Below are 143,359 nucleotides of genomic sequence, written 5' to 3'. Positions count from 1 at the left end.
GACCTGGAGTGGGGAGAGTTGATTTGCTCCTATACCGGAGGCTAGTGTAGCATAATGAGACAAAGCCTCTGCTGTGCTGGAACTGGAGAAAGAACAAAACAGGGGTAGCAGTGGGGGAGAGAGAGTTATTTGGAAAGGAAGACACATTTTGTCGAAATATTGCAGTTTCCTTGTGTCATTCCTTCTTGCATCTCCAACGGGAGGTGACCATTTCCCACATTAACACAATAAATCCTTTTTAGGCCACCATTCTTCCACTTTTCCAGGTCCAGCCGCTTGTTAACTCATTCTGCAATATAACTCTCCCGCATAATTTTTAGCACTTATATATTCTGCTCTATATATGCTGGTGGGGTCTAATTCCTATCTAGGGCTGGGCGATACGTGGTTTTCAACAACGCAATATATCACCAGCTAAACATTGCGATATACAGTGGTATCTCGGGTTACATACGCTTCAGGTTACAGACTCTGCTAACCCAGAAATAGTACCTCGGGTTAAGAACCTTGCTTCAGGATGAGAACAGAAATCGTGCTCCGGTGGCGCAGCGGCAGCAGGAGGCCCCATTAGCTAAAGTGGTGCTTCAGGTTAAGAACAGTTTCAGGTTAAGAACGGACCTCTGGAACGAATTAAGTACTTAACCCAAGGTACCACTGTACTGATATATCACAAAGTCTGAAATAAGGTTTCCCCGCATTGTGATTTTTGCATAGCACATGCACACACACACACACACACACCATGATTCTCTCTATATCACCAGGTCAGATATTATGAAACAGATATCACAATATGGACTTCAAACTGCTTTGGTATGATCTATCACCCAGCCCTACTGCCATCATCCCTGGCCATTGCTCACGTTGGCTGGGGCTGATAGGAGCTGGAGTCACAACATCTGGAGAGCCTCTTCCATACTTTTTTAACCATGTGCAGTGGAATCTTGGTTCTCGAACTTAATCTGTTCCGGAAGTTCGTTTGACTCCTGAAACCGAAAACCAAGGTGTGGCTTCTGATTGGCTGCAGGAGATTACATATATGTATTTACGCTTACTTCTATCAATGTTCAACTGTTTTTTAATGAGTGGGTTTTTTCCACTTATGTTTTAGTGGTTCTTATTTTTATATGTAAGCTGCCTTGAGTCCCATTTGGGGTAAAGGCAGGGTATGTATGTATGTATGTATGTATGTATGTATGTCTAAATAAATAAATATCTTGGTCTGATCCAGCAGGGCTCTTGTGCTGGTCTCCAGTCTATTTAGATCTGCTGTCCTCTCTCTCTCTCTCTCTCTCTCTCTCTCTCTCTCTTATCCTTTATTTGCCGCCTTCTACACCCACCCACAGAAATACGCCACAATTCCCATTTTATATGCACAACCAACCGTTGGTCCTCCTGGTGAGCCCATATTGTTTCACCATATTGATTCAGATCTGGAGCTCTTACATCCAGATCTGTCAGACTAGGGTTGCTAAACCGGCCAGGCTAGAAAAAGAAAAAGAACTTTGTGGCAAGTGAACATCCCCATCTGCTAATGTCTGCAGACAACACGCTGCTCATAAGAGACAAAACCCAGGAAGGAATTGGCAATCCAAGGAGCCAAACAGAATGTATTAAGGGCTCAATTGCTCTCAAGCAGAGAAACAGGAAAGGAAATGTTAAAGAGGGAAACCAACAAACCACATTTCTTCCCAGCCTGTCTAGCTGACAACCAAATCAATCACAAGCCAGGGAAAAGAAAAGTCCTGTTTACAAGTTGCCCTCTGGCACCGCAGCAAGGCTGGATGCATCCGCTTCAAAAAAATCCCAGACTAGTTAAGCAATTAGGATGTTGCCTTATGAATCATGGGAGGGAAATGGCACAGCAGCAGTTTCAGAGTTACCTCTCATACTTTCTTCCTGTGCAGCCATAAGAACAAAAGAGAAACCCAACTGGATCGGAACGTGTAGTCCATCTAGGTCAGGCATCCCCAACCTTCGGCCTTCCAGATGTTTTGGACTACAGTTCCCATCATCCCTGACCATTGGTCCTGTTAGCAAGGGATCATGGGAGTTGTAGGCCAAAACATCTGGAGGGCCGCAGGTTGGGGGTGCCTGATCTAGGTTAATGTTCTATTTTTAACAGCAAGCAACCAGATTCCTCTGGATATTTGCAGAGGTGAGACCTCTGCTGTGCTGCTGTGCTGCTCTCCCCGCTGGAACTTTGCACAGTGAGCAAGGGAAGTCTCCTGTTCACATCTCCCCTCATGAACTCACTTCACAACAATCCGCTATAGCCCTCTTCAGACATTTCGGGTGAACGCAAAAGATGGAGAATGGGCAGGAACATGCACACAAACCTTACAACCAACCATGCACCTAAGTTTTGTTTTGGCTCCGCTTCTGTTGGCACTTATTACCTCAGTTTGCCATTAGAGGCAGAAATATTTTAATTTAACCAATTAATTACACGTAGAGGATTAGCAGAACAAGCTTAACACTGTCTACTCAGATGCAAGCTCCATTAAATTCTACCGGGCTTAAAGGTAAAGGGACTCCTGACCATTAGGTCCAGTCGTGACCGACTCTGAGGTTGCACGCTCATTTTGCTCTATAGGCCGAGGGAGCCGACATTTGTCCACAGACAGCTTTCAGGTCATGTGGCCAGCATGACTGAACCGCTTCTGGCAAACCATAGCAGTGCACGGAAACGCCGTTTACCTTCCCGCTGGAGCGGTACCTATTTATCTACTTGCACTTTGACATGCTTTCGAACTGCTAGGTTGGCAGGAGCAGGGACCGAGCAACGGGAGCTCACCCCGTCGTGGGGATTCGAACCGCCGACCTGATCGGCAAGTCCTAGGCTCTGTGGTTTAACCCACAGCGCCACCCGTTCCATCTACTGGGCTTACTCTCAGCTAAATGGGATTAGGCTGCAATGCTAACCGTGCTTTCCTGGGAGCACGCCCCACTAAATTCAGCAGGGTTTACACTGGAGTAGACATAGCCAGGATTGAGCAGTAAACCCTTTTAATTAGTGTACAACCCTGGGTAAGGTCAGAAATCCAGCAGGTAATTGGTTTCCTGGCAAGGAGACAACAGAGAAGGCAAAAACTCCTTCTACACATTTTCTGTCTGTCATGCAGTTGCTAACAGCACAAGAGCCCTGCCAGGCAGAAAAAGCAACCCAACATTATAAAATTACATATTACAAATGCTGTACAGAATAGAATAGTCAAAACACAGAAGCAGCATCTTTTGTTGATGTATAGCACCACCAGCTGGTCGCACAGCAAACACTGTTTTTGGAATCCACATTACAGTGGTACCTCGGGTTAAGAACTTAATTCGTTCCAGAGGTCCGTTCTTAACCTGAAACTGTTCTTAACCTGAGGTACCACTTTAGCTAAGGTGCCTCCCGCTGCCACCACGCGATTTCTGTTCTCATCCTGAAGCAAAGTTCTTAACCCGAGGTACTATATCTGGGTTAGCAGAGTCTGTAACCTGAAGCGTCTGTAACCTGAAGCATCTGTAACCCAAGGTACCACTGTAAAGAAAACAAGTGCAAACCCAAGGAGCTGTAGGTGTTTCAGTTTAGCCAAAACAAAATAAAGACTAGACACTTATGAACTTGGCTACTCAGAAACCAATACACATTTCTCTATTATATGAGATGCTGGGATGGGAGAATGTGCTGCTGACATCTTCCTATCAAGGCTCCTGTGCTTTTAGCAGTAGCAGGTGTCAGGCAAAAATGCTACAGGTGAAACTATCCCCAGCAGAGAGATACAGTAATGGGGCAAGTTTCCAGCTACTAAATTATCTCTTTTGTCACAGCTGTTAAAGAACAGCAGCTCTGGTATAATAAGTAGCTACGAGCACTCATCATCTTCCCCCAGGAGATGCAAGGGGTGTTGCCGGTTCCCACTTTTTTAAGTCTTGCTGCTGATAAACTCCTCCAAATGGAACCTTTGCTTGCGGAGAAATTCAACAGTAGGAATAAGCGCCCCTTGCTTAATTTCTGTCTGCCAAGTTGCTGCTAACGGCGCGGGCGAAGAGCCCGTAGAAAAGGACAGAGCAGAGATTAGCCGGGGGGGGGGGGACATCCATTTCCCCAGCAGCCACATGGAAAGTAGCAACAACAGCACATTCTCTTCTCCATGTGAAAGTAAACACTTCCTCGCTTCCGACTCCCCACCCCCGGTCCTTCCAGCTCCGTTGCTAACATGGCCAAGACAAGATTGCCAAGGGGGAAAAAAACCATGCACCTCCACCAGGTCACTTACCAACATGGGCGCAGCCATCTTGGACAAGTCATGTGACACTCGGTACGGGCACTTGAAGGAGGGCGGAATGCCGTCTAGGCTCCCGTTCCAATGCTACTGAGCATGCGCCCTATATTCTGGGCATGCTCAAAGGCGGCAAATGAAGTCTCCAGTCGATTTCTTGCCCTTACCTGGAATTGGAGATGTATTTACTCTATGTGTTCTCAAGGCGGAGGAGACGAGCTCCTTTTAAGGAAAGAGGGCAAGACCTGTCCAAATCGATATGGTGCGATAAAAATCATTTGACCATGTGTTGAACATGTAAAGGCTTCTTCCCTGGTTGACAGCAAGACAAGATTTTACTGGCTTAGCCAGGATTTCATTCTTTTGACCAGGTGTCACGAGAGGAAGATTGAAACCAGGCTGAAAATTCATATGTCGTTTTCGACATTGATTTATCTAATTTCTGCAAGATCGTGGTGATTTAAATAAAGAATGAGGTTTTGGAAATGTCTGCGAATGTCCAAAGGGATTGTTGTTAACAAAGATTGTTTTAAAAGTGCCTCTTTGAAGCACTCTGCATGTGATCAGAGGCACACTGTATGGGTGGGTGCAAGTTGGTGTAATAAAACGAAGGCATTCAGCACATGCTCACAAGCAAAACCTGCATTGAGTTTCTGGTTCCTCCAGGTCAGAGTGAGAAATACTATTACCATCCCCACCATTTCCTCTATCTATCATTAATTTTTCTGTTTTACAATTTAGAATGCTCATTTAAACATCCTTGAAATATCAATGACTTCCCTTCTCTTTCCATAGTTCATTTTGCACATCATAAATTCCTGCATATTTTACAAAAGATAAACCATTCAGTATTCCGTTATTCCATCCATTAAAACTTATTTACACTGTTGAATTTATCTTAATGCTGCCAACGTTTTCAAGTGTACACAATTTTCCACCGTATATTCAATAAACATTTTCCAATCTTCTCTAAACATATGTTCTTCTTCTTCTCTACTTAATCTATATGTACCATCCCCACCATTTCCTTGCCCAGCTACTGTCTTAAGAATAACTTTTCCTTAATACTTCCTTGGGCTCCAAAGGAGAGCACCCATCATTTGCTTTCAAAAGCAGTAGGCTGATATCTCTGGGAAGCTTGCAAGTAGGTTGTACAAAGAGGAGACCACCTGCCTTTACGTGTCATTTTCCAGCATCTGTTCTGAGAGACAGCAGCACATTCAGAGCACTGTGATGGCTTCTCTGAAAGAATCATGGGAACTGTTATGGCTGCTGAGTTGTCAGGAGACTCTACTTAGCCCCTCACAGAGCTACAATTATCAGTCGTTTATGAATTAATCCGTCTCTACAGGGAGCTCTGGAAATTGTAGCTCTCCTAACAAATCTCAGCACCCATAACAAACGACAGTTCCCAGGTTTTCCTGGAGGGGAGCCATGGTTGTTTAAAGTACAGTGGTACCTCGGGTTACATACACTTCAGGTTACATACGCTTCAGGTTACAGACTCCGCTAACCCAGAAATAGTGCTTCAGGTTAAGAACTTTGCTTCAGGATGAGAACAGAAATCGTGCTCCAGCAGCGCGGCAGCAGCAAGGGGCCCCATTAGCTAAAGTGGTGCTCCAGGTTAAGAACATTTTCAGGTTAAGAACGGACCTCCGGAATGAATTAAGTACTTAACCTGAGGTACCACTGTAATATGTTAACTGCTCTAAATGTATGGCGTATTTACCTGTATACTAATACTAATCTTAACAAATCTTTCAGGTGCTCATACTTAAATACCCGCCAACAGAGAGGTGCAAGTGGTTTCTGCAGACTTAAGAGAACCCGTGGAGGTTTGCATAATTTATATATATATATATAAAAATCAAGGGGAGGGGAAGAGATCATTATTTCAGCCACTCTTACTGTGGGCACAGTCATGCCATTAAAAAGCACTATGACGTAATTTCAAAGAGTCATGGCTTCCCTCAAAAAATCCTGGGAGTTTGTTGTAGTTTGTTAAGGGTGCTGAGAGTTGTTAGGAGAGCTACAATTATTCCCCTGTTCCTAGAGTGGTTTAACAACCAACCCCTCTTCACAGGGAACTCAGAGGAGAATAGGGTGGCGGCTCTCTCCTAACAACTCTCAGCAAATGACGGATCCCAGGATCCTTTGGGGAAGCCATGGCAGTTTAAAGCGGCATCATAGTGCTTTAATTGTGTGCTGTGAATGTGGGTGTTTTGGTGGGGTCAAAAAAGATCAGGTAAGGAGAGAATGGGAGCACTCCTGGCAGAATTCGAGATCAGGGAGAAGAGCTCGTGGAGGAAGATTGGAAGAAATTTAAAATTTATTTACAGAAGTATTGTAAAATTTTTGAATGCTGATGACGTTCAAATGATCTGATGGGGTTCTAGCACCAAGGTAAAATGTAAGATGGGATTGATAATAGATAAGTTAAATTGGATATGAATTTGCTGAACTAAATATAAAAAAGGGATACAAAATAGGGAGGCGTGAGGAAGTCAGGAAAATAAGTTAACTAAAGAGAAATTTAAAAAGAGGGAGTTTTCTTTTCTTTTTTATGTGCTTCTTTCCCCCCCTTTTTTTCTTGTCTTTTTTGCGTTTAATGTTTGTATTTTTGTATTTTGTAACTTTGTATTTTTCTGTTTCTGTATTCTTTTGAATCTCCTTATTGATAAAACCTAATAAAATATTATTAAAAAAGAGAGAGAGAATGGGAGCACTCCATCATGCAATGACTAACAGTTGACTCACGCCCTCTGAGTCTACCTTGACCTTAAAAGCAAACATCTCTATCTAGCCCTCTGGCATCATCACATCCTGTGGCAGGGAATTGCTTTCAGTTAATTATGTGTGATGGTGTGTTACTTCCTTCTCCTGTCTGCGTGTGTACAGTATCTGTGTGTTCTGGATTGTGAGGGCGTGTCCTGCGCTCTCACCGCCTAGTGCCCTGACAGGACTTTCTGTTCCTTGTGGGGCAGAAAGAGAAAACAAGGGCGTATGAATAGGCTCCGTCACCAGCTGCACCCCGGACTTTGCACTGTCAGCCCGGCTGGCCACTTGGAGAGCTGGGCGTGTTTCTTCCAAGCCTCTCTCTCTTTTCGGGTGGCATTTCTGGTGTCAAATACTGCTGTGGAATGCAAGGAGATAAAGAGCTTCAAAGATCCCCCGAACAACTTAAGAAAGGAGTTAATGGGTTGGGGGCTTCCAAGTTCCTATGTTTACCTGCGCAGGTGTCACAATCACCTGATCACGCTTTGCATATTCTCCCAGAGCTGAGGAGACGGAGGGGTCTTGAGGAATAATCCGAAGCAGAACTAGCTAGTCACATTCCTTTTGCTTCAACGCACCAGCCTGCATTCACCCAGCACCCTCAAGCTTCCACCGCCACTCCTAGGCAGCTTCCTGTCTACCTTGAAGGCATCTTCTGCCATTCTACCATCAAGATTATTATTTCTTACATCTCCCTTTGAAGACCTCCCTCTAAGGGGCACCAGGATGAAGGCCGACTTGAGGCTGGTAAGGTGAGTGAACGATGGGACAAGTTAGAACGGCCAACCCCAGTTGGCAAACAAGTAGACCTGTAGAACAGGCAGCTGACTTACCTGACAGTTTTAACTGTTTAATTTCCCAAAGATTGAAGAACCCTTAGGCTGTAGCAGGTTGATGTCCATTTGGACTGATAGGGTGAAAGGCAGGGAGGTCAACAGCAGGTGGCGCCAGAGACAACAACAGGCAGAACCAACTCATTCTACTTTGGGTCCCTGGCTTGCAGCTGAATTCTACAAGTGGCAACACTGAGACTAAAGATTGTAATAAAGAAGGTAGGAAGGTTGGGGTCTGGCTGAGGGCCAAGTGAGGTTGGTGAGGCAATACCCCATTCACCTGATTGGATGAGCCTCCAGTGCCTTAGAATTATAGCTTGAAAATGGTCTTGGGAATCCAGGGTGCCTGAGGAAAGGCACAACTTTAGTGTGGAATTGTTATGCTTCGCTCTCCCAGTTTGTATGGGGCATCCACATGCCAGGTCTATGAGCACCAATGGCCTATGTTGCTGACCAACAAAAGTTTGGAAGACACACAGCTGTTGTTTGTTGTTGTTTGTTTGCATTTTGCGGCTCAGAAATCCAGGCAGACGTTTGGAGCAGTATCTGGTGCCACCCTGTTGGGACTACTTCTTTAAGTCCTGGAGGGAACTGGAACTCTGCATTTAGTTTTTCTGCTTCCTGTTTGGGTTGGAGCTTTTTATCTTACAAAGAAAGGACCTGTGGATTTAAACTTGTTGGTTGCTGGCATCTGTCTGTCTCAGGAGACCACAGATGAATGCGCCATGGAGGGTGAGGTCAAGCTGTTGGACAGTTGCAGCGCCTGCTGTGGCTGTAGAGACCGATGCGGGAGAGACATGTTTTGTTGCAGCTGGGGCAGAAGAAGGTGTCTGCTTGCACTGCTGCAGATGAAACATGGTGTTTCTTCAGAGACTGCGCCAGCATGATGCTAACTTTTCCTCCGCCCTTTTCATGTCTCTCCTGGTTCTGCGAGACCAGCAGGGAGAGGAGCTGGTCAGGGGAAACTAACCAGGGTCTTTTCCACTTTCCAGGGAGAGTCATGAACCGGGAGCAGAGAACCTCCCAATGGACAGCTGGCCCTGGAGCAACGAAGAGGAGTCTCCCTTCAAAGGCTTGCCCCCCTTGCCTAAATTCTTTCGTGAGCCCAGCTTGCCTTCATTTTCTCTGCCTGAGGAAGGAGAGCAGGAAGCAGCCCAAGAGCTTGAGGGGGGCTGCCCTGGCCTCCAAAACAAGATCGCCTGGGTGCACAGTGAAATGGTGAGGCCCTCTTTAAGCCGGGAGATGTCCTTCAGGTGCTTGTTGGACCACAACTCTTGGGCCATTGTTCCATGATGGTCCTGCGTAAGAGCTTCCCATTGGCACCTGGGGCGCCACTGTTGAGAACAAAGTGGTGGACTAGCTAGGGCACTGATTCAACAGGCTGTTCTTATGAGTTGGAGTCCAACAAGATCTGGAGGACACTGTGTTGTTGTTGTTTATTAAATGTACATACTGCCCTTCATGGAGACGCGGGTGGCGTTGTGGGTTAAACCACAGAGCCTAGGACTTCTAGGTTTGAATCCTCTCAACGGGGTGAGCTCCCGTTGTTCAGTCCCTGCTCCTGCCAACCTAGCAGTTCGAAGGCACGTCAAAGTGCAGGTAGATAAATAGGTACCGCTCCGGCAGGAAGGTAAACGGCGTTTCTGGTTCGCCAGAAGCGGCTTAGTCATGCTGGCCACATGACCCGGAAGCTGTACGCCGGCTCCCTCGGCCAGTAAAGTGAGATGAGCGCCGCAACCTCAGAGTGGGTCACAACGGTACCTAATGGTCAGGGGTCCCTTTATCTTTACTTCTCTTCATCTGAAGATCACAGGGTGGTTCACAACATAAAAATACAAAAAACAAATAAATGGAGAGCACAAAACACAAACCAATAATCCACGCGCGCCCCCAGCATATCTGAAAGGCCACAAATAGTTACAAGGCCCAAGGCCTGGTTACAGAGGATTGTTTTCACCTTGCAACTAAGGATATGTAACGAAGGTGAGCCTCCCTGGGGAGAGGATTCCACAAATGGGGAGCCACCACAGGAAAGGCCCCGTTCTCGTGTTGCCACCCTCCAGACCTCTCGTGCAGGAGGCACACGAAGAAGGGCCTCAGAGGATAATCTCAAGGTCCAGGTAGGTACGCATGGAGATAGGCAGCCTTTGAGGTATCGCGGTCCTGAGCCATTTAAGGATTTATAGGTCAAAACCAGCACTTTGAATTCGGCCCGGAAACTTAGGGGCAGCCAGCGCAGTCGGACCAGGATCGGTGTAAACTGTCTTGCCTTGGTGAGGAACCTTGGCCAGTGGTGGACCTATATTTTGGGGGCCCTGAAGCTTGTATTGTAATGGGGGGCCCTTCGCAACCAGCAACAAGGTCTGGGTCACCACTGACGCTCAAACTTTGGGACTGTTGAAATATAGACAACAAAAACTTAACCAATTTTGAGTCACACGACTCAAATTGGGTCTGTCAGACCCAAAAATTTTAAGCAATGTGGGCTAAAGTTGCTTCTGGGTACATGATAAAACTTATCCAGACAATGTACACAACACACATTTGCAAGCACATTTAAAGAACGCCCTCCCCAAGAATCCTGGGATCTGTAGTTTGTTCAGGGTGCTGGGGCCTGCAGCTCTGCAAGAGGCTTAAACTACACTTCCCGTGATTCTTTGTGGGGGTGGATTGCTTTAAATGCATGGTGTGTCGTGCTTATATTGCCAGGACATCGATAGAGAACGAAAATGATTGCTTTCTTTGCCGTGCAGCTGAGATTGCGGAGGGCTGACCAGGCCCTTTTCCGCCATCTCTACACCCTCGCGTTGGAGATCCAGGACCTGAAGGAGTTGCAGCTGGAGATGGAAATTTTCTCGAGGGAGGAGCTGCTTGTGGATGAGCAAGGCCACGTACGAGACACCGCCAGCGCAGCCACGAATGTCCACTCGGCAGCCGCTTTTGAAATGACCATCTGAAAATTGGGGGAGCCGCGGCCAACTCCGATCCATCCTTACTCACATGCAAACCGTGATCTGGTGCCCCAGTCACCAAGCAATGAACCTGTATCTGTGAATGCAACTTCAGTCCCAAGATTTAGAAGTGGTGACTTTATAACCCTGCCTCTAGAGACAATGGGGCAGCCATTGGGCAGTATTCATCAAGTTGCACCTTTGGTTTTGGTTTTCTCACTTCTGGTCTATGTAAGTTGCACCTTAGGCCTAAGGCAAGGTGCACCTTTGGTTTTGGTTTTCTTATTTCTGGTCTATGTAAGTTGCACCGTAGGCCTATGGCGAGGTGCACGTTTGGTTTTGTTTTTCTCACTTCTGGTCTATGTAAGTTGCACCGTAGGCCTATGGCAAGGTGCACCTTTGGTTTTCTTACTTCTGGTCTATGTAAGTTGCACCGTAGGCCTATGGCAAGGTGCACCTTTGGCTTTGTTTTTCTCACTTCTGGTCTATGTAAGTTGCACCTTAGGCCTATTGCAAGGTGCACCTTTGGTTTTGGTTTTCTTACTTCTGGTCTATGTAAGTTGCACCTTAAGCCTAAGGCAAGGTGCACCTTTGGTTTTGGTTTTCTCACTTCTGGTCTATGTAAGTTGCACCATAGGCCTATGGCAAGGTGCACCTTTGGTTTTGGTTTTCTCACTTCTGGTCTATGTAAGTTGCACCTTAGGCCTATGGCAAGGTGCACCTTTGGTTTTGGTTTTCTCACTTCTGGTCTATGTAAGTTGCACCATAGGCCTAAGGCAAGGTGCACCTTTGGTTTTGGTTTTCTCACTTCTGGTCTATGTAAGTTGCACCATAGGCCTAAGGCAAGGTGCACCTTTGGTTTTGGTTTTCTCACTTCTGGTCTATGTAAGTTGCACCATAGGCCTAAGACAAGGTGCACCTTTGATTTTGGTTTTCTTACTTATGGTCTATGTAAGTTGCACCTTAGGCCTAAGACAAGGTGCACCTTTGATTTTGGTTTTCTTACTTATGGTCTATGTAAGTTGCACCTTAGGCCTAAGGCAAGGTGCACCTTTGATTTTGGTTTTCTTACTTCTGGTCTATGTAAGTTGCACCTTAGGCCTCATGGCAAGTTGCACCTTTTTGTTTTGTTTTGTTTTGATGGCTGTGGATCCTTTTCTCTCCTTGGCATGGGAGAATGGCTTTTGGTCTTTTTGCCTCTTTTGCATGGGAGCATGCCTTCTGATCCCTTTGCGGCTGTTGATTCCAGTTCGCCCAGCCCCTTGAGGGAGGAGACTGTACAGGCTGTGGGCAAGGGGTTTTTTCAGTTTGGGCCTTAGATTTTATATGGGCCCGGCCCATAGCTGTCAACCGTCCCTTATTTGGCGGGAAGCTCCCTTATCCCAGCGCCATGTCCCGCTGCTGTCCCTTATTGATGATGCCCCTTAAATTTATCGGGTTTCAAAGGAAGCAGCTCCTCTCCCTCCCTGCCTGCCTGCCAGCCAGGGAGGAGGGAAGCTCCAACTGTGTTGCTTGGCTGCCCGGCCTGCCGCCCTCCGGTCTCCTCTCACCAGCCTTGGCCCCCGGGAACCCCTCCCCGGGAGCCTCGGGCCCTTCCGCCACCATCCTCCTCGCGGCTGCCGAACTGAGCGTCTCTGCCTGGGGCCTCCCCTCTGCCCGTCACCGCCCTGCCCACTCCCGCTAGGCCGTACTGCGGCTGTGCCGCCGAAGGAACCAGATGAGATGGGCAGCCTATGAATTGCTGAGGAGCCTTGAGAGGAGAGCGAGGGCAACCATGGAGAAAGCAGTTCAGAGAGAGGAGGCGTAGGCGTGGGCAGGTGTTCCAAGGGCTAAGCATAGAGAGTGAAAGCGGAGGAAGGACCGCAAGCGCTTCTCCCATAGATTGGTAGTGGTAGACTAGCATAGATGGTCTGATCTGCGGGTTTACTTCGGGCGCTATTTCCGCCCCCCCCCTTCCTCCCGCCCCGCCTGATGGAACTGAGAGCTGCAGATGGAGCACGAGAGAAAAGATACAGAACTGCAGCAGCATCTTCGCAGCTTGGACTTCGCTTTGCGCAGAAAGTGGTTGCTGCTTGTAGTTATTTAATTGCAGTGTTTCATCGTCTGGTGTCTTGAGCAGCAACCTCTGGAAACGAAGGGCTAAAGACCGGCGCTGCTCTCCAAAATTATCTGGTCCCTTTTAACTTCATATTTCAGCTGGTTGACTAAAATCCCTTATTTTGGCTGCTGATCCCTTATTTTCGAGGCTGCTGGTCCCATATTTTCAAATCAGTAAGTTGACAGCTATTGCCTGGCCTGGCCGAGGGAGTGCAGGGGGGCAGCCCCAGGTGTTTGCATTGAAGGTGGGACTGTGACCCTGTGTGAGGGTGTAAGGTACATTTTGTTGGGGAAAGAACTGTGTTCCCTTGCTAGCAGTTAGAATTTTATTTTATTTTTCTTTCCCTGCTTGTTCCTTGCATATTATTATTATTATTATTATTATTATTATTATTATTATTATTTCCAGGCCTTATCTCCCAGAAAAAAGTGGGGAGGCCTGGGCTGTTGCTCAGGCCCTCTGCCCCAGAAGCGGGGGAGAGCTGAGGGCTGAGAGGTCTTCTCTAACAAACTTTTTATATATATATTGAGTGCTTTATTGGCAGGTTTTTCACTGAATTATGCTGCCTAGATGCGAGCCTTCTGTAATGGCTATAGGCCTTCTGAAAAGGCATGACCTACATGTTTCTCACTGCTTTGTGTATTTTGCCTTGGGCACCTGCCACACAGCAAAATGCCAGAAGGCCAAGGAGCCCCTCCCTCATAGCTGTCAATTTTCAGATTTGAAAATAAGGGATCAGCAGCCTCACCTGTCCCGGGGACAGTCTACGGGATATATAACTATCTGGGATAGCAGCGGGAAACGGCGCTGGAATAAGGGAATTTCCTGCCAAAAAAAGGGAAGGTTGACAGCTATGCCCTCCCTGCGTATCATAGAACGACTTAAACAAGAGGCAGGAAAAGGCACAGCACAATTGTTGGATGTGGCAATGGAGATGTACGTGACGTGGAATGAGGGAGGCAAGTGAAGAATAGGATGCATGAAAAGGCGGGGCTCACGGCAGCAGCAATTGCAGTAGGAGCCGCAGATCGTGAGGATGTGGGGGAACCCCAGGAGAAAAGGGGGGAGACTGGGACGCAACCAGTGCGCCCTATGCAAGGAGGAAGGTTGTTGGAAGAACGAGTGCCCTGAGATTCTCAACTTTTTGGATGGGCCCTGAAGGAGGTGGCATTACTGCATTGCAGAGCACATCAGTAGGGTAACTGGATTTACCATTTTCGCATAAAAAGGTCTGTAGGCACCTAGACATGTGCTTAGGACCCAGACTCTGACTTAATACTGACTTTGCACCAGCAGAACCCCTGTCCCGGTGTGGGTTAGGACACGGGCAACGAGACAATGGCCCTCTGCTACAACCACACACCGGAGGCTGGTTGTTCTGTGCCAGAGGTCATCAAACTAAGGTCCGCAGGCAGGATACGGCCCACTGGGCTCGTTAATCCGGCCCGCAAACCTTGCAGACCCCACGCAATTCGTGGCATTACTGCAGATATTCGGAAAGTAGCCCATGTGCCAGTACAAGTCTGGAATACTAACCCGTTAAGCAATTGCTGGTCTAATCTTTTTGGGACCGGATGGATGGCAGGCCTAGCAAAAGGAGCCTCCCTGTTTTTCCTAGCAGTCCTTGCCTTGATTATATTTGTGCCTTGTCTACTTGCCTTAGTCCGTCACTTGGTTTCTAACATGCTTTCCAATATAGCCCCAAAACAGTTATTTTTGCAATACCACCAACTGCCTCAGGAGGGTCAAGATGGGTTACCTGAGGGTCAAGCTGAATGGTACAAGTAATCTCGTACCTTTAAGCTTGAAAGGGGGGAATGTGGTGGCGGCCCAAAGGGCCACAATAAATGTGATAATGTGTACCCCTGTAAATCCTTGAGTGCGCTTTTAATAGAGAAGTTATGGTAACCTTTTGCTTTATGAAACTGATGATTTTGCAAGTTGCCCCCCGCCCCCCAAAAAAAAATTGGGGCAGAAAGACAGCGAATATGTGAATCACAAAGATACAGCACAAAGCTAAAACACAAGTTGGTACATGGTGCAAATGGCTACCTGTAACACAGGTTCCCAACATGCGCACTAACACAGTGTAACAGAACACTGGGAATCGGAACTTAATCAGCAGAAATTGCCAGTGCTTATTGCACATGTGTATTAAACGTGAAATGAGGTAATGATGTATATGATTGGTGAAAATTGAAATGCTTTGTTTGAAATTTTATAAATACTACTGCCTGGACCACTGGGCAGGGTTGCAGTTTTGTGGAACGATCCGACTGTAACCTATTGCTTTGCAATAAACAACGTTGGACTCCTAACTCCTTACATTTCTAAGTTTTATTGGTGTAAACTCAGGAGATAAGCTATTTTCTGGCTTACAACACAAGGACTCTTCCTCACTTCTCCCCCTGCACTCAATCTCAGGATGAAAGGGAGAAATGTGCTAAGAGGAAGGCACACTTCGCAAACTCTCTCCATGATCAACTCCTGCCCGGAAACCTATGTCCCCACTGCGGGAGGACGTGTGGATCCAGAATTGGCCTCCACAATCACTTATGAACTCACCATGTTTGTGGAAGACCATCTTACTCGGCTACGAGGAATCGCCAAAAAAGAAGATAGGAGGGAAAACATTCTCTTGTGGAAGCAGAAACCCTCGCACGGATACGTTCACACAGTGCTACGTTGCGATACAACCCAGTGATTTTCAAAATAACCTCCCCTTCTGCTGCATAGGTTCCTCCCCATCTATGCACGCTCCATTTGCATGCAACACACGCAGTGCTAGGAACCCGGAAGTGGAAACCAGTAATGGGAGCGTCCTGGAGAGGCCTCCTGGCTCGTGAGGAGACCCTCCTCAGAGCCCGAAGAGGACATCCTCTTTGGGCTCTGGGGAGGGTTTCCTCACCAGCCAGTGTCAGGCTTCAGAGGAGCCAATCCCCTACGGTAGGTTGCCAGGAATGGATAAGAGAAAGGAGAGTTCTTACCAATGTTGTTTATTCAATATTCACAGAGAGAGGCTTAGAAATGCAGCCTCTTGGAGTAATGATGTTGCTCTGGTAAATATCTACCCCCTTTTCTCCTACTTCCTCATTCATCAACAGCACCCCCCCACCACCACCATGGTTGCCACTTAGGGCCATCTGTCTCCAAGCCCTTTGCTCTCCTACTTCCAATGATCGCCGGGTTCAGGGGGGCTGGAATGCTTTCTAGTGATAACTGTTGGGATATTCCGTTCCACCTTAAGAACAGACGTGTGGAATTTGTATGTCACCTGTCTGTTTACACTCCAGCACAGCTTGCTGGGAACTTCCATTTATGTATAGCTTTTGCTTTAGCTGCTTGCTTTGGACACGAAGGAGATTGGACATGTTTCCTTTTGTCCTCATGTATGCTGAATAAGGGACACGGGTAGCGCTGTGGGTTAAACCACAGAGCCTAGGAGTTGCCGATCAGAAGGTTGGCTGCTCGAATCCCTGCAACGGGGTGAGCTCCCGTTGCTCGGTCCCTGCTCCTGCCAACCTAGCAGTTCGAAAGCACGTCAAAGTGCAAGTAGATAAATAGGTACCACTCTGGCGGGAAGGTAAACGACGTTTCCGTGCACTACTCTGGTTCGCCAGAAGCGGCTTAGTCATGCTGGCCACAAGACCCGGAAGCTGTACGCCGGCTCCCTCGGCCAATAAAGCGAGATGAGTGCTGCAACCCCAGAGTCGGCCACGGCTGGACCTAATGGTCAGGTGTCCCTTTACCTTTGCTGAATAAACTGCTTGTAAATATGCTCACACAGCCTCTCCCGCCACTTCTATTGCGCAGTGTTTACTCTGCTGAGTAGCATGCCCCAGCTTCGAAGCTCGAGTCGCAGATGCTGCACCAAGGACTGGAGATCGCCCGGCACACCAGCGGGTGAGCTGGAGCCAGCTGGGGGCCTGCCAATTGCCCCCGTTTCCATGGTTGCATCCCAACGTGTCAGCCAGCTGCTCCGGCTCTGCCGCTTCCTCTCCCATTATTTCCCAACTTTCCCCCTCTGAGCGGTGACCTCCTGCAAACCACTGTTCTAAATCTATACTGTCTTCCTCTTCGCTGGAAGGGTCAGAGAGGGGAGACTGTCTCCACCATTCCTCCTCTGTCCAGTTCCCCCCACATCATCTCTGCAAGCCCCGCTGCCTCTCCAGGGTGCTCCCAATATACGATATTTTGGTTTCACGTGGGGAGGCCCAGACCACAACCCCACTGCTAAATTGGAAGTTGCCTGTACCAAGTCATGATTAAAGGTAAAGGGACCCCTGACCATTAGGTCCAGTCGTGGCCGACTCTGAGGTTGCAGTGCTCATCTCACTTTATTGGCCGAGGGAGCCAACGTACAGCTTCCGTGTCATGTGGCCAGCATGACTAAGCCGCTTCTGGCGAACCAGAGCAGCGCACGGAAACGCCATTTACCTTCCCGCCAGAGCGGTACCTATTTATCTACTTGCGCTTTGAGGTGCTTTCGAACTGCTAGGTTGGCAGGAGCAGGGACCGAGCAACGGAAGCTCACCCCGTTGCGGGGATTTGAACCGCCAACCTTCTTATCGGCAAGTCCTAGGCTCTGTGGTTTAGACCACAGCACCACCCGCATCCCCATACCAAGTTATGATTAGGTTCTATTAAACTCTGCTTAGAAAAGACGTTTTCTATTGCTTTGGGAAGCAGATTCCAGCAGACCTCCAGGGAGGGTTTTACAGCTCCCGGTTTTCTACCTTTCGTCGCAAACTTTCTCCCATGCCCCTGGGACAAACAGCCTTTAACCCACAGTCTGCCGCACAGAAACGAAACAGACATTTTTCTCTTTCCACGGAGATACAGCGATGGGAAAAGCTTCGCCATCCCACAAGCCAGACAGCAAAGGAGCAAAAACCAGTAAAAGAAAAAATATATTGGCATCCTTATTGACACTCCATCTTCCACCCGCTACAAAATCCAGCTCCATCGACAGATCATCGTCGTCATATCAACAACAGTGAAGAATCAAGGGTATTAAAAATAAATAAATCTGTATTTGGAAATTGAAGCTTTTTTTAAAAAAAACAACGACAGTCATTTGTGCCGCATAGTTATTTCCCAGGTGATGCAAAGATGTTTTGTGAGTCTCGTAAGACTAGGCAGGAGCAAGCAGTCTTTCTGCAAGGAGAGGCGTAGGCGGTTTGGGCTGGCGAAGCATCTTCTCATCTGGCCCCTCAGCTGCCTTGATTTATCTTTCTCGCTAACTTCAGCCACTCATCAACCTGCAAGGAGATTTGCTGTAGGGAGGGAGTGGGGAGGGAGAGAAAATAAAGCCAAGGTTGGCCAGGCGCCTAACTAGAATCCTGATTTATAGGCTATGCTCCTAATTCAGGAACAATTGTTTTCATTTTTATTACTGCCGTTGATTTATTAACCACCTCCTAAACCACCATCTCAGGGTACTTTGCACAATAATTAAAAACAAAAACATTTAAAACAAGACCCTAACAAGCAGACATTTTTGGGGAGCAAAATATAAATCAGGAGGGTCAGAATCGAGTGTACATTTCCAGAGTTAACAATAAATATATTGTTTCCGGTACATGAGCCACCACAGCTGCTAGAGGGCCATGAAAATTTGTGCCTGGGGCTTTTTAGACTTGTATTATCTGAAACTTAAGGGGCGCATTGGTTGCCTGATGTAAAATATATTGGCATTATATTTAACTCTCCTACCCCACTACAAGGTTCATAGACCAAGAGGCTAATCTGTGTCCAGGGCAGATGTCTGCCAGCTCCATCTGGTACGCAGGCTGAGACCCTACCTGACCGCAGACTGTCTTGCCAGAGTGGTGCATGCTCTGGTTATCTCCCGCTTGGACTACTGCCATGCGCTCTACGTGGGGCTACCTTTGAAGGTGACTCGGAAACTACAACTAATGCAGAATGCGGCAGCTAGACTGGTGACTGGGAGTGGCTGCCGAGACCATATAACACCGGTCTTGAAAGATCTTCATTGGCTCCCAGTACGTTTCCGAGCACAATTCAAAGTGTTGGTGCTGACCTTTAAAGCCCTAAACGGCCTCGGCCCAGTATACCTGAAGGAGTGTCTCCACCCCCATTGTTCTACCCGGACACGGAGGTCCAGCACCGAGGGCCTTCTGGTGGTTCCCTCACTGCGAGAAGTAAGGTTACAGGGAACCAGGCAGAGGGCCTTCTCGGCAGTGGTGCCCACCCTGTGGAATGCCCTCCCACCAGATGTCAAGGCAATAAACAACTATTTTACTTTTAAAAGACAACTGAAGGCAGCCCTGTTTAGGGACGTTTTTAACATCTGACGATGTATTGTTTTTAATATTTGGTTGGAAGCCGCCCAGAGTGGCTGCGGAAACCCAGCCAGATGGGCTGGGTATAAATAACAAATTATTATTATTATTATTATTATTATTATTATTATTATTATTATATCTTCATAGGAGGAAACAGAACTTTCCTAAAAGGGTTCTGCACTCTAATTCTTCCCTACATTGTCTCCAGCCTGAGACCAAACAGGTTAGAGGAAGTGGAACTTCCTGAAAAAGGTTGTAGATTCCAAGCTATTATTTTCCCCCATGCCACCCCCTATCCCCAGAACATTCAAGTGAGAATCTCCCGGCCGCTCTCACCTCTTTGGCATGGACAAGGGGCAGTGGGTCCCGAGGGCTGGGTGTCCTCATGTCAGCGCAGTGGGATGTGCCATTGATTAAAATGGCCCGTTCGGAGCGGGACTGGTTCTTGAGGACACTCAGTGCGTGCCAAGGATCAATGTCACCTGGGGAGAGAAAGCAGTGATCAATCACCGAGGAGGAGAGAAAGTAATCTGATTCGCAAGTGTGATCCAATGGGAGAGGCAGATCTCAGAAGCTAACTTCTGATGCCAGGATGGGGGAATCTATGCTGCTCCTATGAGCTCGCTGGAAAATGTGTTGTGGCTCTACTCAGAGTAGACCTATTGAAATTTATGAACATGACTCAATTAGGTCCTTTTATTTCAATGGGGCTACTGTGAGTAAAACTTAGTTGGGCGCAACCCAATGGGTTTATTCGTATATCCGCCTCAGATGACACCCCCCCCCCTTGGCTTAGATTTTGAAATGGAATTGCGTTGTTATTATCTCTTGTTCTGTCCGTGCAAAAATGGAACTCACAGAAGTGGAGGAGGAGAAATGGAATCATAGGATTGTAGAGGGTCCAACCTCCTGTGATGCAAGAATCTCAACATACATGATCATAAATCATATATGAACATCATGCATGACAAATGACCACCCAACCTCTCCTTAAAAACCTCCAAGAAAGAAGAGTTCATCACCTCCTGAGGGAGTCTGTTGTTGTTGTTTTCAGCAATAAAATCGCAATATAAAAAAATAGAAAATTCATAATAAAAACAAAAACATCCCAATACCCCCCTTTCCACTACACATTTTAAAAAGGTACTGGATGCCAATCAGCCTGGTTAAAGAGTCCGTTCCACAGACAAACGGTGAGAAACCCTACACACCCCTCACAGTGAAGGGGGAAATCTGCCTCTGAGCATGTGTAGAGCGCTTTTCTCCTCGCTAACAAGCAATCACAACCAGCCACATAAATACAGTGGTACCTCTGTATACGAACAGGATCCGCTCCAGAGCCCCGTTCGCATCCCGAAGCAAACACAACCTGCGTCTGCATGTGCCGTGATTTGCCGCTTCTGCGCATGACGTCATTTTGACCACCTGCGCATGTGCAAGCAGCGAAACCCGGAAGTAACCGATTCCGTTACTTCCAGGTCGCTGCAGAGCGCAACCCGAAAGCGCTCAACCTGAAGCAACTTCAACCCGAGGTATGACTGTATTTGGTTTGACAAAACGGAGCTCTCCATAGGCTTCAAGTTGGGGGTCTCTCCCTCTCTCGCAACTATGCGCTGCACACTGGTGTCTGGGAGGGCCCCACATCTCCCCACCCTCCATACCGTTCACGAAGAGGACACGGCTGGCTTTGGGGCGATCGGCCCCATAGTAGTCGTTGGTGAAGGACACAGCCTCCTGGACAGCCTGAGAGGGGATGCCAAAGACCTCTCGGCAGGTATCAAGCTCAGTCGTCAGGTTCATGAAGCGGGAGAAAAGGCAGGCAGGATCGTCACAGGTTTGGTCTAGAGTGAGAGAAATAAAGCACAAAGGTAAGGCTGAGGCCACCTTAATTCACGGGGAACAATGCAAACAAGAAATCCCACACTTGGTTGGACTCAGAAGCTCAGGGGTGGAGGTCCAGGACAGGGCCTTCTCTGGGGCAGCCCCCAAGTCAGTGGTTCTCAAACCTTTTCCCTCTGGGTCACAATTTCAGATTAATTTGCTTGCACCACACCAAATCTTTTCTCGATACGTTGGGAAACAAAAAGAAACAGCTCCCAAACGTGCTTGCTTTGTAGCACAGAGAACAACTACTTTATAATATGATCGTGGGGCAGCCAGAACAAAGCAGTGCAGATACACAAGAATGTGAGGGATTCCCAAAATATAATTATAAACGAGCCTCTTACCTATGTACCTTAAGTATGTATGCAAGTTCAATGAGAGGCGTGAGCTCGCTTTTTTGCCAGGCAATCTCATTTAGATTAGGTCTGATTTGAGACAAACAAACTCTCAACTCCTCACCAACACAAATAATCCACCCCAGGACCTTAGGGTGAATAATAATAACAACAACAATAATAATAATATGTGGAGGAGGAAGAGGAGGCGGAGAGCAGAGGGCAAAATGTTAACTCTCACTTACAGTATCCGAACTCTGTACATGTCTGGAAGTACCATTGCCTGATGCCCACGCCTGTCGTGGAGATGGATGTGCTGCGCAGCTCCTTCAGGGCCTCTGTGTGATTGTTCTGTGTGCACGTCATGTTCATGCCGTCCAAATACACCTTTCAAAAAGAAGAGAGGTGGGCGCAATGCCCAATTTATATATAAGCTAAACAAGCTATAGCTTAGGGCCCCACTCTCTTGGGGCCCCCCAAAAAAGTTAAAGGAAAAAAAACCATGGACATACATTTCCAAAATATAAGATAAAAAACAAATAAAATAAAACCTACCCACAGCAACAGCGTTTTGTGTTGTGTAGGCTCCTATTTGTTATGTGCAAATGGCTTTAGATACCTATTAGGTCCATAAATTACCATATACAGTCAAACCTCGGGTTACAGACACTTCTGGTTGTGTTTTTTTTGGGTTACAGGCCCGCCATAACCCGGAAGTACCGGAACGGGTTACTTCCGGGTTTTGGCAGTTGCACATGCGCAGAAGCACCAAATTGCAACCTGCATGTGCGCAGACGCGCCGCTGTGGGTTGCGAACGTGCATCCCGCACAGATCACATTTGCAACTGAATCGTCCATTGTAGCATATATTCAACACAAAAACAGCAACAATTTGTTGTTGACAAAGGACAGCTGGACATATAAATGGCCTCATTGCCTTCAGTAGCTGAGGGCCTCATCAAACCTAAATCCGGCCCTGGGTGGGCGATACAATGGAATACTTTTTGAAGAGAGACTCAGCCTGTGTGGGCAACCATACGTAGAGGACGTTTGCCGTCACTTGCTACAACGTCCACTATATACGGACCCAAGAAACCGATTCACAAAACCCCTTTTCACGAAGGTAACAAATCTAACCAGAGGGTGAACTGGCTGCTGAATGATGACTCCGTGACTTACCGTATTTTTCGCCCTATAGGACGCACTTTTTCCCCTCCAAAAATGGAGGGGAAATGTGTGTGTGTCCTATGGGGCGAATGCAGGCTTTCCCTGAAGCCTGGAGAGCGAGGGGGTCTGTGCGCACCGACCCATCTCACTCTCCAGGCTTCAGAAGAGCCCCAGCGCCAGCCCCACAAGGTCGGGGGACAGAGGGAGGCGGAACGCTGCCATCCCGCTGTCTCCCTAAGTGGTTTGGAGGCTGACGGCGGGGAGACCCCGCCGCCAGCCCCGTAAGCTCCGGGGACAGCTGGGAGGCACAGCGCATCTCCCCGCTGTCCCCGGACCTGATCTGAAGGCAGGCAGCGGGGAGAAGAGCGCTTCTCCCCGCTGCCTGCCCCGCAAGCTCTGGGGACAGCTGGGAGGCGCAGCGCGTCTCCCCGCAAGCTCCGGGGACAGCTGGGAGGCGCAGCGCATCTCCCCGCTGTCCCTGGACCTGATCTGAAGGCGGGCGGCGGGGAGAAGAGCGCTTCTCCCCGCTGCCTGCCCCGCAAGCTCCGGGGACAGCTGGGAGGCGCAGCGCATCTCCCCGCTGTCCCCGGACCTGATCTGAAGGCGGGCGGCGGGGAGAAGAGCGCTTCTCCCCGCTGCCGGCCCCACAAGCGCCGGGGGGGGGAAATAAACATTTTTTCCTTTATTTCCCCCCAAAAAAACTTGATGCGTCCTATGGGCCGGTGCGTTCTATGGGGCGAAAAAGACGGTATAAGGTGGAAGCTAGGAAGTCAATTGCAAAGGGGACTCTTGAGATCTAAATCTGCACATTTTATTTTAGGATTGCATTTTATTCTGTTTAATAAGGAATTCAGGTGGATTGGATCATGGTTTTACTGTCTATGGAGCAACTACTGTTTTTGTATCACCCATCTTCTTTGGGTGATGAACCAATGTAAAGGTGAACCACACCTATACAATAAATATATAAGAAAATAAGAGGAGTTTCAGTCCCAGAACGGCTGTTGCACAGACCCAGAGGTGGCCAAGGAAGTGCCTTTCAGACGCCGCTGCAAGTCCAGGACTCCCAGCTCAGCTAATGGTCAGCGATGGCACAACAGGAAACAACTGAAGACATTTTTGGCCTGGAAAGCTTTTCCAGCTATGCTAGGGGTCTCCATCTGGGTTATTTTTAATCTATCTATTCCTTTTTAAATTGTTTAATGTTTTTTATAATATTTTTGCACGGTACCTTGTGATATAGCGATTCAGTTGTTATTATTATTATTATCATCATCATTATTAATTCCAGAGTGGTTTCACGGTCAATCTCTCTTCACAGGAAAGAGCTAGGGAATTGTAGCTCTGTGAGGGGAATAGGGGTTCTCCTGGCAACTCCCAGCAACTTTTACACACTTTGGAACTCCCTGCATCGTGAAATCAGTCAGGTATCTTTCATTGTACTCTTTTTGGCGCCTACTAAAAACATTTTGTTGGTTTGTTTGGTTAGGCAAGCCTATCCAGACACATGTGTTTTGCTCTGAGCCTATCATTTACTGTATTTTTCGCTCTATAAGACACACCAGACCACAAGACGCACCTAGTTTTTGGAGGAGGAAAACAAGAAAAAAAATATTCTGAATCCCAGAAGCCAGAACAGCAAGAGGGATCGCTGCGCAGTGAAAGCAACAATCCCTCTTGCTGTTCTGGCTTCTGGGATAGTTGCGCAGCCTGCATTCACTCCATAAGACGCGCACACATTTCCCCTACTTTTTAGGAGGGGAAAAGTGAATCTCATAGAGCAAAAAATACGGTACTTTCTGGCACGTTTTGGGGAGACATTTCTTTTACAGTTGGCGCTCGGGTTGCGAACGTGATCCGTGCAGGATGTACGTTCGGAACCCGCAGCGTTCACAACCCGCGTCTGCGCGTTTGCACGGGTTGTGATTAGGCACTTCTGCGCATGCGTGACCGCCGAAACCCAGCAGTAACCCGTTCTGGTACTTCCAGGTTTCAGCGGTCCACAACCTGAAAAAAACGCAACCTGAAGTGGCTGTAACCTGAGCTATGGCTGTATTCTATTCTTTTTTGTAAACTGCTTTTAGATTCCCCCCCCCCCACTATAATCAAGTTTATATAAACTTTATGAAATAAAATAAAGTCCTTTTGTTGTTGTTGTTGTTTAAAATACGCTCATATCGCGATAAACATGCCGTGGGTGCCTGCACAAAACAGCTGCCGAGGTGCGAGTCCAGATAGTAATACTAATAATAAATAATACTGAGAGAGGAAGAGTTTGGATTTGATATCCCGCCTTTCACTCCCTTTAAGGAGTCTCAAAGTGGCTCACATTCTCCTTTCCCTTCCTCCCCCACAACAAACACTCTGTGAGATGAGTGGGGCTGAGAGACTTCAAAGAAGTGTGACTGGCCCAAGGTCACCCAGCAGCTGCATGTGGAGGAGCGGAGACGCGAACCCGGTTCACCAGATTACGAGTCCATCGCTCTTAACCACTACACCACACTGGCTCTGAAAAGGGTGGAGGAGAGATTGGTGACTTGTAGACGCAGTCTCTGCTTGCTTGGGAGGGGGGAATCCTGGAGAGGAGGGGACTTAGTCAGCTGTGGGGAAGTGCCACTCAAAAGTCCACTCAAAAGTTAAGCCCCACTGGCTCTCAGGTAAATGGGTATTAGACTGCACCCGCAATGTTGCTTTCAGCTTTCTCTGCCCATGCAATGAAATCTGGATTCATTTGCGGAGGAAGAAGAAGGTGTTTGGATTTGATATCCCGCTTTATCACTCCCTGAAGGAGTCTCAAAGTGGCTAACATTCTCCTTTCCCTTCCTCCCCCACAACAAACACTCTGTGAGATGAGTGGGGCTGAGAGACTTCAAAGAAGTGTGACTGGCCCAAGGTCACCCAGCAGCTGCATGCGGAGGAGTGGGGAAGCGAACCCGGTTCACCAGATTACGAGACTACCGCTCTTAACCACGACACCACACTGGAGTTGCAGCCCAGTCATTCTCTCGTTCTAAACAAAGGAAAAGGATTGACACAGCTCCTCAGTCCGGTCCCTAGAAAGGTCTCCTGCCCACCGAGACGCAGGCTTACGTTGTTGGCAGCCATAAGTCTCCGGTAGGCAGAGCCAGTCTTGTTGTTGGTCATGACACGACAAAAGTTGGCGATGGTGCTCCACTCCATGTATTCGTTGTTGTACTGCACAGCCAACATGAAGATGTCAGCCAGGTTGGATACCAGCTCCACGCAGTCGCCGGAGCCCTCCAACTCCTGGCAGGAGCGGAAGTCCTTTGCCAGCTTGGCCCAGGCTCCATCTTGCACCAGGGCGTCCACAGCAGAGAAGCCGTCAGCCACAGCCTCCATGCACTGCGAGGCAAGCAAAAAGGAAGGTGAGGACAGGAACTTCGAAAAAAAGAATGGGGTAATTTTGTAATTTACTTAGGAGACCATTGTAAGCAGATGAAAACATTGGCATGATTTTAATCGCACTTGTAAAAAAAACTATGGACAATTTAGATGGATAAAAAATGTGGATAATGGACTGATATGCAGTTGTAAATATTGACAACTGGAGGGGATGGGGGAAAGCCTTAAGATTCAGAGCAATCTCATTATGTGGATTTTTAATCGACTTTGTTATTATTTGATCCTGACTTGTTTTTAGGAGGTAATTTAATTATTGTTTGATTTTATACCAATGTTATATATCTGATGTTAGCCACCCTGAGCCCAGTCTCTGCCAGGGCGGGCGGGATACAAATAAACTTTTATTAATTATTAATATTAATATTATTCTTCGTTTATTTTTTCTGAAATCAAATAAATAATTCTTTTTTAAAAAAGGAAACATAAGGGGAGCACACGACAGGCGGCAAAAAGCAGGGATGCGTCCGCACTATGCATTTAAAGCGTTACAGAACCACTTTTAACGGTTGCACTTTGCCACACGGCCAAAAAACGAGTCATTTGGGAAAATATTAAAAACCCCACCTCTTTGGAACCACCGACCACTGGATTGGACAGACTTGCGGCAACAACCTGGAGAGGAAGAAGTCAAAGAGAGATAGGTGAGGGGGGGATAAGGACGAAGTTGTTAAGTCACATGGGGTTTCAGGCATGATGGGAACATTACATTCGAATGTGATGATTCACACTGTGCTATTAATTCCAGCTTTTTCTTCTTCACTATTTGGGGGGAGGAGGAATAATTTCCTTTCGAGTCAAACTGGCGATATTTGGACTACAACTCCCATCAGCCCCCGCCAGCACTGATGGGAGTTGTAGTCCAAATATCTGGAGGCCCTTCCGGTTGACCGAGGCTGAGTTCAACCACGGGCAAACTTTTGGCCATCGTGTGGTCATCAGTATTATTTTTTTAATGTATTTGTATTAAAGATTTTCTTAATTTACAAAACTGTGTGCAATGACTTTCTCTCATATCCCCCCCCCCCCATGTAACATTTTAACAAATCAGTTTCATTTGTTGACACAGTAGGAAGAATAGGGGGAAAGAGGTGGCGGGGGGGGAGATGAGTGGGGGTGGGGTCAGGTGGCGATGTTTCTATTTTATTTAATAAATGTGGTGGTTTGGTGTCAGCGTTGCTTGTGCAGGTTCTCTGCTGTTCATTTGTGTTCCTTTGGTGGTGAGAGAGGTTGGGGTTGGCCTGGGGTGTGGTTGTTCATTTGTGGTTGGCGGCGGCGGTCTTTGTTTTCATGTGTGAGTGGGGTGGGTGGGTGGGTGTTTTGGGTCAGGTTAGCCATATTGATTTGTATGCTGTTGGTGGATTATTGTCAATGTCCTGTTGGGCTGTGTGTGTGATAAATGGGAGCCATACTGGGGTGAAGGCGTCTTCTTCTATTTGTCCCCGCGTCAGTTTCAGTTTATTGGTTAATTTTTCTAGTAGGGCTGTTTCCCATACTATTTGGTACCATTGGTCCATGCTTACTCCTGACATGTCTCTCCAGTGTCTGGTTATGATGTTTCTGGCTGCTGAAAGTAGGTGGGTTATGAGTTCTTTGTGGTGTAAGTGGGCATTATTGTCTTGGAAGATGTTTAGTAAGGCCAATTCTGGGGTGATTTCTAATACTTGGTTGGTTATTTTACATATTTCTCGTATGGTTGTTGGATAGTTGAATAGTTGGATTTTGGGGCACTCCCACCACATGTGGAGGTATGTGCCTGTGGAGGTGCACCCCTCTCCAGCATTTTGGTGAGGTTCCTGGGCGTATTAACACTAGTTTTCTTGGTATTCGGTACCAGTGTGGTCATCATTTGAGAGGGCCTCAAGGAGCTCTGAGGGCCATCCCCAAACTCAAAAAGACCACCTGGTTTCTTCGCCAAGAACTCACCATAAGGTAGCCTGTGAAATCCAGCTGGGCTCTGACGGGGGCAGAAGAAGCAACAGCAGCAAAGACCAGGTGGGGAAACTGGAACAGAGAGAGAGAGAGAAAAAAACTGGAAGTGTGGATCCAGAATTGGCCTCTGTAGTCACTTACGGACTCACTTTTGAGACTGTGTTCACGGAAGATGGAGAGCAAGCTGTGAAGCTTTGTATAATCAGCAAATGTCCAATTCTGATGTCCAACTCTGAACTCTGCTGAACAGTGTTTCCAGATAACAACTACTGTTTTGTTGAATTCTTCATCAGCCAATTAGTTCAACACTCGTAAGTAGAAAGATATGTAATTTCTTCATTAACCAATCTTTCGTCGAATAGATCGCATGAGCACTGTTCCAGAGTATTTAATTCACAGCTTATAAGGTCCTTATAAGGTCTGTATAGTTAAAGCTATGGTTTTCCCAGTAGTGATGTCCATACAAGTGAGAGCTTGACCATAAAGAAGGCTGATCGCCGAAGAATGGATGCTTTTGAATTATGGTGCTGGAGGAGACACTTGAGAGTCCCATGGACTGCAAGAAGATCAAACCTATCCATTCTTAAGGAAATCAGCCCTGAGCGCTCACTGGAAGGACAGATCCTGAAGCTGAGGCTCCAATATTTTGGCCAACTCATGAGAAGAGAAGACTCCCTGGAAAAGACCCTGATGCTGGGAAAGATGGAGGGCACAAGGAGAAGGGGACGACAGAGGACGAGATGGTTGGACAGTGTTCTCGAAGCTACCGGCATGAGTTTGACCAAACTGCGGGAGGCGGTAGAAGACAGGAGTGCCTGGCGTGCTCTGGTCCATGGGGTCACGAAGAGTCGGACATGACTAAACAACAACAACAAAATTCACAGCTTGCTCTCCGTCGGGTAAAGTCTGGCACTGTAATTCATTTAAGGACTTTCAGAGACTTCCGTTTGTTAGTTTTGATGTTCTGAATTATTCCATAAAGTTTTTCACATTGTTATTGTTTCTGGCCATCGTGTTGCTTTTAATATTGCTGACTCATATTTTGCAACACAGGGGTTTGTTTGTTTACTCATGCAACCAGCCCATACAGAATGTAGGCACCCTATATATAGAAATGAGCAAACCAGTGATATTTTAGGGATCAGGCTAGCAGGCAGGGCCCATGACTTACATCCTAGGAGCCTATACAACACAAAACACTGTTGCTGTATGTAGGTTTTATTTTATTTGTTTTTTATCTTCTATTCTGGAAATGTACATCCAGGTGTTTTTTTCCCTTTAATTTTTGGGGGGCCCCAAGAAAGTGGAGCCCTAAGCTATAGTTTGTTTAGCTTATAAGTAATTCTGACACTGTCCTGTTCCTATTGGCCCCTACTGGAGATCTTGTGGTCCCACCTTGAGTCTGAACCAGGCAGACAGCGAGCCAGGATAGGAGCCTCCGAAGCAAATCCAGGTGTTGTTGGACGTCAGGTTGAATTTCTGGGTGACGAAGTGGTGGAAGGAGGCCAGGTCAGACAAGCTGCAAAAGGAGACGGCAGAACTTTGCAACCAGATGCGATCGACTTAAGACAACTTATTTATGCATGCCACAACAGCGGCAAGAACGATATACGCTCAAAAATGGGAAGGAGGCAAGATGCCAACAAAAAGATGCCAAAGGCTTATAAAAATGACAGAGCAAGCCAAAATTAGAGATTAAAAATGAAGGAAACGTTTTTGGAGGAATGGAAGCGTTTTGTAAAATATTTAAAGAAAATGTTACGGTGTTATGGAAATGCATGCAGGGTTTGCAATACGAGTCACAGGTGCCAACTCACGCTTGCTGGCTGGACAAGAACTGAAGGTTGTGATCCTGCAGCCCATCGGGATTGATGCTGGCCCCATAGAAACGGTGTTCGAGGGCCACCACCAGAGCTCCGTACTTCTGGGCCAGCTCTACGTGGTGTCCTAAAACCGGAAAGAGAAACAGGGGATAGGTCTCACTCTGGCCACCTTCACACCATACGTTTAAAGCGCGGCGATACCACTTTAAGCAGTTGTGGCTTCCTGCAAAGAATTCTGGGAGCTGTAGTTCGTTAAGAGGACTAGGAGATCCTGCCTGCTGCCCTCACAGAGCTATAATTCACAGAGTTCCCTAGGAAGAAGGACTGACTGGGAAACCACTCTGGGAATTGTAACCCTGGAAGGGGAATAGCAGGCCTCCTAAGAAGTCTAAGCACCCTTAACAAACTACAGTTCCCAGGATTCTCTGGGAGAAGGCCTGCATGTTTAAAGCAGGGTTTCCCCAAACTTTGGTTTCCAGCCGTTTTTGGACTACAATTCCCATCATCCCTGACCGCTGGTGCTGCTGACTATGGGCTGATGGGAGTTGTAGTCAAGAAACAGCTGGAGACCCGAGTTTGGGAAACTCTGGTTGAAAGTGATTTGATAGTGCTTTAAATGTATTGTGTAGATGGGGACCTTCAGGTTCGGAGACTACAGAGGATAGGAGACCCCTATTCCCTTCCCGGAGCTACAATTCTCAGAGTGGTTTAACATTTCAACTTTCTTCATAGGGAAGAGCTGGGAATTGTAGTTCTCCTGGCAACTCTCAGCACCTTTAACAGACGACAGCCCCCAGAGTGGTTTTTTTTTTGGGGGGGGAACCATAATTGTTAAAAGTGGTTTTAAGGTAAAGGTACCCCTGCCCGAACGGGCCAGTCTTGACAGACTCTGGGGTTTGTGCGCCCATCTCACTCAAGAGGCCGGGGGCCAGCGCTGTCCGGAGACACTTCCGGGTCACGTGGCCAGCGTGACAAGCTGCATCTGGCGAGCCAGCGCAGCACACGGAACGCCGTTTACCTTCCCGCTGGTAAGCGGTACCTATTTATCTACTTGCACCCGGGGGTGCTTTCGAACTGCTAGGTTGGCAGGCGCTGGGACCGAGCAGCGGGAGCGCACCCCGCCGCGGGGATTCGAACCGCCGACCTTTCGATCGGCAAGCCCTAGGCTCTGTGGTTTAACCCACAGCACCACCCGTGTCCCAAAAGTGGTTTTATAGTGTTTTAAATATATGGTCGCCCAGAGTGGCTGGGAAAACCCAGTCAAATGAGCGGAGCACAAATAGTAAAATTATTATTTATTCTTATTATGTTGTGGATGCAGCCTGAAAGCTGGACAGGAGAACAGCAGCGCTTTGCATACCAGCGATTGCCAGCAACTGGGAATTAAAGCTTAAACGTTGACAAAAGACGCATGGACACTGTTATGTATTGAAGTTCTCACCCTGGCCACCAGGAGTATTGTGTAAGTAGTTTTCACTCAGGTCCGTGTCAGTTACTTTAGGCGGGAAACCCTGGGTTGTTGTTGCTACAATGTTGACAGCCGGCTGCCTATAAAAGCAGGCCGGCTGAGCTGTTTGCTGTTCAGTTCTGTTCCAGCTTACAAATAAAGAGCTGCTTTGGAGAAATCGCTGTGTCGTCTGATATGTTCGCCCACAACTTAACACTGGCGGCGAAGGTGGGATCGATAGACAACAGAGCACAGCCAGATGTGGCCACCCTCTGAGATAAGCTGAATCACAGAGCTGAAACACTGAGCGAAATCATGGAGCAGAACCAATTCAGAGCTGACTGTTCTGGCTAGAGCACTGTGTTCCATCCATCGCCTCCACGTCGGCATCGGGACCACGGCTTCACTTGTGCCTCTACCGCCGTTTGCCCCAGCCTCTGAATCATGGGACTCCTACTTCGCTCAGTTTGACTGCTACCTCCAAGCAAATGAGCTGACAAGAGGGTCTGTAGAGCAGAAGCGGGGCCTCTTCCTCAACATTTTTGTGGCCCCGAAGTGTTTGCGACGGCCCGAGCATCGGTTGTGCCTCTAGCAGTCCAGGCAGCACCTTGGGACACGATTCAAGAGAAGCTCCGCAACCACTACGCCCCAAAGCCGTCCAAGATTGCTGCCCGCCATGCGTTCTACCATCGGAACCAGGCAGAGGGGGAGTCAATCAACAACTACATCACCGCCCTGCAACAGGCTGCAATGCACTGCGAGTTCCAAGACTTAGACGATGCCCTGATGGATCAAATTGTCTGCGGGGTCCGGGACATCCGTCTGCAACGGCATCTCCTCGCCAAGCCAGACCTCACGCTGCAGAAAGCCAATGAGGAGGCCGTGGCCTCAGAAGCTGTTGAACTCTCCGCCCAGGAAATCCACAAGGCCAGTAGACCGTATTTAAAGTACTATGTTGTTGGACATGTAACACTGTTGGTCCAATGGAAGTATGTGAAATGTAACCGATATGCTTTGTGCCTAATTGAACCATTACGTGTAGTGCTGTATATAAGGAAACCATTACGATTGTAACTAACACCTTATCTCGGTGGGGAGGGGTGTTATGTATTGAAGTTCTCACCCTGGCCACCAGGAGTATTGCGTATGTAGTTTTCACTCAGGTCCGTGTCAGTTACTTTAGGCGGGAAACCCTGGGTTGTTGTTGCTACAATGTTGACAGCTGGCTGCATATAAGAGCAGGCCGGCTGAGCTACTGGCTGTTCAGTTCTGTTCCAGCTTACAAATAAAGAGCTGCTTTGGAGAAATTGCTGTGTCATCTGCTATGTCTACCCACAATTTAACAGACACCATTCACAGGAATTTGTGACAACAAAACCATCCTAGCACTGGTGCAGGAACTTTGTACGTCCTCAGGGTTGCTCCGTACACCTTCAGTCAATCCAGGGCAGAGCCTTGGGCCCTGCAAATGCGGTTGAAGGCGAAGCTCTAGCAAGTCCCATCTCAAAAAAACAGTGTGGCATAGTGGTTAGAGTGTCAGGCTGGACCTGGGAGTGCAGGGTTCAAATCCCTGCTCAGCTAAGAAGCTCACTTGGGCCAGTCACTGCCTCTCAGTCTACCTCACAAGGTTGTAGAGGGGATTAAATGAGGAGGAAGAGAACCACTGTTATGTACTGAAGTTCTCACCCTGCTCCGTGATTTCACTCAGTGTTTCAGCTCAGCTCAGAGAGTGGCCGCTCTGATGTCCATCGATCCCATCCTCGTCGCCAGTGTTAAGTTGTGGGTGAACACATCAGACAACACAGCGATTCTTGAAACAGCTCTTGTTTATTCAGAGGCCAGGCCAGAACTGAACTGAAGGGTTCAGCCAGCCTGCTTATATAGAGCTCCAGTACAACGTAACTGTAACAACTTTCTGTAACTATCCAATCACTGAACGTCACTTTCGATCCCTTATTTGCATATGTGGACCTGAACTATCTACAGTATCCCCCTGCTGGCCCAGGGTGAGAACTTCAGTACATAACAACCACGGATGCCACCTTGGGAGAAGAACGCGGGGTTGAAATGCCATGAATGAATGACTATGTAAGAGACCTTGTTCCCCAATCTCCGCAACTGAGGTGTTGCCTGACACCCACCTGCCAGCACATCAAACACCGACAAGGCAGACTCGCCCCCGATGAAGAGGAAGACCGGTCCGTCAGGGCGTAGCCAGAAGTCCTGGTTAATCCAGAATCGCTGTGAGTTTTAGGGAGGTAAAGAAGAGAAGGAATATCACTACGAGTGAAAGGGACTCCCCCTCCCCAAAGCATGACTCTACAGAGGTGGTGGGCTTCTCTAAGGTAAGGTTACCAGATTTTTTTCAATGAATCCGGGGACACTTTTCAACTTCGATGGATTTCGTATGGGGACTGATTTGTAAATCTGGGGACTGTCCCCGGGAAACAGGGACGTCTGGTAACCTTAAGGCAACATTCAGACAGCACATGTAAAGCATAATAATGATGATGATGATGATAATACTTTTATAATGTACAGTGGTACCTCAGGTTAAGTACTTAATTCGTTCTGAAGGTCCGTTCTTAACCTGAAACTGTTCTTAACCTGAAGCACCACTTTAGCTAATGGGGTCTCCTGCTGCTGCCGCGCCGCCGGAGCCCGATTTCTGTTCTCATCCTGAAGCAAAGTTCTTAACCTGAAGCACTATTTCTGGGTTGGTGGAGTGTGTAACCTGAAGCGTATGTAACCCGAGGTATCACTGTATATAAAACAGAGGGAACAATCATCACAGCAGGTGAAAATTAAATGATGTGGTGGATGTGTAAGGTAGTAAAAGCATTCTGGGAAATGATATATAATGAATTGGAAAAAATGTTTAAAATAACTTTTTTAAAAAAAAAAAACCCTGAAGCTCTTCTTTTAGGAATTCTAGGTGCCGAAATTCCAAGGGAGCAGAAAAGACTATTTATGTATATGTGCGGACGCTATTAGCCGAGAGATGGAAAGAAGATAAAGTCCTTACCAGAGAAGAATGGCAGATCAAGTTGATGGACTATGCCAAAATGGCAAAAATGACCGGAAGAATCAGAAATCAGGAGGACCAAAACTTTAATAAGAAGACGAGTTTGGATTTGATATCCCGCCTTTCACTCACTTTTAAGGAGTCTCAAAGCGGCTCACAATCTCCTTTCCCTTCCTCCCCCACAACAAACACTCTGTGAGGTGAGTGGGGCTGAGAGACTTCAGAGAAGTGTGACTGGCCCAAGGTCACCCAGCAGCTGCATGTGGAGGAGCGGAGACGCGAACCCGGTTCCCCAGATTACGAGACTACCGCTCTTAACCACTACACCACATTGACTCTAAGAAATGGGGGAAATTTATAATTTATCTTAAGGACCGTTGTAAACAGTTAAAATCGTTAGTGGGATTGGAACAACACTTGTAGTGTAATGATATAACTTTGGATATAATGGAGATACAAAAATTTGGATTCTTATAAAAGATGCAGAAGGAAAGGACGAATAATAAGACCCACAAAGGGGGAAAGGGAAGTCCAGGAGATTCTCTTGAATGTCATTTTTATATTTTATGTTGTTATGTGAATGTAAAATTTTAATCTGGAAAATCAAATTATTATTTTTTAAAGAAAACTAAAAGATGAAAAGCAAAACTATAAAAAAGGCACGTAGAACGAGTGGCTGCACATGAGTTGAAATAATAAACCCAAGTAAGAGCCATTGATGTTGCCAGATCATAGAGCATCTCGTACCTGGTTGTAGGTGCGCTGTTCCCGCCGGTTGAAGTGGTCCAGGGGCTGGCGGATGAAGCTCTCGAGGGGAGCGTCCCACATCCCTGGGACCAGGAACCGAGGCAGCTGTCTCAGGCGAAGATACGCCTCCTGCATCGCGCGCTGCTCTCGCTGCTTCAGGACCTGCTGGCGGAACAGCCAGAAATTTCTGCCTGGAGGGGAAGACACCGAAAAGACGCCTGAAGTTGTGCACTTCTGCATAATGCCAGGCTGTCACCGATCACATGCATCTTGGCATTTAGACAGCCCAATGCAGGCAATTGCGGCTATTCAATGAATGCTCAGGAGTCCGGCAGCACACAGGGTTATTATTACGGCACAAGCATTTGTGGACCAGCCAGCTGATGGGAGCCATAGTTGAAATACAGTGGTACAGTGGTGCCTCGCAAGACGAAATTAATCTGTTCCGCGAGTCTCTTCATCTAGCGGTTTTTTCGTCTTGTGAAGCAACCCTATTAGCGGCTTAGCGGCTTAGCACTATTAGCGGTTTAGCGGCTATTAAAGGCTTAGCGGCTATTAAAGGCTTAGCGGATTAGCGGCTAAAAGGCTATTAGCGGCTTAGCGGCTTAGCGGCTTAGAAAAAGGGGGGGACGGAAAAAAATCGGAACACTCGCAAGACGTTTTCGTCTTGCGAAGCAAGCCCATAGGGAAATTCATTTTGCGAAGCAGCTCAAAAACGGAAAACCCTTTCGTCTAGAGGGTTTTCCGTCTTGCGAGGCATTCGTCTTGCCGGGCACCACTGTACCTCGGGTTACAGACGCTTCAGGTTACAGGCTCCGCTAACCCAGAAATAGTATCTCGGGTTAAGAACTTTGCTTCAGGATGAGAACACAGGTACCACTGTACCAGACTTTTAGAAAACATCTGAAGGCAGCCCTGTTTAGGGAAGCTTTTAATGTTTAATAGACTATTGTATTTTAATATTTTGTTGGAAGCCGAACAGAGTGGCTGGGGAAACCCAGCCAAATGGGCGGGGTATATATAATAAATTATTATTATTATTGTACCTCAGGTTAAGAACTTAATTCGTTCTGGAGATGTGTTCTTAACCTGAAACTGTTCTTAACCTGAAGCACCACTTTAGCTAATGGGGCCTCCTGCTGCTGCTGTGCTGCTGGAGCACGATTTCTGTTCTCATCCTGAAGCAGGAGGTACTATTTCTGGGTTAGAGGAGTCTGTAACCTGAAGCGTATGTAACCCAAGGTACCACTGTAGTTGTTGTTCTCTTTGACATCTGGTGGGAGGGCATTCCACAGGGTGGGTGCCACTACCAATAAGGACCTCTGCCTGGTTCCCTGTAACCTCACTTCTCGCAGGGAGGGAACCGCCAGAAGGCCATTGAAGCTGGACCTCAGTGTCCGGGCTGAACGATGGGGGTGGAGACGCTCCTTCAGGAGGACACCGTAACAAAAGATGCACCAGACTCTTTGCTTGTTTTTGGACAACAGACCAACGCAGCTGTCCTGCCAGAGCAGTGGTTCTCAAACTTTTTTTTCTCTGGGCCACACTTTCAGAACAAAAAATTGCTTGTGCCACTCTAATTTTTTTTAATTTATAAGAAATACACTGGGAAAAAGGAAATGACTCCCAGCAGTGCTTGATTCATAGTATAGAGCCCTACTTTTTAATAATATGATCATGGGGCACCCCAAAAGTATAAAACAATGCAGTGACTTAAGAAGATGAATCCAACTAAACATCAGGAAAAACTCAGGGTCCCTTCCAACTCTACGATTCTCTGATTCTATGAACCATTCCCAAAATATAAACAAGCCCTTATATATGTACCTTAAGTATGTGTGCAAACTTAACCAAAGGTGTGAGCTTGTTTTCGCTGGGTAATCTCATTTATATTAGGTCACGTTTGAGACAAACTAGGCACAAGGAAGGCATGCTCTTGCTCTCGTTTTGAAAAAATATCTATCCATATTCTAAAAATACAATTACTTTGATACTATGCTATACTACACGGAAATGTTTAAAAGTTTCATGGATTGTCTCTGAATCTTCTCCCAAAGAATTCTGGGAAATGGGCATTTCCCTGATCTCACCAATCTACGATTCCCAGCACTCTTCACAAACAACAGTTCCTAGGATTCTTTGGGGGGAGCCATGTACTTTAAATGCATAGCGTTTCCACGGCCTTAGTTGGAGATGGCTTGAAAGAGGAATTGCTGTTTGTGATGCATATGCTCGTTTTATTCCTGCGGTAGTTAAAAATGTTTGCCGGCGTGTGGTGTTTGGTTTTTTGTTCTTGTATTCTACCCAAACCTCTCTGACCTCCCCTGCAACAATTTTTGGGGGGGGAATTTGACAAGAAGCAAACACTCGGTCAAACCACATTTGGGGAACCGAAAGCGGCTGATGAATATCCAAAAGGGGGGTTGTGCTTCGCTGCTTCTCTATCAAGCAGCACGCTAGCAAACGTTCCGGCGTCTTGCTCCTGTGAAACAGAAGACACAAAAGCTGCAGAGTGCACAGCGTCAGTTTCCTGTTTGCGAAACGCACACGCAGGACCGCATTTGCCTCGCAAGCAGAAACGCAGAGTCTCAAGGTCTCTGGAAGGCCAAGAGGCTGCTCCTTCCAGAGTCCATCTGAAGCGTCCCAAGGTGAAAAGTATCCCATTAAGACTGACCCCTGACCCTTGAAAATTCCTACACTTCAAAAGATTGTGGGTCCCTTTTGCCCAAATGGGTCAATGGAAGAAAAACTCTTCTTCTTTTTTTGAGTTCTGGTTACAGTGGTACCTCAGGTTACAGACGCTTCAGGTTACAGACTCCGCTAACCCATAAATATTACCTCAGGTTAAGAACTTTGCTTCAGGATGAGAACAGAAATCGTGCTCTGGCAGCCTGGTGGCAGCAGGAGACCCCATTACCTAAAGTGGTGCTTCAGGTGAAGAACAGTTTCAGGTTATGAACGGACCTCCGGAACGAATTAAGTACTTAACCCGAGGTACCACTGTATCCCGCTTGGACTACTGCAATGCGCTCTACGTGGGGCTACCTTTGAAGGTGACCCGGAAACTACAACTAATCCAGAATGCGGCAGCTAGACTGATGACTGGGAGCGGCCGCCGAGACCACATAACAACGGTCTTGAAAGACCTACATTGGCTCCCAGTATGTTTCCAAGCACAATTCAAAGTGTTGGTGCTGACCTTTAAAGCCCTAAACAGCCTCGGTCCGGTATACCTGAAGGAGCGTCTCCACCTCCATCGTTCTGCCTGGACACTGAGGTCCAGCTCTGAGGGCCTTCTGGCGGTTCCCTCATTGCGAGAAGTGAGGCTACAGGGAACCAGGCAGAGGGCCTTCTTGGTAGTGGCACCCGCCCTGTGGAACGCCCTCCCACCAGATGTCAAAGAGATAAACAACTACCTGACATTCAGAAGACATCAGAAGGCAGCCCTGTTCAGGGAAGTTATTAATATGTGACATTTTAGTGTATCTTTCATCTTTGTTGGAAGCCGCCCAGAGTGGCTGGGGAAACCCAGCCAGATGGGCGGGGTACAAATAAATTATTATTTATTTATTTATTTATTTATTTATTTATTACATTTATAGACAACCTTTATCTTCCAAAGATCTCAAGATGGTCTGCCCAAGGTCACCTGGTGAGCTGAGTGGGGAATTCACTCGATCCCAAAACATCTAGGAAAATAGGAATGCTTCCTTAAACCAGATCAGATCACTGCTTGGTGTTGTCTACACTGACTGGATTTCAGACAGTGGTCTCTTCTCTCCCAATCCTACCTGGGGATGCCAGCTACCAAACTGAGAACCTTCTCCATGATGTTCTGCTGCTGAGCTGTGGCCAAAGGGCAAAGGGCAACAGGCTGGAGAAGGCTGACAGAATATGGCAACTAAAAGCAGCTCACTAGTAGTTCCCAGAATCATAGAGTTGGAAGATTGTACAGACAGATCTGCACATTCGGCCACAATGAGGAACTGAAATTTATATGCCCCTGCATCCAAAAATATGTTGTTGAGCAGTACTATTTCTCTAGAAAAAGAGCTAGCGGAACTCACCATGAATGCCTCCCTTGTTTTCTAATAATAATAATAATAATAATATTAATATTAATAATAATTTATTGTTTATACCCCACCCATCTGGCTGGGTCCACCCAGCCACTCTGGGCGGCTTCCAACAAAACACTAAAATACAATAACCTATTAAACATTAGGCTGCCTTTAGATGTCTTCAAAAAGTCTGGTAGTTGTTTTTCTCTTTGACATCTGGTGGGAGGGTGTTCCACAGGGTGGGTGCCACTACTGAGAAGGCCCTCTGCCTGGTTCCCTGTAACTTTGCTTCTCGTAGCGAGGGAACCGCCAGAAGGCCCTCGGAGCTGGACCTCAGTGTCCGGGAAGAACAATGGAGGTGGAGACACTCCTTCAGGTCTACTGGGCCAAGGCCGTTTAAGGCTTTAAAGGTCAGCACCAGCACTTTCAATTGTGCTCAGAAACGTACAGTTGTACCTTGGATCCTGAACGCCTTGGTACTCGTCCATTTTGGCTCCTGAAAGCCACAACCCAGAAGCAAGTGTTCCAGTTTGCGAACGTTCTTTGGAACCCAAACAACTGACATAACTTCTGCAGCTTCCGATTGATTGCAGGAGCCTCCTGCAGCCAATCGGAAGCCGCGCCTCGGTTTCCAAAAGTTTTGGAAGTCGAACGGACTTCTGGAACAGATTCCGTTCGACTTCTGAGGTACCACTGTAATGGCAATCACCCACCTGAGAGGTGCCAGAACCCAGTTTTGCCAAGTTCCAGCTGGGGGGGAAAGCCCTGCTTTTGAACACCCCCCATCTTCTGCATCAATGGCCAAGAGACCATTCCCTTTGAGATAATGGCTGCACACACCCCATTTTCTCATTCACGGCTGTGTATATTGGCAATTACTGGCCAGGGGAGCATATCTGACCGTGGCTCATGCCAAAATTAACCCCCCAAGTAAGAGAAAAGAAAGAAAGAGTTTGGATTTGATATCCCGCTTTATCACTACCTGAAGGAGTCTCAAAGCGGCTAACATTCTCCTTTCCCTTCCTCCCTCACAATAAACACTCTGTGAGGTAAGTGAGGCTGAGAGACTTCAGAGAAGTGTGACTGGCCCAAGGTCACCCAGCAGCTGAATGTGGAGGAGCTGGGAAGCGAACCCGGTTCACCAGATTACGAGTCCACCACTCTTAACCACTACACCACACTGGCTCTACACCACACTGGCCCTAGTAGGGTCGGATGTGATGCCATGGTGTTTTTTGAAAGCTCAAGTGTGCATGCAATGTGGATGCTTCCTTGAGGGTGACTCAAAACTTATTATAGGGTGAAAAATCCAAAGCGCCTTATTGAGAAGTGTAGTCTGGAGTCTTTATGAGTTACAGCACATTGTGCAAAAAAAAAGAGCTTTTGATGAGGGATAATTGTTGTGCATTTTGAAGGGGACACTCTCCCGGTCTTTATTTCAAGGTGCAGGAACAAATACAGCTCTTTCTGTTTGGTGTTGAATAAGCAACAGGGACCTAGAAACCAACCTCAAAGTTGCTTTGAGAGTATATATAGAGAGAAAGGTAAAGGGACCCCTGACCATTAGGTCCAGTCGCGGACGACTCTGGAGTTGTGGCACTCATCTTGCTCTATAGGCCGAGGGAGCCGGCGTTTGTCCGCAGACAGCTTCTGGGTCATGTGGCCAGCATGACTAAGCTGCTTCTGGTGATCCAGAGCAGCGCACGGAAACGCCGTTTACCTTCCCGCCGGAGCAGTACCTATTTATCTACTTGCACTGGTGCACTTTCAAACTGCTAGGTTAGCAGGAGCAGGGACCGAACAACGGGAGCTCACCCCGTCACGGTGATTCGAACCGCTGACCTTCTGATCGGCAAGCCCAAGCGGCTCAGTGGTTTAGACCACAGTGCCACCCACGTCCACAATATACATAAGCAACTAACAAATGTAGCAATGACAACAATAATAATGTTTTCTTATGTTTTTATGTGTGTTGGAAGCTGCCCAGAGTGGCTGGGGGAACCCAACCAGATGGGTGGGGTATTATTATTATTATTATTATTATTATTATTATTATTATTATTATTAAACTTCCATATGATCAAGAGCCTGGGGCATGCAAGGAAAGGCAAAAGTATTTGGGGTTAGTTAGTGCAAAGGGAAAATGATAACAAAGGAGGGGTATGACAAAGGTTTGGAAAATTATATGTGGCATGGAGAGGGAGGGCAACGCATAGGACTAGAGGAAGCTGCCTTGTACTAAATCAGACCACTGGTCTATCTAGGTCAGTACTGTCTCCTACACTGACTGGCAGCATCTCGCCAGAGTTTCAGGCCCTTCTGGGATTAAGTAACCAAACAAACCCCTGTGTTGCAAAGAGAATGTCAGCAATGTCTAGGCAACACGATGACCGTGTACATACACAACAGAGCAGTGACTACATTATTACATGAGCACTGTTCCACAGCACTGGATATTTTCCTTTACATACATTCATTCGAAATAAGATGGATTTATGAAGCAATTCTATATCCTCCCACCACGCTGACGAAGAATTCTACGAAACAGTAGTCAATATCCGGAATCACTGTTCAGTGTTGGACATCATATTTGCTGAATACACAAAGCTTCACAGCTTGTCTTTCATCGTACAAAGTCTGGTACCTCGCTTCATTTAAAGATTTTCAGAGACTTTGAAACTCAAGATTTCATTTTGGACCTGTTATGGTTTGAAGGAATTCTATAAAGATTGTCTATTGCGTATGTACATGGCCATCGTGTTGCCTAGACATTGCTGACCTTCTGGGATTAAACCTGAGATCTTCTTCGTGCAAAATCAGGTGCCCTGCAGCTGACCGCTTCCACGCCACTCTCTCCCAAAGCTTGTTCTCCAGGTAACTCAGTGAAATGGATTGGCGTTGGATTTAGGAGAGAGGAAAAGGGAGGGTTTCTTCACATGGTGAATAATTAACTGATAGAATCAACTGTCACAAGACCTGTCCTCCTCCGGCTGTCTTTCGCAATCAAAATAGCCTCCTTGAAGGCGATTTGATCTGGGGAGGGGGTGAAGATAAGAACATGCCCCCTGACTAGGATCCAGGGTGGTGTCATCCCAAAATTTAGGACCCCCTCCAGACTGATGATATACGATATCTTTATTGTCATTGTCCCATACAGAACAATAAAATTGAAAATCTATTTTATTTATACCCCGCCCTCCCCGGGCTCAGGGTAGCTAACACTAGTAAAAATTGCAGTAAAAACATAATGGGGGGGGGGGAGAAGAAGAAGGGGGGAAAGCCATTTAAAATACAGGTTAAAATGCAATTTAAAATGCAGCCTCATTTTAAAAGTAGACTATAGATCACATAAAGGGAGGGAAACATAAGGGTCAAACTGAGTCCAAGCCAAAGGCCAGGCAGAACAGCTCTGTCTTGCAGGCCCTGCGGAAAGAATCTCATGGGACAGAGCGTTCCACCAGGCTGGAGCCAGTGTTGAAAAGGCCCTGGCCCTGGTTGAGGCTAATCTGACTTCCTTAGGGCCCGGGAAGTCTAAAAGGTACAGGGACCCTGACCATTAGGTCCAGTCGTGGCCGACTCTGCGGTTGCGACGCTCATCTCACTTTATTGGCCGAGGGAGCCGGCGTACAGCTTCCGGGTCATGTGGCCAGCATGTGGTGAACCAGAGCAGCGCACGGAAACGCCGTTTACCTTCCCACCGGAGTGGTACCTATTTATCTACTTGCACTTGACGTGCTTTCGAACTGCTAGGTTGGCAGGAGCAGGGACCGAGCAACAGGAGCTCACCCCGTCGCGGGGATTCGAACCGCCGACCTTCTGATCGGCAAGCCCTAGGCTCTGTGGTTTAACCCACCCGCGTCCCACCTTAAGGTCCTCCGCGGGGCATACCAGGAGAGGCGGTTCCAGAGGTACGTGGGTCCTAGGCTGCATAGGGCTTTAAAGGTCCAAACCAGCACTTTAAACCTGACCCTGTACTCCACTGGGTATAGCACAGGATGAACGTGATCCCCCAGCATGGACCCCGTAAGGAGACTCGCTGCAGCATTCTGCACCCGCTGGACTTTCTGGGTCAGCTTCAAGGGCAGCCCCACGTAGAGCGAGTTACAGTAAGATGGAAGGACGGTCACTCACCTGCCTGAGCCAGAGAGAGCAGTGCAAGGAGCAAGACCCCCCAAAGGAGCCTGGAAGGGGAGGGGGGTGAGGCCATTTCTCCCCCAGCTTCTCCTGATTCACTTAAACCGGGTCTAGCAAAGCTGCCGGGTGCGGGAAGTGTCTCTCAGCCAAATTGAAAGAAAAAGCAAAGCAAAATTCCCCTTTATTGGACTCGCCTCACATGACCAGCTGCCCTCCCACCCCGTGATTTCCTTCCTTCGCAAAGTTCATCAAGGGCGTCCAAGGAGGAGCTTCGCAATGGTGTGTTGATTTTTTAAAGTCCCCTTTGCGCCCCCGCCCCCTGCTCCTTTTCCTGCCTCCCATCCTCGTACTGGAAGACTGCGAGCTTTTATTTTTTAAAGAGAATGCGCTCTGGGGACGTTTCTCCCCATCACTTTTTTCTTTCTTTCTTTTCTGGGCCCCAGTGCTCAGTTTCCACGTGGCGGACAGCAGCTTCAGACGCCCCGGGATCAAAGGAGAAGGGTGTGGACTTGGGGAGGTGTGGATTGGAGAGAGAGATCTGGATCCAGCGAGCAAGGCGATCCTTAATGCTTTGTGAGCTGCCGTGCAGCGCTGCCGGGGGGGAAGCAAAAGACCAAGAGAAAGGGGGGGGGCAAACAAATCACGACAGATCACAGGGATCTTCTTGGAGCCGGGAGTGCAAAAAACGAAGCGTAAAAAAAGGAGGGTGTTTCGTCAACCCAGATCTCTCGCCCCTAGGTGGCACCACAGACGCGCCCAAATCTTGCGCCTCCGAGCGCTGACCTTCATCCTAAAACTGCATTTGTTCGCGTTCATTCCCCTCTTATGTTCAGCTGCCAGCATTTAAATTGTAAGCTTCGCGGGGCAGAGACTGGGTTCTGCAAACTCAAAAGGTCACCAACGCAGACGGCGCGTTAAAGCGTAATGGCGCAGTGGCTCCATGTTTTCTCCTCTTGCTTGTCCGAAGCTGCAGTGCTTCTGAAATGCCAGTTACTGTACTGGGAATCGCGACTGGGAAGAGTTGCTGCTGTCGCCATCTGGTCCTGCTCATTGGTTTCTCCATGGGGGGCACCTGGCTGGCACATTTGGAGCAGAGGCGGACTGAGGGGAGCGCAACTGGGTCGCCCACACCAGGCAGGCGCAGAGCCCTAGAGGGAGCCACCACCATAATAATAATAAATTTTATTTATACCCCGCCCTCCCCAGCCAGAGCCGGGCTCAGGGCGGCTAACACCAGTACAATTACAGTAAAAACATAAGGGGGGGAACCAATTTAAAATACAGGTTAAAATGCAATTTAAAATGCAGCCTCATTTTAAAAGTAGTCCATAGATCAAAACCATAAGGGGAGGGAAACCTAAGGGTCAGACTGAGTCCAAACCAAAGGCCAGGCAGAACAGCTTTGTCTTGCAGGCCCTGCGGAAAGATGTCAAGTCCCACAGGACCCTGGTCTCTTGTGACAGAGCGTTCCGCCAAGTCGGGGCCAGTACTGAAAAGGCCCTGGCCCTAGTTGAGACCAATCTAACCACCTTGCGACTTGGGACCTCCAAGGTGTTGTCATTTGTGGACCTTAAGGTCCTCCGCGGGGCATACCAGAAGAGGCGGTCCCGTAGGTACGAGGGTCCAAGGCCGCATAGGGCTTTAAAGGTCAAAACCACCACCTTAAACCTGACCCTGTACTCCACCGGGAGCCAGTGCAGCTGGTATAGCACTGGATGAATGTGATCCCGCGGCAAGGACCCCGTAAGGAGCCTCGCTGCAGCATTCTGCACCCGCTGGAGTTTCTGGGTCAGCCTCAAGGGCAGCCCCGCGTAGAGCGAGTTACAATAATCAAGCCTGGAGGTGACCGTTGCATGGATCACTGTGGCCAGGTTGGGGCGGGAAAGGTAAGGGACCAACGGCTTAATACGGCGGAGATGGGGAAATGCCACCTTTGCTGTGGCTGCAACCTGTGCCTCCATGGAAAGGGAGGTGTCGAAGGTTACAATGATGTAGAATGGGAGGCGAAGGCAGGGAGGGGCGCTGAAGGCTGGCGTCATGTGGCCCAGGGTGCCACTGAAATTGGAAAGCCCAAAGTCCGCCCCTGCTGTGAGAACAGGACCCTGAAATAGAGGAGTACCCTTTGTTCTGATAACAACAGGCCTCTTCTTACGAGGGCGCCCAGACTCTACAAGTGTCCCTATTTTCCATGGACAGTCCCTGATTTACAGAAGCTGTTCCGGTTTCTGATTTGATCCCAGAATGCCCTTCTTTTCCTGAGGACGTCCCTATTTTCATCTGATAAAACTTGGAGGGTATGGAGTTATCCTACCCCGGAGCCAAGGAGATAAGTCACTATACTGCAAAGAAATACGTAGATACGCTAAGGATTTAAATATGTGAAGTTATAGAACAACATGTTTAAAGTTAAGATGAAAAGAAACAAAGATATCAAGAGGACTAAGTAAATTTGCCGTATTTTTCGCCCCATAAGACGCACTTTTTCCCCTCCAAAAATGAAGGGGAAATTGGGGTGCGTCTTATGGGGCGAGTGTCTGCAAGCCTCGCGCACCCGGCAGGAGGTCCCACCGGGTGCGCGAGGCTTGGGGCGGCAGCCTGTCGCCCGAAGCACGGGGAGACCTCGGGAGGGCTCCCCCTGCTTCGGGCGAGTGTCTGCAAGCCTCGCGCACCCGGCAGGAGGTCCCACCGGGTGCACGAGGCTTGGGGCGGCAGCGGACTGCTTGCGCGCACCTAGAAGCTTGGGGCGCGTTGAGCTCAGCATGCCCCAAGCTCCTGGTGTAGCGCAGCGATCCGCTAGCCCTGGGAGAGCCCCGCGGCTCTCCCAGGGCTAGCGGACTGCTTGCCGGCACGCAGAAGCTTGGGGCGCGCTGACCTCAGCTCGCCCCAAGCTTCTGGATTAGCGCAGGGGTCCGCTAGCCCTGGGAGAGGCGCCCGGCTCTCCCACGCTAGCGGATACCTTACCGGCACGCAGAAGCTTGGGGCGCGCTGAGCTCCGCACGCCCCAAGCTGCTGGTGTAGCGCAGCGCATCTGGGGGGGAAATAATTTTTTTCCCCTTTATTTCCCCCCAAAAAAACTAGGTGCGTCTTATGGGCCGGTGCGTCTTATGGGGCGAAAAATACGGTAATGAGATTTTATTTGGGAAAACCGTTACAATGATATATAATGAAATTCAGTCAAGGGAATATGAGGAAGTCATTTAACAATGTTACTAAGATTGGACCAAGTTGAGTTATGATGTTTGTTTGCTTGTTTGTTTAAAATTTTGGAGAAAAAAAAAAGATAAGTCACTATACAGTACAACTTTTAGAAGGCAGCCCTGCACAGGGAAGTTTTTCCCCATGTTTTATTATGTTTTTTATATATGTTGGAAGCCGCCTAGAGTGGCTGGGGCAACCAATTCAGAATGTTGTTGTTGTTGTTGTTGTTGTTACTATTATTATTACTATTATTATAAGATGTCCCTATTTTCACCAGAGAAATGTTGAAAGGTGTGGGCACCAGGTTGTGAAATGCTGGATCACAGCATGGCAGGAAACCACGTCTGGGCACCTCTGCCAGCCAGAAGGCTCAAGAGAGCCACTGTGTGTCTCTGTGCTCACCTGAGAACAATATCCAGGTCTTTCCTCCCCCCTCCGGCCCCTTTGACTCCCCCCCCCCACTGCACAAACCAACAACAAACCCCCACATTTTGAGTCAGTTATAATGCTCCAGTTGTTCTGTGGCTTTCTCAGCAACTTAGAAATTTAACTCAGTTGTGCATGAAAACAGGTGTACCTGTCAATGGGAAGACAACCACACCTCTGTATATTGTCGTTGTTTTAGTCCCAGTTGGACTACTGCAATGCGCTCTACGTGGGGCTACCTTTGAAGGTGACCCAGAAACTACAACTAATCCAGAATGCAGCAGCTACACTAGTGACTGGGAGTGGCCACCAGAACCATATAACACCAGTCCTGAAAGGCGTACATTGGTTCCCAGTACGTTTCCGAGCACAATTCAAAGTGTTGGTGCTGACCTTTAAAGCCCTAAACGGCCTTAAAGGCCCAGTAGACCTGAAGGAGCGTCTCCACCCCCATCGTTCAGCCCGGACACGGAGGTCCAGCTCCAAAGGCCATCTGGCAGTTCCCTCACTGAAGTGAGGTTACAGGGAACCAGGCAGAGGGCCTTCTCGGTAGTGGCACCCGCTCTGTGAAACACCCTCCCATCAGATGTCAAGGAAATAAACAACTATCTGACTTTTAGAAGACATCTGAAGGCAGCCCTGTTTAGGGAAGTTCTTAATGTTTGACATTTTATCGTGTTTTTAATATTTTGTTGGGAGCCGCCCAGAGTGGCTGGGGAAACCCAGCCAGATGGGCGGGGTATAAATTTATTACTACTGTCATACCTCATGTTACGTTTGCTTCATGTTACATTTTTTCAGGTTGCGTCCTGCGGTGACCCGGAAGTACCGGAAAGGGTTACTTCCGGGTTTCGCCGCTTGCGCATGCGCAGCAGTGCTAAATTGTGCCACGCACCTGCAAAGATATTGCGCTTCAGGTTACGGGCTTTTCACGTTGCGAACGGGCCTCAGGAACGGATCCCATTCGCAACCAGAGGTACCACTGTATTATTATTATTATTATTATTATTATTATTATTATTATTATTATTAATTTCAGCCCAGCCATGGTGCCGCCAGACAATGTTGGAGGCCTCCTGCTTATTTTGCTAAGGGGCTCCCTTAGGACGCATGGCCTAAAGTCCTGCCCTAATGCTGCCAAAGCAGCGCAGTACAGACAACGGAGAGCTTCTACTTCCAAGTGCATCTTACTGGGAATTTTAAAAAGAGCTCCGTGCCACGGCTTAAACAAGGGCTTAGCTCATAGAATCATAGAATCATAGAATCATAGAGTTGGAAGAGACCACAAGGGCCATCGAGTCCAACCCCCTGCCAAGCAGGAAACACCATCAGAGCACTCCTGACATATGGTTGTCAAGCCTCTGCTTAAAGACCTTCAAAGAAGGAGACTCCACCACACTCCTTGGCAGCAAATTCCACTGTCGAACAGCTCTTACCGTCAGGAAGTTCTTCCTCATGTTTAGGTGGAATCTTCTTTCTTGTAGTTTGGATCCATTGCTCCGTGTCCGCTTCTCTGGAGCAGCAGAAAACAAACTTTCTCCCTCCTCTATGTGACATCCTTTTATATATTTGAACATGGCTAGCATATCACCCCTTCACCTCCTCTTCTCCAGGCTAAACATGCCCAGCTCCCTTAGCCGTCCCTCATAAGGCATCGTTTTCAGGCCTTTGACCATTTTGGTTGCCCTCCTCTGGACACGTTCCAGTTTGTCAGTGTCCTTCTTGAACTGTGGTGCCCAGAACTGGACACAGTACTCCAGGTGTGGTCTGACCAGAGCAGAATACAGTGGCACTATTACTTCCCTTGATCTAGATGCTATACTCCTATTGATGCAGCCCAGAATTGCATTGGCTTTTTTAGCTGCCGCGTCACACTGTTGGCTCATGTCAAGTTTGTGGTCAACCAAGACTCTTAGCTCAGCAGCTAAGAGCACCTGCTTTCCACACAGAAGGTCCCAGGTTCAAATCCCCAGCATCAGCAGGTAGGGCTGAGACGGTCTGTCTGAAACACTGGACAGAGCCATTGCCAGTCAGCGTGGGCAGTACAGACCTGGATGGACCCAGAGGTCTGATAAGGCAGTGTGGTGTAGTGGTTAGTGTCGCAGCAGGACCTGGAAGACGGGGGTTCCCAGTGGGCCACAAATCTCACTGGGTGACCTTGGGCCAGTCTTCCTCTCAGCCTAACCTACTTCACAGCGTTGTAGCAGCGAGGAGATGGAGAACCATCTATGCCAGCTTGAGTTCACTGGAGAAAAGGATGAGATGTGAAAGTAATAAATAAATGAAATAAATAGCATTCTGTTCCACTGATGGCCCGGGAGAGCAATTGCGGAGAGCTGTTACCAAGCTTGTTATCAGCCCCAGAACTCTCTTAACTGCAAGATGCACAATATTACTCTAATTCTGTGTTTAATCTTTTTGGGGAAATTGCCTTACTTACGGAACAGACTTACTATGCCCCAGCTCAGCAAAATCCACAGGATTTATTGAAAAATGATCTTTATTAATTATTGGAATGAAAATTTGCAGGACAACATCCACCCTGTATCTGTTTTTCACAGCTAACCTATCTCAATACAGTCTTACACTGAATGATGGGCCTTGGGCCTCATCCAGGTAAAAGACTCTTCTTATGTTATTTGTTTACCTTAAGGCGCCAAGTGCAAACTGGCAGTATTTTTTCAGTGTGTGTGAAACCCTAGGTAATTATGAAACTGCAACTACAGAGTACTTATCCTAGCTATTACAGTGGTACCTCAGGTTACATACGCTTCAGGTTACAGACGCTTCAGGTTACAGACTCTGCTAACCCAGAAATAGTACCGTACCTCGGGTTAAGAACTTTGCTTCAGGATGAGAACAGAGCTTGTGCCCTGGCAGCAGGAGGCCCCATTAACTAAAGTGGTACCTCAGGTTAAGAACAGTTTCAGGTTAAGAACACACCTCCGGAATGAATTAAGTACGTAACCAGAGGTACCACTGTAATTAGTATTTCGATGTTACGTTGATTCAGGGATTAATCGATCAAAAACTGTTTGCTCAACTAAAAAGTTAACACAATCTTTGCCAAACATTGTACTTTTTATTATTATTAATTTACTTACATAGACTCAAGATGGCAAACCCCACCTTACATATTTGCTGAATACAGTATCAGTGGGAAACCAATATAAAAATTGCAAGGAAGGCCAACCCCCCCCCCCCAACCCTTGAAAATAAATGATGCATCAATGCTGAAAACTCTTTATAAACATTCAGGGGAAAAGTTGTAATCCTGTATACAATTAAGTTAATAGTCATGACTAATTTGGTTCATTACAAGAATTCCACCCTGAGTAGAATTTAGATGGCTACAAACTAATTACCTCCAGAATTGACCCACTGAAAGCCACCGCGGTACAAGACTATTTTAGGCTCATTAATTTCAATGGGTGTACACCAGGGGTTAGCAAACTTTTTCAGCAGGGGGCCGGTCCACTGTCCCTCAGACCTTGTGGGAGGCCGGACTATATTTTTTTTTTTGGGGGGTGAACGAATTCCTATGCCCCACAAAAAACCCAGAGATTCATTTTAAATAAAAAGACACATTCTACTCATGTAAAAACATGCTGATTCCCGGACCATCTGCAGGCCAGATTTAGAAAGCGATTGGGCCGGATCCGGCCCCCAGGCCTTAGTTTGCCTACCCATGGTCTACACCAAGAGGGCTTACCCAAATAAAAGTTATAGACCCATTGAAATTAGTAGACCTAAGTTAGCCGTGTCCATTACTTAAAATGGGCCTGATCCGAGTAGGGCGAACAATGGATACAACCTTATGAGCTCCCCACAGTTCCAATTATTTACTTCCAGCTGTGAATCGCTTCCTGTGAAAGCACCTCAACAGCAAAACATCAACGATAAAAGATAAATACACGTGCACAACAATTTTTTAAATGAAACTGTTTAGTATATCGAAAGTCTTGGATTGTTTTGGGGAAAATTGAAGGTCTTTAATGGGTTCCGCAAACAGAACGGAGGCCATGGCGCTTGTCTGATAATATAAGGGGAGGGATTTCCTCATAACTTCAGCACAGGCCCTCAAATCCTAGATTGTGAGAAGATGATTTCCTCCGTATGTTTTTGATTCTCATGCATATTAAATCTGTTCATTAACCGATCGAAGTTGAGACTCCCGCCATTGATGGGGGTGAGGTTTGTTTCTTCCAGGGAGGGTGGCAGGCTTGCTACAAACGCAGCCCCACTTGTGTGGGTCTCGCCCGGCTGCAGCCTGCACTTCCCTTACCCGACTTATCCAGTTCATTAGGGGGAGAGAAAAAAAGTAAACCAAGCTTAACCTTGTTTCCCCACATCCGCTCCCCTGGCTGCCCCCCCCCCAGCATCTCCCTCTTTTCTCCTTCGCCTTCCTCTCCCCGGCTCTGCCAGACGGTTTTCTGTTCGCCTCCTGGCTTCACCTTTGCAAGGTCTTCCTCCTCTGCGGGCGTCTCCTCCGCCCATCTGTCTCTGGGGGATCAAGGCAGATTAACATCCAATCTGCCTGTCTACTTTTCTGCTTTAAAACCTGCTGACAGGTTTGCAGATTAAATTTCCTGACCCGCTCCCCCACCCCTTACCAACCCCCTCTCCCCCATCTTCCTTCGAAACCTTTCTGCCAGCGACAAGCTGTGGAACCCACCTTTTACGATACGATAATCTTTATTGTCATTGTCCCATACAGAACACCGAAATTGAAAAAAGCAACATCAGACATGCAAAAACCAACAAGCCTGCTATCCTTGCTATCCCAGCTTGGTTGACCCCCTAAAAACTCTGATACCCCATAATTGAATACAATATACTCCCATAGAGACTACCTTACACTGCGTTTAAAACCAAAATCACATTTGGATAGACACTGTTTCTCAGGCGGCTAGTCCTAGTCTTTATAACCCTGTACCTTCTTCCAGAAGGCAGAAGCTGAAAGAGATCATTTCCGGGGTGCGCACTATCCTGCGCTATCTCTGCCGCTTTCTTATGGCACCTGGAAACATAGATTTGATCCAAGGTGGGAAGAGTGCACCCAGTTATTCTCTCCGCAGTCTTTACAATCCTTGACAGGATTGTTTTTCCCCTGGCCGTGCAGCTCCCAAACCACACACACAGACCATAAGTTAATACACTCTCCACAGTAAAATGCCATCAACAGGTCCTTTGAGAGATTGTTTTTCCGGAGGATTCTTGCTTGGAAACTGGAGGCAAAGCCCATCTCTTCCTGGCCCCAGGCCGCCTTAGTCTGGGCAAGCGGAGATTCCTCGCTTCCCAGAAATAAATCAGAATCCGGTGGACAAAGAGCCTTCCTCAAGTGGGAGGGAGGGGTGGCTAACACCCCAGAGGACAGGATCACACTTCAAAACGACCTTGACAGATTAGAGAACTGGGCCAAAACAAACAAGATGAATTTTAACAGGGAGAAATGTAAAGTATTGCACTTGGGCAAAAAAAAATGAGAGGCACAAATACAAGATGGGGGACACCTGGCTTGAGAGCAGTACATGTGAAAAGGATCTAGGAGTCTTGGTTGACCACAAACTTGACATGAGCCAACAGTGTGACGCGGCAGCTAAAAAAGCCAATGCAATTCTGGGCTGCATCAATAGGAGTATAGCATCTAGATCAAGGGAAGTAATAGTGCCACTGTATTCTGCTCTGGTCAGACCTCACCTGGAGTACTGTGTCCAGTTCTGGGCACCACAGTTCAAGAAGGACACTGACTAACTGGAACGTGTCCAGAGGAGGGCAACCAAAATGGTCAAAGGCCTGGAAACGATGCCTTATGAGGAACGGCTAAGGGAGCTGGGCATGTTTAGCCTGGAGAAGAGGAGGGAGAAAGGTTGTTTTCTGCTGCTCCGGAGAAGCGGACACGGAGCAATGGATCCAAACTACAAGAAAGAAGATTCCACCTAAACATTAGGAAGAACTTCCTGACAGTAAGAGCTGTTCGACAGTGGAATTTGCTGCCAAGGAGTGTGGTGGAGTCTCCTACTTTGGAGGTCTTTAAGCAGAGGCTTGACAACCATATGTCAGGAGTGCTCTGATGGTGTTTCCTGCTTGGCAGGGGGTTGGACTCGATGGCCCTTGTGGTCTCTTCCAACTCTAAGATTCTATGATTCTATGTTTGTAATAATAATAATAATAATAATAATAATAATAATAATAATACACAAGCAGTCTGTAGTCCGCTGTCAGTAGGAGTACAATATAGGCATGTCTTTAAGTTAACACCTTACATTAAAAACCTGACAGTACCAAATTATCGAAGGTTATTCTCCAAAGCCAGACTAAACGTCTTTCCTTCTGCAGTGTTGGATGGCAGGCTGAGAGGAGTTTCCTACCAGGACAGACTTCGCTCGTGTGCTCAAGACATCGATTCTATAAAACATATTTTGCAGCACTGTGCGAAATATGAGCAAGCCAGGGCTGAACTGATACTACCCTAGCTGGTACCTTTCCCGGAAAAATCAGAGGCTCACTATGTCAGGTTCCTATTGGAAGACCGGACAAACGCTAGAACATTAGCAGTGGTGACGCTTTTATCGGTGGTTGCAAGAACCAATGATCCCTATCTTTAAGTCTGAACAAAATGCTTGTTTAACCTGGAGGTAGGCTGTTTGAAATGTGCATTGCTTTGTAACGATTTGTTGGGTCTCTGGACCGTAATAAAGATTGATTGATAATACTGTAATTAATAATTTGAAAAGACTGTGCATGTAGCTTGAAAGTTTCAGCTGGGCACAAGCTGGCTGCAAAATATAGCATAGACATGGGGTCATGGAAGCCATCTCCTAGGTCCGTCTCCATAAAATATTTGAGGGGGCAGCCCCCCCCCAGTTTATGGGCCTTGCCATTCAAATGATGTGTGTGAGCCATGTTTTGTGATCAGTTCTGCAGGCCAGGGCTTACCTGGGCCCACCCAATAGTTTATTCAAGTTGGCACCCCTGATCAGGATGAAGTGGGGATCCTGCCTTCCTCGGCTGTTCTCTCCCAATTAACCTCCGTCTCCAGGGGCTGCCTCCATTGCATCCCCTAGGTCTCAGGTCTGGGCCCTGAAATCTCTGGATCTGGGATACTCCTGAGCCGTCAACCCTAACAAAGATGGTGAGGGTTCTGGAAATCAGGTCCTCTCCAGAATGGTTGAAGAGGCTTCAAGAGTATCGCATCAAAAGAACCTCCTGGACCAGCTCAACGGCCCCATCTATTCCAGCATCTTGTTCTCCTAGTGGCCAATCAGATGTCTGTGGGAAACCTGTACAGTGGTACCTCGGGTTAGGTATTTAATTCGTTCCGTAGGTCCGTTCTTAACAGTGGCGTAGCGGGGATTGTCAGCACCCGGGGCAAGGCAAGTAATTTGCGCCCCCTAACCTGTGGATTTGCTCCCCCTAACCCTAACCCCCAGATGTTGCGCCCGGTGCGGCCGGCCCCCCCTGCACCCCCCACACTACGCCACTGGTTCTTAACCTGAAACTGTTCTTAACCTGAAGCACCACTTTAGCTAATGGGGCCTCCCGCTGCTGCTGTACCGCCGCCGCACGATTTCTGTTCTCATCCTGAAGCATAGTTCTTAACCCAAGGTAATATTTCTGGGTTAGCAGAGTCTGTAACCTGAAGCGTATGTAACCTGTAAGCGTATGTAACCCGAGGTACCACTGTATTCAGAAGAATGTACTGCCTCTGACTTTCTGGCCCTTCCCTCTGCCGCGTGGAAAGCAGCAACCATCCATTACTTCAGAAATCCTTAAAATACATCTCTTATTTACCCAGGCTCTCCCTGACCAATAAGACTGAGCCCCATTTTATTTGTATTCCCTGAAACCTTTGCTTTCGCGCTGCTGTTTTCTTGATTTTAAGCTGTGCTTTTGTTCTCACGGATCTCGTGTCCCATGCCAGTCTTGCTCAGAGTAGACCCATGGAAATTAACGACCATGCACAAAGTATTACTACAAAGCGGAGTTAATACATTGCAGCTGAGATTTTAGCCTATCGGGAAAATGCTGCAGAAAATACTCATAATAAAAGTACCACTAGGAAGGGGCTTTAATGCATTAAAAGCTTCATTTCGAACGCTCACCTCTTCCTAAGACTCTCACTGGATGCAAACTCCTGGTCCTGCCACCAGCCGGGTGGAACTACATTTCCCAGGAACAAACTACAATTCCCAGGATTATTTGGGGGAAGTCACGTGCTTTGATTGTGTGTTGGGTGGGCTTCAATTGCATGGTGGGGCCCTGCAGATCTGAACCCCCCTCAGCCGGGCGACATGGGGGGCCAGCCACTTCCTCTGAGCATAGCTGTCAACTTTTCCCTTTTTGTAAGGGAAATTCCCTTATTCTGAATAGGATTCCTCGCAAGAAAAGGGAAAAGTTGACAGCTATGCCTCTGAGGCTACTTCACAGGGTTCTTCTGGGGATTAAATGAGGAGCGAGGAAACTATGTAGGCCCCCTTGAGTTCCTTGGATGAAAAGGTGGGCTATAAAAACAATAAAGAAATAACAAATAAATCAGGTTTTGGAATATTTTACAGGGAACGGCATTCATTTGATCCAGGGAGCCCCCAGACCTCTCAATTTGGAAATCAACCTACCGGTACTTCTTACAGAATAGTTCAGTATGTGTGTGTGTGTGGTGTCGTTTTGTTTTCCTCCCGTTTGGCAACAGGCACATTTATTTCAGCTAGTTTAATGTATATTAATTGGTATAGGGGGGCTGGGGAATCTATTTCCTTTAACCGTTAAATCTGCCCTAGAACATTTCAAATCCATTAGGGCCGTAATCCCCGCCGTGATGTAAGTGCCCATGTGACCTGGCCCCTTTTGTTTCCTGGAAACAGAAGTGTGTTGGCAGCGCGCTCAGTATTTTGCGGTAGGATTTATTGGGCTGGCGATCTGGCAAGGGATGCGATTGCATAGACCTTTTCACTACCACAATAAGTCTTCTCTCCTGTTCAGCTCAGCTCACAAGGGTTTTCCAGGTGTGAGAGACAAAGGGGCTTTTGTACCTGTCCTAGCCGTGTTTGGAGGTCTTTAAGCAGAGGGTTGACAACCATATGTCAGGAGTGCTCTGATGGTGTTTCCTGCTTGGCAGGGGGTTGGACTCGATGGCCCTTGTGGTCTCTTCCAACTCTATGATTCTATGATTCTATGATTCTAGGTAGAAGGACTTCGTCTTTTCTCCCACCTGTGCTACTGTTTCTGTGGGAATACATCCAGTGATTTCGTTTGTTTTTAGGTTGCCAACATTTCTTCTGCCCCTGCTCCTCTGCATTTAACAGCAGCCTGGCAGCGCAGACATTTCGCCAGCGAATCTTTTCCTCTGGGTGAGGAAACCGTGACCCGACAAGGCACCCGAGTTTTCACAGTAGATTGGAAGAGGGAATTTTGATAAGTTCAGCTTTGTATGGTCAAAGGCCTGGAAACGATGCCTTATGAGGAACGGCTAAGGGAGCTGGGCATGTTTAGCCTGGAGAAGAGGAGGTTAAGGGGTGATATGATAGCCATGTTCAAATATATAAAAGGATGTCACATAGAGGAGGGAGAAAGGTTGTTTTCTGCTGCTCCGGAGAAGCGGACACGGAGCAATGGATCCAAACTACAAGAAAGAAGATTCCACCTAAACATTAGGAAGAACTTCCTGACAGTAAGAGCTGTTCGACAGTGGAATTTGCTGCCAAGGAGTGTGGTGGAGTCTCCTACTTTGGAGGTCTTTAAGCAGAGACTTGACAACCATATGTCAGGAGTGCTCTGGTGGTGTTTCCTGCTTGGCAGGGGGTTGGACTCGATGGCCCTTGTGGTCTCTTCCAACTCTAGGATTCTATGATTCTATGTATGTAGGAATGTGAATAAACTCCTCAATAGCACTTTCAATCCGTTAATGGTAAAGAGCAATGTTTTTAAAGGCTGCGCCTTTTGAATTTCAAGCGGAGATTGATGCTGTAAATGTACAGCTTGAAATGTCAATATCACAGAGAGAGAGAGCCACAAATAGAGAGATTATCTTTTATATCTTTCCTGCCACACACACCCCTGCTTAAAAAACAAGTGCAGGGGGAGGTCAGGGTTGTGTTTGAATTGTATTGCAATTTTGCATGCCAATTTATCATCTCAATCTTTGAGAGGGAGGTTTTTCACAAACAGAAAACGCCGAACAGTTGTGTTCCACAAAACAATTTACTTTGCTCAGCCATAATGACTGAAGCTGTGGACGCCTCCCAGCACCCCTTTGGATTTGGCCATCTGAGGTCAGGGGACAAGCAGAAACAAGAATGGAAAAATGATTAAGAGGAGCCAAATTTCTTTCTGTCTGGCTGCTCTTAAAGGGCCAGGTTATTGGGTGCAATTGGAAAGTAAACAGTTTGAGATTAAAAAGGGTATGTGCTGTTCTCTGCTTTGGCATACTGGACCACTCAGACAGATCTAAAGAAATACTAGATTTCAAATTTTAAAAAATGGGGAATCTGGCATTGTGTAATCCCACCCCGATCCCTAGGTATAACCTGAAACCTGGAGAGAACCTGGGTGACCTTAATTGATTAAGAGTCCAAACATCATCTGGAAACTGCAGTGTCCAGTCAGGCCTTCACAAGATCTTCTTTTTAACCAACCACGATCGGCTGACATTTTAAATTATCTTACACACACACACACACACACACACACACACACATATATATATGGACTGAACTCTTTGTGTTTTACATGCTGCAAGCCGCCTTGATGAATTTTCAAATAATAATGTAATAGCTGCTTGAATTCCACAGAGCTTGCTCCCATCTAAGTGGGCTTAGGTTTGTGGTCTCCTCTTCCAACGCTCCATTTTAAGATTGAGACAATTGCTGCATTTCTCTCCCCCTGTTCCCCCACCCCAATTTCTTGCTTTGTAAAAAAGAAGCTGCCCTCGTCTGGAGTCTTATTGTTCCTTGATTCCAGCATCATCCTGGTTTGCATGTGCGAATAAGGGACAGAGAAACTCTGTTCTTCTGTGACATGCAAACCCAACAGGGCTAACTGCGGACTCATTAAGACAGTTAGGAAAAATAATCTAGGTGCACACTTTAAAACAGCAACATGCAGTGACTGAGATCACAGCATAATTGCTACAGATCTTTTCAACTATTTTGTTTTTAAAGAAAGCAATTCTCTTCGCATGTCAAGTGAGGGAATCATGAAAGGTCACATGGTAATTATTAGCGTTGTTATTGTTACCGTTATTATTAGGATCTTCCCAGAGTCTGCAGATATCATACTACCACTCAAGATTTTATATACGTGTAGAGTTTAAAATTCTATTACTGTTTGTTTTTAATGGTTGTATGTTCCCCGTGGTTCTTATTTTTATCTGTAAGCCGCCTTGAGTCCTGCTAGGCGAGGCATAAAATTATTATTATTATTATTATTATTATGAATAGATGTTTATGGGAGCAAGAAGCCACCAGTACAATACCAACATCTGCACCAGCTTTTTCACTGTATTTTCCTCGGGGCAGAGACCTGTAATTTTGGCCAATGCTCCTCAGTAAAGCACCTCGTGTGCTGATGCTATAGAAGCCCATCATAAAAATAACTCCAAAGATATCAACTCAAAACATGATTTTCACCGGAAATGGTTTGCACGAGGGTTATGAGAAACCGCGACGTCTGTGCAGCTGCTTCCGCCCTACTTTGCAATAGGAGCATTTAGGCCAAGGGGCCGCTTCAGTTGTCCCCGTGGTCCTCCAACAACCTTTCCTGTTTTAAGCCCCGCCTTCCCCACAGCGCACGGTCCCAAGTCCTGTTTAATTAAAGGAGGTTACCCAGGGCGACTCGGCTGGCAGCGCCACCCTGGGCAGCTGTCACCCAGCATCGAAGAACCAATTTGTCATCCTTAGTGGGTCCCATAATCCCTTCTAATTCAGTTACCAATCTGTGCAGTGGGAGGGTGGGGGGGGGTGGAGGGAGGGAGGGCGAGAGCAGCGGCCTTAAGAGGATTGGGGCATTTGCTAAATTAGATAAGCAAAAATAACAAATGGCAAGTGTGCACTGGGGTCGGTTACCAAGTCCGGACGACAGGAAGACTTTCTGGAAAGCTGGGGCATCGCACACCCAGCATTTGAAATTGGAAGCTCGTGTAAAGGGAACCCGGATGGAGAAAGCTGCACCCTCATTTTTCTGGAATGGCCTTTTTTTAAAGAAAAAGAGAGCTGCGTTGACAAAATATAGCTCTGCTGGTGGTGACATTAGTCTCCGTTATTCATTTCAGCCGGCCTTCTTCATAATTGCTGCTGGCACTGCTGCCGGCATCACAGAACACAGAAAATGGGAATTGCTGATGGCACAGAAAAGTATGGATTTCCTACAAAAAAGAGACACAAAACTTTTCGATTCCCAAGTATGCTAAAGCTATCCAGCAGGCATGATCCTATCCAAGAGGCTCTGGCTAATATACAGTGGTACCTCGGGTTACATACGCTTCAGGTTGCATACTCCACTAACCCAGAAATAGCGGCAGCAGCGGGAGGCCCCATTAGCTAAAGTGGTGCTTCAGGTTAAGAACAGTTTCAGGTTAAGAACGGACCTCCAGAATGAATTAAGTACTTAACCCGAGGTACCACTGTACACATAAAATCATAGTTGCAAGGCATCTAGCACAATACAGGAATCTTTTTGCTCAACGTGGGACTCGAATCCATAACCTTGAGATTAATAGTCTTTTAAAAAACCCATTACGTTTTTATGATAGAATGGGAGTTGCCCTTGGTGGCCTATAATTTTTTTTAAAAAAAAAGAATAGGAAGTGGCTTGGATTAAGAAGGCTATTGGGCCGGATCCAGCCCCTGGGCCTTAGTTTGCCTACCCATGATCTGGAGGAACCAAGGCTGGGGACTGACCCCTTTTGTTAGAGATTGTAAGGTGATTTGAAAGAGAGTTGGTTGCTCCGGCAAACAGGTTTGGCAGGTTTCAGATGCTTTAAAAACCCTTTGGATCAGACATAAATTACTGATTGTGTGTGTGCACCATGCGAGGCAAAGCCCCTCTCTCAAGCGACTTTTAAAACTATTGCTTATCTACTCCAGCTACCATCTTTTGCTCCACTGTCAACTTTGGTCAAAACACATTTTGCAGCTTGTAAAAATACAAAACCTGCCAAACCAGACACACAAATCGGAGGTGTGTTTAGACTACCATCAGCCATCCCACTTCCAGAGTGCTTTCAGCTCTCTGGGAAAAACAAAAACCTGCCTCCAGCCTCCAATTCTGCACCAAAATTCTGTGTTCAAAACTGTGTACGCACATAGAGACCTGGGAGGATGCTTCTTTGTCAACGAACATCTCCTTTGGTTCTGTTAAGTCTCATTTTATTGGCTGCCATGAAGGAACGAACAGGTGCTTTTTCTCAGCACAATGCAATGTGGAGTTTGGTTGCGAAGAAATCCCTAGAGATGGAAGCACGCCACTCAAAATCATCAGAATTATCTCCAAAACTGCGCTTTTTTAAAAAAAGGAAAGGTTCTATTTTTGTTCTGCAAACTATTCTGAAATGCATTTAACAAGAAATTCTCCTTTAAGTCCCCCCCCCCCGCTCAATAAATATTAGATGGACAGAAAAATGTATGTGAATATAGACAGGGTAGAATCTATTGACCTAATTTTCTGACATGCCACTTCCAAGCATTTGCAGAAACTGTTTGGTTTTAAATTCTTGTAGGGCTCCTGTCTCCATCCTGGATTCTACCACACTAAATCTTCAATTCTAGCCTGCAGACCCCAGCAATCGCCCTAATTTCGCAGAATTTATTGTTTTAAGTAGCAGCTGAAATCATCAACAACAAAAATCACACAGAGCCACTGTTCCTTTTCACCTATTTTGTTTTTTTTTTTTACATTTTAATATTTTATATTTTTTTAAAACCACCAACAATCTTTTTTTGTTTTGTTTTGGTAACTGTACAGGAAATTGCTCATCACAAACTAAGTAATAAATAGAGAAAACCACTGACAGAACAACTTCCATGGGAATGCTTCTCATCTACAGCAAGAGGATGTTGTCGTTTCTTTTTTTAAAAAAAGAGAAAGAAGAAGGTATTACAGCTAAGAAACCTAGACTAAAAAAATGTTGAATATCATTTACAAAATAGAACTTTCTAAAATTTAAAAACCCATTGCAATTTTTGTTTTTAAGGGAAGCGGAGTAATCATATTATTTACAAATGCTTATTGAACTGTTTAAACACTTTATTTTCCCACCCCACCCCAGATGAAATCAGATGCTGGAAAAGTTAAGCCTCAGCCCACATTTCTCGTCTAGTTAAAATTTATCCTGCGTTAACTATTTCATGTTGTACAGGATATAAAAGATTGAGCACTGAAAGGAATTTTGGTGCTATCCAAAGTACCAAAGGATCCAACAAAATTCACAAAATATACACCCACAGGTCAGTAGTAGATTATTTTTGTTCACATCCAAAAGGTCCCAGATTCAAATCCTGGGTGTCCAGGGATAGGAAAGATTTCAGACTCTCCCAGAAGGCCTAGTTATTAGCCATTTGCCCTGATTAGCAAATCACACACAAAGCTTATGCGGAGCTTTAACTAGGCCTGGTCTTTATCGAACAATTGTTCTGATCTGTTTGTGGGGATGGTTACGAGTCATGGAGCAGAAATCCCGATTTGCTTGCGGGGCTTTTGCATTAAATCATTTTCACCCCTCCAGTGCACTTTCCTAACTACAAAAATAACAATCTGTTTTTGTAAAATGCAGAGATGAGCTAGGATGAGGAAGCAGAGCAGCAGCAACAGCCATTATTATTATTATTATTATTATTAATAATTTACATACCGCTTAATCACAAATGTCTCTAAGCGGTGTACCAAAAAACCCTCGATGAACGTAAAAATCAGAAGTCAGTTAAAACTCTCCTGGAATTTTTATTTTTTAAAAAGTATTTGGGAAGTTCCAACATGGAAGGGGACCTGTCTGACATCAACTGGAAAAAAGTTCCATAAAACTGGGCCATTACATTACAGAACGCATGGCTTTTCCTAGGTTGTCGGGAACAAACTAGGTGAGGTCCTATGAGATTTACGGCAGAGGCACTGCCGTACTTTTAAGCTGTTTGTTTTCTGTTGGTGAATCTGCTACCCACCTCCTTGACTTTATGTTTGGGGAAGTCCCATGAGGCTAGATCTCAGTCTAGCCAGAAAGGGAGATGTCCTTCTCTCTGTGATGGACACGGCATCCCCTTAAGTGAAGCAGGCTCAAGTGTGGATGGAAAGGGAGTCGTTCCCAAGCTTTCTCCACAACCAGAGGGACTAGAAACTTGCCTTTGTGTAAGAGGAGATCCTGGAAACATGGCAGGCAAAACATTACCAAGCACCATCTACATATCTTCCTCTGCTACTCGTATGCAAGCTTTTAAAATATTAATCAGCTGTCACCTGATTAAAGAAATTCTAGACAATGTGTTTTCGTCAACAAATTGATTCGTTGACCAAATTTCAGTAGTTCTGAAGCAAAAAAGCACACTTTGCTTTTTAGGTGATGTTCATGTGTCAGTTGGGTACAACAGTTGGGTAAACTGTTATTATTGTATTATAATTGTTGTTGTTATTGGTTTCTATTCCAATTATTGGTTTGTTGATTGTATAGGATTTTTTAAAAAATGTTTGATTGTTGTGTTTTTATACATGTTTTTATACATGTTGTAAGCCGCCCAGAGTGGCTGGGGAAACCCAGCCAGAGGGGTGGGATATAAATTAAAAAATCATGATTTATTATTATCATCTGAGAAGAGACATTCCCTCTTCCAGTGTGTAAGGGGGGGGGGGAGATGCCTCTTCTAAGATACCCATTGTTCTCTGCAGCTTTTATAATTCATTGAATTAAAAGTATTTTTAAAAAATACTAGAGCACTTTTTTTAGTTTATCAAAAGTTGTTTTTTAAAAAAATATCTATTGAGCTACCTGATTAATTACTTCTGACTAGACATGCATAGGAATGTGAAGTGAGCAATACTGTCTGCAATGGGAGGGTCAGAGGTTAATGAGGAGTCCCAAAAGCAGAAACAGGGGGGGGGGGAAAGGTTTCAGATGCCTGATGTTGGTATACTCTCACCATAAAGCACAGAGCAGGGGGAAAAAGAAGAAACAGAGCCGGCCCTACCATGAGACAGAATGCAGCAGCTGACTCAGGCAGCCAATGCTAAGGGGTGGGGAGTAGATAAAAGCCGCAGGTGTTTTGCGGCTGTCCTGCAGGCAGAGCCTGCCGCTCTCAAGCGCAGGGGAGCCAGTCGCCAGTGTCGAAGCAAGATTTGACTGCCGGTCTGCTTGGCTTTCTGTACGTGGAAATTGGACGAGAGGCACCATCTTCCCCTTTGTCCTCAGGTGGCAAAATGTCTTGAACTGGCTCTGAAAACAACGAAACAATCAAACCCCGCCAAACCAGAGTGCCGGCTTGCTGGTGTCGACTTGAGCAATGCACTACACTTCAGGCAGGAGGGAATGGGCCGAAATAAAACCTCTTGATGCTCAGGGATATGGAGCATGTGCTTAAGTCCATGGTGCTGGAATTGCTCGTTTCCATTAGGAAAAAGGATGGACCAAACTGTGAGCTGATGCTTGCCCCTGTCTCTGCTAACCCAGTTTGTTGTTGTCGTTAAAATTATCATTTGAGAAAGCAACCTGGCTTCTAAAAACGTGGCTCTCTTGAAAACTTTTGCCTCTGCCGTGGCACCTCTAACACGCCCTGTGAAAACTCCGACAACCTCTGATCTTCTGGTGTTGCTTCCAGTCTCGGTCTACTTCCAGGAGAGAGGTTCCAAATGCCACCCCAGTTGTTGCGAGGGTTTCATGAGCTGTCAAGTCACTGAGTCCAGGCCAAGAATCCGAAGGAATGACACGTCCAAGGCCCGGGGCGTGTGAAACGAAGGCTGTACACGAGTTCCTAACATCCGGACGGATCTGCCTCGTTGCCGGATGAGGGCGATTCCGAAAACAGCGCAGAAAAACAAAGCAATGCTACAGTACGTGCAATGCTGGCGAGGAGAAGAACGCCTCCTCTTAAAGAAAGAAGAAGGGGGGAGAGGGGGAAAAGAGAAGCAGCCAGGGGTCTCAATGTCGAGCTTGGACAGAAGAGGTTGTCCCAGGATGCTCTGCAAAGGAAGGATGGAGACTCTTTCACAAGACCTGGAACTTCCAGGAGCTCTGATCTTTGTAATCCAAGCAGTCGGTGGCGTTGAAGTTGAGCTTCCAGGAGGCGGCTTGGTCCTTGTAGTCTAGGCAATCCACAGAGCTGAACCCCAGGCCGGCCGTGCCGTAGCCCTGGCTGGAGAGGGAGGCCGGCGACTGGCTCAGGTGGCTGCCCATGGTTGGGGTGGTGATGGGGCTCAGCGCGGCCCCCGGCGCGGAGAGCTGCGGGTGCATGGGAGACAGGTAGGAGCTGCAGTCGAGGCCGCTGAAGTAGGAGGTAGAACCGGCGTAGGTCTGTGTGTAGCCGGGAGCCTGCGTGTAAGTCATGGGGTAGGCAGTGGAGCGCTGCATGCAAGGGGTTGTGGAGGAGGAAAGGGGGTCCGGGATCGGGGAGATGGAGGCCGGGCTCCAGATGGAGACAGTGGCGCTTGCGCTGGAGCTGGGCGTCACCGTGGTGCCAGCCGGCGGAGGGCTGTACTGCCCGTTGGTGCTGGTCTCAGAGCTGGTCTCCCGGGCCGGAGAGGTCTTCTTCTTGGCAGGCCGGGCTTTAGCTTGTCCGCTGCTCTGCTGCTGCTGCTGGCGGCACTTGGCTCGGCGGTTCTTGAACCACACCTGCGGGGAGGGAAGGCAAGAAAGGATGAGCTGGGGGGGGGGACCAAAAGTAAGGGTCGGCGTTTCCCCGGGAACCATTTCAACGGAACACGAGGCGGAGGATTCAGAAGTTCATAGGAGGAGCCCGAGCTGGTAACATTGGAGAAGTTTATAAACGCGAGAAAGGGTTCCAGGAAATTGGGTGTGGGGAGTTTGTTTTTGGCCTTGTTTTTGCTGGCACTGTTGGGGCTGATGGGAGTTGTCGTTTGGCAACATCCGGAGGGCCAAATGTCAACACCTTTGGCACATCCTGTCTGTGTTTCAATTTAATAATAATAATAATAATAATAATAATAATAATAATAATAATAATAATAAATTTATACCCCCCGGGCTCAGGGTGGCTAACACCAGTAAAATTACAACAGAAACATAATGGGGGGGAACAAAACAAACAAAAATCCCAATTTAAAATACAGGTTAAAATGCAATTTAAAAAGCAGCCTCATTTTAAAAGTAGCCCATAAATCAAAACCATAAGGGGAGGGAAACATAAGGGTCAAACCAAAGGCCAGGCAGAACAGCTGTCTTGCAGGCCCTGTGGAAAGGCGTCAAGTCCCACAGGGCCCTAGTCTATTGCGACAGAGCGTTCCACCAAGTCGGGGCCAGTACTGAAAAGGCCCTGGCCCTAGCTGAGACCAATCTAACCACTTCCAAAATGTTGTCATTTGTGAACCTTAAGGTCCTCCGCGGGGCATACCAGGAGAGGCCGTCCCGTAGGTACATGGGTCCTAGGCTCCTCTGCTATAACAGGAAGTTTCCTGCAACCCAATAATGGGTTTTTATAATATAGGGCTGCCGGGTGTCTGGAATTTCCCAATTTTGGGGAGATTTTGCAGGAGAAAAAGCTCATCAACTTTTGTGTCCGGATTTTTCCCACTTCTTGAAACATGGCAACCCTATGCTATAAGACGGCTGCTTCAACCTTCCATCCCCACTCCCTGACTTGGGATAATGCGCAGGCACCTATGTGAATGGAGCATGTTAAAGCAAACTAGGATGGGAGTTTGCTCTTGGCCTCCATTTTCTTTGCAAAGTACCTGTGAACTGCTACAAGGAAAGATGGCAGCCAGGATACAAATATGGCCAGACTGTGGCAGAGATTTGAGTGCAGTGTGCCTCGGCAGAAAGGGAGGTCTCAGAGGCTTAGTGGCCTATTGTGGGATGGCCTCCTGAGGGAGAGATGCCTAATAGGATGTGACAGGAACAATGTGTGCTCCCACCAGAGGGCACTCTACATGCACACAAAACCACACACCGACGCCTAAAAATCATGGGATCAAAAAAAAAATTTAAAAAATAAAAAGAAAAGAAAAGAAAGAAAGAAGAAGAAGAAGAAAAATCATGGGACCTTTTTGAACACATCCACACCACACACTGAAAGCACTCTCACTTTAAGAGTCATGTCTTCTCCCAAAGAACCATGGGAACTGTAGTTTAAGGCGCCTTGGACCAACACCCCCAACAAACTACAGTTCCCAGGATTCTTTGCACAGACAGCCCATGATGCTTTTGATAGAGTGAGTGTTTTAAATGAATAGCTCAGTCGGTACAGCAGGAGACTCTTAATCTCAGGGCTGTGGGTTCAAGATTTCTGCATTGAAGGGGGTTGGACTATATGACTTCCAATTCTACGATTCTATGAAATGCATGGGGTTGAATCCTTGTAGCTGCACTCGGGGTAGACCTATTGAAATGGAACATGGCCATTCATGCCAATAGGTCTACTCTGAGTGTATATGAGGACCTCTGCCTCCAATGAGCACTCAGGTTTCTTTTTAGAAACCACTCCAGCTTTCCAATTCGTAGCGATTAATATTCTTGCAGCTACCATGGAATACAATAATATTTCTCTCGCATTTTTGGTATGCCTGGGCCTAATATCCCCAGGAGGAAAGCCTCCAGGTTTTTTTAATGAAGGATACCTTGATCATTAAAGGGACACGGGTGGTGCTGTGGGTTAAACCACAGAGCCTAGGACTTGCCGATCGGAAGGTCGGTGGTTCGAATCCCCGCGACGGGGTGAGCTCCTGTTGCTCAGTCCCTGCTCCTGCCCACCTAGCAGTTCGAAAGCACGTCAAAGTGCAAGTAGATAAATAGGTACCGCTCCAGCAGGAAGGTAAACGGTGTTTCCGTGTGCTGCTCTGGTTCGCCAGAAGCGGGTCAGTCATGCTGGCCGCATGACCCAGAAGCTGTACGCCGGCTCCCTCGGCCAATAAAGCGAGATGAGCGCCACAACCCCAGAGTCGTTCGCGACTGGACCTAATGGTCAGGGGTCCCTTTATCCTTTATCATTATTTTGAGCTCATTATAAATTACATCCCAAAATTCCTTTATTTTCTTACAGGTCCCCTTTGGCCACCCGTAATGCTGGCACATAAGTGCAGCTGAGAGCATGTGCGCACTGCCAGGGTGTTCAGAAAGCAAGACACCTCGCTCCCGGTTCGAGTCTCCCGGCCCCTGTGCCTGTCTCGGCCTGCTGCCCTTCGCCCCCTCCCCAGCGGAGCCCCACCTGAACTCTGGATTCAGGAAGATTGATCTTCAGAGCCACTTCCTCGCGCATGAAGATGTCTGGGTAGCGGGTCTTGGCGAAGAGAGCCTCCAAGATATCCAGCTGGGCTCGCGTGAAGGTCGTGCGCTCGCGCCTCTGTTTCCGCGGGGTGGCTAAAAAAATAAGAGGAGAGATCTGGATTCAGGGAAAGTTACATATCTCATCATGTGACCCTCTTCATACATGTGGGTCGGTTCAGTTCATTCTCTGCATTTAAAGAACAACAGCCAGAATGTTACAGTGGTACCTCGGGTTAAGTACTTAATTAGTTCCGAAGGTCTGTACTTAACCTGAAACTGTTCTTAACCTGAAGCACCAGTTTAGCTAATGGGGCCTCCTGCTGCCGCCGCACCCCCGAAGCACAATTTCTGTTCTCATCCTGAAGCAAAGTTCTTAACCTGAAGCACTATTTCTGGGTTAGCGGAGTCTGTAATCTGAAGCGTATGTAACCTGAAGTGTATGTAACCTGAGGTACCACTGTATTTTAAAAAATAACAGCAATAACCACAACGACGATAAGATGCACAACTCTATGTGCCTTTAAACTGATTTGTAAAAATGTTACATGGAAAAAATACGAGAGACATTACACATATTTCTGTAAAACAAAAAAATCTTATAATAATAATAATAATAATAATAATAATAATAATAATAATAATAAACCTCTATGTGCCTTTGACAGTGCTCTGGAGGCTGCAGCTGGTACAGATTGTGGCTGCTAAGTTCTGGAGAAGCACCGGAAACTAGCAGCATATCTTGCACGTCGTAAAAGAGCCACGCTTGGCTGTCTGTTTGCTATCAGGCCCAATTTAAGGTGCTGGGTTTTTAAAGGAAGGCCTCTACCATTATTTGCCAGCCTGCACCTTAAGCTCTGCAAGGCATGCCCTGCTTGTAGATCTTAAGGCGCAACTCAGAGCAGGGCCTCCCTTGTTATGGCACCCTGTCTGTGGAACTTCCTCCCACTGGAGGTACGGTTGTCTCCAATGCTAGCAGTCTTTCGGTATCCTTCGTGCCTAGGGAGTTGGCTGATTTATAGGACCAATGTCTCTGCTTCATGACAGCTCTTTTTAAGAATACTTTTATTTGTGCCTTTTCAGTAGCAAATACTCATAAAACTGTCCAACTCAAAAGAGCCCTCTGTTCCCCCTTCCTCCTACCCATTCATTCCATGTGTTTATAGCATTCACATAGAGGTAAGTTATTTAAGGTTATAGAACTACAGAAGGGACCCCGCGAGTCATCTAGCCCAACCCGCTGAAATTCAGGGATCTTTTGCCCAAGCCCACGACCCTGAGATTAAGAGCCTTGTGTTCTACCAACTGAACTCTCCAAGAAGCTATAAAAATATCAATTTCTAAACGCAAACTTTAATTTTTAAATGTAAACGTTACTTCACTGGAACACAAAACCCCACATCATCTCACCCGATACAGCAAATTTGCTGCCATTGTGGGAGTTCCAAGCGAGAGACTTCCAGCTTCTTTTTCAAGGGACAAGTATTGAACCTTAGCTCTTTCTCTATACAAAGCATGCAGAGTGGTGGGTCTGGGAGAATGTCTAGAAGATATCTTCTGAGCCCACAGAGGAACTTCCCTTTGGAAAAGAGCTAATTGTTCTGTTCCTAGTGTCACCCCATAGATCAACTGAGGAATGGTTACAACAAGCCAGTGTTCAGAGGAGGGGCTGAAGCTGAGAGATGGTGGAAGAAGAAATTTTAACTTGGCAGCTCCCAAACTTAGCCAGTCCACTAAAAGGGCCTGGGAAAACAACAACTACAACTACAACAACCTATTTATTTATACCCTGTCCATCTGGCTGGGTTTCCCCAGCCACTCTGGGCGGCTTCCAACAAAAAATTAAAATACAATAATTGTGTATTTTCCCAGAGGGATTGTGTGTGTTTGTGTAATTGCAACAGACTAACTGGGCTCTCCCTCTGGAGTGTGTGTGTGTGTGTGTGTGTGTGTGTGTATTACTGTATATATATAAAACACCCACTGCAATTTAGTGGAGAATATGTTATTCTCTTGTGAATAGTTAACCCGCCAGAACTGCAATGAAATCCTAGCTTCCTGGGACTCTGAGAAGCCCTAGTCTCACACACTACCAACCCAGCCTTTCTCAACCTGGGATCGCCAGATGTTGTTGGACTACAACTCCCATTATCTCTAGCCAGCAGGTCAGGGATGATGGGAGTTGTAGTCCAATAACATCTGGAAATGTTGGGAAAGGCTGCTCTAACCACCACACCACCCTGACTCCAAGGAGCTGAAGAATCTCCCTCTCCCCCCATTTTATCTAGATGGGTGGAGTATATTATTATTATTATTATCATCATCCTCAAAGCCACCATGTGCTTGGGGTGACAGGCAGTGAGTGGCCTAAAGTTAGCCAGGGAGCCTGGTGGCTCAGGGGGGTCTTTGAAGTGGGGTCTCCCCAGTCCTGGTCAAGCACTATAACCACTACACCACACTGCCTCTCTTCAGGGAAATCCTGCCGGCCATTGCAGGATCTTCTGACTGAGGAATTCCTCCTGAGGAGCATCTAAGCCACTTTCCCTCCACCGCCTTTCCCAACACCGAGTCCCCAGAGGTTGCTGCATCCCAAATCCTACCACCCCTGACTGTAGGTCATTCTGGCTGGGGATGAGGGGAGGCCAGCAACAGCTGGAGACCCCAGGCTGAGAAGGGAGGCTGCAGGGATTTCCAGCAACTGGGCAGCTCAAAAGCACCACGTTGCCAAACTGGAAGAAAGAGCTGGGCTTCTTCTCAGGGATACTTTGCACTTATTTGGGAAGCTTTTAATGTTTGATGTATTACAGTATTTTAATATTTTTTGGGAAGCCACCCAGAGTGGCTGGGGAATCCCAGCCAGATGGGCGGGGTATAAATAAATTATTATTATTATTATTATTATTATTATTATTATTATTATTATTATTATTGTTGTTGTTGTTGTTGTTGTTGTTGTTGTTGTTGTTATTTAGAAGTAGTTTATTATAAAGCTATTGTGACATTTCATACTGGATCAGATGGTTACTATTAATGTTTTATTATAATTCTTATGTGTGTTGGAAGCCGCCCAGAGTGGCTGAGGCAACCCAGCCAGATGGGCGAAGTAATATAATAATAGTAATAATAATAATAATTACTGTAGCACAGTAGGTCTTGCTGTTAACTATTTGAGCCCACCCAGGGACAAATGTGGGCAGGGGGTTGGACTAGATGACTCTGGGGGTCCCTTCCACTTCTACAATTCTCCGATTCTGTACACAGCAACTGGCTTGCACGAAAGCCCCACCAGCAGTTGCTGAGAGAAACAGCCAGCGAAGGGCATCCCATAATAAGCTGCTTGGAGGTGGTTGGGTTGGTTGTTGTTTTTTAAAAAAAGCAATGTATACATTTTGAAAATAAATAAATTAAATACCAAGGTGGGGAGAGAAGGTGGAAAGCCACTATTACTACTACTACTACTACTATTATTATTATTATTATTATTATTATTATTATTATTATTATTATTTTATGTGCCACACATCTGACTGGGTTGTCCCAGCCACTCTGGGCGGCTCCCAACAGAATATTAAAAACACAATAAAATACCAAACATTAACAACTTCCCTATACGGGGCTGCCTTCGGATTGGTCTACCTTGAGTAGCTGGACGTCATCCTGTATATTTCCCATGATGCCTTTACCATGACAAGTGGTCACCTGACTTGACAGCTCCCTTTCACCCAAGCTAAGCTTATTTGGGGTAGAGATTTTCAGCGGCCACCTCCGAAATCACAAAATGCTGTTATCTCTTGCTATCTCTTATCTTGATTAGATCTAGTTGTTCTCCCTCTTATCACTTCATTCCCCCTGATGAGATAAAGCTGTTTGCTTCACATGGAAACCACCGATTCCCAAACTTAACGCCTTTTCTTTCTTTTTAACCCAAAGTGATATTGGTTGCCAAGGAAGCGGATGACCCAATGAAAGACCCTTTGCAGTCTTTGGATGGGGAAATGGCAGCCCTCTGGGTTCTTCGCAGAATTTGTAAGAGCTGGAAGGGACCCAAAGGTCATCTAGATCTCAACCCTTGTTGTACTCCAACTCCCATCAGCCATGGCCAGTGAAGATGGGACTTATAGTCCAACAACATCTGGAGAGCCACAGGCCCCCACCCCTCCCAATCCCAGTGTCTATTGAGAAGAAGGGATGTAAAATACAATCAAATTGAATAGCTGATCATCCCATTTTCAGCTGGGCAGATGTGGCCTTGGGTACTCAAAGCCTATGGCTTTACATCTCAGATTCTCAGTAAATCCGTTAGGTGGCCTGGGGCAAATATGGAAATGAACCTCCCAGGGTTGTGAATACACCTGACTTTCATTTAAATTACTCTGGCCCAATCGCGTTCTAAATCTGGCCTGTGGACAGTCCGGGAATCAGAGTGTTTTTACATGAGTAGAATGTGTTCTTTTAAGAATGATGATAATAATAATAATAATAATAATAATAATAATAATAATAATCTATTATTTATACCCTGTCCATCTGGCTGGGTTTCCCCAGCCACTCTGGGCGACTTCCAACAGAACACTGCATCTCTGGGTTATTTGTGGGGCATAGGAATTCGTTCATTCCCCCCCAAAAAAATATAGTCCGCCCCCCCACAAGGTCTGAGGGACCCACGGCTGAAAAAGGTTGCTGACCCCTGCCCTAGAAAAAGGCTGCCAGTCAGTGTAGGGCAGTACTGACCTCTGACCTAGATCAGGGGTCAGCAACCTAAGGCCTGGGGGCCGGATCTGGCCCAATCGCCTTCTCAATCCAGCCCGCAGACGGTCCGGGAATCAGCATGTTTTTACATGAGTAGAATGTGTCCTTTTATTTAAAACGCATCTCTGGTTTAATTGTGGGGCCTGCCTGGTGCTTTTACATGAGTAGAATGTGTGCTTTTATTTAAAATGCATCTCTGGGTTATTTGTGGGGCATAGGAATTTGTTCATATATTTTTTTCATAATATAGTCCGCCCCCCCCACATGGTCTGAGGGATGGTGGAATGGCCCCTGGCTGAAAAAGGTTGCTGACCACTAACCTAGATGGACCCCAATGGATGTTCTCCTCCTCCACCACCCCTCCCTATAGTAAGATATTGTCTAGTTTCCCCCTGCTCAGATCCCCTTGCAAGCAATTTAATTCTCAAGATGAGCAGGGTATTTCCCCCCCTCCTGGCACAGGCATATAATTACTGCAGGAATTTTTTCCTCCGCATAGAAGACTGTACCAAATTGGTTCCTGCCCATTGTGATCACTAGCGTGTCTGGATGAATTGGATTGTTTAAAGGGATCTCTTCCTAGGGATTCCCCCCTGCTCTTCTTTCTATTGGTCCAGGTCACCCCTCACCCCCATGGAGGAAAGGCAGGACATAAAAGGAAACAGGAGGATAAATTTCTGTTTTCAAAAAGGGCCATGGAGCAATTTTCTACCTAGAAGAGGCTTGGTCAACGGACTCAAAAAAAGAATATGGACTCTCCACTAATTTAAAACAATATTAAAAGCTAGTTAGGGATGCATTAAAATCTAATGATCATTAGATATAACCCTGCCTGCTTCTTTCTTCGCAATTATATAAGTTTTTTAAAAGCTGCCCAGCCTACTGGAAGCAGGTCACATGACAGAAATGATGGTCTAGCTTTATTTAGGAAGGTTTCCTCCACCTGGAAACAGTCTGGGATAAAAAAATTATTGTGACATTAACTAGGCAATGTTGCTATGAAGTTTAGCGTCTATAACACTAAAAACAATTATGTCCTGCTATTAGTTGCTTAAGATTCTTAACCTGCTCCAGAACACCTGAACTAGGCAGGGGAGCAGGGAGTTGTTGACTTAGGGGTTGCCCTTAAGTTTAAATTATTTCAACGTCCAAAAATGCACTTTTGGGTAATCCACAAGGAATCTGTGAACATCCAGTGGTTTGCTTGGGGTTTGTTTGCTTGGGGGGCGTGGACAGCAAACTAGGATCCAGATAACATGACGGCTTTTATAAGAGCACCCTGAGAACTTTGAATGAAGGGCAGTATTATTATTATTATTATTATTATTATTATTATTATTATTATTATTATTATTATTATTGACTTTACTTTGGCTGAATCCTGCCCATTGTGATCACAAATATGTCTGCATGAACTGGCTCATTTAAATGGATCTCTTTCTAGGGAACCTTTGGAACTTGTAAACCACATGATAGGTTTAAAAAATAATATGTAGCGGCTGCTACATATCAAAATCAAAATCTCAAATACTATATATATATATATATATATATATATATATATATATATATATATATCCAATTGATGCCTCAACAAACTGGAATGCAGAAGTTTTTCAACACATTTTCAACAAAATCTGCCCTGGTGGTGGGAAGGCAATTTATGGCATCTATGAATGCAAAAAAAAAAAAAACTGGAAATACCATCTCAAAACTGGTGATGTTTTTGAAAACATTTTTCATTCATTTAATTTATCATGGTCTCAGTACCTGAATATGAACCTCCAAAACTATTTTTATATTTAATTGTAAAATAGGTATGTGTGTGTGTGTGTGTGTGTGTACACCCACACTAACACACACACATACTTATTTTAAAATATACTTATTTTACAATTAAATATAAAAATAGTATTTATATTTATATTTATATATAAAAACTGGGGGCATTTCATCTTTAAACACATGCAATTTGATAAATAGTAGAGTAAGAACATTTATCACGATCCACAATAATATAATTCAATATTTGCACATTCGGTTTGTTTTGATCCCCAAACCAAACAGGAAGCAGTTTCTGTTCTCTTTTTTTCCACATTTGGCCAACTTCCTGAATTCTCCCTCGCTACCCGATAACCCACTGGTTTCAATTCATAGAAAAAAAGAAAAACCCAGTTACGTCTCTCCATCCTTTGCCTACCAAGAACCAACCCAGTGATGCCCATCGCCCAAGTTTCCTCCAAAACTGAAAACTGACCAAAAAAAGGGGGGGAATCTTGCAAATCCACTTACTGGGGTACCCGACGGCCGAATGTAGCAAGTCCATGCCTGGCCCAGCCAAGGTGAGGCCGTTGACTGCATAATGTGGTTGCTTGATGTAGGACATCATGCTCAGAAGGTTGGAGTCCCCAAAGATCTCGCTGGGGAGAGAGGTCTTCTGCTGGTGGTGGTGGTAGTGCCCCTTCGCTCTTGCTTCTGGCTGGCTGGCTGGAAGCCTCCTAAGTCACCCTGGTCCTCCACTCAGCACCCAAGGGCAGCTGGAACTGAGGCCAGGAGGCAAAGACAGACAAGACCAGGAGTTTAGTGGCCGCCTCCCCAAGGAGGGAGAGGTGGGGAGGAGAGAGAGGTTGACCAATGGCAAGCGAGAGAAGACACCACACCTTTCTGGTGTCCTTCTGGGCTAACCCTCCAGAGGTGGTCCATGCAAGGAGGACTTTCCTACAAAGCCTAGAACCTCACTGGCAGCCGAATAAATAAATAAACTACTTTGGATATGGGATGGGGTGCCTTTTTCTTCCCCACTCTGTATACTGCCTACTTCCCCCACCCCCTTTTTAATTTGAATTGCACATTACCATACAGTCAGTAATGATACAGAGAAAGCTGGAGGGTTTTTTGTGTGTGGGGGGGGGAAGATTGGGATTTTAGCAACTCAAAAGGGGGGTGTAATGGGTACCAATAGGCTATCAGGCCCATTCTTTTGAGGGTCTATTATTACCTAAATGAGCAGGTTAAGTCAACACATTAAGGACTCACAGTGGTGCCTGGGGTTTTTGGAGGGGGGAAGGATTCTGGAGGCAGGGAAGGATTCTGCACACCTCTTGTAGAAGTTTGGCCTCTCGAACCCAATGCTTTGCAACATACAGCAGTTCTGTTGCTTCCCTCCTCCTGAGAATAGTTTCCCCCCTCAAACTTCTGAGGGGGGCTTTTTGTTTGTTTGTTTGTTTGTTTGTTTGTTTGTTTCAAAAAAGGAAGCGTACAATTCTAAGGGAACTGAGTGTAAACATATACAAAACATTGTGCGGTGTAGCGGCTGAATGAATCTGAAAGTCACGAGTTCAAATCCTACCTTCGCCTCATTTCATCCACTCCCCTGCCCAGTCCACTACAGCATGGTGATAATCCTTCAGGATTATTGTAAATATGACATACACACACACACACACACACACACACACAGAGAGAGAGAGAGAGAGAGAGAGAGAGAAATATACGGTGCCATGTATATGCTAACTATTGTTATACTAATTTACCTGTCAATTTAAATTTGGGATGAAACTCTTAGCCTTCTTAATCTAGTGTGTATATGTATATTCTCCTTGTTTGTGGAATGTTCTCCACAGGGAAACTCGCTGGCACCTTCATTAAATATGTTTAGGAGGCAGGCGAAGTTTCCCTATAACCAGGCCTTTGGCTGAGTGACACACTATGGCCTTTTAAATGTGCTGGGAGGGGGGTATTTTCTCTTGGTTTTGCTTTATTATGTATTCTGCGTTCTCATTTTGTATGTTTATGCCGTGAACCGCCCTGTGGTCTTCAGACGAAAGGCAGGCACCCCAATTTTTGAAAATAATATTTAGGACTTGGTTAGGACTCACGAGGGCGCAGCATGAGGACTCAGCTGCGCCACAAGTAAGGATGAGCATGTGCAGAGTGCCTTTTGCTCTCACCGCATGGTAGCCCAGCACAACAGACCCTACAACCCTGAAATCAGGGAGCAAAATGAAATTGCAAGCAATTCCACATTTCTCAACGTTGAGAACAAGATAGAACAGTGCAACAAAACAACGGGCCTAATTCTTTGAAATTCTACCAACCCTCCATCAACATCCTTCTGAATTTTTCGGCTCTGGTAAAGCCAGTTTGGGGACCAGGCTTTATCTCTCTAGACTAGATAATGTTTCGTGGTATTCCCTCTCTCTGCCATTAAGAAACCTGAGGCGTGGTTTGGCGGTGGCAGAATTTGCCAACTGCACTTTAACATCGCTTGTTTTGCTTAACCGTCATGGTTTTATGAGAAGCGGGCCTGTAAATTGTGAATGGATTAAATGAGGTTTCCAAGGACAGATGCTGAGCAGGAATGGGTTGCAACAAGACAAAGAAAACAAACTTCTCTGCCAAGGTGGGAGAGAAGCTGCAGTTTTTCATTTCGGTTTTTCTGTCTTCCAAAGGATACAGAGGAGAGCATATGACGTGTGCAGGTTCCGTGTGCTGAGGAAAGCCTGGCGCATTTGAAAATGTGACAGAAACTGCCCTAAATCTGGGTTACCTTGTAGTAAAGAGCTATCTCTGGCTGGTAAAAAGGGAGAGGGAAGTAGACACTGAAGCCACACGGAATCAGGAGGTCTGCTTCTCAGCCTGAAGGCGGTAAGCCAGTCATGGACTTTCTAGCCTCGAGTTCTTCGGTGACTGTTGATATTTCCACTACTGCATGGCTTTTCTCCCAGCCCTTCCTGGAGTTGCCACAGACTAAAGCTAAGGCCTTCGGTACTCAAAGCAGACAAACAATGGGCCTAGAGCATTTTCCCAAAAAAGGATGCCTCTATCCAGGAAAAGGGACGCGGGTGGCGCTGTGGGTTAAACCACAGAGCCTAGGACTTGCCGATCAGAAGGTTGGCAGTTCGAATCTCTGCGACGGGGTGAGCTCCCGTTGCTCGGTCCCTGCTCCTGCCCACCTAGCAGTTCGAAAGCATGTCAAAGTGCAAGTAGATAAATAGGTACCGCTCCGGCGGGAAGGTAAACGGCGTTTCAGTTCACTGCTCTGGTTCGTCAGAAGCAGCTTAGTCATGCTGGCCACATGACCCAGAAGTTGTACGCCGGCTCCCTCGGCCAGTAAAGCGAGATGAGCGCCGCAACCCCAGAGTCGGTCATGACTGGACCTAATGGTCAGGGGTCCCTTTACCTTTATCCAGACATGGCTAGGAAAGCCACATTGTCCCCAAAGAACAGGGCAGATGGCCCAACAGAGCATCCTCCCCATTCACTGGTCTCTATTTTTGCAGTCCTTATCCTAGAGAAGGACTCACTTCAACAGGAGGAAAAGGGAGAAGGATCTCAGCAAAGGCGGGAGGAGGCGCCACGAAAGATGCTATCGAAGGCCTATATGGGTACCACTGTCTCACTGCCGAAATTAACAGAAGAGGCAGCAGACACGCCAGGCGTTTAAAGCAAATCCCTCACTAATAAGAACCCCGGGAACTGTGGTTTGTTAAGGGTGCTGTATCTCTGCCAGGGTAAACTACTATTCCCAGAATTTGGGATGCTTGTGTATGCAGCCAGAATCCCTGGCTGCCCGTGAAATCCTAAACTGGGTGGCTAGATATCCCCTTAGCTGAAAAACCCGCTGGTGCCAAGTGAGTAGCAAGAGTGCCCAGTTGCAGAGCCGAGAGACCCAGGTTCAAGTCACGGTTTCAATGGGCAGGCGGAAGTAGCGTTGAGGGCATCGCTCTTGGTCGTTCATAGCTTCCTGCATTTGCAAAACAGGGATAGCTGGGAACCTGGAATACCACTCTCAGTGTGAGAAGGGAAATAACAGACATAATAAAAGTCCGGCGCCCTGATCTTGCAGCAGCTAAGGAGATGCCTCTGAGAAAGCCTTATTTCCCATGATTTTAGCTCCGTTGGTAGAGCGTGAAACTCCTAATCTCAGGGTTGTGGGTTCGAGTCCCACACTGGGCAAAAGATTCCTGCATTGCAGGGGGTTGGACTAGATGACCCTCGTGGATCCCTTTCTACGTTCCTTTGCCTAATCCTCTTTTAAAACCATTCAGGTTGTCGGCCATCGCTGGCTGCTTCCTGTGGAAGGCAGTTCCGCAGTTTAGCTACGTGTTGCGTGAAGAACTACAGCTTTTATAATTTCCTTTCTCCTTCTGCTTTTAACATAGCGAATCAGAAAGACGGACAGAAGGCAGGAGGGGGAATCGAGGAAGTTCAAAATCTCATTGGCATCAGCAGAAGTCTGGTCTGCAACTGGATCCACAGAGGTTTAGGTGCAACCTAGATTTTTCTGGGATGCATTTCCGGAATTGGGAAAAATAGCTATGGGACACACGCAGTACTGGGGGAGATACAGCGAAGAGAACCATTTCTCTGTCCCACCAGAAGACTCCCCCTCCCCAGGCTTCCTTTGTTCCTAAATCCATCAGGGAATCAATCACTAATGATAATGGGTTTGGAAGATGCTAACAGTCTTCTTCTCTCTTTTGTTTGGCTAGCTCTCCCGCTGCTTTTTCCTTTTCCCCACCTTAACCGCATCCCTCCAGCTTTAGATTTCCAACTCCAGAGGCAAACAATGAAGAGGTTATAGAAAAGGGAGCCCACCGCCCTTATCTCTGTTCTATCCTGTTTTCCTTAAAACCAATTCGTGGCCCATGAACCTATTGTTCAAATCACGAACCCGTTATGTTGCAGGCGTTGCTGCAAATCTATTTATTGCAAACATAAACGTGAGGAGACTTGGCCTATTTATTGCCACCATTTATTATTCCTATGGTCCTTATTTGTAAAAAACCCTATAAAGTTATTCAAAGAAGAAGAAGAAGGGGTAGAACAAGCAGCTCTCAAATCTATAGCAAGGCAAAGTCAAATGGCAAGTTTGCAGAGAATTCCCTCACACACAGTTATTTGTCCCTGCAAATAGCTTCCCTTCCAATTAAGAGGTGTGGGTTGACCTTGTAAACAAAGAAAGGAACTGAATGGTGACACACACACACACAACTACACACCTACACAAAAAGTGACAGACAGGCAGTTATATGGTTTTCAACACCTTAGATAAGATATCTAGAGAAGGAAGACTAAAGATAGTTTGGGGGCAAAACGTGTTTTCCTATCTGATCAGAGGCTTTCACTTAAAGAGGAAAAAAAATTTCTAAATTTTGACAGTCAAGAAGATGCTATAAGTCATGTTACCTCATGACTTATCAACACCCCAACTGCCTTTTCTGCACTAGAATGAAACTGGTCTACATCTATTACTATTGTTTTAATTATTATTTTTAAATTTTCTGTGCCGCTCTTCATTCGAAGATCGCAGGACGGTTTACCGTATAAAAACACAAAAATACATGCCATAGTGACAAACAATAACACCTCTCCATGGTTATTCTTCACCATCATTTCTTAAATTTCTCCAGTTATTATTCTCCGGTTTTTGAAATCTACGCCAAATAATTTCCCCGGGGGAATTTAAACAGCTAGAAACAGGTGTAAATTTATTGGTTGCAAAGCACATACCCAGATAATAATAATAATAATATAATAATTTTTTATTTATACCCCGGCCAGAGCTGGGCTCAGGGCGGCTAACACCAATAAAATTTCAGTAAAAACATAATAACAATTTAAAATGAAGGGAAAGGTTTGTAAAAAACTGGAAAAGTCGAATGGTTAACAGAGGCGGATATTGAGTTTTGATTATGTTGGATCAACAGCAAGCTCTCCACAGAACCTTCATTTCTATTGTCTGAACAAATACCCTGCTCTGACCACAAGGTGCCTGAAATTTGGCCTCATACCGCAGTAACAGTATTCATTAAGAGGTACAGACAAAAAGATGTATTTAGCATTGCTTTTGAAAATGCCCCTTTGATGTTTAATTAAGCAATGTGTTCTCCATTCCAAAAAGCTGGCCTGGAGTAGGACAGAGCTAGATTCCTTGACAATTTTAAAGGGATATTTTCCTCTTCCAAAACACCCAAGTTGTTGCTGTTGTTGTTTTGTGGCACAACACATTCTAAATCTGCAATACTATGCTCACTTACCTGGGACTCAGGAGTAAGTTTTACTGAACTCAGACTTGCTTCTTAGCAAGCGGACATAGGAGGAACAGGCTCGCATTTAATTCATTTATGTTTTCCACCAAATTAACATCCTGCCTCTCTGGTCTCAACCAGGAACCGCTGGGGTGGCTAATTCACAAGAGAGAAACCTGAATACTTGATATGAGCAGGGAGACAACCTGCTCAGGATTTTCTGGCCGCATGAGGGGTACTCAAAGTCATCGTCCCCTCTGGCTACAGCCCCTCCTGGTTTGTGGGAAGCAGACTTTAGGGGGTTCCCAAACTGTGGCCCGCAGACCACCAGTGGCCTGTGAGCCTCATTCAGGCTGTCTGTGAAGAACCCTCACAATCCATGGAATTCAAGCTGCAATACAGCAAAATGCAATAGAAGAAGCACTGAAAATGAAATTAAAAACCATATGGGGATCTGTTTGACAGTAGAAGGTGCTGGAATCTCCTTTCCTCAGTGGCGTAGCGTGGGGGGTGCAGGGGGGGGGCCCGGCCGCACCGGGCGCAACATCTGGGGGTTAGGGTTAGGGGGCGCAAATCCACGGGTTAGGGGGCGCAAATTACTTGCCTTGCCCCGGGTGCTAACAACCCACGCTACGCCACTGCCTTTCCTGGAGGTTTTTCGGCAGAGGTTGGGTGAACATCTCCCAGGGATGCTTTAGTTGTGAGTCTGGCCTAACCTATGATGTTGTTTCAAGGGCTGTGGCAGAATAATAATAAAAATACTGTAATAATAATAATAATAATAATAATAATAATAATAATAATAATGTAGTGTTTTGGACACTCGAGGTGCAATAAATAAATTTCTGTTCCCTCTGCTTCCAGTGTTCAAGGATATTAGTGCTGTTCTCTCTGCAGTTAATCATTCTCACCCTCACACAGGGAAAAGGAATTTGGCAAGGTTGCAGAAGCCTTTCAGACAAAGGAAAACCTGAAGAGACCCCCCCCCCAAAAAAAAAAACAGTCCCAAGAGGACAGTGTGCCCTCTCGGGGACCACAGAATGCTGGAAGACAGTTTTGGGTTTGCATTTTCGGAAAAGGAGGCAGGGAAGAGGACAACTAGATGGGAAATGGAACAGAATGAAGTGTCATGAGATAAAGCACTGCCAACAAAAGTGTCACCGCGCTGCAAAATTTTGTTGCAGCACCAATCTGTTGCCGTGAATGCTTTTCGAATAAGGTCACCAGATTTTTTTCAATGAATCTGGCGACACTTTTCAACTTCCTACTAAATAGATGGATTTTGTCAGGGGACTGATCTGTAAATCCAGGAACTATCCCCGGGAAACGGGGACGTCTGGTAACCTTATATTTGACATTTGAGGGGTAAGGGGTGGTGGTGGGGAAAAGAAGTATCTGTGGGATTGAATGTGGGTATGTATGAATATTTTTAAGGATTCCATGAAATGTATGTTTGCATATTTGTAACATTTAAAAAAAAAAGACGATGGTAACGTTATATTTGAATCCCTGCCAGAAACTCTATAGCTTCACACGTCTATATTGATAGCTTTGATAATCAAATAAAAAGGACTAAGGTTTCAATAATAATAATAATAATAATAATAATAATAATAATAATAATAATAACAACAACAATAATTGTGCTCTTCTTTATTTATTTGTTTGTTGTGTTCAAGCAAAACCTAAAGGGGCTTGTGTTTCACCTGATAGCATGGGTATATATAAGATAGAGGAATTATATTTTCCCCAAAGCCTAAACACTTACCTGGTGGGCACCCACATTGAACTCAATGGTTGTTTCACAGGTTTGCTCTGTTAAACTCTTTAGGATAGATTACTATTTATATGTTCAGGATTGCCCTGTTAAACTCCTTTAGAAAGAACATTGGAAAACTACCAGAGGATTTGCCAATCTGGATAAATGCTGAATTCCTTTTCGTTATCTATGTTCCACTTTTATTTATTTCTTTTTATTTCAGCAAGAACAGCTTAAAATGAATTTAGTTTTTTTTTAAAAAAAACTGTTAAGAAATGGGCGTTTTTTCCGTTAAAGGCAAATTTTAACTGATTTGTTTTTTATCAGGAAAGCAACAGCAAAAGAAAAAAGAAAAAAGAAAGGTTTAATATCTGTGTACAAATGCTTGCAATCCAGAAAGATATGAGCTCCTTAATGTAAGGAAACTGATAAACCTCTCTTTGGCTTAATGAAATATGCAAGTCTGAAGAGGTTTTGAGTGGGCAGATGGTGTTTTGCCCCAGATATTTTCCCATTTAAAATGTTGTCATCTCTTTGCAGTGTCTCGGATTATAGATTTATATAGCGGCAGGAAGAATGCAGTGAGAATCCTTTGAAACAAACAAACAAACAAAAAGCTTTGGTTGCTGTTGTTGTTATTTTTATACAAATCAGATCAGGACAATCCTTTAAAATAGTCTCTCTCTGCATGTGCCACATACATTTACTAAAAAATAAAAGTAAAACCAAGTTTTAAACATTTTCCCTTAAAAAAAAAAACCCCACAGAGCTCCTCTACATTCATTAAATGCTTATAATTATCAGAGAAACACTGGATTTTATTTATTTGTTGTTGTTGTTCTAAATTCTTTAAAATAATTGCAAAAAAAGCTGAAAACACGATCTACATTGACCCAAAACTTGAGGGTTCTTTCTGAAGAACAACGCGAACAACCCCTCAAGATATATTGTTAGTGCTGCCATTTTATCTAATTCTTACTTTCAAAAGTGAAATTATACTCATTTTAATCTGTAGGGTCTGCTTAAAATGTTGCTTTGATGGTCAATACTTTGAAAAAAGATGATTGAAACTGAATCAACCACCTTTCACTGATTTTATGTTTATACATACACTGTATACACTTTGAAACATTATTTAGAAAACTCCATAGGTTTTTACATCTATCTCACGGAATGCAACTATTGCCACCTTTCCAGCTTTGCTATAAATGTGCTTCCCAGCCGTCAAATGAGACGAAATGCCAACACTGTAACAGAAGCTGAATATACACTACGCATCTCTAGATACGACATTGATGGTTGTTAGCAGACTCTGCAGAGTATTTTGACAGAGGTCAATTCCTTCCCCCATTTATCACATAAAATATGCCAACGTTTCCCAGGTTAATTCCCATTATGTCTTGTTTTCAGAACACGGAAAAAGGGGGAAATTAAACGTGCACAACATCTTAGATTACAAAACTGAAGAAAAGGCAATTATATTTATATCTAAATGGTGCAATTAAAGAAAACAACACATGGAAGCGTTTCATTATATTGTGTGCCACCCCTTCACCGAACATAGTGAAATTAAGTTTTGCCATTGTGGCAAATCTTCCACGGGATACACATAATGGAAAACGCAGATCTATTTGCGGCATTAGCGAGATGGCCAGACTGTTTGCTGCAGTGGGAGACCCACGATTTCTAGAGAGGACATCCAAAAGAGGTAAAATGGTGACTTTCTAAGATGGGGTTAGCTGAGCTTCCAGATCGCCTGGGATTCTTTTGACGAATGGGATGAATGAAAAATTTCAGGTGGACATTGAGATTATAAATGGCCAAAGACACCTTGGCTGGATCGCAAGATAGTTGAAGTCACTTCTTGTATGGTTGGAAAATTCCTAGGTCAACTCACATCAGGGCAACAACAACAACCATCTCTCCCACTTAAGTTCGGTTCTTACCTACATGGCCAACTAACATCCATTGAATTTCCACAATAGTGGCATAATGTCCTGCCTTCTCTCTCTCGCACACAAGCACACCAGCTTTATTTTTTGGGTGGGTTGGGGGAATCTGCCTTACCTTCTCCCGAGAGCAGTTCCAGTGCCCAGGTGTCCAGACCAGGAGCCTCCGGGTACCTCTGCAAGGAAGCATAACAGAGATTTGTTCTGGAGATGGATCAAATGAGGAAAAACCAAGGGCAGCTCCTTCTTCCCAACCCCAGGAAACCACAAAAAATAACCCCGGCTAGAAAGAGCAAAATGTGTTAAAAGGATAACCCAGAAGTGATACAGTGGGAGATCCCTATAATCTGTAATAAAAAGAGAAGCTTAACCTGAATTGAAAAGAGATTTAGAGCTGGGTAAGAGATTCTGCAGCCCAGGACTTCTCTGGGCATTTAGATCTGAAGGTTTGGGATTTTCTCCTCTTAAGCCCTGGAGAAACAAGGGGGGGGGGTCAGTGGTGGTGGCAACAGCAGCAGCAACAGCAGTGGTGGTGGCTGGTGAGGGAGGGTTTTCTCAAAAACAATTTGGTGCGCTGTGCTGCAAGCTCCATTCTTAGACCCTGGCCCTCACATGACTGGTATTATAGGAACACTCTTGTAGATTAATAAACAAGGGAGGGATGGCTTCGTTGAGTTTTCTTTAAGGGCAGTTGAATATCCCAGGTTCCTTCTGACGGTGTGCAGGTTTATGGGCTGGCGTGAAGGGTAAAAATGATTTGCATCGGGAGATTTCGGAAGCAGATACTGAGATAGACACATAAACACACACACGCAACCAACACACTTCTGGGGAATACTGCAAATCAACGGGGAGCAGCCTAACAGGAAGAAGGAGAAACTGACACAGAGAGACTTTCTACCTCCAAACTTTTCATGTTGGTGACACACTTTTTTAGACGTGCATCATTTCGCGACACCGCCACTCAGTTTTACTAGCAAAGTAACCCCTTTGCAGCCCCGGGAGGAGTCTTCACACGACACACCGACACATGGCAGCCGACACACTCATGTGTCGTGACACACAGTTTGGAAAGGTCTGTTGTGCCTTCTTGCCCGAAAGCAGGAATATACGACTGATATGTTTTGGTTCAGGCACATGGGTCAAAGAGTGGGAAGATGTCAACATCAGAAAAAGGCAGTAAGGTCTTTTCCATTGCTATTTCCCCTCCTCCTCGAATTCATTTTATTTCTTCCCAACACACACACACATACATAGAGAGAGAGACCTAAAAACAGACATTTGTGCTTTTTGCTCCAACAAATCTCTTAAACTATGGGTTAAATTTTCAAAAACAACACCAAGATTCCCAGACTCTTTCGTCCTCCAGCAGAATGACCGGATGCAAAAGAAGGCAGCAGGCTTCTGAATAATCAACAGGTGTGTAGAGAATTATGGCCGCTTCTTGGGTCTATGGGCTCCCTCACCACCACCTTTTCCATATGGCCACGTAAGATCTTCTATGGAACATGCCCCAACCCAAGAAATGGCACTGCGACTGTTAATGTCCCCCCCTTTCCACACACACCTTGCCTGCGTTATCAGGTGAATGTCAGCCTGGGCGTGTAACGTGACCTTATATTTCTGATATTTACTCTCAGATCACTCGGAGGAGGGCTCTATGTGGGAAGCTTGCGTGGAATGCTGGCTTATGGACTGGGGCGATAAAAAATACATAGCTTCGCTGGGCCTCTCGTTTTCAATCCACAGTGCCTAAGGTACCGTATTTTTCGCTCTATAAGACGCACCAGACTACAAGACGCACCTAGTTTTTGGAGGAGGAAAACAAGGAAAAAAATATTCTGAATCTCAGAAGCCAGAACAGCAAGAGGGATCGCTGCGCAGTGAAAGCAGCAATCCCTCTTGCTGTTCTGGCTTCTATGATAGCTGCGCAGCCTGCATTCGCTCCTTAAGACGCACACACATTTCGCCTTGCTTTTTAGGAGGGAAAAAGTGAGTCTTATAGAGCAAAAAATACGGTACTTGTGTTGAACGATGTCTTGATTCAGGGAAGGTGGAGCATATAGGAAAGGTAGGTTTCCACCTTTCAAATTGGCCCCCTGGGCATAAAAAACTGAGGTACAGAATAAACTGGTCAGTATCGATCACCTGGGGCTCTGTATCTGCTGGGACCAGGACTGCATCCTGCAAAGCTACCAGATTGTTTGGTTTTTGTTATCGGGCTGCCCTGTTTTACTAGCCTGCATGTCTATATATAAGCATACCTGTCACCTTCCAAGTCCACATTACATGATGCTCAAGCCATCAGTTGGCAACTGTATTGCATTTGAAATCCTTTTTATACATGGAATACAGCAGAAGTTATATTTTCTGAGAATCCTCCAGGAAAACAATCTCTCAAAGGACCTGTTGATGGCATTTTACCATTGTACTGTGGAGAGTGTATTAACTTATGGTCTGTGCGTGTGGTTTGGGAGCTGCACGGTCAGGGGAAAAACAATGCTGTCCAGGGTGGTAAAGACTGCGGAGAGAATAATTGGGTGCACTCTTCCCACCTTGGATCAAATCTATGCTTCCAGGTGTCACAAGAAAGCTGCAGAGATAGCGCAGGATAGTGCACACCCCGGAAATGATCTCTTTCAGCTTCTGCCTTCTGGAAGAAGGTCCAGGGTTATAAAGACCAGGACCAGCTGCCTGAGAAACAGTTTCTACCCAAATGTGATTTTGGTTTTAAACACTGTGTAAGGTAGTCTCTATGGGAGTATATTGTATTTAATTATGGGGTATCAGAGTTTTTATGGGGGTAACCTGACTGGGATAGCTGGGATAACAGGCTTGTTGGTTTTGAATGTCTGATGCAGATTTTTTCAATTTCGTTGTTCTGTATGGGACAATGATAATAAAGATTATCGTATCGCATCTCTCTATCCTCATACCGTATAGGGCTATCTCTTTCTCTCTGTCTCTGTCTCTGTCTCTCTCTGTGTGTGTAAATATAACTGTTTTAACTTTTTATATATGAAACATTTTACGCAAGTTCTTCTCGCACTGGGAAGTTCTTCATAGGAAGTGGTTCATCAATGAATTAAATAACAAATAAGCCCCTTGTCATGGCAGCTTTTTCTCAGAAACAAGAAACTTCCTACATTATCATGATCCTATTTATTTCTACCCAGTCTTTCCCCCTGACAGGACTCAAGGCCGCTTACAGATAAAAACAAGAACTACTAAAACACACACCGGGGGTGGGGGTTGGAGAGAATACATTAAATATATCAACTGTGTTGCATTAAGTGAAAACTCAGAAATTGGTGTGTCACATAAATACATCTACAAATAATTCCGCTTTCCCCATCCTGAAATATTAAGCTTCTAAACAAACTGAAAGCTTAATGGACAGGAGGTTGCTAAGTTGACCTCGAAAGATGCAGAAAACCAAGCAAATGGCAATGGATATTTTTTACTGAGTCAACTGAGATTTGTGTAGAGTAGGAGCAGGCAGACTTCAAGCGAATGGGATCTATTTTTCTTTCTCTTAGCACCCGAAGCCCAACAGCTGGAGCCGAGTGCGAGAGAGGTTTCGAAAGAGGAATAGGCATACACTTAGAGCGAAGGAACGCAACCCTCAAAAGGATACATCTGAGCCTAGGATTTCGTTTCCATTGCCCGAATTGTGCTTACAGCACACACACAAAACTATTTGGTCCATGAGTCTATCCTCTCAAGCTTCCTCCATTTCAGTAGCCTAATTTGGGGAGGAAAGTTGCTGCTTTTGTTAACCAGCTAAAAGTCAGAAATCCTTTGTAATCTACTGCAAATCACGCAGGGATCTGTCAGTAGATGAAGACCTACCCGCAGCCCCCCAGCCCAGTTTTCAAGGTCATGGGACTGAGCAGTCCATTTTTCCCCTTCGCAAAAAGAAGTGACGCGATGTTTTAAATAAATATTTGCTTAATGTGTTTTAGGAACCTTTGTTACTTGGAGTATTTTTTTTTAAAGATGCATGCTCGTTAGTATAAAAATATATTAAAAATGCACAGGCACAATCCAGTCAAAATTGAGGGAAAAAGTGATTTAGGGGGAGAGGGAGAGTTTAGTATGTACTGTACTTAGCTTACTCACTGAAATGGGATATGTACTTAACTTTAGCTGGATCATGCCCTATAATTGCAAAATCAGTGGGAGCGTGGCTTTAAAATTGGGCCACTCAAATAGAACTGAAAGCAACTTATTTTCTTCTGAGCAAGCGTATTTTACATCCAGGATGTAATTGCTCTTTTTAGGCTGCATACAAACTATACCTCTGAAGCACATTCAAAGCACATTTTCCCCCTTCAAAGAATTCTGGGTGCTAGAAATGGCAACTCGGCAAAGGATAAACCACAGTGCCCAGAATTCTTTGAGGGGGAAATGTGCTTCGAATGTGTTTTAAAGGTATAATTAATACACAGCAGTCTTACAAAGCTGCGGCTTAAAATTTTAACTAAGTCGTTTTGATGCGAGCAAAATGAACCGTTTACAAAAACAACAAAGGCTAATAGTTATGATCTTTGTATTTCAAATAAAAATCACACAGTTTTGCACATGTGACGTATCTACTCTGCTTCTTTACAAGGATATAGAAAAGCAAAACATACAGTGAGATAGGATATTCTGGCAATTTACCCTTTTTCTACTTAATCTGATCCCGGTTTCAATTTTAAAGGGGGGAAATCTTAAAATACAGCCTTAAAAAATAAATAAATCCTGATAACCATGTGATTTTATTTCCACATAACTGAAGCATCTCAGCCAGATGGGCGGGGTATAAATAATTTATTATTATTATTATTATTATTATTATTATTATTATTATTAGTCATACTTGAAAAGTCAGTTGAAACCAATGGACCTTACTTCTAAGTAAACATGAATATGATTGACATTAGGGAGCAAATATAGTTCTCTGTATCCTTATTCCTTATAACGGGAGCAAACATGCATTTGCCCTAGGTCTGTCCCAGCCTCTAAACCCCCAACATATTACAGAAGCATCTTTTATTCCGTTGTAGCTTGTCCTCAATAAAATACCCCCCCATCCTGTTTCTCTGTGCTTAAAGAATTTTCCCTTTACACAGAAGGACTACTGCCCCTGTTATCTGGAGAGAGAGAAAAAGCAAAACTAAGGAGCATCTGCAGCAAGCAAAATGAGAGGAGATTAAGGACATTTGAAACATCCCATTAAAGAGTACATAAAGGACCCAAAATTTCACTGAAGAGCTCTTGGATAGTTCTCCAGAAATTACTCTCTTAAGAAGCTTAGAATCAGGAAAGAAGTTCAAGATGCAATTCCCAGCAGCTCCTGGCAGAAATAGGTTTCTACTCCCCCACCCCCACCCCTCCCTCCAGCTTGCCTTTCAAATTCACTTTGCCAAAGGATTTGATTTTTTTTTTTTTTTTTTGCAATTTTGCAATCAAGATTGGTGGTGGCTAAGAAAGGAAAGATGGCGGATGCCCTCTAAGTGTTGACTAGTTGGTATTCAGGAGCAAATTGGTGAAAGGAAGAATTGGGGTGATGGCACCGGAAGTGGTATAATCCGGCGCCCATTGAGACACCCACCCCCTTTATGCAAGTGGAAACAATCTATCTATCTATCTATCTATCTATCTATCTATCTATCTATCTATCTAGGAGTACGACAAGGCTGTATATTGTCTCCCTGCTTATTTAACATATGCAGAATTCATCATGCGAAAGATTGGGCTGGATGAATCCCAAGCCAGAATTAAGATTGCCAAAAGAAATATCGACAGCCTCAGATGACACAACCTTGATGGCAGAAAGTCAGGAGGAATTAAATAACCTTTTAATGAGGGTGGAGAGCGCAAAATATGGTCTGAAGCTCAACATAAAAAAAACGAAGATCATGGCCACTGGTCCCATCACCTCCTGGCAAATAGAAGGGGAAGAAATGGAGGCAGTGAGAGATTTTACTTTCTTGGGCTCCATGATTACCTCAGATGGTGACAGCAGTCATGAAATTAAAAGACGCCTGCTTCTTGGGAGAAAAGCCATGACAAACCTAGACAGCATCTTAAAAAGTAGAGACATCACCTTGCCAACAAAGGTTTGTATAGTAAAAGCTATGGTTTTCCCAGTAGTGATGCATGGAATGAGAGCTGGACTATAAAGAAGGCTGATTGCCGAAGAATTGATGTTTTTGAATTCTGGTGCTGGAGGAGACTCTTGAGAGTCCCATGGGCTGCAAGAAGATCAAACCTATCCATTCTGAAGGAAATCAGCCCTGAGTGCTCACTGGAAGGACAGATCCTGAAGCTGAGGCTCCAATACTTTGGCCACCTCATGAGAAGAGAAGGGTCCCTGGAAAAGACCCTGATGTTGGGAAAGATGGAGGGCACAAGGAGAAGGGGACGGCAGAGGACGAGATGGTTGGACAGTGTTCTCGAAGCTACCAGCATGAGTTTGACCAAATTGCGGGAGGCAGTGGAAGACAGGAGTGCCTGGCGTGCTCTGGTCCAGGGGGTCACAAAGAGTCGGACATGACTAAACAACTATCTATCTATCTATCTATCTATCTATCTATCTATCTATCTATCTATCTTGCTGGAGCCCAACCTTTACAGTCTTTGACGTTCCCACTAACTGCTCTTTCGGGAACCTCCCCCTTGCTAATTCTGCAGCCAATTTTTCCCCCAATGAGCTTGATGAAATTGGCGGCTGAGCCCCTTAAGCAAAAAGAGTGCCTGGCCCCAAGGAACCTCCAATCTAAGGATAAGCACAGGCCTAACAGATGGCACGAGGCCGGGCGAAGGGGGGGGGCGGTTAGCAGGGGGAGGAGAAGAGGGCAGACTGATTCAATGATTGCAGCGTTATTAACAGCGTGCACAGCCCACCAGCTGCCCATTAATTTTTACCCTGGTTTTCTTTACATAATTGCAAGAAGAAAAGTCTTGCATCCGTTCCTCCACAAAGGCAACAGGTTGCAGCTATTCCACCAGGTTGCGGAGGCTGTTGACTTCGTTGTGTAGTCATTGTGTTCTCTCTCTCTCTCTCTCTCTCTCTCACACACACACACACACCCTCTTGGAACACACACACTCTCTCTCACACACACACCCTCTTGGAATTATAGTTTCGCAAAGCAGCCAGGAAATCTCAACGCCCTCAGAAAACCACAACTGCAACTCCCAGAATTCCTTGCAGAGTTTTCATTTTGTGGCACAGGTACTTAGCAATTGCAGTACCTTTGCAGGTTTCCTGAGAATCTCCCATTACTTCCTCACCCCACACACAACGGAGATATGTTTATTTTCAAAGGCGGTTTCAGAATAATGCAAAAGGACATCTGCAAGTCATCCGAAAACTATAACTCCCAGGGTTACATGAGGCCAAGGAGCAGTTGCTAAAGCAGTATAAGTCTTTAACACAGTTACAACACCTGATCAACAAAAGTTACATCCTCAGAGCAGAACACTTACTAAAAGTCAATAAAGTAACTCTTAATTTATTTGAGGGTTTACAAAGGAAGCACACAAACAGCCCCCTCCTACTCCAGGGGTTCCCAAACTGTCATTCGTGAGCTTCACTCAGGAGGTCTGCAGTGCAGAATGCGCACATTAAATATTCCCTTTTAACTGCATTCTGTGGAATGCAAATTGTAATACCATAAAATACAGCGTAAGAAGTAAGAAGAGCAATAAAAACACAAATTAAAATCTTCTGGCTTTGCAATTGCTGCAACAGGCAGAAAATCCAATTAGCGGTCTGCCAAGACACTCAGCAACTTTCAAGCGGTCCTGGGGTGGAGCTTGGAAACCACCACCTTAGGAATATTTACTCAGAAGTAAAGGCCCACAATGGGGTTCGCACCTAAGTTAGTGTGCAATGGATTGCAGTCTAAACCAAAAAATTCATTTATCTGGAGAAGCTACCACCCTATTTCCCACAATCACTGGCATACACGAAAGTTGCATCTCTCTCTCTGGAATGGGGAACCTGCGGCCTGCCATATATTGCTGGACTATAACTCCCATCATTCTTGACCATTGTTGGGTGGGGCTGATGGGAACTGGAATCCAGCAATACCTGGAAGGTCACAGGTTCCCCATTCCTGAAAGAAGCCATTGAAAGATGCAAAAAAGACAGGGTCTCAGAAACCAGCCCCTCCAAAAAAACAACAACAACAGAAGGCCAGAATGAGGGAATATATTTTCACGATGCAATTTAAATACACGACGATATCTCCACTTTATTATGCATTATCAGCTAAAAATGAAGAACCAATCAAGGAAGATATATGTGGAGTTTGGGCATGATTGCATGTGGGGGTCTCATAAGCTCCCAAATTCAACACTGAGGCTGGATAGATTCGGAGAAGTGCTTCATCACCAGGAATCTGCAGAGGACAAAGGGTGCTTTTGTGCCTCCCTCTAGCAGGCCTGAAGAACTTGCGGCCCCAAAACTAAGCTGAAAGGTAGCCCAGGAAGCAATGTCCGGCAACCTCCTGACTTGACGGCCCGACTGGCGCTGCAAAAATAGGGGAGACGGTAGCTAAGGCAGGGATCCTGACGGCTGCGTTCTGCTTGGAGGTGAACAAGTTGTGCAGACCTGACACACACCCCCACACAAATTAAGGAAGGGCTAACTTCGCAATCCAGACCAGGATTGGGAACTGAACCTGCTGCAAGGAGGGGAACAATAGAGATCGAGATCACTTACAAAAAAGCCGCAGTCCATAGTGGGAGAGAAAACCCTAACCTGGCGGGGCTGTGTGTGTCTCTAGTCAACGTGCCTGAGGGCAAATTGTTTGCTGGCTCCAAATATCAGACTTAAGGATGAGCAAACACCATTCACTGAGACCTCCAAAATGCTGCTACCTTTTAATCTATTATTACTGGGTGCTTAAAAATGGGAAATGAAATAAATCTGAAGTAGACTTTGAATTGTTGCTGTAATGACAGCACCATAGGGTAGGGGCCTAACTCTTGCAAAAGAAAGCAATCCTGAAAAAAATATCCACATGTGTTGTTAGTTCCACAGAAGACCTTATCGGAATGTTGTCAATTCCTCAATATTTTTGATTCATATCAAGCACAGAGCTTTCCAAACTTTTCATGTAGGTGACACACTTTTTAGGCACGCATCCCTTCGCGACACAGTAATTCAGTTTTGCTAGCAAACTGGAGGTGAAACTAGCCCCTTTCCAAACCCGGGAGGAGCGTTCGCACAGCACACCTACACACTGCGGCCGACGCACTGATGTGTGGCGACACGCAGTTGGGAAAGCTCTGTTCTAGCACATCAGGAATTCACTGGGAAGTGGTAAAATGACCCCAAGATACATGAGCAATCTGCCACCAAGTTCCTCTGCATAAACACTGATGGAAATGACTTAGGCAGCCCCAGCAGACGTTGCAAAATAATGGCCAATGCTGTAAGCCCAAACCCAAACGTATCAAGCGACTAGTCCCCAGCAACTTGGACACGCACTCCTCAAACAGTAACCTGAGATGCTACGCGGCAAACTACCGTATTTTTCGCTCTAATAGACACACCAGACCATAAGACGCGCCTAGTTTTTGGAGGAGGAAAACAAGAAAAAAAATATTCTGAATCTCAGAAGCCAGAACAGCAAGAGGGATCGCTGTGCAGTGAAAGCAGAAATCCCTCTTGCTGTTCTGGCTTCTGGGATAGATGCGCAGCCTGCATTCGCTCCATAAGACGCACACACATTTCCCCTTACTTTTTAGGAGGGAAAAGTGAGTCTTATAGAGCAAAAAATAAGGTACATTTGAAACAAGGAGGGAACACTGCTTTGTGATATCGATAAAATCTGTCAAATCTGTCAGGTGCATGCAAGTCTTGGGCTGAGATCCCAGCCTTTCGTCATTGTTCTTAGATACAACTGGAGGGGGCATCTGGTAACCCCCACCATTTGGTCTGCAGCTGCATTAAAATAAAGACACCCAAAAACCAAACATACCAGACAGAGAACCAAGATAAATATAAGCAGAGTTGGAAACCTTTTGAGCCAGAATCATTGTGTAGGTTACCAGCATCTTGGGCAGGCATTTTGGGTGTGAAAGGAGGTAATCAAAATTGTTTTGTACTGATACTGACAGCAAGATCTTGGGCCTTTTTTGCAGCTTAAATATCAGTTTAAGGGCATGACTTTGCCCACATATATTTTAGCATACTGCAGATCGACAGGTCCTTGGTTCTAAGATGCACAATCCCTTTTTCTAACAGCCTCAAGGACGGAACATTGCCTTATCCACCAAACCACACAATCCCTTGGCACCCCTTGGTTTGGTTTGGTTTTTTAAAACTCAATGTAAAAAAGAATCCCAAAACAATCCTCGTCTCCTTTTCGGTATCGGTAGCCAGCAATTACACAACATCATCTTCCGCATCACCGGCCCAGGAGCCCAATTCTTTCATCTGCTCTCACAAGAGAGAAAAAGGAAGGGGTCCCACTTTCCCCACACAAACCGCAACAGAGGGGGGGGGGACAAAAAGTTATCTGCGAGGGAAGGAGGAAATTTAAAAAAATGGCCCTTCCAAACCCCTGGCAGTACTTTTAATTAAGCGCGATAAAGCCGGCCCAAGCTGTATTACAAGCGTAAGGACTTTAAATCATTAGATATAATTTTATCAAGGGAGCTAAACCCCTCTAAAGCTGGATCAGTTGCAAATAATCATATATCTCCTGTTAAGGGGAGAGGGGGGGGAAAGGTGGTAGCAGGAAAAGCTGGGACGTAAACCTGGGTGGCTCACCTGGGCGACTCGTGGCGCAGACCTCGGAGGGGTTGCCCGGAGGAGGAGAGAAGGCGAGGAGAGAGGCCGAGGGGGTGAAGGGTTGGAAGAAAGGGGGGAAAGAGAAAGAAGAGGTAGGAGCCACCCAAATGTGGAAGATTTAAGGAAGGAAGGCAGTGATGTCAGCTGTCACGGTCTATATTTCAGAGACTAATCCGGGAGTGTGGCAGGCAGGCAGGCAGGGCGGGGGAGGGGAGGGGAGGGGGGCAACATGGCCGAGGTGACTTTGGGCAAGATGTCCACCCTGCTGGCACAATGTCAGTAATCCATCACCTCTCCCAACGTCGGCTGGGATTAATTCTGATGGCCTCTCAAGGAGACGGGGTTGGGGGAAGACACAGAAACTTGGGGTCCTGCACAGGCTGCGTGGAATGGGGGGGGTCCACAAGCCCAGGAGAGTGTGGTTGGGGATGCGGGGAGCGCTTCTCCTGAGATGGGAAATGGTGGGTACCACGGCTGCTGTTTCCCTGGAGCACGCCTCAGCCTGAGAGCGGAGGTGCCACGAAACAGGCGCCATGAATTGGCTGCCTCCGTGGCGAAGCTAACTGGTGCACAAGGTTTCTCTGGGGGGCACCTGTTGCTTTTACCAACATACTCCCCCCCACCCCAGGAATAGACCTTATTTTTAAATCAGCAATTCCCAATCCTTACCGCCTGTCCCTGAAACCACCTGAAAATAGCTGAGGGTCTTGGCAGGCCACACGTAATTATTTTTCCGTCTGTGGTAGCGATTGTACAGTGGAACCTCGGGTTACATACGCTTCAGGTTACAGACTCCGCTAACCCAGAAATATTACCTTGGGTTAAGAACTTTGCTTCAGGATGAGAACAGAAATCGTGTTCCGGCAGCACAGCAGCAGCAGGAGGCCCCATTAGCTAAAGTGGTGCTTCAGGTGAAGAACAGTTTCAGGTTAAGAACGGACCTCCGGAACGAATTAAGTACTTAACCTGAGGTACCACTGTTGTGCATAGTGATGTTGTTATGGTTGTTAAGAGTATTGCTATTGCGTCCTTTTAACACCTGTGTTTTATCGCACTGCAATGCGGATTCCAAAAGAAGCCACGGAAATAAAAATCAAAAGCGAATTTAACGTGATGCGACGTCTTCAGCCGCAAATCCACAGACGTGTCACTGACCACCTGAGACGGGGGGACCCCTCTTACAGTTAGCCCTTTCCCAGGTCCTGTTTTGCCTTTGGGGGGACAGAAGTCAAATCCACAGAGCTCAATGGGACTCCAAAGTCAGCGTATGCAGAACCTTGCTATCGTTATTCCTTATCTTTCGATGAAAGAGGGGAGAGTCAGTACCTCAGCCTTAGCAACGACTGAATTTCTACGCACGCTTACTTCCGAGAAAACATGCCAAGGATCAGGCCACAGGTGTTTGTTGTATTAAAAAGAATAAAATGAAACAGCCTTGATAGCTTACTAACACATCTAGCTTTTGCAGCAGGAGAGACTATGTAATACAGCACTAAAACCTTGAGTCTGCATTTGTGTGTAATTGGTTGGGGGGGCAGCCCTGAACTTTGGGGTGAAAATGGGGTGTCAGATGTATGCAAGAGTGCCCCCTATTTTCATCTTTCGATGTCACAGGGGGCACAGATGTCTACTTGTGAGAGTCTGCCTTTTTGACAAGTGGAAAATGAATGCACTCTTGCAGCACATTTTGCTCTCCAATGTATAAAAACAACAGGGGCTTCAGCTCACGCTGCTCACAAGTCCCTCTTTATGAGTTTAACTGCGAATGAAAAACAGGCTTTGTTGCTTTGGATGTAGCTGGGGGCGGCCCAGGTGAAGAAGCAAATTTCCTCCAGCCCAGCGCCACCATCACAAAAAACGGGATACAGGAGTCACAACTTTGGTCCATCTCATCCACTCATAGCTGTGCTGATGGACAACACCTCCCCAAGCTCACAGGCAGGGCTTGTGGCTGAGATAATTTAAACGTGAGGTGCCAAGGGATCGGATCTTTCTACAGGCAAATATCTGCTCTGCCACTGAGCTAGAGAATTAGGTGATTCTTTGACTCCCCCTTCCGCCTCTCTTGGTTTGTGTATTTGCACTCAGGCAGGTGCAAATTTTCACTAACCTACTCTAAAATGACACCATGCAACTATGTAATTGGACACTATGTTCTTGCAGCTTTTAGGGTTTTTTTTTATTTAAAGAGTTACTAGTGGTCTACGGCTGCATTTGTGAGCTTGCAATCAATGCAGCCTTCTGACAAGTCAGATTACAGTTCTGCAGCGCCAGATTTTGCATAAAACCCCAATTTTGCGTATTCAAAACAAAAGAAGCAGAAAAGCCAACTTCTGAACTAAGTTAAAGCATGTCGGCCACTCACAATCTCCCTTTTGCCTTTGGTGGGATATCGAGATTCTACCTTGTATGCCAAGCTTTCGGCTTATTTATTTAAATAAAAAATTAAACCCACATCCTTTTCAGTGCCCAAATGCGCAACTTGCAATCAATAACCAATATTTTCCCCACATCACAGATTAGCTATCTCTAGTAGTGATGTATGGAAGTGAAAGCTGGACCATAAAGAAGGCTGATTGCCGAAGAATTGATGCTTTTGAATTCTGGTGCTGGAGGAGACTCTTGAGAGTCCCATGGACTGCAAGAAGATCAAACCTATCCATTCTTAAGGAAATCAGCCCTGAGTGCTCACTGGAAGGACAGATCCTGAAGCTGAGGTTTCAGTACTTTGGCCACCTCATGAGAAGAGAAGACTCCCTGGAAAGACCCTGATGTTGGGAAAGATGGAGGGCACAAGGAGAAGGGGACGACAGAGGACGAGATGGTTGGACAGTGTTCTCGAAGCTTCCAGCATGAGTTTGACCAAACTGTGGGAGGCAGTGGAAGACAGAAGTGCCTGGTGTGTTCTGGTCCATGGGGTCACGAAGAGTCGGACACAACTAAACAACTAAACAACAACAACATTTGTTCTGGGTTTGTTTGTTTGGTGTACCAGATTGCAAGAAAATACAAGAACCTCTGAGCATACGCTGAGTGTACTCTTACTACCATTTCAAAACACAAACTTTTCGTAAGCTGCCTTAGGAGCCTACGGACGAACAGGATATCAATCCCATTAACTGAATAATGCCAAGGTATCACACACAGTCAAGAATAAATGCTCCAATAGTCTAGCACGGCCCACCTTGAGTGGCGGTTCTTTGCATTTCTAGCAGACGTGTTTACCAGAAGACGGGAAGCTGGAAATCTTTAACTGGAAAGGCCACTGGTTGTGTCACAGACTTTGTCGCTGAAAATTAGGTCCAGGTATTACTCATCCATGAAATCATTGATTTCGGCTCTTACTGGAAAGCCGCAATAAAAGTTAAAAATAAAAACGATGTGCTCTAGAAAGGTTTGGTCAGCTAATTAGCCAGGCTGAAAAGTCATCCTTAAGGGGGTTGGGGGTTGGGGGGGTTATGTTATGTTGTAAATAAAATTCCAATAAAAAGAAAAAAGAAAAGAAAAGTCATCCTTAAAATAGCCCTGGAACACAGGTCAATAGGGTCTGCCCAGTTTGTTTAACCTGCTCCAATAAAAAAAAAACCCGAACACCCTCCACATAGAAATCTAGGATATCAGGACGAACAGATCAGCCTACCCATCACCCTGACATGCTTTTTAAAAAATCCCAACATACAAAAAACGCCAGCACCATGCAATCCTCACCCCACCAGCTGCAGTCCAAAGTGATTCAGTGCGAGGCAGCTTTAACCCTGAACTCCGTACATCCTTAAAAATGGGATTTCACAATCTAGATTTAAGTTGGTCTCTAAATAGTTGAGGAAGGTAGTTGAGAAAGTCCCGATTAGCCCCAAGCACTCCTTTCCATGCATGTCCTTGCACACAAAGTTACAGTCAGATAATTCACAGGTAAGTGGTCTTCTTGAGTGTGTGTTTTTCCTTTTTCGAAAAAACCTCCATAGACCAGAGCAAGGGCCACCAAGTCTAGTAAAGGACCCCTGGACGCTTAAGTCCAGTCAAAGGCGACTATGGGGTTGTGGCGCTCATCTCGCTTTCAAGCCGAAGGAGCCGGTATTTGTTCACAGACAGCTTTCCGGGTCATGTGGCCAGCAGGACTAAACCGCTTCTGGCGCAACAGGACATCGTGACGGAAATCAGAGCACATGGAAACGCTGTTTACCTTCCCGCCACAGTGGTACCTATTTATCTACTTGCACTGGCGTGCTTTCAAACTGCTAGGTTGGCAGGAGCTGGGACCGAGCAACAGGAGCTCACCCCCTTGTGGGGATTCGAACCGCAGACCTTCTGATCGGCAAGCCAAGAGGCTCATTGGTTTAGACCACAGCGCTACCCGTGTCCCTTCCACCAAGTCTAGCATCTGCACAGCCATCAGGCTAGGAAGTCTATCTGAACCTGGTCACAATCTCCTTCTTGCTCTGCCCAGAGAACCCACACGCACCCTTTCTTTCTTTCCCCTTATAAGTTCTCCCTAGTTTTTTTCCCCTTCCCCCATATCTAAGGTTTCACTTGAAGCAGAGATCGGGCTCCACGGAGCTTAGCCCCTGAGCCTATTTTCAGTGTCAAGGGTAAGCCCCAGGGCCTGAGAAAAACGACAGAGCCTCAGGTCAGGCAGGCGGGTCTGCAAAATGTGCAACATCGCGACATAAAGAGAGGGAACGGAACCTGCATGCTGCAGATTTCAAACAAAATACTAAAATGCAGTCTCAACTGCAGAAACAGAGCAAGAACCACGTGCCAGCAAACCTAGAACTCCCACAAAGCCACTGCCACTCATTTGGTCAGTAGAGCATGAGCCTCTGAATCCCAGGGTTGTGGGTTCGAGCCCCAGATTGGGCAAAAGATCCCTGCCTTGCAGGGGGTTGGACTAGATGACCACAGGGGTCCCTTCAAACTCTGCAATTCTATGATTCTATGCTGCATCAAGGTTTAGGGTTTTTAGGGAATTTATCTGGTCAAATTTACGCCGAGTTTTCTAAGCATATAAAATAGCACTGTAAACGCCATGCTGATCTTGGGAGGACTGCAGAAAGCAAATTGTTTCAGAGCCTGAAACTCTAAGAGCTCTAAGAACCTAGGCCCCATCTTCACTATGGATTGAAAGTAGTATCATACCACTTTAAACAGCCATGGCTTCCCCCAAAGAATCCCAGAAACCATAGTTTGTTAAGGGCACCAAGTTTCTTGGAGACTCCTGTTCCCCTCCCAGAACTACAATTCCCACCAGTCACACATCCCTGGGAACTGTTGCTTTCTGAAGGGAATTGGGGCCTCCTATCTCTCAGCACGGGTGAGAGACACGGGCGGCGCTGTGGGTTAAACCACAGAGCCTAGGGCTTGCTGATCAGAAGGCTGGCGGTCTGAATCCCCGTGACGGGGTGAGCTCCCGTTCCTCGGTCCCTGCTCCTGCCAACCTAGCAGTTCGAAAGCACGTCAAAGTGCAGGTAGATAAATAGGTACCGCTCCAGCGGGAAGGTAAATGGCATTTCCGTGCGCTACTCTGGTTTGCCAGAAGCGGCTTAGTCATGCTGGCCACATGACCCGGAAGCTGAACGCCGGCTCCCTCGGCCAATAAAGCGAGATGAGCGCCGCAACCCCAGAGTCAGTCACGACTGGACTTAATGGTCAGGGGTCCCTTTACCTTTACCTTTAAGCACCCTTAACAGCAAGCTACAGTTCCCAGGATTCTGTGGGAGGAGCCAGGACTATTTAAAGTAACATGGTGCACACAGCGGAATTTCTCCACCCTCCGTCTCTGTATTTGGGAACTACAGTTTGCTAAGGGTGCTGGGAATTGTAGCTCTGCAAGAGGTCTCCTCATCAGCGTCTGAAATTCCCCAGGGGAATTTTGCTACTGGTGTGGGCCCAACTGCGGCCACGTAGAGATTTCTGGGCGCCACAGGTTGGCGACCGCAGTTGAAAAACCTCTGCCGTGGTCCACAGTCAATTCCATTTCCGCCGTCTGCGTTTCTTCCTTGCATACTGGGACAAGCGAATTGTAAGAGCAAGCTGCAGTCAAGGAATGCAGTTGAGATCGTAGAGTTGGAAAAGGCACCCTCGGGGTCATCCAGTCCAACCCCCTGGAGAAGAGGCATTCCGTTGTGGTTTAAGGTGCCATTTGGAGCCTACACAGTGGTACCTCGGGTTACATATGCTTCAGGTTACATACGCTTCAGGTTACAGACTCCGCTAACCCAGAAATAGTGCTTCAGGTTAAGAACTTTGCTTCAGGATGAGAACAGAAATCGTGCTCCAGCAGCACGACAGCAGCAGGAGGCCCCATTAGCTAAAGTGGTGCTTCAGGTTAAGAACAGTTTCAGGTTAAGAATGGACCTCCGGAACGAATTAAGTTCTTAACCCGAGGTACCACTGTATCTGAGGACGCGGGTGGCGCTGCGGGTTAAACCACAGAGCCTAGGACTTGCCGATCAGAAGGTTGGTGGTTCGAAACCCCGCAACGGGGTGAACTCCCATTGCTCGGTCCCTGCTCCTGCCAACCTAGCAGTTTGAAAGCACGTCAAAGTGCAAGTAGATAAATAGGTACCACTCCGGCGGGAAGGTAAACGGCGTTTCCGTGCGCTGCTCTGGTTCGCGAGAAGCGGCTTAGTCATGCTGGCCATATGACCCGGAAGCTGTACGCCGGCTCCCTCAGCCAGTAAAGCGAGATGAGCGCCGCAACCCCAGAGGCAGCCACGACTCAACCTAATGGTCAGGGGTCCCTTTACCTTTACCTTTTACCACTGTATCTGAGTTTCTAACGTGGCTCCTAACAGCTCTAAGCAAGCGCCTTTGACCAAACCACAGTTGTTTAAAGAGAGACGGGGGTTATACCTGTCCAGGGCCCCTTCCACACCTGCAGGTAGTCACCTGGTCCTGCCTTCAAACAGGGCTTTAATGCCCTGCATGTGTGAATCTGCCCTGCACCTTCAGCTGCGCCGCAGCCAATTTCATAATTGGCCACTTGCTCACGTCCTCCTCCTCCTAAGTTAATGCACTTAAAATGAGGCCGGGGAAAGGAATATTCCGCAGAGGGTAATCCAGGAAGCGTTGAAAACAATGCACTTTTAATTAACATTAATTCCCCACTAGGACAAAACAAAGTGGCCAAGGTCCGTCCGCCGGGAAGGAGGTGCAGATGACAGGCCGGTTAGGGGGCCAAAGGTAGCCCACAGACCCTTTAAAAGGGACAGCCATGCAAGGAGGTATTTAATCGCCCGAGGCTGGAGGGAGCGGGGGGGGGGGAGGAATTAATGAGTCAAAAGGAAATAAATAAAAGGCTCGTGTAATCCCCGGCCTAACGATGCCACGTGCTAGTTAATTACAAAGCGGCAGTCTGGAAATAACCAAGGTCTTTTGCTCGGCCTGCACACACTCACCCCCTTATAATTATAATACACAGGCGGATTAGGGTCACACTGTCAGGACAATTAATTTACCACCAGCCACCCCTCATTAGGGAAATGGCAGTGGGAGGAGGGGGTGGAAGGGGGACACAGTAAGTATCCTTAATTGAAAATCCCAGCCCTGGAATAGAACAGGGGACGGATTAGGGAGGGACCGTATGGTTGAGGGGAAAGCAGGAGCATGGAGGATGTGCACAGGCGATCGCGGTGGGGAGGCTTCAGTGGCAAGGTCCAGTGGGTCAGAATTTGCCTTGGGGGGCAGAGCCGGGCGTGCCTCAGGGGCTCCCGTACGTTTGTGCAGAAGACGGGATCTGGCACATTCCAATTTCTTCTCTTCTGCACGCAAAATGCCCTCTTAGAGGTGAACAGAATGATTATTTCTGCAGCCCATGGGCAGGCAGTTTCCACCGGGCTGCCGAGTTCTTGCCGGCTGCTACGGTTTCCGTAACGAACGCTGGCCTAGGCAGACCTCAGTCGGATCGAGCGAGAAAGACTTGTTGCACAAGAGGATCATGGATTGTGCACAAACCCAAAAATGCACTTCTTGGGCTTTGTAAATTCTAGACACACCAGCAGGTTGCAGTCAATGGCATCTGGCTGTCTTAAGAGACAATGGAGTGCGCCACCGGGGCATAGCTGTCAACTTATAGATTTGAAAATAAGGGACCAGCAGCCTCAAAAATGAGGGATCAGCAGCCAAAATAAGGGATCAACAATTACTTTGATAAAATACATACCGTATTTTTCGCTCTATAACACGCACCAGACCATAACACGCACGTAGTTTTTAGAGGAGGAAAACAAGAAAAAAATATTCTAAACGAAATAGTGGATATATGATTTTTGTGGTTCATGCTGCGGCCACAGACATGTGATCATGTGATCTGACAGTGAGTTTGGAGTAGCCCAATGCAAAAATCCTGGGGATCCATGTGGATCCATGCTTTGTAACCACACGACTGCAGCAGATCTCCCCCGCCATCTGTAGGCTTTCGCTCCATAACACGCACAGACATTTCCCCTTACTTTCTAGGAGGAAAAAAGTGAGTGTTATGGTGCAAAAAATACGGTATTTTGTTGCGTGCAAATGGCTTTAGATACCTATTGGGTCCATAAATTACCATATAGCATATATTCAACACAAAAAACCAGCAACAATTTGTTGTTGACAAAGGACAGCTGGACATAGAAAGGGCCCCATTACCTTTAGGAGCTTATTTAAGGGACATCATCAATAAGGGACAGCAGCGGGACATGGCACTGGGATAAGGGACTGTCCCGCCAAATAAGGGACACTTGACAGCTATGCTCCAGGGGTGAAGTCAAACGGCTGTGTCAGCAGCACCGAAGTGACGTTCCCGGGGCGCAAGTCTGGGCAGTGTGTGTGGAGGTCATGGGCTGCCCAGACGACAAGACTCCACTTTCAGCCTCGCTGATGTGGTCCAAAGGAAAGCAGAGCAAGACGTTTGGCACCTTACCCATTTCTACTCTTGAAGATGTCCCATAAAGCAGAGGAGGTTTAGGACAGGCACAGGCAAACTCCGGCCCTCCAGATGTTTGGGACTGCAATTCCCATCATCCCTGACCACTGGTCCTGTTAGCTAGGGATGGTGGGAATTGTAGTTCCAGATTGTTTGGGACTAGAATTCCCACCATCCCTGACCACTGGTCCTGTTAGCTAGGGATGATGGGAATTGTAGTCCCAAACATCTAGAGGGCCGGAGTTTGCCTGTGCCTGGTTTAGGGGCAGGGTTTTCCTTCTTCTGTTGGGCCACAGGGATGCTAATAGAAAGAAAGCAGGTTGCGCAAAACTGAAGCTAGCCCACATATTTCTCTAAAGCACAGGAGCCCTGGAGTCTTCATTTTTGTACATCAGTCCCAGCCACCCATTTATGACTGGTCTGGATGGTTCTCATTAGAAAGAATAAGAAATGGGGAACGGAGAGAGAGATGGGAAAAGCATAGAAGTTGGGAAAATATGAGGGCACAAAGGAGCCCATGGCTATAAAGGCGGATCTTCCACCATATCACAATGAGAAGATCTGAGATTTTTTACTCTTTCCGTAAGTTAACTAGAGTTAAGAGGATCTGAGCTCTCTGCAAGAGCTGTGCTGCTAAATCAAAGGAGAGCACCTTTCAAGCTTATGTAACATAACAGTAAGTTATAAGGAAGACTGGCTTTTCCAGTGCTGACTTCACGCTTCTTAAAGGTAAAGGGACCCCTGACCATTAGGTCCAGTCATGACCAACTCTGGGGTTGCGGCGCTCATCTCGCTTTATTGGCCGAGGGAGCCAGCGTACAGCTTCCGGGTCATGTGGCCAGCATGACTAAGCCACTTCTCGCGAACCAGAGCAGCGCACGGAAACACCGTTTACCTTCCCGCCGGAGCGGTACCTATTTATCTACTTGCACTTTGACATGCTTTTGAACTGCTAGGTTGGCAGGAGCAGGGACCGAGCAATGGGAGCTCATCCCGTCACGGGGATTCGAACCGCCAACCTTTAATTGCCTTCACATTCGGGTTATTTAATATATTTAGTTTTATGATTGGAATAGTCCAGATATTTGAAGGCGTATGGTCTGGTCATTGAACAAACCTCCCTTTATCACCGAAGGCCACCCCAAATCTTTTTTGGGGAAGGCAATTTATACAGCCAGCAGTGTGATGCTAAGTGGTATGTGAGGAGAAAGGGCATTGAAAGGATGAGCACAAAAAGCCAATCCCCTGAACTGTAGCTGCGCTGAGGAATTCTTGCATCATCAGATGTACAGTGGTACCTTGGTTTACGAACTTAATTTGTTCTGGAAGTCTGTTCTTAAACCAAAACCATTCTTAAACCGAGGCGCACTTTCCCTAATGAGGCCTCCCACCGCCGGTGCCCTTCCACCGTTCGGCTTCCGTTCTTAGACTGAGGTAAAGTTCGCAAACGAAGACACTATTTCTGGTTTTGCGGAATTTGTAAACCAAATCGTTCTTAAACCGGCCTGTTCTTAAACCGAGGTAGCACTGTATGTCCTTCCCAACATCCAGTGGTGAGGAGTTCCATAGGTCAAATCCAGCACAGATCAAGAAAGAAGCAATATCGGCTTGATTTTCTTTCCCTTGCTCTCTATTTCCCCACGTGAGCTACTTGAGACTGTTTAAAGTGGTTTGAGAGAAGCCGATTTGTAACAGCTGCCCTTGACTCCAGACTTCGGGGTGCGTTGTGGAGGTTATGGGGGCACGCGAAATTGCTGGTTTGTTGTGAATGATTTTTGGACTGGAGGGAGGTTGGGGTTTTGCTTATTTGTTAATTGGTGGGTCTGAGCATTGCTTTGTTTATTATCTGTTTATTAACTGAGTAGGCTTTTGTTTTAATGGGTGTTATATATGTTTAGCCTGGAGAAGAGATATGAGAGCCATCTTCAAATATCTGAAGGGCTGTAACATGGAAGAGGGAGCGAGCTTGTTTCCCCCTGCTCTGGAAGGCAAGACTCGAACCCATGACTTCAAGTTGCAAGAAAGGAGATTCCGACTAAACACCAGGAAGAACTTTCTGACAGTAAGAGCTGCTTGACGGTGGAACAGTCCCCCACTGGAGGTTGTGGACTCTCCTTCCTTGCAGGTTTTTAATCAGAGGTTGGGTGCCCATCCGTCATGGATGTTTTAGCTGAGATCCCTGCATTGCAGGGGGTTGGACTAGATGACCCTCGGGGTCCCTTCCAACTCTACAATTTTATGATTCTATGTTATATGAAATATTTATTATCCCCCCCAGGTAATATGCATTCTATATCTTTTTTTGCTGTTAAGTCGCTTGGAGATCTGTAATGTTCTGTAAAAGCAGTTGGGGCACTATGAGAAGCAATCCTTTTGTACTCCTTTCTGTACAAAAATAACCTCACCCATTTCCTGGCTGTATTTGTCTTCCTTACTAAATTGATGAAGCATCATGCCTAAGCAGTCTCCCTTCTGTGGGAATGTCCAGGGAGGCAGGAGAGGATATATTGTTTATTAATATCCTTCCTAACTTGCGCTAGCAAGTTCCTTTACTTAGCAGAGTTTTACCTTCCCCTTTTAACGCAAAGCGGGTAGCAGGTTGCAGACTTTCTTTAAGCCTCTCAATATCATACAATTTAGTAATGAATTGTATGTTCCTGGTAAGAACCTTATATCTCTCATAAAAGAATAAACACCTGGCAATATTATTTAAAGTCAATAAAAGAAGTTTACTCACAGTTCACAGTTGGATCCCTGAAGGCAGACTTAGTTACAGATGTGGAGCTATCCCATTGGAAGATAGTCCCTTTGTCCTTTGTTGTCCTCTGTTGGCTGAACAGAGCATCTATAGCCAACAGAGCATCTATAGCTAAAAAGCTGCTGGTCCAACGATGGAAGAAGCCAAAAAGATATGAGTTGTGGTGCGTGCCTGGTCCTTTTGTTACCTGGACAGGTAAGGTCACGCCCACCTCACATGCAAAAGGAAGTATGTCCCAGCCCAGGAGGAAACAGGAAGTTTTCGACTGGCTGGACCAAACATCCCCTAGCATGTCCACTCTAGGAAAACAAGGAACGTTGGACTTGACTGCTACTTATGCATCACATCCCACACCTTCCCCCAGATGTTGATTCTTCAACTCCCATCTGCCCCAGACAGAATAGCAGCAATGGCCGGGGCTGATAGGAGTTTGTGATTAGAACCAAAGAATCATAGAAAAGTTGGAAGGGACCTCAAGGTTCATGTAGTCCAATCTCCTGCCAGGCAGGAATCTTTTGCCCAACGTGGTCCTTGAACCCATAACTCCAGAACCTCCAATGTCCCTGTTTTCCAGGGGTGTCCCTGATTTAGAGAAGCCGTCCCGGTTTCTGATTTGATCCCAGAATGTCCCACTTTTTCTTAAAGGTAAAGGGTAAAGGGACCCCTGACCATTAGGTCCAGTCGTGGCCAACTCTGGTGTTGCAGTGCTCATCTCACTTGATTGGCCGCGGGAGCTGGCGTACAGCTTCCAGGTCATGTAGCCAGCATGACTAAGCCGTTTCTGGCGAACCAGAGCAGCGCACGGAAACGCCGTTTACCTTCCTGCTACAGTGGTACCTATTTATCTACTTGCACTTTGACATGCTCTGGAACTGCTAGGTTGGCAGGAGCAGGGACCAAGCAACGGGAGCTCACCCCCTCGTGGGGATTCGAACCGCCGACCTTCTGATCGGCAAGTCCTAGGCTCTGTGGTGTAAAGCACAGCGCCACCTGCGTCCCTCACTTTTCCTTAGGATGTTCCTATTTTCATTGGAGAAATGTTGGAGTTTATGGAGATATCTGACCCTCACATTGTACTGACTGAGCTTGTCCAAAACATCGGGGGGGGGGCAGAAGATTGGGGAAGTTTCGTCTAGAGTAGGGGTGTCCAAACATTTTTCAAAGAGGGTCAAATTTGATGAAGTGAACATGTGTTGAGCTCTTCTTAGGATTTTACCCCAAGACATATACTGCCACGGGGGCCGTACTAAATCGACCAGCGGGCCAGATTAGGCCCCTGAAATGGACTTTGGACATGCCCAGTCTACAGCATGAGCTAGAAATCCCCTGGTTTGTATCTCAACTCAGTCAAGAGGTCACTTTGCACCTTACACAAACTAATATTTATATCTCAGCCTCCAGCCGCTGCAATATGGGTATAAGAAAACCTGGCGTAAGGATCACTGAGATTATAAATGTGAAAGTCCCTTTGAGGACTTGAAAACCTAAGTGGGAGGCGATATTGCTCAATGCCTCTTCATTCACATGCAATTTTGGGGAAAGGCAATTTTACATGACTCTCCCTCTCACACACACAAACATACAAATCAGGAGGGAACTCGTAATCCTGCAATTACGGTAGCCCTGATCCCAAACACACATTTCAATTACTGCCCTAAAGCAGCAGCGAGGAACTGGCAGTCAGACTGGGATTCTAAGCCAGGAGGTCCAAAGGTATTAAAAACTCAGATGAAAATGGATTTCCAGAACAGCTTAATCCAACTCCCAATCTTCACAGCAACCGCAGCAACACACAGATAGGCTGTCCATAATTATGCACTTACAATTTAATTTGTCCAACAGGCTTAGTGGGAAATTGGAAAAACACACACACACTTTAAAAATAGAAAGAAGACAAAGAGAGGATGGGGACAGGAGGCAGGTGGGCATCGACAAAACATGTTTTAGAAAAGAATTTTCCCTACTCTGACGCTCACATTGCTGCGGTGACAGGAGAGGGAAGAAATTCTTTTGTTTGCTGATATTCGGCTAGTCTAGAAACCCAGGGTCCCACATACAGGACGCCTCATGTTGGCCAGAACTGGAGGGAGGGGAGGGGAGAGAATCAGTTTGCGAATTCACACTATCGGGTGAAGATAATGTAAATATTGTGGCTTGCTGTCTTGACAGCGGCTTACTCCTAAATACATACAGGACTGCAGCATTAGGTATTGTACAGAGCTTTTCCTAAGTCATTCCAAATAACTTCCCAGCATGTTTCCCAGTACAGTGGTGCCTCAGGTTACATACGCTTCAGGTTACAGACTCCGCTAACCCAGAAATATTACCTCGGGTTAAGAACTTTGCTTCAGGATGAGAACAGAAATCGTGCAGTGGCGGCGCAGCGGAAGAAGCAGAAGGCCCCATTAGCTAAAGTGATACCTCAGGTTAAGAACGGTTTCAGGTTAAGAACGGACCTCTGGAACGAATTAAGTTCTTAACCCGAGGTACCACTGTACTTTTCCCAGTACATTTCCGAGCACAATTCAAAGTGTTGGTGTTGACCTTTAAAGCCCTAAATGGCCTCAGCCCAGTATACCTGAAGGAGCATCTCCACCCCCATCGTTCAGCCTGGACACTGAGGTCCAGCTTCAATGGCCTTGTGGCAGTCCCCTCCCTGCGAGAAGTGAGGTTACAGGGAACCAGGCAGAGGGCCTTCTCGGTAGTGGCACCCGCCCTGAGGAACGCCCTGTTAGGATATTTCCGTTCCACCTTAAAAGGGAGCAGGCTGTGAGTCACAGAGTCTGCGTATTTCCTGTTCACAGGATGTTTATGTTGTCTGTTGCTTTCATTTCTCTCTCTCTGTCTGGAGACACTGACGCAGGCAGTCATGTCTTTCTTTGTTCTGATCAACACTGAATAAAGCTTGTAAATAATGCTCTCCTGAGTGCAACTTTTGGCTGTGCATTATCTGCTGATAAAGAGTGTGCATTGGCTCTAGAATGTTCTGGAGCTCATGTCGCTAATTGCTGATACTGCGTGTCTACGGGAGGTCGATGGATCGTCCGGCAGCCGGCTTGGGGGCCATGATGGACTTTATCTCCCTGGCAGTATCCCAACACACCCTCCCATCAGATGTCTAGGAAATAAACAACTATCTGAGAATACATCTGAAGGCAGCCCTGCTCAGGGAAGTTTTTAATGTCTGATGTTTTATCGTGTTTCTAATATTCTGTTGGGAGCCGCCCAGAGTGGCTGGAGAAACCCAGCCAGATGGACAGGGTATAAATATATTATTATTATTATTATTATTATTATTATTATTATTATTATTATTATTATTATTATCTCTGAGGTTGGAGACAGGCTGTAGTTCTTAGAAATATTTAAAGTGGTGTGATAGCAACTTCACCTCTCATTTCCAAAAAGGGGGGGGGGGATATGCCACAATCAGCTTGGCAGTCTTCTGCCGCAAGAGGCGAGCAGGGCAACTTCTCTGGAGTTTGGGAACTGCTGCTCAAAGACAAAAGAAACTCCACTCAGGGGCTACTCTCCTCCCAAACAATTCTCACAGTGGGTCCCCGCACCCTCCAGCTGCCTGATAATTAATTAGAATCAACACAATCAGCAGGGAAATTGAAGGGGGCTCATTCTACAGACAAACAGGCATTCCCCCCCTCACCTCCCCTGCCGCAAGGTCTCAATTAACACCTCCTCCCTTCCACCCCTTTTCCAGAAAACCAGATGAAAACAAGGGAAACATGCCTTTAAACAAGTACCAATTTAAAGTGACATTTGGCTATTTTGCAGGAAGACACAGCGTAGGAGTGGGGTTTGTTTAGCTAGGAGCAGAGAAGGAATGAGGGAGCCTTTGCAGCTGGGAGAAAGCACAGCACATCTGTAGTGAAAGGAAGTGGTCTTTTCCCAAACGCAAGCAACCACAAAGCAGCACAAATGAACTGGAAATATATAAAGATGGAAGTTCATCTGTTGCAGATGCTGTAGTTGAGATGCCTGCATTTCAGGGGTCGGACGAGAGTCACTAGATAAGCCTTGGGACCCTTTTAAAGGTAAAGGGACCCCTGACCATTAGGTCCAGTCGTGGCCGACTCTGGGGTTGCGGCGCTCATCTTGCTTTACTGGCCGAGGGAGCCAGCATACAGCTTCCGGGTCATGTGGCCAGCATGACTAAGCCGCTTCTGGGCGAACCAGAGCAGCCCACGGAAATGCCGTTTATCTTCCCACTGGAGCGGTACCTATTTATCTAATTGCACTTGGACGTGCTTTCAAACTGCTAGGTTGGCAGGAGCAGGGACCCAGCAACGGGAGCTCACCCCGTCGCGGGGATTCGAACCGCCGACCTTCTGATCGGCAAGTCCTAGGCTCTGTGGTTTAACCCACAGCGCCATGTGTGTCCCTATTTGGAAGTGAGGAGCAGGTAAATAGAATCATAGAATTGTAGAGTTGTAAAAGGGTCCCAAAAGGGACGTGGGTGGCACTGTGGGTTAAACCACAGTCATGCTGCCCACATGACACGGAAGCTGTACGTCGGCTCTCTCGGCCAATAAAGCGAGATGAGCGCCGCAACCCCAGAGTCGGTCACGACTGGACCTAATGGTCAGGGGTCCCTTTACCACATCCAAACAACATCAGTCCCGAAAGCACTACCTAGCTTCCGGCAGTAGCAACGAAGGTTAGAAGCGCCTCAGCTTCCCGCAAGGTGGAAGTCTATCGATAAGCATCTTCAAACACACAAAGGTCTTTCTTCTGGGAAGGAAGTGGGAAACCTGTTTGTACTTGGTTCACTGCAGAAAATAAATCACCGGCTCAAACAACGGCCGTAATAATTTAGGCTGGGAATTAGCAACAGCACTGGTATAGGTTGCCTGAGGGAAGGATAGACTGTTGAGCAGACCTTGCCTACCTGGGGCTTTCCAGATGTTGTACAACTCCCTTCAGCCCCAGTCAGTTGGTAGCAGTTGTTGTACAACATCTGGGGGGCGACCCTGGTTGACAAAAGCTGCTGCAAAAGCTGCCTCCATCCCAGGACGAGCAATAGGAATAATAATAATAATAATTTATTATTTATACCCCGCCCATCTGGCTGGGTTTCCCCAGCCACTCTGGGCAGCTTCCAGCAGAACACTAAAATACAATAACCTATTAAACATTAAAAGCTTCCCTAAACAGGGCTGCCTTCAGATGTCTTCTAAAAGTCTGGTAGTTGTTTTTCTCTTTGACATCTGGTGGGAGGGCGTTCCACAGGGCGGGTGCCACTACCGAGAAGGCCCTCTGCCTGGTTCCCTGTAACTTGGCTTCTCGCAGTGAGGGAACCGCCAGAAGGCCCTCGGAGCTGGACCTCAGTGTCTGGGCTGAACAATGGGGTGGAGACGCTCCTTCAGGTATACTGGGCCGAGGCCGTTTAGGGCTTTAAAAACTTCTGGTCAGACAGGAAAGAGCTGGATCTCAATGCTGAACCAGATGAAATTCTGATCTGACCCAGAAGGCTTTTTCTCATGTTCTTATGCCCTCTGAAGGTCACCTCTAGTCATACGTTCAAGCTGGGGTACTTAAATATTATTGCTGCCGCTAAAGGGCCTGGAAACCAAGATTTATGAGGAATGGTTGAGGGAGTTGGGTATGTTTCGCCTGGAAAAGAGGAGACTGAGAGGAGACATGACAGCCATCTTCAAATACCTCAAAGGCTGTCACAGGGAAGATGGAGCATGCTTTTTTTCTCCTGCTCTGGAGGGGAGGATTCAAACCCATGGCTTCAAGTTACAAGAAAGGAGATTCCAGCTAAACATTAGGAAGAACTTTCTGACAGTAAAGGCTCCTTGACAGTGTAATGGTCTCCATTGGGAGGTTGTGGACACTCCCACCTTGGGGGTTTTTAGGCAGAGATTGGATGGCCCCCTGTCACAGATGTTTTAGCCAAGATTCCTGCACTGCAGGGGGTTGGACTAGATGACCCTTGGAGTCCCTTCCAACTCTACAAATCTATTATTCTGAGGCACCATCTGCCCTTCTTCAGCTATATTATGCTATTAGGTTCTTATACTCCCAGAGTGCTTCAAGAATCAGTCCATCTTCCTAGTGAACTCTGGGGAATTGCAGCTCTGTGAGGGGAATAGGGGTCTCCTAACAACTCTCTTGACCCGGGTGGCGCTGTGGGGACCCGGGTGGCGCTGTGGGTTAAACCACAGAGCCTAGGACTTGCTGATCAGAAGGTCGGTGGGTCGAATCCCCATGACGGGGTGAGCTCCCGTTCCTCAGTTCCTGCTCCTGCCAACCTAGCAGTTCTAAAGCATGTCAAAGTGCAAGTAGATAAATAGGTACCGCTCTGGCGGGAAGGTAAACGGCGTTTCCGTGCGCTGCTCTGGTTCGCCAGAAGCGGCTTAGTCATGCTGGCCACATGACCCAGAAACTGTACGCCAGCTCCCTTGGCCAATAAAGTGAGATGAGCGCCGCAAACCCAGAGTCTGGACCTAATGGTCAGGGGTCCCTTTACCTTTAACAACTCTCAGGACCCTTACAAATGGCAGCTCCCAGAATCCTTTGGTGGAAGCCATGGCTGTTTAAAGTGCTATTGCTGTGCTTTAAAGTTAGCCTCAGCCACTGCCTCTCTTTCCGCCTTCTCTCTTCCTCCCCCCTTTGCACCTGTTCTCATGCCAGCTTCACCCATCCAGAGCCACAAGCCTGGGTGATATTTCGTGCCCTGCCTCCAGCCCTTGTGATTTTGTTTTCCTAACTAGCGCCATTTCTAACCACCAGCCGATCAAAGAAGCACAGCCCCTTGACTTACTTCTCTGCAATTTCTTTATGTAACCTGGCGATTTGGGAACTCCCCCCCCCTCCCCATCTTGCCAAGGACTCAAAATCCCTTCCTTTGTTCTCTGTCTGGCCCCTACCACTTCCCTCATGACGGGTCACACGGCCCATGGAGCGCAGGAGCTTTTCGCAGATTACTGGGGACGCAGGTTCCTGTCAAAGTTCACCTCCCTTGTTTTGGGGGGGGGTTCCTCCCTGTCAAACTAAACCCCTGTGGCTTTTGCTCCAGACTGGGAGCAGCCAGCAAGGAAAAACCAGCACGGTGATGGTGCTACTTCTATCTGCAGTTTTCAAGAACTTCCTTCCTTCCTTCTTGAGTTACCCAGTCTCCCTGTGGCTCATTTTATTTTATGTACAGTGGTACCTCGGGTTAAGTACTTAATTCGTTCCGGAGATCCGTTCTTAACCTGAAACTGTTCTTAACCTGAAGCACCACTTTAGCTAATGGGGCCTCCTGCTGCCGCCGCGCTGCCGGAGCACGATTTCTGTTCTCATCCTGAAGCAAAGTTCTTAACCTGAAGCACTATTTCTGGGTTAGCGGAGTCTGTAACCTGAAGCATATGTAACCCAAGGTACCACTGTATTTAAAAGCATTTATAAACTGCTTGATAGTTTAAAAAATAATAATCTCCAAGCGGGGCATAGTCCCATAAACAAGTTGTTAAAACGCTAAATCAAAAACAGAGCCTTAAAACCAACATCATGGCAGTATGCATTTGAACTGGAATTGTTTTCAGACATTTTAATTGTCCTGCTGTTTGTGCAATTTGTCAGCCTGGCTCCTGAGGGTCCGTGATATGAATTCGATAAGTGAATGAATGAAAACACTCGTGAAAGCAAATGAAACCGAAATCGAGAACGCAAACTTGTCTGCAGCCGTTCAGAGATATAAAAAAAGGAACCCAGAGCAAATGCTAATTTAGACTTGATTGGCTAATAAAACTGAGATATATGAACATGCCTTTTGCCTGTGCACGCAGTCAGGGGCATCCGTGGGGAGGAGTGGGGAGAAGGAGGGCAGTTGCACCCCCTGGATAAGCCAGAATCCCCAGATTCCCAGTTTTTGGTTTTTTTAAAAGAAAAGATCCAGCCCTTAAGAGAACCCAAGATACAAAAGGGGTAGGCATTATTCTCTCTCTCTCTTTTAACTAGAGTCCTCTCACCTTTCAATGTCTTTAGCCCTTGAATGAAGTCATAACAATAATTGTCATACAGTGAGGGGGGAAAGTATTTGATCCCCTGCTAAATCTGCCCGTTTCTGACAAAGAAATGACCAGTCCATAATTTTAATGGTAAATTTATTGTAGCTGTGAGAGACAGAAGAACAACAGGAAAACCCCCAGAAACCCAGAAGACAAAAGTCAGAGATTGATGTGCATTATAATGAGTGACATAAGTATTTGATCCCCTTTGCAAAAGATGACTTAGTACCTGGTGGCAAAACCCTTGTTGGCAATTACAGAGGTCAGACGTTTCTTGTAAGTGGCCACCAGGTCTGCACACATCTCAGGAGGTATTTTGTCCCACTCCTCTTTGCAGATCCTCTCCAAGTCAGTAAGATTTCGAGGCTGATGTGTAGCTACTCAAACCTTCAGCTCCCTCCACAGATTTTCGACGGGATTAAGGTCTGGAGGCTGGCTAGACCACTCCAGGATCTTAATGTGCTTCTTCTTGAGCCAATCCTTTCTTGCCTTGGCCATGTGTTTTGGGTCATTGTCATGCTGGAATACCCATCCTCGACCCATTTTCAATGTCCTGGTTGAGGGAAGGAGGTGCTCACCCAAGATTTGATGATACATGGTCCCGTCCATCTGCTAAGGGGATGCAGTGAAGGTGTCCTGTCCCCTTAGCAGATAAACACTCCCAAAGCATAATATGTCCCCCTCCATGTTTGATGGTGGGGATGGTGTTCTTGGGGTCGTAGGCAGCATTCCTCCTCCTCCAAACACGGCGAGTTGAGTTGATGCCAAAGAGCTCGATTTTGGTCTCATCTGACCACAACACTTTCACCCAGTTCTCCTCTGGGTCATTCAGATGTGCATTGGCAAACTGCAGACGGGCCTGTACATGTGCTGTCTTGAGCAAGGGGACCTTGCGGGCTCTGCAAGATCTCAGTCCTTCATGGCGTAGTGTGTTACCAACTATGGTCCCAGCTGGGGAAGTGGGTGGCACTGTGGTCTAAACCACAGAGCCTAGGGCTTGCCAATCAGAAGGTCAGCGGTTCGAATCCCCACGACAGAGTGAGCTCCCGTTGTTCAGTCCCAGCTCCTGCCAACCTAGCAGTTCGAAAGCACGCCAAAAAGTGCAAGTAGATAGATACCGCTCCGGCGGGAAGGTAAACAGCGTTTCCGTGCGCTGCTCTGGTTCGCCAGAAGCGGCTTAGTCATGCTGGCCACATGACCCGGAAGCTGTACGCCGGCTCCCTCAGCCACTAAAACGAGATGGGCGCCACAACCCCAGAGTCGCCTGTGACTGGACCTAACGGTCAGGGGTCCCTTTACCTTTACGGTCCCAGCTGCCCTGAGATCATTGACAAGTTCCCCCCGTGTAGTTCTGGGCTGCTTCATCACCATTCTCATGATCATTGAAACTCCATGAGATGAGATCTTGCATGGAGCCCCAGACCGAGGGAGGTTGACAGTTATTTTGCGTTTCTTCCATTTGCGAATTATTGCACCAACTGTTGTCACCTTCTCACCAAGATGCTTGGCAATAGTCTTGTAGCCCAGTCCAGCCTTGTGCAGGTCTATACTCTTGTCCCTGACATCCTCGGACAGCTGTTTGGTCATGGTGGCTACTTTGGAATCTGCTGGATTGATTGCTTCTGTCGACAGGTGTCTTTTGTACAGGTACTGTAACGAGCTGGGATTACAGGTAAGACCTCTCCCTTACAGCAGGTGCTTCTAATCTCAGCTCGTTAAATACAGTGAAGATACCAGGTAGCCTGACATCTGGCTGGTTGATAGGGGATCAAATACTTATTTCACTCATTATAATGCACATCAATCTCTGACTTTTCTTCTGGGTTTCTGGGGTTTTCCTCTGTTGTTATTCTGTCTCTCACAGCTACAATAAACCTACCATTAAAATTACGGAGTGGTCATTTCTTCATCACAGGGCAAACGGGCAAATTAAGCAGGGGATCAAATACTCCCCCCCCTCACTGTATGGGAAGGGAATCAGATATTCAGGATTTCGTTGTCATAAACTGTTGCAGCACCTTCAAACAAAAGGTAATACTAGGTTATTTTGCAAGATTGACGTAACTCTCGCTCTCTCGGCTATGGGTCCCCTCAAATAGGGGCGAAATAACAATGAATGTTATGTTATCAGCACTACAATAAACTTTTTAAATGAAAATGTTTACAAACTCAGAGCGAGGGAATCACATTTTGCTGCATGAAATAAGACCTAATTTCCTATACCTCTTACTTTTGAGGTGAGATATTACTGCCCCATCACAGCTCTCCGAAAATCCTGGATACCTGTTTTGTTCTTCTTCGATAGGACAGCAAATTTCTCCAGCAGTTTAGAAATTTCCCAATTGCCTGGAATAGCTCAGCTGGTACGGCATGCGACTGTTTAATCTCAGGGTGGTGGGTTCAAGTCCTACGTTGGGCAAAAGATCCCAATCAGATTAAAATAAAAGGCTTTAAATTGGGGACCAGAAAACTCCTTGTCTAAAGCCTAGGCAATGGGTGTGTCGCTTTCTTTTTAATTGGAAAGATCTGCTTTCCCAAATGCCAATCACAGTTATGACTTTGTTCATTGGCTGAAGATGTGAGAGGCAGGAGCGGGCAACTTTCTCACGAAAGCTGACGGAGAAAACAAATTCCTAAGAGAGGGTGAAAATTAATAAAAGGGGGGGGAAATAAATTGCATGGATGCAGGTAGTCCCCCCACCCAGCTCCCAGGGGCTGGGAGCATTCATAGTACCGGGAAATATAGATATTAAAGAGCTGCTCTTATGCTTCCACCCTGCCAAGTCCACCTTGCCTTGAAAAACTTCACTCGCTCACATTTGCACATTATTCCTGCATTGCTGGGGGTTGGACTAGATGGGGGGGGGGGTCCCTTCCAACTTATGAGATCCCAAGCTCAAGAGGCGCAAAAGCAGCCAAGGTCAAGACAGGTGCTTTCCTCTGGTTCCCCCTGGTCCGTTTGCAAATTTGCAACCCTATTGTGCGGCTGCCGCAAGCTGTGGTACCCTGTCGTCTCCATCGGCACAATGGGCACAAGACAGCCTTCAGTTCCCTGCCGTCTGGAGGGCATAGCAGAGGCCCTGTTGTTACCTGGATCTCACCTGGGATGTTCAGGGGAACTGCGAGAATCTTAAAGTGCTCCCTTCCCTCCTCTCTACTCGGGAAAGTAATGCCATCTGCCTTTTTTTACTGTTGGGCTGGGCTGCCACATTACCCTGCGAGACACCAAAAGCCATTATTAATTTTATTGCCCTTTTTTATTCCTTTCCTCCCTCCCCTTTTTCCTCTAGACGAAGCGGGCCTGCCAAGCCCTGGAGGTTGCAGCTAAGGCGGCCTTCTTACGCAAAGCAAGGTTGCCACAGTCATCCTTTTCCCCAATCTGTCCTCTCCTCCCAAAAGCCTCTCCAAAGGTGTGCTGGCATTGTTCCTTGCCCCATCTAATTAGTGGACCACTCAGCAAGGCAATTGTGCATGGCTGGAGGCTACTGATAAGCAAAACGGGGCTCCTTTGTCTGCTGAGAGAGAGCTTCACAATGAAATCAACAATTTAGAAGGGAACCCCTGCCCAGCCTTTGCCTTCCTGCTGCCAGATCATCACCTCGTCATCTACCTAGTGATTAAATATGGCTCACTTCCAAGGCTAAAGTGGGAACTCCCCGGCCTCAAAACTTTTTGTCAGGATCACACTTATCCAATGCCCGAGAGAGAGAGAGAGAGAGAGAGAGAGAGAGAGAGAGAGAGATAAAATAAAATAAAATAAAATAAAATAAAATAAAATAAAATAAAATGCTTCACTTATTGTTAGGACCGTCACCCAATGAACGGAATCTCTTATTTGGCTGATAACATGGACATTTAGCCTAGCAATGGAAGGCATTTGCATACATCTGCATATGAGTAAATCCATTGTCCTGATTCCAGGAACAAGTGTGTTATGCCAGTAAAGTGATGCTTGCAATCTGTAGGATTCTGAAAGATTGCATACACATTGAAAAATATGGTATACGCTTTATTTTTTAATCTGGGAAACCCTTTCAGAAGGTGAAAGGTTTAAACTGATTACCTGATTAGTCAAATACACATTCTAGGCCTACTTCTGTATTATTATTAAAGATTTTCTTGATTTACAAAAGTGTGTGCTATGTCTCTCTCGTATTTCCCCCCCCCCCACACACACATGTAACATTTTTACAAATCAGTTTCATTTTTTGAGACATCAGGAAGAAAAGGGGGAGAGAGGGGGAGGCGGGAGAGGTGAGTGGAGGTGGGGTCGGGTGGCCATGTTCCTATTTTACTTACTATATGAAGGGTTTGGTGTCAGCGTTGCTTGTGCAGGTTCTCCGCTGTTCGCTTGTGTTCCTTTGGTGGTGAGAGAGGCTGGGGTTGGCCTAGGGTGTGGTTGTTCATTTGTGGTTGGCGGCGGTGGTCTTTGTGTGACTGAGGGTGGGTGGGTGTTTTGGGTCAGGTTAGCCATATTGATTTGTATGTTGTTGGTGATGGAGGAGACTCTTGAGAGTCCCATGGACTGCAAGAAGATCAAACCTCTCCATTCTGAAGGAAATCAGCCCTGAGTGCTCACTGGAAGGACAGATCCTGAAGCTGAGGCTCCAAGACTTTGGCCACCTCATGAGAAGAGAAGACTCCCTGGAAAAGACCCTGATGTTGGGAAAGATGGAGGGCACAAGGAGAAGGGGACGACAGAGAATGAGATGGTTGGATAGTGTTCTCGCAGCTACCAGCATGAGTTTGACCAAACTGCGGGAGGCAGTGGAAGACAGGAGTGCCTAGAGTGCTCTGGTCCAGGGGGTCACGAAGAGACGGACACAAATAAACGACTAAATAACAACAGAACAACAGCAAGACTCCTCCAGGAAACTCTATTTCAGAGGAAGGGCCGTAGCTTGGTGGTAAAACACCTGCTTTGCAAGCAGAAAGTCTCGATCCCCAATGCCATCCCTAAACGGGCCCGAAATTCCAAAGAGCTGCTGCCAGCCCGTGTTGACAACACCAAGCTTTGCCCAACTTAAAAGTCAGCTTCCTGCGTAAATTCCCTCGGATTCGAAACAAGCAGCCTAGTTCGCGTCTCCAAGAGTTACGAGAGAATGTTCGAGGACACCCCGGTTCTCAAAACCCACCCACCCCCTTTCCCGCTACTAGCAAAGGAAGCGACCTACCATGCTTGTGGCCTGCCCCCCGTTGTGCCTGCTTCAGAGGGGGGTACCTCTCCCAGCCTCGCCCGAGCAGCCAGACCCTTTGTCTCCGCCAGAATATCCCCCGTGCTTTTACGATAGCTCTTTCTGCCGGCATCTCCCGGATCTGTTGGTACACGTGCGGGATCCGGAGGTGCAGAGGGCAGCAGGGTTACGTACCTGCTCGGTTCTGCAGAAAGAAAGAGGGAGAGAGAGAGTGAAGAGAGAAAAGGAGAGGGAGGGTTGCAGCTTGCTCAGTTCGTGTCGTGGCTCGAAGATTCAAGAGGCAACAGGAAGGGGACATTGCTGGTATTTCATCTATACAGTGGTACCTCGGGTTAAGTGCTTAATTCGTTCCGGAGGTCTGTACTTAACCTGAAACTGTTCTTAACCCGAAGCACCATTTTAGCTAATGGGGCCTCCTGCTGCCGCCACGCCGTCGGAGCACGATTTCTGTTCTTATCCTGAAGCAAAGTTCTGAAGCACTATTTCTGGGTTAGCAGAGTATGTAACCTGAAGCGTATGTAACCCGAAGCGTATGTAACCCGAGGTACCACTGTATTCAATAAACACACAAGACCTAACCGGCTGCACGTCTGACAAAATAATTTATACTATTCATTGTATTGAATTGTAGATTTCAGCAGAAGTCACTCATAAAGTTCAACGAAAAAAGTAGAAATTTTGTGTCTGTTGATTGCCAACACCTGTTACTTAAATAAATATTGTGCTTGTCATAACTCTACTCTGTAAAAGTTGCTACTACTATGCTATAAGTTCCACTGTCCTGAGATATCATATATAGTATGTACGGTTGTTGACGTTTTTTATTTTAATTTTGCTGTGAAAATGTGTGAGATTACGATACTGTATTTATTTGCATTACCTAGAGTTTGTACTACTGATGAAGCCCAAGACGGCGAAACAAGGCTAATATTCCGGAAATCCTTGCCTTAGACTCTGTGAATGGATTCTGTGGAACTGCAACAACCTTTTGTGTGGAATGTTGGACTTTATGAACAGACAGGTGGAACAGACACTTTCACATAACTTATGCATGAACTGATTAGAGAATGAACTGATCCACTGGGTCTTCTACTTTTTTCGTTGAACTTTATGAGTTCTGTTGAAATCTACAATTCAATACAATGAATATTATATATTATTTTGTCAAACGTACAGCCAGTTACGTCTTGTGTGTTTATTGAATAGGTTTCACGTAACCATAGGTTTGTTGCTGTTTTGGTATTTCATCTATGGCACAGCATATTCAGGCTTTTTTTCCATTTCCCATCTTTTAACAACCCCTTGCACCCACCAGGTTATGTGCAGCAAGGCCAGATCTTTTGAGGAGATGGGCTTTCGACTAGAAGTCCACAGCATGCAAGATTTGGATAGAATTGCAGAGTTGGAAGGGAATTGAATTTGAATTTATTGAATTTATATGCCAGGTGGTTCACATAAAAAGATCACAGCATATAAAATTAAAGTAAAAGCAATAACCCAATAATATCCCCCCCCCAAAAGAGCCACATTTTAAAAGGGTATGGGATGTTGATCAGGTCAATCAAAGTTCTGGTTAAAAAGGAACGTTTTTGCCTGGTGCCTAAAGGTGTATAATGAAGGCGTCAGGTGAACGTCCCTGGGGAGAGCATTGCACAGACGGGGAGCCACTGCAGAGAAGGCCCCGCTCTCGTGTTGCCACCCTCTGGACCTCTCAAGCAGGCTGCGCACGAAGGAGGCCCCCGAAGATGATCTCAGGGTCCTCTAAGTGTCATCTAGTCCAACCCCCGGCAATGCAGGAATCTCAGCTAAAGCATCCATGACAGAGGGCCATACAGCGTCAATACGATGATTTGAGCAGAGCAGAAACGAGGCCTTTGCAAGGCCATCACAGTGCGTGAGTTCTGGGGGAGAACTGGGATCCATCCGCGGGTCTCATGGAGGCAACCTCTATCTACTGAACCAAATCAATCTCCCTAAAAAATCTCCCTATTTTGCAGAAGGGAAAACCAAGGTATTAACACAGCCCACATTATAAACCCTTGTGTTCTCATCCCCAACCATGCCCATGAAAGCGATGGGACTGTGGAAGGAGGGAGAGAGTTTGGTGAGTGGGGGGACTAAATCCAGGAGATGGCAAAAAAAAAGGAAGAAATTATCCACTCCACCGGGGGCCTAACAAGTGAGTGACATTAATCTGGACGAGGACAGCTGGCAGTGTCTGACATCCTTGGCTGGCGTAGGGCAAAGCTGCCCGTCTTCGGCCTGCTTGACGCTACGGCTTGCAGGATCATGGCACCCCACAGGGATAGGGTGTGTTTTTTGTGTGGGGGTGTTAATATATTTTAAAGGTCACCTCTAGCAGGATGGAGGGAGGTCCGCCGAGTTGGCAGAGAGGCTTTAGTTAACTTGTGCATGAACACGCGATGGGCATTTTGACAGGGGAAAAGGCTCAGTGCAGGATCTGGAATTACATATTAATTGACCCAGGAGAACTGAATTAGAGCCAGGCCTCTCCGCACCCAAAACACAAGGAAACTGGGCTACCTTCCTGTTTCGTATATTGATCCTGATAAGGAAGACAAGGCAAAGCATGGAAAGAAATTTGATTCCTTGTTGTTGTTTTTTGCTTCTCTGTCCCCCACCCCTTTCCTTTTCTACACTGGGCTCCCTCTAAGGAAACACTTCTAAAAAATAAATGTGTGGGGTCACTGCCACTAGAAGGGCCTTGGTATAAAAAGATTCCAATATATGAGTTAATCCAGGTCCATGGGTGTAGCCAGGATTTATGGGGTTTTTTTTGGGGGGGCAGCCAGGACAGCCCCACCTGTTATTATCCTCTGACTGGCTCTTGTCTAGCAGATTCGGAACAAAACGACTCTCAACCACCGTTGCTTAAAATCACTTTTTTTCGGACCTCCAAGCGCTCAGAAATACCTGTCAAAATCTTTCTACAATTTCTACTTTTAGTTAAGCATTTTTTAATTATTTACTTGATTTAAGGGGGGTGTTTGTCCCCCTCCCTGGGCTACTACACCCTGGAGAAGAACTGCAAATTCACCTAAGCTGTGCATTTCGAAGAAACAAATTGATAAGGAGATTTATTTATTGGGGGGGGGGGAGAGCTCAATTCCCACAACAATTCCGCCCTCAGACTATTGTTTCCCTCCCTTGATCATTGGCTATTGTATTCCAATGCCTATGGACTAGTAGCTTGATTTTTTAAAAAAGGAACTTTGGTAGTACTAGGGCTCAAACTCACCTGGAAGTTACACTTTCCCCAATCCAGGTGTGTGTGTGTGTGTGTGTGTGTGTGTAAAATGGCACCCAAACCTCAGAGGCTTCATGAGCGTAATGGGAAAAGCCCTGAAACGATAACCCCCCCCAAAACCAGTGCTTAAAGTTTGCTGCTCAATCTGTTCTTTTTATATAGCAATTAAGTGCATCGATTCAAGGCTGTGCACTGCTCTGTCTTAACAGCTCAGAGTCTTTTAAATCGGACGGCTGGGTTTACCGATGGGCATAAACCTTTCGAAACGAGAGTTTAATATGCCTTTTAATTGCTGCGGGCGGCTAAGTATCTGTCTTAGTTTAACTAAGACGGGGTTGTTTGCACAGCCTGGTAAGAAAGGCGGCAAATTCCCAGAGAAGTTCTCTTTCCGTAGGCGTTGTGGTAAACCGTTTTCACTTTTTAAAAGTTGTTTAAGAAAACGTCTAGCCTGCTCTTTAATAGAATAACCGTCTGCTAGGTTTGCCTTCTTTTTTTTTAGAGGGCAAGGAACCGCCCAAAATGGTTGCCAGAGGGGCTGCTCCCTATGGCTGGTTAGGTTGCCAAAGGCATCCCTGTAAAGGATTGAACTATTTGCCAAAATGACTCTTGCATCTTGGGAGTTTTCTCTCCCATCTATCATGGATGCTTCGGCTGACATTCCTGCCTTGTTCCCTCCCAACTCTACAATTCTATGCCAATTGGGGATATTCCTAAGGCGTTTTGGTGGCTAGGCCATAAAAACCAAAACGGGACACCCCCGCCACATGCAATGACTTAAAACAAGGATCAGCAAACTTTTTCAGCCAGGTGCCGGTCTACCATCCTTCAGTGGGGGGCTGGACTATATTGGGGGGGGGGGGGAATGAATGAATTCCAATGCCACACAAATAACCCAGAGATGCATTTTAAATTTTTAAAAAACAACATACTACTCATGCAAAAACACCAGGCAGGCCCCACAAATAACCCAGAAATACATTTTAAATAAAAGGATGCATTCTATTCATGTAAAAGCACGCTGATTCCTGGAGCGTCCGCGGGCCGGACTGAGAAGGCAAATGGGCCGGATCCAACCCCCTGGCCTTAGGTTGCCTACCCATGACTTAAAACAGGGGTCAGCAAACTTTTTCAGCAGGGGGCCAGTCCACTGTCCCTCAGACCTAGTGGGGGGGCCGGACTATATTTTGAAGATGAAAAACCGAACGAGTTCCTATGCCCCACAAATAACCCAGAGATGCATTTTAAACAAAGCACACATTCTGCTCATGTAAAAACGCTAGGCAGGCCCCACAAATAACCCAGAGATGTGTTTTAAATAAAAGCACACATTCTACTCATAATATATACTAATAATTTATTATTTATACCCCGCCCATCTGGTTAGGCTGGCTAGGTTTCCCCAGCCATTCTGGGCGGCTTCCAAGAAAGTATGAAAATACAGCCAATGTAAAAACACGCTGATTTCCAGACTGTCAGCGGGCTGGATTCAGAAGGCGATTGGGTCGGATCCGGCCCCCGGGCCTTAGGTTGCCTACCCATGACTTAAAATAACTAAACGCTTGGCACATTTCTACCCTTTTCACGGTCCTGAGCAGGGTTTGAGAGGGTCCCGCAAGCGATCTGACAGCAAGTCCCTGGCCCCGTCAACGAGCGCCCGACCCAAATGTTGAATTGGAAGGGCAAAACCGCAGACCCGAGGGGGACACGTGGCTTGCAGGAGGGGGCTTCAAACAGAAGAGACAGGACAATGGCATCATTGTGCACAAATCCATCCAGGAATTCCAAGCTCTTGTTAATACCTTTGGAAATGTGCAGAGGGTGGACTCGGAGGCAGCCCGGACCGGTGTCCGGAGGGTGGGCTGGGGGGGGCAGTGCATGGCGATATAATTCTGGGCTTGCAACATACCAACAGGCCCTATTCTCCCTGCCAAAGCAAGCCTCCTTGTTTTTCAGGCGAGCGTGCGGCTGGCGGAAAATTAGGCTTCTTTCTGCACAGAGAAGTCGACATTAATTTAATACGCTAAATAAAAAGAACTGCCTGGCAATCTGACAGCAGTGGCAGGGGTGGGAGAGACTTCCAGCTCCTGCCACCTCCCTGAAATTGTATTTATTTCGTTTCATAAAACTTATGCGCCGCCTTGATTGTTGGGGGAAAAAACAACACACCTCAAAGCAGTTTGCGAAGAGAATAAAACCACCGGCAGCAAACAGTTAAGAACAAGTCTTTGAATTGTTAAAACTAAAAACAGATTAAAGCTATATGTTGGCATTCTACATATCTGGGCATGCTTCCCTAAACAAAAATGTTTTTAGCGGGTGCCGAAAAGAGTCCAGTAGGGACTGATGTCAACAGGCAGTGAGTTCCAAAGTTTAGGAAGCAGGAAAATTGGGAGGAAGGAGGCCAAGAGGCAGAGATGAACCCGGGTGGTGAAGAGTAACAGGTGTCTCCCCCTCCTGCTGTGACAAGCTCCCCTCCCTCCTGGTCTTCCTATTCCCCACAAATTACCCAGAGATGCATCTTAAATAAAAGGACACATTCTTCTCATGTAAAAACACGCTGATTCCCAGACCGCCCGCGGGCCGGATTTAGAACGTGATTGGGCCGGATCCAGCCCCCAGACCTTTGTTTGCCTCCCCATACTATAGAGGGAAATGAGGGGGAGAGGGGGCCAGTGGCGTAGCGTGGGGGGTGCAGGGGGGGCCGGCCACACCGGGCGCAACATCTGGGGGCGTGCGCTCGCACTCGCAGCTCTCTGCCCCTACCTGGCTCACTCACTCTCTCTCACTGCAGTGCTGGCTGTGCGAATCCGATCCGAGCCGCTGGGTCGCCGTCCACTGTGGAGGGGGTGGGTGCCAGGCGTGCGGTGCGGAGAGAGAGCGAGGGACTGTCTGGGGGAGGGACAGTGCAGCGGCCGCCCAGCGCAGCGCTGAGCGCGGGAGAGAACCACACCAGACCAGACCAGGCAGCAGCAAGAAGAAGCTGGCAGCGGCGGCAGGTTAGGGGGCGCAAATTACTTGCCTTGCCCCGGGTTAGGGGGCGCAAATTACCTGCCTTGCCCCGGGTGCTGACAACCCACGCTACGCCACTGGAGGGGGCTCACCCACCTGGGAAGGGAGCCCATCTAGGAGAAGGAAAACTCAGTTGGAAGACCCAGGAGCTACCCACACTGGAAGAATGGCAGATGAAAGTGATGGACTACATGGAATTGGCAGAAATGACTGGCAGAATTTGCGACCAGGGAGAAGAGTCGGTGGAGGAAGATTGGAAAAAAATTAAAGACTACTTGCAGAAGCACTGTAAAATTAAGGAATATTAAAATGATGTTTGATTGAAAAGAAGTGGTATTGGTAAAAAGAATCTTAAGAAAATGTAAATGGGGATTGATAAAGGATAAATGCTAGAGGGTAAGGATTTGCTGAACTTAATATCTGAACTGGAATACAAAATGGGAGGTGTGAGGAGGTCAAGAAACTAGTGAATGAAGTATAAGAGATGAAAATATTAATCTATTTTCTGTTCTGCTTTTTGGGTTCTCTTTTCTTTCTTTTCTTCTCTTTTCTTCCTTTCTTTTGCTAATTGTTTTTTTACTGTGTATTTTTTTTGTTTTGTTATTGTATGTTTTTATTCTTGAAGTTTTTCTTATGTTTAAATTTTGAAACTTTTTATTGTTTGTGAAATTTTAATAAACATTTTTTTAAAAAATAGGAGAAGGAAAACTCAGATCCTCAACCTCTGCTGCCTTGCGGTCTATCTTCGGGAGAAGAAAAGGAGTAAGCCCTACACAAATCCAGCGTGGAATCCCTAAAACAGTTGGGTTGCCTCCTTCTGGCAACTCCTGCAGCCAAATGTCTTGCTCTGCTTTCCTTTGGACCCCATCAGTGAGACTGAGAGGGGGGGGGGTCTTGTCGTCTGAGCAGCCCAGGACCTCCAACCACACTGACCAGGCCTGCACCCCGGAGAGGTCACTTTGGTGCTGCTAATGCAGCAGAAACAACGCAGGAGGCAGCAGCTACGAGTTCCCGTTCTCTGCAGCCACAGCAGGTGCTGTGATTCTCCAGAGGTTTGACTGTGCCCCCAGAGGCACACTCCATTGTCTTTCGACACAGCAAGAACAAAGTTGCATGGGAGGCAGAAAATGCTCCCTAGGATTTGTTTACGGTTTCACCGACAATGTGATTTGGGCATGTTAACTGCACATAAATCATTCACATTAAAATTAAGAGTAAAATTAAACGGCCACGAAAGCTGCAAGCAGCCATGGGCTTTCGCCCTTCTCCAAGACGCCCTTCCTGGTCTTGGACAACCCAAAGTAACAAATCATTAGCCCCCTTCCATGGCACAGTGCAGATACAAACATCCCAAGGCTGTAAATTCACTCTCTTAATAAGATCATCATAATAATAAAAATTAATAATAATAATAATAATAATAATAATAATAATAATAATAATAATAAACTTTATTTATACCCCACCCTCCCCTGCCAGAGCCAGGCTCAGGGCGGCTAACACCAGTAAAATTATAGTAAAAACATAATAGGTGGGGGGGGGGACCAATTTAAAATACAGGTTAAAATGCAATTTAAAATTGCAGCCTCATTTTAAAAGTAGCCCATAGATCAAAACCATAAGGGGAGGGAAACATAAGGGTCGGACTGAGTCCAAACCAAAGGCCAGGCGGAACAGCTCTGTCTTGCAGGCCTTGCGGAAAGATGTCAAGTCCCGCAGGGCCCTAGTCTCTTGTGACAGAGCATTCCGCCAAGTCGGGGCCAGTACTGAAAAGGCCCTGGCCCCAGTTGAGATCAGTGCTTTATATTAGCCCATTCTTGCAGTGCCACAGGTTTCCACCCTTTTTGCCCCTGACAGAAGCTGCGTGCATTGCAACAGCTGTAGGACAGGCAGTAATTCAACAGATGGAGCTTTCCCAATGACAGGAATAGCTGCTTCCGTTAAAGGCACCGAGACTGGAAAAGGGGTGGACAGAGAAACACAGAAAGTTGCCTTACCATTAGTCCATCTATAAAATTACTCACGGGATGAAGATCGCGGACCCAGAAACATTTTTTCTCAAAGCAACATAATTAGCAGGAAACTAAAATATTATCTTATAAAGATTTCAAAATTGAACATTACGAAGGAGGCCAACTACGGAATGCATATTTAACGCAGCAAAGTTAACAACAACAAAACTTAAGCATTTCCAAAGAAAACACGACTGAAGGAAGTCAAATGCAAAATGCACATTTAAATCAGAATAATTTGGCAGTACAAGAGACTGAGGTTGTAGATTTAGGCACCACGTTGGGCAAACAGATTCCTACCTTCCAACTTTAGGATTCAATCTTAGCCCCATTCTTTTGCAAGGAGAGAATGAGGTGCAATTGTAATGTCTCGCTCAGCCATGAAGCAGAAAAGAGGCAAACAGAACTGATGTCATCTGCAGCCACTTCCAGCAGCGAGAGGAAGTCATCGTTATTTTACAAACCAGGGTAGAATCATAGAATCATAGAGTTGGAAGAGACCACAAGGGCCATCGAGTCCAACCCCCTGCCAAGCAGGAAACACCATCAGAGCACTCCTGACATATGGTTGTCAAGCCTCTGCTTAAAGACCTCCAAAGGAGGAGACTCCACCACACTCCTGGGCAGCAAATTCCACTGTCGAACAGCTCTTACTGTCAGGAAGTTCTTCCTAATGTTTAGGTGGAATCTTCTTTCTTGTAGTTTGGATCCATTGCTCCGTGTCCGCTTCTCTGGAGCAGCAGAAAACAACCTTTCTCCCTCCTCTATATGACATCCTTTTATATATTTCAACATGGCTATCATATCACCCCTTAACCTCCTCTTCTCCAGGCTAAACATGCCCAGCTCCCTTAGCCATTCCTCATAAGACATCGTTTCCAGGCCTTTGACCATTTTGGTTGCCCTCCTCTGGACACGTTCCAGTTTGTCCTTCTTGAACTGTGGTGCCCAGAACTGGACACAGTACTCCAGGTGAGGTCTGACCAGAGCAGAATACAGTGGCACTATTACTTCCCTTGATCTAGATGCTATACTCCTATTGATGCAGCCCAGAATTGCATTGGCTTTTTTAGCTGCAGCGTCACACTGTTGGCTCATGTCAAGTTTGTGGTCAACCAAGACTCCTAGATCCTTTTCACATGTACTGCTCTCAAGCCAGGTGTCACCCATCTTGTATTTGTGCCCCTCATTTTTTTTGCCCAAGTGCAATACTTTACATTTCTCCCTGTTAAAATTCATCTTGTTTGTTTTTGCCCAGTTCTCTAATCTGTCGGGGTCGTTTTGAAGTGTGATCCTGTCCTCTGGGGTGTTAGCCACCCCTTCCAGTTTGGTGTCACCTGCAAATTTGATCAGGATGCCCTTGAGTCCATCATCCAAGTCGTTGATAAAGATGTTGAATAAGACCGGGCCCAAGACAGAACCCTGTGGCACCCCACTAGTCACTCTTCTCCAGGATGAAGAGGAACCGTTGATGAGCACCCTTTGGGTTCGGTCAGTCAGCCAGTTACAAATCCACTGAGTGGTAGCATAGTCAAGACCGCATTTTACCAGCTTCTTTACAAGAATATCATGGGGCACCTTGTCAAATGCCTTGCTGAAATAAAGGTAGGCTACATCCACTGCGTTCCCTTCATCTACCAGGCTTGTAATTCTGTCAAAAAACGAGATCAGGTTAGTCTGACATGACTTATTTTTCAGAAATCCATGCTGACTATTGGTGATCACAGCATTCCTTTCTAGGTGCTCACAGACTGTTTGCTTAATGATCTGCTCCAGAATCTTCCCTGGTATTGATGTTAGACTGACTGGGCAGAAATTATTTGGGTCCTCTCTTTCCCCCTTTTTGAAAATAGGGACAACATTTGCCCTCCTCCAGTCTGCCGGGACTTCGCCTGTTCTCCAGGAATTCTCAAAGATGACTGCCAGTGGTTCTGAGATCACATCTGTCAGTTCTTTTAATACTCTTGGATGCAGTTCATCTGGCCCTGGAGACTTGAATACATCTAGACTAGCCAAGTATTCTTGTACTATCTCCTTAGTTATTCTGGGCTGTGTTTCCTCTGCTGAATCATTTGCTCCAAATTCTTCAGGTTGGGCATTGTTTTCTTTATCGGAGAAGACTAAGGCAAAGAAGGCATTGAGGAATTCAGCCCTTTCTGTGTCCCCTGTTTGCATTTCACCATCTTCTCCTCTGAGTGACCCCACTGTTTCTTTGTTCTTCCTTTTGCTACAAACATACCCATAAAAGCCTTTTTTGTTGCTTTTAACCTCTCTAGCAAGCCTGAGTTCATTCTGTGCTTTAGCTTTTCTGACTTTGTGTCTACACGTGCTGGCTATTTGTTTGAATTCCTCTTTGGTGGTTTCCCCCCTTTTCTATTTTTTGTACACATCCTTTTTTAATCTTAACTCAGTTAAAAGTTCTTTAGATAGCCACCCTGGCTTCTTTAGGCACCTTCCATGTTTCCTTCTCATTGGTATTGCCTGAAGTTGTGCTTTTACTATCTCCCTCTTAACAAACTCCCAGCCATCATGAACTCCCTTTCCTTTTAGTATTACTGTCCATGGGATCTCACCCAGCACTTCCCTAAGTTTTATGAAGTCGGCTTTCATAAAGTCAAGAAATTGAGTCCTAGTATGCTTGGCTGCTCCTTTCCGCTGTATAGTAAACTTCAGAAGAGCATGATCACTCGCGCCTAATGATCCTTCCACTTCTACCCCACTAACCAGGTCATCAACATTGGTTAGGACCAGATCTAAAATGGCTGTTCCTCTTGTTGCTTCTCCCACTTTCTGGACAATGAAGTTGTCTGCAAGACCAGTGAGGAATCTGTTTGACCTTATGCTCTTGGCTGAGTTTGACATCCAACAAATATCCGGGTAATTGAAGTCCCCCATTACTACTATCTCCCTTCCTTTTGCATGCTTGGCCGTCTGTTCCAGGAAGGCATCATCTATGTCCTCCGTTTGGCTTGGGGATCTATAGTAAACTCCCACAATGAGGTCACTGTTATTCTTCTCTCCCTTAATTTTGACCCAAATGCTCTCACTTTGGCTTTGAGGTTCTAAATTTTGGATCTCTTCACAGGTATACACATCCCTGACATATAACGCCAATCCTCCTCCTTTCTTGTCTGGTCTGTTTCTCTGAAATAGATTGCATCCCTCCATTATTACATTCCAATCGTGGGACTTATCCCACCAGGTTTCAGTGATGCCTATTATGTCATATTTAGTTTGCTGTACCAAGAGCTCAAGCTCATCTTGTTTATTTCCCATGCTTTGCGCATTAGTGTACAGACATTGAAGTCCATTAATCATTCCCCCGTGTCTCTTATTTAAGGATTTTTTCCTCCCACCACTAGGTCTGCATGCTGTTTGCTCCATTTGGTCTATGACATTTGGATGATCATCTTCATTAATTGATAGGCTCCTACCTTCAGGAGCACTGTCTCCCTCCCCCACATTAGTCAGTTTAAAGCCCTCCTGGTGAGGTTTCTGAGATTTTTGGCAAAAACATTCCTCCCAACCGTTGTGAGGTGCAGCCCATCGCTTGCCAGAAGTCCAGTAGTCAGTGCCGGATTTACGTATAAGCTAAACAAGCTATAGCTCAGGGCCCCACTCTCTTGGGGGCCCAAAAAAAAATTTAAAGGAAAAAGAAACCGGATGTACATTTCCAAAATATAAGATAAAAAACAAATAAAATAAAACCTACATACAGCAACAGTGTTTTGTGTTGTGCAGGCTCCTATAATGGGCCCTGCCTGCTCGCTTGCTCCCTAAAATATCACGGGTTTGCTTATATCTATATCTAGGGTACCTACATTCTGCTATTGATAATTATTAGTAGTTTGCATCATATATTTACACCTATTATTATTAAATGTTATAGCAAGTTTCTAGAGACTAGATTATGAGTCTTTGTAAACTGTGTTTCTAAAGGAATTTTTGTTATTGCCAAATGTCAATGTGTTGCATTATTAAATTTGTTATGGATAAAAAAAATCGTTTTAAGTTAGAGCTTAATAATTAATTCACTATTGATATACTTCTTAACTGCATGTATTTCAGTTTACAATTACTTTGATAAGACATATTTTGTTATGTGCAAATGGCTTTAGATACCTATTAGGTCCATAAATTACCATATAGCATATGTTCAACACAAAAAACAGCGACAATTTGTTGTTGACAAAGGACAGCTGGACATATAAAGGGCCCCGTTACCTTCAGTAGCTGAGGGGCTCAAATTTGTTAAGTCCCCATTTCCATCAGACCCAAGCAGCGTGACCCATGGCAAGGGATGATGGGAGCTGTAGTCCAGTCCCTCCCTTTCCTGGGTTGGAGCAAAAACTTCTGGGGGGGGGGGGGGTTGTGTTCATAGAAGCCGACAAGGACAAGGAAGATCGGTTTGTGAAAGAGGTGCAACTTCTGCAAAGCAACTTATAGTTGGGTTTTCCAAAATGCCCCTGCTAATAAAATGCATTGGGGGTTTGGGGAGTTTTTTTTGCAGCCCGGTTGTGTCTTCGCAAAACAGGGAATTGGAGATTTCACCTGCAGAGGCAAGGATTTCACCTTGGTGCCCAAAATGGAAATTTTTAGTTTAGAGAAAAAGCGGGTAAGTGGAGACAGGATTGAAGTTTATAAAAAAATCTATTTGTGGAATGGAGAAAGTAGAGAATAAGTACTTCTTTATGCAGCAAATATTTTCTCCCCTTAAATATTTTTTTATTGATTTTCTATCTTTTACAAATTGGTCCCCAATTAAAACAAATATAATATTTCTTTCCTTCCAAATCTGACTTCCCGCATACCCTCCTAGATGCGTCGATGGTTCTCCTGACTGTTGCATGTATCCCCCCCCCCAATTATTCCAATTTATCTGCAAATGTTACAGATTACCTTACCTGGCAATATATTTACTTTTTTAATTCGACTCCTTTTCAAATTATTTATTGATTGATTCGATTTATATACCAGCCGTCATCAAAATATCTCAGGGTGGTTCGCAAAGTAAAATACAAGATAAAACACATGTAAACAATTAAAGCGAAACAACAAAACAATAACACACAAACCCCTTCCCAGATAAAGGGAAGTCATAAAGATAAACGACCCCTGACAGTTAAGTCCAGTCGTGAACGAGACTGGGGTTGCGGCACTCATCTCACTTTACTGGCCAAGGGAGCCGATGTTTTGTCCACAGACAGTTTTTCCGGGTCATGTGGCCAACATGACTAAGCCGCTTCTGGCGAAACCAGAGCAGCGCACGGAAACGCCCTTTACCTTCCCGCCGGATTGGTACCTATTTATCTACTTGCACTTTGACGTGCTTTGAAACTGCTAGGTTGGCAGGAGCAGGGACCCAGCAACGGGAGATCACCCCGTCGTGGGGATTCGAACTGCCAGTCTTCTGATCAGCAAGCCCTAGGCTCAGTGGTTTAGACTACAGCGCCACCCGCGCTCTATTCTGCCTTGGTCAGACCACACCTGGAGTCCTGTGTCCAGTTCTGGGTGCCACAATTTGAGAAGGACATTGACAAGCTGGAATGTGTGCAGAGGAAGGCGACCAAGATGATATTGATGATGATTATGATGATTAACAACAACAACAACAATTTTATTATATATACCCCACCCATTTGACTGGGTTTCCCCAGCCACTCTGAGCGGTTCACAACAGAACACTAAAAACAGAATAAAACCCCAAACATTAAAAACTTCCCTAAACAGGGCTGCCTTCAGATGCCTTCTAAAAGTCAGATAGTTGCTTATTTCCTTGACATCTGATGGGAGGGCGTTCCACAAAGAGGGTGCCACTGCCGAGAAGGCCCTCTGCCTGGTTCCCTGCAACCTCACTTCTCGCAGTGAGGGAACCCCGAGAAGGCCCTCGGAGCTGGACCTTAGTGGGTCTGGAAACCAAGCCTTATGAAGAATGGTTGAAGGATCTGGAAAAGAAGAGACTGAGAGGAGATATGAGTTACAAGAAATGAGATTCCGACTAAACATCAGGACGGGCAGATTTTGGTAGTATGGCACCCTGAGCGAGGCCTAAATTTGGCACCCCCAAATGAACATTCTCAATTATGGATCTTCTCAATTGTGCACCCCATCGGCCCAGTGCTCTGTGTGGGGGAACGTCCCACACTGCCCTAAATCTGGTGTTGACCAGGAAGAACTTCCTGACACTAAGAACAGTGGAATGGACTCCTTCGGGAGGTTGTGAACTCTTTCCTTGGATATTTTTCAGCGGAGGTTGCGTGGCCACCTGCAATGGATGCTTTAGCTGAGATCCCTGCATTGCAGGGGGTTAGACTAGATGGCTCTAGGGGTCCCTTCCAACTCTACCCTTCTATGATTCTTTGAAGTACCATCTCCAGAAGCCAAACTCTCCAGAGCGCCTATTGCTAGCGTTCCACACCAGCCCTAGAAGAAACGGTGTGTGTGTGTGTGTGTGTGTGTGTATTTTTAGAGGTTTAACCCAGAGACACCCTAACTCCCCCCCCCAGCCTCCCCAAACTGCCCCTCCCCATCTCTGGCTCCGCAGGCTTCTGAGGCCAGGCCGCCAGGGAGCAGCTGGGCGGAGAGTGTGGAAATCTTGATGATTAGTTTGTTTTTTAGACGCAGGGATTTGTGGCTGATTAACCTTAATCCGTTCAGTGTGATGGAACCCCATATGCGACTGGGCTTCAGTGAAAGGGGGGGCCACGGGACGGGGAGGGGAGAAAGCGGGCACAAATAAGGAGAACGGAGCAGGCTGCCGTCCATGGAAGCTCACACCGCAATAAATTTGGAGAGCAACAGGTTGGCAAAGTTTGCCTTGAAAGCTTAAGGCTGCTTTAAGGTGCCACACTGCAGTACTGGCACCTCTTTTTGTTGTTGCTAAAAAGCGTGGCACGCACTGTAAGAACTTCACGGTGAGTACCGGCACCAGTTTTTCTAGAAGCACCGCTGGTTTTCCTCCAGCAGACTAAGAACGGTGGCTTTCCGGTGAAAACGCCCACCCTTCAGAAATATATCGATAATTGCCATCCCAGCGCATACCTGTCAAGGCTCCTCCAGATGAACTGTTTATAGAGCATCCATCCTGACTTTACGTCCACAAAGCTCATGCAGAGAGGTTAGATCGCATCCAGGTCTTTACAGAGCTTCTGCTCTGCTTTGCTTGCAAGGTTGTTCACCTACGACATGGGTAGGCAAATTAAGGCCCGGGGGCCGGATCCAGCCCAATCGCCTTCTAAATGTGGCCTGCAGACGGTCCGGGAATCAGTGTGTTTTTACATGAGTAGAATGTGTCCTTTTATTTAAAATGCATCTCTGGGTTATTTGTGGGGCATAGGAATTCGTTCATTTTTTATTTATTTTTCAAAATATAGTCTGGCCCCCCACAAGGTCTGAGGGACAGTGGACGGGCCCCCTGCCGAAAAAAGTTTGCTAACCCCTGTTCTAAGACAATGAACGTTCCTCCCGATTTGATCGCATGGCATTTATACAACTCCCCGCCCACCTTTTGTCCGCCCCACACTTTTCAATGCGTTCCCCCATCTCTCCTAACTGTGCTAAAAGTCTGTGTCCCTGAAATATACTCAGAGTCGCAAAGTGATTTCATGCTCTTTATTCAGCTCATAGTGGTGAGGAGGAATGAATGAAAGTCCCCTCACAGTATCTGCTTTATATACATTATTTACACAATGGGCTGCACATGATTGGCTAATTCCGGAATTCTACTGTAAGCCAATCAGGTTGTGGATTCACTTCTATCTGGAGCAGGATTGGGTGGTTCCTGCCAACCAATCATACTGCTGCATTGTTCTAGGACCAATCAGACTGCTGCATTCTGAATCCTATTGTTCTAGGACCAATCAGACTGCTGCATTTTGGATCCTATTGTTCTAGGACCAATCAGACTGCTGCAGTTTGGATCCTATTCAACTCAGTACATAACAGTCCCTTAAAGTGGACACGGGTTGCGCTAAAGCAAATGGAGCCCCTGAAACCAATTTAATTGTGCAAACCTAAATTTATGGAATGCGCTGGAGCCCGTTTCCCCAAAAAGAGGCAGGTTGGACAGAGGCACCCATGATCACACAGCAAAAGCGCCATAGCTCAGAGACAGAGCACCAAATGTTGATGCACCCTCTTCTCCTGTAGGGGGCACACACACACAATGGAAGACTGTACATGAAGATCATAGAATTGTAGAGTTGAAAGGGACCACAAGGGTCATCTAGTCCAACCCCGTGCTGCAGAAATATTTTGCCTCCAGAAGTGTTTTGTTCTGTAGCTCAACTGCCTACAACATGTGAGGTCCAGCACCGAGGGCCTTCTGGCAGTTCCCTCACTGCGAGAAGACAAGTTACAGGGAACCAGGCAGAGGGCCTTCTTAGTAGTGGCACCCGCCCTGTGGAACACCCTCCTACCAGATGTCAAAGAGAACAACAACTACCAGACTTTTAGAAGACATCTGAAGGCAGCCCTGTTTAGGGAAGCTTTTAATGTTTGATGTATCACAGTATTTTAATATTCTTTTGGAAGCCGCCCAGAGTGGCTGGGGAATCCCAGCCAGATGGGCGGGGTATAAATAATAAATTATTATTATTATAATAAGTGAAGCCACAGCTGATGGGAAACAACCCAATACTGGAGAAAGCCATTGTGCCCTGCTTTTCAAGCTGCATACACACACAATGCACTTAAAGCATGTGGCTTCCCTTTTTAAAAAGCCCATGGGAATTGTAGTTCACCCCTTGCAGAACTATAATTCCCATCAACAAACCGAAGTTCTCCAGAATTCCTTGGAGGAAGTCACATGCTTCCAATGCATTGCGTGTCTGTAGCTTTCAGCGCAGACCAAGTTCCTTTTACTGATTTTTTTTTGGCCACTCTAGGGCACAGGATAGTTATTTCCAGTGCTTTTCCCTTGGGGGTACACAGGGGTACGCATACGCCTAAACATTTTGTGAATCTTTGTGCTTTTGTCCATTTACTGCATTTGTTTTTCCCGATTTGATCTATAAAATGGTGATTTTCTTGAGTCAAAATGGGAGTAAACATTTTTTTTTTAGGGAAAAAAGCACTGGTTCTTTCCCTTATTAGCCTGGGTCTTCGACAACAGCCTCGCATGCAGACATTTAGTGGAAAGATTTCCCTAATCGACATGACCCAAAGTTTCACTTGTTAAATTTCTGTGTATCTCAGGCTGTTGCTAATGATATAGGAGGAGGAGCTTGAAGAAAAGGTGGCCATTGTGTTGCAGGGGCTGTGCTGGAAAGAACAGCAGCAACCTTGAGTGAGTTTTGCACATGTGACACATAAACACACGCACACATGGAATCTGATCATAATTTTTCTGAACGGCACAGCCTCTTCCTAGTGGCAGAACCTGGCACAGCCTCCCTCCGGTTCATTATATAAATGAGAGCAAGCTGGGAGGAAAGCTGGGCTTGAATGCTATCCAAAAGCAAGGGCAGCCTTGCCTCTCGAGCCGAGCATGAGATGTGTGCGTTGCAGCTTCTCTCCGGAAAGAGATGATAGCCATGAAGCTTCTGACTCGACCCACCAAACACACACACACCGAAACAAAAACACACTCCAGGCATTGCCCTTATCCAAGTTGGGAATACATGCCGGACAAAGGGGTGGGTGGCGGGTGAGAGATTATTCTGTTCAAAGAGGATTAACACTTGGTGACAAGGCATCCACCATCCTCTGATGTTCCTCGCTCTTTTCTCGTGTACCATTTTCGCTCAATGATAATTTCCTTTTGTACAGATTGTTTCCCGTACGCGGCAGCTAAAAAAGCCAGTGCAATTCTGGGCTGCATCAATAGGAGTATAGCATCTAGATCAAGGGAAGTAATAGTGCCACTGTATTCTGCTCTGGTCAGACCTCACCTGGAGTACTGTGTCCAGTTCTGGGCACCACAGTTCAAGAAGGACACTGACAAACTGGAACGTGTCCAGAGGAGGGCAACCAAAATGGTCAAAGGCCTGGAAACGATGCCTTATGAGGAATGGCTAAGGGAGCTGGGCATGTTTAGCCTGGAGAAGAGGAGGTTAAGGGGTGATATGATAGCCATGTTCAAATATATAAAAGGATGTCACATAGAGGAGGGAGAAAGGTTGTTTTCTGCTGCTCCAGAGAAGCGGACACGGAGCAATGGATCCAAACTACAAGAAAGAAGATTCCACCTAAACATTAGGAAGAACTTCCTGACAGTAAGAGCTGTTCGACAGTGGAATTTGCTGCCAAGGAGTGTGGTGGAGTCTCCTACTTTGGAGGTCTTTAAGCAGAGGCTTGACAACCATATGTCAGGAGTGCTCTGATGGTGTTTCCTGCTTGGCAGGGGGTTGGACTCGATGGCCCTTGTGGTCTCTTCCAACTCTATGATTCTATGATTCTAAGTAACTTAAAAGACCCACATTATGAATTCATCAGCTACAGATCATGCATTTCTCTCATGAAGATAGGGACGTCATATTCAGCTTTTTATTATTATTATTATTATTATTATTATTATTATTATTATTATTATCTGCCCCAGTGCTTTTTTCCTTAAAAAATGTTTAGGGGTACTCTCATTTTGACTCCAGAAAATATCCATTTTATAGTTCAAAAAGGGGGGAAATAGATACAGTAAATGGACAAAAGTACGAAGATTCACAAAATGTTTAGGGGTACGTGTCAGTATATTTCATTCTCCCGTTGCTGGATGTGTGATTGTTACATCGCATGTCTGTGTTTACTTTCCAGACTTGGAAAGTGTGAGGACAGAAGCCAGTCTTATCTTTTCCGCTGTATTGTACTTTTGTACTTTCTCTCTGTCTCTCTCAGAGAAGATGTGAGAGGATGCCATGATTGCTTTGTCCTGTATACATTGCTGAATAAATTAGAATGCCACACCTCCTCTCCACTTCGCTTCTGCTATACTCTGCTGTGTGAGTGTGCACATATCTGAGGATATGTGTCGCTGGTGCGCACCGGGACTGAAGATTTATGAACGTCCTAGACTGTGCTTCATAAGAAAGACGCCCAGAGAGGTTTGTCTCATTCCGGGGGCTGTGTGTTCTGACAGTATGCGTACCCCTGCGTCACCCCAGAAGAAAGCACTGCTCTGTCCATCTGACTTGGTTGCCCCAGCAATTCTGGGAGGCTCCCAACACATATAAAAACATAATTTAACATTTAAAAACTTCCCTATACAGGGCTGCCTTTGGATGTCTTCTAGAGGCTGAATAGTTACTTATCTCTTTGGCTTGGGGGTCTCATAACTTCGTACCCTCCAATGTTTCTCCACTGCAGATGGTAACAACAGTCACGAAATTAAAAGACGCCTGCTTCTTGGGAGAAAGGCAATGACAAACCTAGACAGCATCTTAAAAAGCAGAGACATCACCTTGCCAACAAAGGTCTGTATAGTTAAAGCTATGGTTTTCCCAGTAGTGATGTATGGAAGTGAGAGCTGGACTATAAAGAAGGCTGATCGCCAAAGAATGGATGCTTTTGAATTATGGTGCTGGAGGAGACTCTTGAGAGTCCCATGGACTGCAAGAAGATCAAACCTCTCCATTCTGAAGGAAATCAGCCCTGAGTGCTCACTGGAAGGACAGGTCCTGAAGCTGAGGCTCCAATACTTTGGCCACCTCATGAGAAGAGAGGACTCCCTGGAAAAGACGCTGATGTTGGGAAAGATGGAGGGCACAAGGAGAAGGGGACGACAGAGGACGAGATGGTTGGACAGTGTTCTCAAAGCTACGAACATGAGTCTGACCAAACTGCGGGAGGCAGTGGAAGACAGGAGTGCCTGGCGTGCTCTGGTCCAGGGGGTCACGAAGAGTTGGACACAACTAAACAACAAAGGAAAAGCGGACATTTCGGAATCAAATCAGAAACCGAGGTGGCTTCTCTAAATCAGGGACTGTCCCTGGAAATTAGGGATACTTGGAGGGTCTGGCATGCACTGCAAACGTTTAAATCCTTTAAAAATCATTAATTCTGGTATTTTTTCCCCTATAAAGAACAAACAAATGCTGGGAAATTGTAGCACTGGCTTGAGTGACCCTTTTTGCTCTCCAGTTCCTGGAGGGTGCAGGAGTAACAGTTAAACCCATGTAGGTTTTGTGGCCACATCTGTATTCCACTCTGACAGATGTATAGCATTCCTTCCTGTGTGCAAATCACTGAATAATATTTACCTCAGTTAATTCCCATAAGCAGAACTGCAGCTTTTTCTTTCTTTCGGGGCTGAGGCACATTTTAACATCTGTGTGAAAAAGCACCACAGGTGAAGCATTTTTCTAGCCCAGCTGATACTTAATCACCTCACTTGTTTGCATTTTGTGCCTTGTGGAAGACAGACAGGAATGGTGCCTGAAATACAAAAGATGGATTTTTAAAAATTAAGGGGTCTCCCTAGGGTTGCCATATTTCAAAAAGTGAAAATCTGGACACAAAAGTTGTTGAGGGTTGTTGTTGTTTTTTTAGTTTTGCCAAATCTCCTTGCTTTTTAAGCACACATCCAGATTTTCCCAGACATTTCAGTGATTTCCACCCAGACACTGCTTCCAACAGCCATATTCTGGATATGTCCAGGAAATTTCAGACGTATGGCAACCCTAGTCTCCCCCGCTCTTTAGTCTTCCTTGCAGCGATCAATATTTTGCTACAAAACCTATTTTCATATATTGTGAGTCTTCCTCTTTGCCACTGAGGGGGAAACAGAAATCCAGTTGTTTTCCAGGGCCAGCTCTACCATTAGACAATATGAAGGGATTGCCTCAGGCGGAGCATCCGCAATAGCACCCTGGCTGTTGCTACTGAAGCCCCCGAACTTGTCCCCCCTACAATCTAGCCTGCTGCCTTAGGTGTGGCGATGAATCCTGGGCATAGTGGACCAATTGGTGTTAAAGAAGGATAGAACTTTTTTTATGTATACTACAGCAGCAGAAAGAATTCTCATCGCAAAGCATTGGAAGACACAAGATCTACCCACCTTGGAAGATTGGCAGATGCAATTAAAGGACTATATGGAGATGGCGGAAATGACTGGCAGAATCCGAGACCAGGGAGAGGAGACGGTGGAGGAAGATTGGAAGAAATTTAAAATTTATTTGCAGAAATATTGTAAAATTTATGAATGTTAAGGACATTGAAATGAATCGGAGGGGTTTTAGCAACAAAGTAAAATGTAAGATTGGATTAACAACAGATAAATTAATAGGATATGAATTTGCTGAATTAATTTTTTAAAAGGGATACAAGCACGGGAGACGTGAGGAAGTCCAGAAAATAAGCTAATTGAAGATGAGAAACTATGAGAGGGAATTTTTGTTTTTTGTTACTATATGTGTTTTCATCTCTTTTTTCTTTTTCTTTTGATGTGTTTAATGTCTGTATTTTTGTATTGTATTTTTTGTAATTTTGTATTTTCTTTGTCTTTTATTGTGGAAACTTAATAAAATATTTATTAAAAAATAAATAAATAGGTGTGGCGATGAAGTCTCTCCCACCACTAATGTCAAATTACGTTTCAGCCGCCAGTCCGCCTGGTTTCTGTATCTGGAAGGGCGAGGAGCCGCCATCTTGTCAAATAAACCTCAGAGCAAAACGCTAAGAGAAATGTTATTATTTGCTTATATCCCACCTTTTTCCTCCAAGGGGGTATACGTGGTTCTCCCTCTCCTCATTTAATCCCCACAATGACCCTGTGTGGTAGGTTAGGCTGAGAGGCCGTGACTGGCTAACACAACGGTTTCACTTCACCCTCAGAGGCGTACTCCATTGCCTCTCGAGACAGATGGATCATAGAATCCTAGGACGCCAGCAAAATGGTTGTGCCTTCCAGACCCTCCAAGTGTCCCTATTTTCCAGGGACGTCCCTGATTTAGAGAAGCCATCCCGGTTTCTGATTTGATCCCAGAATGTCCCACTTTTCCTTAGGATGTCCCTATTTTCAGTGAAGAAATGTTGGAGGGTATGGCGTTATCTGACCCCTGAGCCGTCTGAAGGCAATCCTGTTTGGGAAAGTTTTTTTTAAAAACCTTTAATGTTTTATTCTGTTTTTTATATATGTTGGAAGCTGCCCAGAGTGGCTGGGGCAACCCAGTAAGATGTGTGGGGGTATAAAGAGTAAAATTATCCTTACGGAATGGGACATTCCTATTTTTGTCGGAGAAATGTTGGGGAGTATGTCCTTCTAAATCTGGGAGCAGGAAGAGGGACCATGGCAGAGGGGCTTTTTGGCCCCTTCTCAGAACCCACTAGTCCCAATCCCCTTTTTCCCACCACAGCCAAAGTCTCTCGCTTTGACCTGCCTTTACGCACAAGCGCATTTAATGTGCAAAACAGGCTGTGGCTTGGACAATTTAAGGTGCTGTTTCAGTGAAACACTGCTGCCCTCTGTTGATGGGAAATATAATTTTATTTTTTCAAAGGATTTTGCACCCGCTCAATTCACTTTTTGGCCTTTAACTACGATCTACCTTTGGATAGCTCTGGGATTCGACTCCGATAAAGAAATTGTTCTCTCTCACCACCCAGTGTCAATATTTCTTTTCTTTTAATTACCCTTGAAGTTGCTTTAAGAAGGAAATGGGGGGGGGGGGAGCCTGGAAACATTTTTGCTGCTGGATCGTACCACAGCAGGCATAGCCAAACTCGGCCCTCCAGATGTTTTGGGACTACAACTCCCATCATGCCTAGCTAAACAGGACCAGTGGCCAGGGATGGTGGGAATTGTAGTCTCAAAACGTCTGGAGGGCCGAGTTTGCCTAGGCCTGTACCACAGCTTCCATAGAATCAGTGTTGAAGGGGACTGCAAGAGTAGTAGTAGTAGTAGTAGTAGTAGTAGTAGTAGTAGTAGTAATAATAATAATAATAATAATAATAATAATAATAATAATAATATTTATACCCTGCCATTTTGTTGGGTGGCTTCCAACAAAATACTAAAATACAATAACCTATTAAACATTAAACGCTTCCCTAGACAGGGATGTCTTCTAAAAGTTTGGTAGTTATTTTTCTCTTTGACATCTGATGGAAGGGCGTTCCACAGGGTGGGTGCCACTACCGAGAAGGCCCTCTGCCTGGTTCCCTGTAACTTGGCTTCTTGCAGGGAGGGAACTGCCTCGGTGCTGGACCTCAGTGTCCGGGCAGAACGATGGGGGTGGAGATGCTCCTTCAGGTATGCTGGACTGAGGCCATTTAGGGCTTTAAAGGTCAGCACCAACACTTTGAATTGTGCTCGGAAACGTACTGGGAGCCAGTGTAGGTCTTTCAAGACCGGTGTTATGTGGTCTCGGCGGCTGCTCCCAGTCACCAGTCTAGCTGCTGCATTCTGGATTAGTTGTAGTTTCCGGGTCACCTTTAAAGGTAGCCCCACGTAGAGCGCATTGCAGTAGTCCAAGTGACAGATAACCAGAGCATGCACCACTCTGGCGAGACAGTCCGCGGGCAGGTAGGGTCTCAGCCTGCATACCAGATGGAGCTGGTAAACAGCTGCCCTGGACACAGAATTGACCTGCGCCTCCATGGACAGCTGTGAGTCCAGAATGACTCCCAGGCTGCGCACCTGCAATGCAGGAATTTCAAAACATGGTTCCCCATCCAATTTGAAACCATAATGGGCCCTGCTTAGCTTTGTAAACGTGGGAGCATTTTTATTGCTGCA

The 143,359-nt window shown here is 46.2% G+C and overlaps 4 protein-coding genes across 5 annotated transcripts in view; 1 reads left to right on the top strand and 3 right to left on the bottom strand.

Annotated features, from left to right (window-relative positions):
* The window catches only part of DMAC2 (distal membrane arm assembly component 2), a 22,416-nt gene extending 18,021 nt beyond the window's left edge, over window positions 1-4,395 (bottom strand). Inside the window, exons 1-2 of the mRNA XM_082231336.1 lie at window positions 4,266-4,395; window positions 1-82 (exon numbers count right to left, since the gene is read on the bottom strand). The exon at window positions 1-82 is cut by the window's left edge and continues 109 nt beyond it. Coding sequence (XP_082087462.1) covers window positions 1-82; window positions 4,266-4,283 — 100 coding nt within the window. The 5' untranslated portion in view covers window positions 4,284-4,395. The remainder of the gene's footprint in view (window positions 83-4,265) is intronic.
* Window positions 4,396-7,214: 2,819 nt separating this feature from the next.
* On the top strand, window positions 7,215-11,303 carry LOC309536978 (uncharacterized protein). 2 transcript variants are annotated; one of them, XM_082231410.1, is made up of 3 exons: window positions 7,215-7,790; window positions 8,869-9,094; window positions 10,630-11,303. In XM_082231410.1, the coding sequence occupies exons 2-3, from the start codon at window positions 8,903-8,905 to the stop codon at window positions 10,831-10,833; spliced, it is 396 nt and encodes a 131-aa protein (XP_082087536.1). In that variant the 5' UTR covers window positions 7,215-7,790; window positions 8,869-8,902; the 3' UTR covers window positions 10,834-11,303. The 2 variants fall into 2 exon arrangements, with proteins under 2 accessions (XP_082087536.1, XP_082087535.1); XM_082231409.1 differs by having other exon boundaries at window positions 7,216-7,795; window positions 10,630-11,302.
* Window positions 11,304-17,938: 6,635 nt separating this feature from the next.
* PRSS16 (serine protease 16) lies at window positions 17,939-43,395 on the bottom strand. The gene is made up of 12 exons (XM_082231173.1): window positions 43,206-43,395; window positions 35,014-35,204; window positions 33,383-33,482; window positions 29,789-29,918; window positions 29,367-29,490; window positions 27,966-28,043; window positions 26,607-26,654; window positions 25,710-25,982; window positions 21,698-21,839; window positions 20,895-21,074; window positions 19,570-19,715; window positions 17,939-18,201 (listed from the first exon to the last, which is right to left on the bottom strand). Exons 1-12 carry the CDS (start codon window positions 43,279-43,281, stop codon window positions 18,139-18,141), a joined length of 1,551 nt encoding a protein of 516 aa, XP_082087299.1. The 5' UTR covers window positions 43,282-43,395; the 3' UTR covers window positions 17,939-18,138.
* Window positions 43,396-60,717: 17,322 nt separating this feature from the next.
* LOC309536921 (homeobox protein otx5) lies at window positions 60,718-131,966 on the bottom strand. The gene is made up of 6 exons (XM_082231322.1): window positions 131,917-131,966; window positions 119,383-119,587; window positions 83,854-83,911; window positions 74,287-74,537; window positions 67,190-67,341; window positions 60,718-64,638 (listed from the first exon to the last, which is right to left on the bottom strand). Exons 4-6 carry the CDS (start codon window positions 74,381-74,383, stop codon window positions 64,015-64,017), a joined length of 873 nt encoding a protein of 290 aa, XP_082087448.1. The 5' UTR covers window positions 74,384-74,537; window positions 83,854-83,911; window positions 119,383-119,587; window positions 131,917-131,966; the 3' UTR covers window positions 60,718-64,014.
* Window positions 131,967-143,359: the final 11,393 nt, after the last annotated feature.

The sequence above is a fragment of the Podarcis vaucheri genome (genome assembly GCF_965113315.1).
Source record: "Podarcis vaucheri genome assembly, chromosome: 7".
In the NCBI taxonomy this organism is placed as follows: domain Eukaryota; kingdom Metazoa; phylum Chordata; class Lepidosauria; order Squamata; family Lacertidae; genus Podarcis; species Podarcis vaucheri.
This window is presented reverse-complemented; position numbering and strand designations above follow the sequence as displayed.

Coding starts and splice junctions, on each gene's coding strand:
- LOC309536978 (XM_082231409.1), top strand. CDS start 7,770: ATGAAGGCCGACTTGAGGCTGGTAAG. Junction 7,796..8,868: donor GCCGACTTGAGGCTGGTAAG/GTGAGTGAACGA, acceptor TCCACTTTCCAG/GGAGAGTCATGAACCGGGAG. Junction 9,095..10,629: donor CCTGGGTGCACAGTGAAATG/GTGAGGCCCTCT, acceptor TTTGCCGTGCAG/CTGAGATTGCGGAGGGCTGA.
- PRSS16 (XM_082231173.1), bottom strand. CDS start 43,281: ATGGCCTCACCCCCCTCCCCTTCCAGGCTCCTTTGGGGGGTCTTGCTC. Junction 29,919..33,382: donor GGTGTTTGATGTGCTGGCAG/GTGGGTGTCAGG, acceptor TTCCGGTTTTAG/GACACCACGTAGAGCTGGCC. Junction 28,044..29,366: donor CTGCCTGGTTCAGACTCAAG/GTGGGACCACAA, acceptor TCTCTGTTCCAG/TTTCCCCACCTGGTCTTTGC.
- LOC309536921 (XM_082231322.1), bottom strand. CDS start 74,383: ATGATGTCCTACATCAAGCAACCACATTATGCAGTCAACGGCCTCACC. Junction 67,342..74,286: donor TTCGGCCGTCGGGTACCCCA/GTAAGTGGATTT, acceptor TTATTTTTTTAG/CCACCCCGCGGAAACAGAGG. Junction 64,639..67,189: donor TTCCTGAATCCAGAGTTCAG/GTGGGGCTCCGC, acceptor CCCTCCCCGCAG/GTGTGGTTCAAGAACCGCCG.